This window comes from Pinus tabuliformis, chromosome 7 (assembly GCF_031772625.1).
Source record: "Pinus tabuliformis cultivar Carrire ecotype Pingquan chromosome 7, CPIR1, whole genome shotgun sequence".
Lineage (NCBI taxonomy): Eukaryota > Viridiplantae > Streptophyta > Pinopsida > Pinales > Pinaceae > Pinus > Pinus tabuliformis.
This window is the reverse complement of record NC_142293.1, coordinates 1,627,647,443-1,627,791,621: the sequence shown is the minus strand read 5'-3', so window position 1 is coordinate 1,627,791,621 and position 144,179 is coordinate 1,627,647,443. Positions and strand designations below refer to the sequence as shown.

General features: G+C 33.0%; 5 protein-coding genes across 6 annotated transcripts; all 5 read left to right on the top strand.

The window, feature by feature from the left end:
- The first annotated feature begins 3,670 nt into the window (after positions 1 to 3,670).
- LOC149254482 (early nodulin-93-like) lies at positions 3,671 to 5,436 on the top strand. The gene is made up of 4 exons (XM_089457042.1): positions 3,671 to 3,884; positions 4,006 to 4,067; positions 4,185 to 4,260; positions 4,538 to 5,436. Exons 1-4 carry the CDS (start codon positions 3,821 to 3,823, stop codon positions 4,645 to 4,647), a joined length of 312 nt encoding a protein of 103 aa, XP_089313168.1. The 5' UTR covers positions 3,671 to 3,820; the 3' UTR covers positions 4,648 to 5,436.
- Positions 5,437 to 26,436: 21,000 nt separating this feature from the next.
- LOC149254481 (early nodulin-93-like) lies at positions 26,437 to 27,843 on the top strand. Its single transcript, XM_089457041.1, has 4 exons — positions 26,437 to 26,570; positions 26,664 to 26,725; positions 26,842 to 26,917; positions 27,157 to 27,843. The coding sequence occupies exons 1-4, from the start codon at positions 26,507 to 26,509 to the stop codon at positions 27,264 to 27,266; spliced, it is 312 nt and encodes a 103-aa protein (XP_089313167.1). The 5' UTR covers positions 26,437 to 26,506; the 3' UTR covers positions 27,267 to 27,843.
- A 7,932-nt stretch (positions 27,844 to 35,775) lies between these two features.
- LOC149254480 (pectin acetylesterase 9-like) lies at positions 35,776 to 42,551 on the top strand. The gene is made up of 7 exons (XM_089454790.1): positions 35,776 to 35,907; positions 41,184 to 41,308; positions 41,426 to 41,486; positions 41,764 to 41,841; positions 41,991 to 42,096; positions 42,210 to 42,355; positions 42,450 to 42,551. The coding sequence occupies exons 1-7, from the start codon at positions 35,776 to 35,778 to the stop codon at positions 42,549 to 42,551; spliced, it is 750 nt and encodes a 249-aa protein (XP_089310916.1).
- A 28,843-nt stretch (positions 42,552 to 71,394) lies between these two features.
- On the top strand, positions 71,395 to 122,058 carry LOC149254479 (early nodulin-93-like). Of its 2 annotated transcripts, none has more exons than XM_089457040.1 (4): positions 71,395 to 71,673; positions 71,826 to 71,887; positions 72,005 to 72,080; positions 121,465 to 122,058. In XM_089457040.1, exons 1-4 carry the CDS (start codon positions 71,610 to 71,612, stop codon positions 121,572 to 121,574), a joined length of 312 nt encoding a protein of 103 aa, XP_089313166.1. In that variant the 5' UTR covers positions 71,395 to 71,609; the 3' UTR covers positions 121,575 to 122,058. The 2 variants fall into 2 exon arrangements, with proteins under 2 accessions (XP_089313166.1, XP_089313165.1); XM_089457039.1 differs by lacking the exons at positions 71,395 to 71,673; positions 71,826 to 71,887; positions 72,005 to 72,080 and adding exons at positions 120,449 to 120,744; positions 120,934 to 120,995; positions 121,112 to 121,187 and having other exon boundaries at positions 121,465 to 122,054.
- An 8,717-nt stretch (positions 122,059 to 130,775) lies between these two features.
- On the top strand, positions 130,776 to 138,497 carry LOC149254478 (pectin acetylesterase 8-like). Its single transcript, XM_089454789.1, has 8 exons — positions 130,776 to 130,799; positions 137,180 to 137,304; positions 137,422 to 137,482; positions 137,601 to 137,657; positions 137,760 to 137,837; positions 137,953 to 138,058; positions 138,172 to 138,317; positions 138,396 to 138,497. Exons 1-8 carry the CDS (start codon positions 130,776 to 130,778, stop codon positions 138,495 to 138,497), a joined length of 699 nt encoding a protein of 232 aa, XP_089310915.1.
- The last annotated feature ends 5,682 nt before the right edge of the window (positions 138,498 to 144,179 follow it).

The window sequence follows — 144,179 nt, the reverse complement described above, 5'->3', positions numbered from 1 at the left end:
CATTGATGTTGAGGTTAAAATGAATAATTTTAATTTTTGTTTTTTTATTATTACTTTACTGGTTGATTGTAGCATTAAGTTCCCTTCCATAATTAAGTAGATGCAATAATTTTTTTTCAAATTAATTATGTTCTTTGTATTGGTTTGGTTTACTTAATAACTAGGTTTCTAGAATTAAATGGGGTTTCACAATTAAGTAGATAGTAGGAATTTAACTTCCATTAAATTAAAGGTTGACATATCCAAATTAATTATGTATGTTATACTCTTTTAATTAAATTAATTAATAAAAAACTTGTCATATCAATTTATTTTTTGAGATGAGTGTTTTTTGTGTGTATAGGATATTAATAAATGATAGTATTAACCCACAATATTGTAACCACTTTTATTTATTTACATTAATTAGTAAAGTGAGAATGAATGATTTTTTTTATGTATATATGTTAAACTTATATATTAATTATACATACATATTCTCCAACAAAAACTTATATATATATATATATATATATATATATATATATAAACCATACCAATTTGAAACGAATAAAATAATACACAATAACTTTAAAATTAACATTAATATTATATCTACCATTACAACCTATAAATTCTAAGGCATCTATTTTATTAAAAAATAAAAATCTATATAATTCTTCTTAGCATAAACAATCACATGTATGCTTATACATACACATGTATGCTTATACATCTAAGGATTATAACGCTGGCATACAAATAATACATAAATATGTTAAATATTTTTTCCTAATAAATAAAACTAAAATAAAATATTTGGTTTTTTGAAATTTAAAGTAAAATAATAATAAAAATACATAAATATAATTAATTGAATATTAAAAAATATTTGTTTTCATTATTTTATTATTATTAAAAAATGTTTATAATAATATCACTTAACAGATATGTGCATAAATGTTTTTATTGTTTTTTTTTTTTAAATATTTTTAATCTTGGACATTTCATTAGGGTTTGTTTTCCTTGCCTAAATTTCATGGTTTTTCTAGTGAGTACTTTAGCAGCTTTTTCTTTGAGTGTTATGTCTTGTTATGTAGTTATGACAGTTAGACCAAAGATCACACTGAGAGGGGGAAAAGGGTGAATCAATGTAGTTGCAAACTTATCATTTCAAAAAAATCATCAATAATTAATCATGTAGCAGTGTACCATAACAATTTGCATCATAACAACAAATGAGATCATGCATCAAGAAGCCATCATCGCATCAACATAATAGAACATAAGATTTTAAGTAGAAACCCTAATGGGAGAAAACCACAATTATTTTTTCTTTTTCTTCTTCAATTCATTTACATAGACTTGGAAGCATTGACTTGTTTGAGGCACCCACCCCTAAGATGTGCAAGAAACTACTTGCAATAGGCTACAACCTGATTGGGGCACCAACCTTGAAGATGTGCGAGCACCCACATGGAATAGGCTACAACCTTATCAAGGAACCAAACTCATAAATGTTCCAGCTTCAGTTTGTTGTAGACTTCAACTTGATTGAGGTACCCAACTCCTTCAACTTCGTGTGGACCACTATTCACAATTTTTCAAACTAGATCCACCTAGTCTCCAAAAAATGTTGAGATCAAATTAGTGGGCATGCCCATCAAAATGATACCTGAATCTCTCCCAACTCTTGCAAGTCTCCAAATCCTCAGTCTTGCTCGATCTAGTGTCACAGAATTACCATCTGACATCGGTAGGTTGAGATGCCTAAGATATCTAATAATCAATGGTTGTGATGATTTGCAATGTTTTCTTGATACCATCTCAAGACTTACCTCTTTGCAGTTTTTGGACATGAGAAGCTGCAGTAACATGTGGGCAACAAGTGATAAAAAAAAAGGAGATGAAAAGAAGTGGCTTCCATCGCGAATTTGAGTATTCTAACACAACTAAAAGTGTTACGCGTACAAAACAATGGGGAAATAATTAGTGAAGGAACATTGGGGAGCATGATTCAAATGGAGACACTCAAATTGCATCTTACATAAATGACAAAGTTACCTTCTGACATAAATATCATGTCAAAGTTGAGAAGGTTCTCTTTAGAATGCTTGCACATGGTTAAGATGGAAAGTAAGTTTTGTGAATTTCACAATTTGACGCATCTTAAATTGTGGAATTGTTCTACTTTGGAAGATCTCCCCGATTTGCATAAGCTTAGTAGTTTGAAGTGTTTAGATATATTTTTTTGTTTAAAGTTAAAAAAAAATTCCTACCGAGTTTGGTGAGGTTGGTACATTTTCTTTATTGGAAATATTTTCATTAGTTTATTTAGATAAATTAGAGGAGTTACCAGTAATAGAAGATGGGGAAATGCCTATGCTCAAAGTATTTACAATAATGAAACGTGATGCATTACAAATATTACTACAAAATTGTTTGAATCTCAAAACACTCCAAAAAATAAGAGTGTTTGGTTGTTCAATGGTATTAGAGAATCTACAAAGATTCAAGCTAGTAGATGCAAAGGTAGATGTGATAACAATGTCTACAAGAGATACACAAGAAATTGAAGATAAATATGAGGAAGTGAAAAAATTGGTAGGAGGTTGGAGTGATGCTGAATCTTGGAGAAATGAACTTTGAGTTTTCATACAAGATGTTTATAGAGCTCTATGATTAATATTTCCATGATCAAGATTTGTAATTTGTATTCATGATCAATATTTATATATACAAAAAAAACACAAATTATGTTTGATGGTGCAAAGAAGAACCCTTAAAATGTTTAGCACTAGATTGTATGGTCATTTGATAGGTTCCAACATAACATAATGTGGTAAGCAATAATTGAAAACAATAAAATCATTTCAATATTTTCTCTCCAATTGCATATGAATATTAAACCATAAAATTTCCTTTTGTAAATAACTTCATCTTTATATAAAATCATCCCACATTATTTGTTCACATGGTGAAAATAAAACAAGTGCTACATAGTAGCTATTCCCTGTCACTTAGTTAAATTAGATAGAAAGAGTTATTCACATTAATAATAAATAATTAGATATTCAAAAGTGGTCGATAAGAAAAATAAGCACATAGTGAGGGCGTAGAGTCATCTTGATTGAAGATTGTTCATAAAATAAATATGCAATTTAATATATCCCAATAGCGTGGGGAGAGATTGAAATTTATGGTCCAATAAAATCGTGACCTCTCTGAATAAAAAATCCTCACCTAAACATTTCAATCTCTCCTCACGTGAAGAAACAAACTACATTTAGCAATAATCTTTTTAATATTTAAGAAACAAACTACATTTAGCAATAATCTTTTTAATATTTATGCTGCCAATGCACAAGAATTTATGAAGTTCGTCCTCTTACTACTTTATTCTCGTTCCCCGCGCACGCACAAGCGAAACAGAGGAGATGCACATGTATCATGTATGTATGTGCAGCGGTTGTACTGCACATCAAAACCAAATCCCAATCCCAATCCCGTGTGCTTTACCCCGTCGCCGCTATAATACTCATTACTCTTCAAAACCTGTGGCCCTGGACACACGGTTTTCTCTCAAAACCACAAAGTTGTCATCCTACCAAACCATGGTATTCTCATTCACTCTGTTTTGAGAGAAACCTGAAAACAGGAATCAGCCATTGATCGATGCACCTACGTTTGCTGACAAATTACTTCCTATATATATATAGTGGCAGCGTATTTGAGTTTCCCGTATCAAGCCTTCATCCTTTTTCCCCTTCATTTTTATAAATTGTAATTATCCCATCTCCAGCTGAGGGCGGAAGGGATTATTATTATAGTGGACGAGAAAATGACGAATCCAGATCAACGAGAAGCTGACATGAAAATTCTGAGAGCAAAGCAGTGCTCCAATGGTAACTATTTGTTCCTTAATTTGCATTCTTTTCATATTTTACTTTCAATCGATTCACTCACATTGGGTTAGTCCATTATTTGTGGATGATGAAACTCGTGAATGTGTGTATATGAATGCAGAAGCTGTGAAAGCAGGGGCCAAGGCAGCTGCAATTGCGTGCATAGCCTCAGCCATTCCCACGGTGAGTGTTATTATATGATCATTACCGATTCAAGTCCGTGACGTCACTAATATTCATAATCACGCAAATGGCTCTACTTATTAACTGCTGGGTTGGATTAATATTAATAATTTACAGTTGCTAGGAGTGAGAGCGATTCCATGGGCAAGGGCTAACCTAAACCATACCGCACAGGCTCTCATCATCTCTACAAGTAAGTCAGTAATTATATATTGCTCCATGCTATTTCAAATGTTATGTTGCAGAGGCTTAGCTCTCCACAATTTCCATCAATTTTTTTGACATGAGAAATTTGCAGAATACATTAATCTGCTATTATTATACTAAAATGCTTGCATTGCAATGCATTGAGGCACGTTCTGAACAAGGATTCTACTATTACTAAATTACTTGCTGACAGTCTCATTGATCTCGTTATTATAATGAGGTCAAGAACTGCATGTTGATGTTGTGTGTATTTTGATTGGCAGTCAGTGGTTCGGTCTATTTCATTGTAGCAGATAAGACCATTCTCAGGTCTGCACGGAGGAACTCCTTCCATGAACAAATAGAGAATCAAGCCGAGTACTCACCTTTCTGAAAGCAATAAAATAACTATAGAACAAGTAGAGAGCGGAGCAGAGACTATAGATGTCATGCATTCAGTCATTCAGTTAATGATTCGGCAAACATCCAATTGGACATGGATGGATGATGGAGAGATTATTAATCTCCATCTCCAACCAGCTCTTTTTCTTGGCTCTGCCCTTTAAGACAAAATGTAAATATAGGTAGTCTTAGTGCTGTTTCTGTTGGGTTATTAAAATAGTAGCGCACTCAACTTTACCTTTATTATGTTGCCTCTATGAGCAACTGTCTGCGTTTTCGGAATGTTTTTTCCTTCAAGCTTTTTGTGGTGGCATCCTGTACTTCACCATTGGACAGAATGGCTGTTGTTTCTGATACAGTTTTCCTTTTTGTAATTGCAAGGAATCTAATGTATTTCTTGACTGCTGGTATAAACTAGGAAAACGCTCTGATTAGCTATTACAAGATGCTTCTGTACAGGAGGGTTACAAGTGGTGGAGTGAGCAAAGTATTCCTCTGCGCTCCTTGTTTGTAACGGTTGTCTGCTACTATGGAAATGGAGGAATGATTGTATTTTTCAAGATCACAGAGCCCCTTTGGCATCCATACTGATGCGAATGACTGAATGTTCAATCACTCCTGTCTAGTAGGGATTTTTTCCTACAGGTTTTGATGATGACATTTTTGATTTCATTCTCTTTCTACAGTCATCGCTTTCGCTGGGCTGTTTTACATATGAACATTTTGTCGTTCCTGCCTCCTTCATAAGGATTATATGTCATATTATCTGTTTCAGCCGGTTTGGGATGCGTCATCCATTATCTGCATTTCTCTCTTTCTTATTTCTTTTCAGGAGCGCTGAGGTTCATCCAGGCATGAATATCTGACTATGTATATGTGTTTCATTATATTCTCTTAATATAATCTATCTGGTTTTTTCTCTCTAAAAAAAAGAAAGATGATGTTATTTTTATGCACAATTCCCTACTCATATGAGATATTTTGCAGAACAATGTTGTAGTTTTGTTTAAATAATGCAAGAATGTTTTTTTTCCTTTGGAAAAAAAGGAAGCAGCAGCTGTCTGCGTACAATATTAAGATATTATATTAGTATATAAGGGCTGTTATATCAATGCTAAGGTGTGGTTGCTCAAGTTTTGTGTTTCAGAGTACAATTTCAAATTTGTGGCATGGACTATATGAATTTCCACGAAAATTCCAAAATTTCTCCTGGCTAAGCGTCCTAGAACAAATAAAATAATAGTTTTTCATATATGTTCTAATTGGTTTTGGTTATGGTTTTAGAAAATTGCCATAATTGTTTATATAATATACAAACTCATGTATATGATGAAAAACATAATAATATTTTAGTGAACGAAGCTATTTAACACTTACGGTCTATTATCATGCTATTTGATTTTAATTTCTCAGAGAATGATCCTGTTTCTCTTTAGAATGTGGAGGTCAGAGCCTTTCTTTGCCAAATGTGCTCAATCTTTCCTCAATGTGAAAAATTCAAGGCATTTAAAATAAGCTTATGAAATATCAATTTTTAGTGTGAATGGACCGAGTCTGCACGCTGCCGATCAGACCCATAACTTATTCATATTGGCTTGCAATATGTGGAATCACACACTATTCCTTGACAAGGTCTAGCATCCAGCATGTCGCCCAATCTCTTAGTACAAGATCATAATACAAGTGAGTTACATCATTTTGATTTCTGTTTCTATCAGACTATTTATGTTTTAAACATAAAAATTATTATTTTCCTTATTATTTTGTTTCTATTTCTACCATATTATTCATGTTCTAAACATAGAAACATAGAAATTACTATCTTGCTTTTTATCTCTGTGAGTTTCCTTTTTTCACATAAACTTGTATGTCCAACAGAATACCTTCTTAGTTAATACTGTGACTTACATTTGGAAATGTAATAATATAATTTTGTCATCATTTTGGAAACTTGTTTTCTTGTTTTTCCTCTGATTATTTCTTACCTCAAATCTCTTCTTTATATAATGTATAATGTTCTCTCTATAACGTTTCTTGCATCTTGTTATTCTTTTGAACATTGTTTTTTTGCCATTCTTTCAGTGGTTTTTTATTACATGCCCTATTTCATAACATGATTGACATCAAAATGAAACATTTTCATAATCTAGTCATAACATGCTTGACATCAAAATGAAACATTTTCATAATCCAGCTTTTAAACCCATACATAATCTGGAGCTTCCAGATTAATCTTAGTAGGAAAAACGTTGTTGAAATCTATCTCAACACATATTCGATCATAAGTGGTTTTATAAAAATTTACAGATTATGGGTTGTGGCAATAAAACTTCCCTAATGCATTACCAATGGAAGATAATGTTTGGAGGATTCAAAGATACATGGGGAGGTTCTGGAACTTTATCCAAAAAGGATTCGTGGAGATTGACACCATACCTTATCCAAAAAGGATTCATTGAGATTGACACCATAACTGAATCACGAGGGCTTCATGAAAAGGCCAACACTACCCTACAAACGAGGATCTACCTTATCTTCAATATTATCAAAAACCACAATACAAAAACCCCAAGCCAAAGGGTAAATATTTAGATCTTTAGTCAACGGGGGTTTACATGTATCCGGGATCCACTTGTGGAGATGGGTCAATCATGACCAAAACCCATTAAATCTACAAACCAAACCCTATTCTAAAAAAAATAAACATTGAAAGCATCTTCTTTCAAGGAAACATTAAGGGCAGAAGCTTCTTGAACAACTATAAAAACTGATGCAAATTTCAACATGGCACTCTTCAACTACCATTCCTTCAACATATTTCCTTTTTTATTAAAAGTTAGAAAATGGAAAAAAAATTGTAGTCACTGCTCTACCTCTCTCCCACATTTTGAAATATTTTATTCATGATCCCCAAATCTCCCAAAAATTAGACCTTTATGTTATAAAAAGTCCGTCTTAACATACTAGTATAACTCCATAAATCGCAAAAGAATAACCCATACGATAAAGCTATTAACCCAACAACCCCATTATGTTACTACATAAGCCACGGATGCATGAAGGCCAGTAACCCAACGACCAAACAACTAAGAGAAATACCTGAAATAATAGATTGGTTGAATTTTCTTCTTCACGTTTAAACACTGGTGTGTACCTATCAGGTTAGGCAGCCTATGCAGAAAACCCTTTTTCAACTACTTGCAATTAAGGAATTTCAATGGATTTCATAGTTTAATTTATTAGGATAAAAATCATAATCTCTTGTTTTTTTTTTTTTAAGTTTGAATTATCGACTAAATTTACGTATTTTAAATACTTTCACTTTCTCTATACCAAATTTTTATATTTTAAATAATTTTACTTTCTATAACACTGGTGTGTACGTATCAGGTTAAGAAGCCTATGCAGAAAACCCTTTTTCAACTACTTGCAATTAAGGAATTTCAATGGATTTCATGATTTAAGTTTTTAGGATTAAAATCATAATCTCGTTTTTTTTAAAAAGAAATTTGAATTATCAACTAAATTTACATATTTTAAATACTTTCACTTTCTCTATACCAAATTTTTATATTTTAAATAATTTTACTTTCTATAAGCCAAATTCTTTATTTTAAATAATTTTACTTTAAACGTAAAAGAAGGGCACACTACCTGACTTTTCCATATCATATTTTACATGTGCGAGGGAGTCATCTAGATATCATATAACACGATTAAAACACGATCAGAAGAACAGTTACCCGTAATTTGTCTTCTAAGAAGCTTGACTTTTGCCTTTACTTTTATATTTTTAATTTATTTTAAAATTGATTTGTCATTTAACAAACTCGACTTTACTAATGAATTTTAATTGATTTTAAGGTCACGTTTAACTTTAAAATAGGAAATCACTAAAAAAAATTATGTTCACGTATTTATTTAAAATAGGAAAAATCAGGAGGTTGTTTTTATTTATGTAATTTCGTATTTTCGTTTCCTCTGTGTATTAAAATAAAAAAGATAGTATATATGTTTATAATTGTTTTTTTCTTTTACATGTCAATTTTTTCAAACATAGTTGAGATGTTATCACATATTAAACTAGTTCTAATAATGTATGCAAATAGAAGCTGTGTTCAGTTTTAGCACTACATCTTTACATCAAAGTTTATATTATATATATCTCAAAAATTTAAACAAAGTTTTTGGGAAATGTATCCAAAATGTATTTCATGTGAGTAGTTCATGTTGCTAATATTAACCAAAACATCTTGTTCAAAAACGGAAAAAATATAACTTACCAAGTTCTTTAGCGACACCTCTCTTGGAAAGTAGATCTGCAATCATATTTTGTTCCCTGTATATGTGGTCAAACATAATGTGTTGGAAGGTTCTTACCAAGTTTCGAATGTGCTTCATCCAATTCGATAAAATGGGTGGGTTGAAACAAGTGTAGTCCTTCACCCAATCTATGATACCCTTAGCATCTCCATATACCTGTAATCTCTTGAGTCTAAGCCATTTTACCGTATTAAGAACACCCCATAAAGAGATGAGCTATGCTTTGTTGTGTGTACCCTGTCCACCTTCTCACCAGAAATGGAATAATTTTATTGGCTTAGTGACAATGAAAGCACCGCACCCACACTCTCTCCTAGAACATGCACCATAAAAAAAACTCACACAGAATTTTTCCATGTCTCTGTAATTGCATAAGCTATTGCTGAAATTCTTCTTCATCTGTCCTATTTCGTTATAATATGCAACAGTCTTAATATCATCTTTTTGGACCACTCCTCATTTTTTATTAAAAATAAATGCATTTATGTTGCACCAGATGGATCACATGACGTATAATGGGAGGGTTTTGAATCTTTAATGTGATTCAAAATAAGAAAGGAGACGAGATCAATGATTGATTATGTCCACTTGGAGCAATATTTAAAGTATCCAAAACTCCTTCCCACGCCGCCACTGCATAAGAACAGTTGAGAAGCAGATGATCAGTGTCCTGATATTTATCTTAGTACCATCACCAACCTCCCATTGAATAAATCCCATAATCCGTTGCAAGATTTTCAACATGCTTTTCCAAATATATGATGCACATGTTTTCTTCCTAGAACCATTCCTAATTCATGTTGTGAAAAATTGTCCATACTTATATTTGTCTCTTATGATAAGTGACCATAAATTGGTCCTAGACATGGCCCTCCATATATTTTCGATAATCAAACCCTTGTTGAAAGCAGTTGAATCTATGATCCCCCGTCCTCCTTCCTCAATAAGCCTAGCCAAAGTTTTCCACTGAACCAAGTTGATCTTCCATGTAAGTTGTGACCCTACCCATAAAAGTCAGCGCATAATAGTTTCTAACTTGTGAATGATCTCATGTGGTAACAAAAACAGATGCATCCAGTATATTGAAATATTTTGGAGCACTGATTTTAGCATAATCAACCTGCCACCCATTATTAACCATCTATTCTTCCAACTATCCATATTTTTGTGAACCCTATCGATCATCGAGTATTAGTCCTTGATGCAATATTTGTTTGGTTTCAATATGAACCCTAGGTATACAAATCCTTCATTAAAATGGATTGATGCAATGCTAAAAATCTCACAAATGTCCCTGACCACCGGATCCTCTCTGTCACCATGAACCAAGAGAGATTTTGTTTCACTCATACATAAACCTATAGTGACTCAAAAAGACTTAATGACCCTTTGTATATATGTCCAATCAAACATAGTGGATTCTCCACTGAGTAATAAATCATCAACAACCATTAAATGTGAGACAACATGATGTCTAGAAACTCTTATCTAAGAGATAATCCCAGTGTCCCCCGTTTCCCTCAACTATCTACTAAAATAGTCTATCACAAGGAGGAGGAGTAGAGGGGACAGGGTGTAGCCTTGCCTCAACCCTTTGTGTGTAGTGAAGAAATGAGATGGAAACCCGTTTATAATCACTACAAAATCTACAGTATTGATGCACACTAGAATCCATTTAATGTTCATAGGAGACATTCATTCTTTGATTAATTCCCAATTTGAGGAACTCCCAACATACATAGTCGTAGGCCTTAATAAAATCAACTTTCAGAAGACATGCCTTCTTCCTCCTAAATTTTATAGTGTGTAGTACCTCTTAAGAAATGGAAATGGCATCTTGAATCTATCTTCCTTCCAAAAACCCAAATTGTTCGTCAGTAATTTGCCTCGAAAAAGCTGACTTGAGTCTACAAGAAATTAATTTGGAAATCATTTTATACACAAAATTGCAAAGGGAGAAAGATCTATAATCAACAAAGTTCTTAGGATTCTCCTTCTTAGAAATCAAGGTGATGAACATGGCATTGATGGCCCTTGAAATGAATTCGTGGATCCTTGATTCCTCAACAACCACAAGAAGGTATGGTATGATCAAATCCCTCAACAACCACAAGAATGTATGGTATGATCAAATCAATGAAATGTAGAAATAATTCTACCTGCCACCTATCAACATCTTTGTCAGCACTTCTCTTGTTATCGGTTGTCCCAACTTGTTATTATCCTCCATGGAGAACATGTTAGGGAAAAGTGAAATATAGTCCAATTAGGACGAATATCCATGTTCTTGTGCCTTGAATTTCCCTTTAAAGTGCCTAACAATGACCTCTTCCATTGATGACTGTGTATTAAATAAATTACGTGTGCGTCGCAAATCTTCCATATGGCTTTGGATTGCTTCCTAAAATGATATTGCATGTGAAAAAATATGGAATTTTTGTCTCCAGATTTACCTGAAATTGCTTGGCTTTTCATTCAAATATCTTCTTCCTGTGACAAGAGGATCCAATGATTGTACCCGAATTAAATTATATAGTTTTATTGCAAAACAAAAATATGATTTTTCCTTTAATTTATATAAAAAGGAATTGGAACCATGGGTGGAGGCAAAGGAAAGGTGTAAAAGCATGGCAATATTGTTATAATTTTGAAAATTCCTAAATCTATTTTAAATTAAATGAACTATTACAGACTAAATGTATTGAGTTATAAGATTTATTATATAGCATAATACTCATTTATTTTAAATTTATTTTAAATAAAATGAACTACTCATACAAATAAAATGGAAAGATATGTGGATATTTTAATAAAGTTATAATTTTGAAAATTCCTAAAATCTATTTTAAATTAAATGAACTATTACTCCAAACTAAATGTATTGAGTTGTAAGATTTATTATATAGCGTGAAATAATTAATACATGATATGGAATTTAAGGACGGAAAAAAATTTGATCTCTTTTAATGTTTAAAAGTTTTAGGTTTAAAATGGACTTGGGTAAACTGTGGCATGTGCAATGGTGGGGGAGGATGGGTTATTTTTTACCCCAAAGGAAAAATGGATTTTTTTTTTCCTTCTTGGAGTTTGGGGCAGACCTCCAATACCCAAGTGGAATCCTATGGCCTCTTGCAACGTCATTCCCTAGCTCGGAGCAATGTGATCACAAGGATAAGAATTGTCGGTGAGCAATGTGATCACAAGGATAAGAATTGTTGATGAATAAAAAATCATCAAAAGATATATTTAGAGAGGTATTAGTTCGAGGGTCTTGCATCTCAATTCACTTTTTCTTTTATCATGTCTCTCCTTACCTAGTTTATTGAATTTGATTTGTATCACATCCTCCCTTGTAACAACCTAATTGCGAATGAAATGAAAAATAACGAAATTCTAATGGACTTACGATCCTTCCTTATCAATGGATATATAAGCTTTCATTTGATTCCATGAGCATACGTGCAACTATAAAATATCATTTTGATAGGTCATTAGGGCTAACCAAGGATGATTTGGGTGAAAAAGTTAGCTTTGGGTGGCAGATGCCTTCTATCTACATGTGCACCTCCACAGAATGACACACAAGGAATTACACCTTTTAGGTTCACATTAATATGATGTAGTTTCTCGTAAATGTGAGTTTTAGTCATTGCAGTTGGTGAGATGGTTTGATAGATGGAGCCACAATGAATGTGCACTAATGGTAGCATAGGAATTCATTATGTGAACTAGTCATGTTGAAGTTAGCTAATTTTCGAGCAAGTCATTTGAAATGGATTTGTGGGGTGCCAAGCTTTCGATGCCCAATGTGACATTATGTTATCATGATAGGTGGTGTGAAAAAGACTAATTAGGTGTGCAATGGAGATATAAGAAACTATGTCCTCAATGTTCTTTACAGGAATGTACAAATATGACCACTCTCTATGCTTCTACCTATGGGAGGATTTCAGAAACTAATGGTATTAACAATGTCCTTTGTGATAAGAAAGGAAGTATTAATCTTAAACCTCTCTATATGAAGATGGAAATTGAATTGTTTGGGTTGTTGGTCCAATATGCTTGGTTGTCTCTTTGGTAGAAAAGTCTCAGGGGTCTCTTTGTTCTTCCCTTTTCCTCCATTGTTGTTCAGTCAAGGTGTGCCATTTCTAGGATATTGTCCTTTAGTAATTTGTAAGTGTATCAAGTCCCTTTTGTTATGTGGGAATTCTTAAGACAAGTGTCCTCACTCTAGTCCTCTAAGTTTTTATTCCTCCCTCCTTCTCTCTCTTCCTAGAACTTTGATATGAAGGAAATGGAAATGTCACATTCGATTATTTTTCATGATTGTTGATGTTTTAATATTAGCAAGGGAGGATAGGTATGTGTATAGTTAATTCATCGCGTTGTATATTTATCCTTTAAGTTCCATGGTTTATTCGTGATCTCATATATAATATTACATTGTGCAGTGAGTGACTAGAACTGTAGTGTTTCAGAGGGTCGAGTGGCGAAGATAGCCTAGGAAATGTAGATGCAACATAGAGCATGGGTATCTGTTCCAAGTGTATGCTAGTTTGTGTATATTAGATGATTAAATTGTACTCTCATTGGTCTTCCATATATTTTTTCTCTCCTTTTATTTTTGAGGAGCTTTTGTAGCATGTAATGGTCACATTGGAACTAGTGGTGGGCATCTTTGGGGTTGGGACATGAATTTTGGGTGCCTACTTTTATGTCCATTCTTGGAGGAAATCATTAGGTCGTTTCTTTGGTTGTAGACTCCTCTATTTATTTCAGTGCTTTTGATATGGGTAAGAGGGACAAGCGGAAGGTAACTCAACTAGAGTGGGTTGAATGAATACGCTAGTTGCAATAGGAAATTTTTCAATTTCAATTTCATCATACCGAAACAATATCCATCTCAACCATTGAAATGGAATCTATAATGGAATGTAGGTTTTAGATGCATAGTAGTGAGGATGAGCTTGCTTCTCTTTTTCATCAACTAAATGATCAATTCCCTCTCAACCAACTTCAAATAGGCCAATCCTCTCTTAGGGTTTTTGTAAGAACTAATATTGTTACTCATCCGGATTTAAATATCAAAGTACCTCGAATGGAATAAATTGATTGTGGTAAAGATGACCACCTTATCTCCATAGCTAGTGTTAATGCACCATAAAATATATAATTTATATTTTATATAGTGTTCACTCATGTGAATTGAGTCCCAAATGCTTCTAGAACTTCCTGACAAATCTATCCTTTCAAACTTGAAAATAAAACACACCTCCCACAAAAAGCACAACAAAAATTGAAATGTTATTACCCGCCTGTCGTGGCATGTAATTGCTAGTACAATGAGAACAGGCAATCCATCGAAAGCGAAAGAATGTTTTTTTTTCCTTTTTTAAAACTGTTCATTTCAGGTCCATTATTTCGTCTTCGCTTTTACGTGATTTAACACAAACCAAACACATAGCGTACTATAAGGGCGTCGTTGTTTCTCATTTTCTCGTTCCTCCGATTGCTTTTAGACCATTTTCTCATTTTCCCACTAACAGAGAACTGTGCGGGCTTTGTCTAGGTATTAGAGTATTTGGCGAAATAATTTTTAGTGAAATTTTGGGCGTAATTTTTTAGTACGTTGGAACAGAATCCATCCCACCAAATGATTAAAGCAGTATTGAATAGTTCCATCTTCTGCCGCAAATCTTCATGTTTTTAGGTATATTCATTATTCTTCGCACTGTTCCAACGTCTTTGAGTCTCTACAATTTTATAAATTGCAGTTTTTTTGCAGTGTAGATATGTTTTTTTTGGAGCTATTTTCATTTTTATATCCTAGGACTACCGCGCCGGGTGCCGAGCAGCTGCCCTGCGCCCCTTTAACAATTTTCTACGCAGGGAATGTGCACGTTTACAATGTCTCCCCACATACGGTAAGCCATGCCATTGTTACCCTAAGATATTGATAGGAGAATATTAAGTATTAGGAAGTAAGTTAATCTCTTTTCTTCATTAAATATGAAAATTAAGTTAATCTTTTTTCTTTAAGAAATATGAAAATTAAGTATCATTCTTTTTACTTTGTTTTCAATAAAAATAAATTAACAGCTAATGAACCAGATTTACATGTAGTTGTTTTCTGTCATCATCATTATTGAATGAGAATAAAGTAAGATCTCATAAACTCATGTATGAAAATAAAGTAATATCCAATAAACTCATGTAAATGCAGTGTGTTCTTGTTGTCGGTCATCATTGTTGAATGAAAATCAAGTAATAAATAATGAACTAGATGTATAAACAATGAAGAATGAGAATAAAGTATATCTCATGAATTCATCAATGTAAAAATAATATACATTTATATTAATGTATGGTGCTTAATATTTACCGATATAGTTTGATTATAATAATTTAAATATAATATTTTGAAATAGTTTACTTATTTTTAGTCAAGATTATAGATAAGATATTTTGGTGTTGTTGGGAGTAGTGATCAAATTTGAAGGGTAGGTCTTAATTTCATTTAGAAGGGCACACATTCAGGTCGCACTTCCATAATGAAAAGTATTAAAAAACAATTTAATTGACAACAATAAATTATTTTCAAATTTCTTTTTATTTTTTCACAAATAGAAAGATACTACTACGTCAAAGGCTCCATTAGTAAATGCATTACTCTTAACCATGTGTGATTGAGAAATGTAACCACATAAAATCATATTGCACAGGCCTTGAACTCAGCCACAATTGAACCAACTATAGGGACAAAATCATAGTTGAGAAAATGCATATGAGTCTAAACTAATAACAAAAAATAAACATATAGAAATAATTACGTCTTAATGAAATTGAAATAAGAATAAAAATATGAAGAAACAAAAATACTTATATTAAAATTATATGGAAGGTGTCATTTATAAAATTAAAAATAAATTCTAACTTATATAAGAAGTATCAGTGTAATTCTAGCTTATAAATTTCAGATTTGACCAAATCACTATTCTATTGTCTATTAGAACTCTTTTGGAAAGGTGAGACATCCAATATTTTCAAATCTCAAATGATTGGAACTACAGTCCCTAGACTTGGCTACAAAATTGATCTAAGATAGCTTCTTCCTTCAGTTATAAAACTTTGATAGATGTCATCCTCCAACTTTATAACTTTGACAGTTGTCGTCCTTCAGCTTAACATATCTTGTGCAATATCCTGCAATGATTACATTCAATATGTTTCAGAAAAACTTCACATACAAACTTGAAAAATATGGTTATGCTTTCATTTACAAAAGTCAAATGGTATAAAACTAAAAAATTTCACATACTAAAATGGTTTGTTCAAGTGCTCGATAGAGTAAGACAATGATGGTAATAAATACTGAAACTTACTAGTTCTTTCAATCTATTTTCATAGTGGAAGAGGTTTTTGAGTTCTCATCTCTTTCCATTAATCATAAATAGCATTCCAATCTACCTCATTTAGAGCATGAGGTGCACTAAGAGAGATAAACATTAACATATCCAATGTTTTTAAAGAAAGTCTTGACCTATCCTCATTTTTTATCCAATTTAATTTTGAAAAACCTATTTCACAAACTGTTGTACTAGCCAGAATAACTAGAATTGCTTACCATAGCTGCATTAAGCATGGAAATCCTTCAAACCATTCAATTTCACCTCCACATAGATTCCATGCTCCAAACATATGCTTTTTTGGGTAAGATTTATACATATTACATATAAATTCATCCATTTCACCCATACATTTAATGTTGTCCACAACAAGCAAGCCTCTAACACTAATTTTTTCACATAAACATGTCAACCATATTTTTGTTTGAGAGTCTCTATCATCCATATCCTCATAATTTTTACGAGGACTAAAAGACCTAGCTGCATCAAAAATAGGTAAATATGTGAACCTTGCATTTAGAGAGTCAATCACTTTCATTACAAAACCCTTTCCCAACATAATGCAGTCATCTAGTGTCCCTAACATTTGTGACTTTGGAAAACTCTCAAACCTCAATTCATGTACATGTACCATACTTGTGAAATCTACAAACTCAAGAGTTCCTTGTTGTGTTTTACTTAAAATGATGATGTGTGCATTGCACCTGCTCCAAATGTGCCTCTTAGAAATAGCTTATGAAGCAAGCTAATAGTGATATCCAAAGTTGTTCCAATAAATGTAATCTCAACATGATCCTCTTGAAACTTTTGATTCAACTTATTTAACTTAATAAGCACATCTACAAGTAAGTGGATGCAAAATTGAACTTGAAATATTGTAACCATCTCATACATTTTTTTCTCCACTAACTCTCAGTCTCTTAACAAAGCAGGAATGAGCTTAATGAGTCTTTCCATGACTTTTTCTCTAGAAAGCCATCTAATATGATGAATTTATAACACTTCTAGCCTTGTCATTTGAAATGACTCCATTAGCTCTTTCAATTATTCATGTCTTTTAGTAGATTTCCCTAACGATGAATAGATCTTGTTTGCAAACTTATTAATAGCTTGCAACTCTTCAAAATAAGATGAAGCATCATTTGTTGCTAATGCTTCTTGATGAACTATACAGTTGATATCTACTAAATGAGGGGCATGTCGATGAAGCTTAGTGGATAAACCTTCACGAATACCCCTCATGGATGATGCTCCGTCAGATCCAAATCCAATTAACTTTGTCATTGATAGATTCATGTCTACTAAAAGAGATGTCACAGCATCATACATAGACTGTGATGTTCCATCCCTAATTTGTAGCAATTGTATGAATTTTGTAGCATATGGACCTCTTCCTTCATTTGTCAAATATGTAAAATAAATAATCAAATCTTGCACCATACTCCGATCAATCTTTCATCAAGTATAAGTGAGTAATATGGACTTTGGAGAATCTCATCTTTTATTTTCTTCCAATATACCTCCTTAGCGGCTTCTAGAAAGTCTTTTCCAAATGTTTCATTTTTATATGCTGAGTATTCATTTGTTAGAGGCATGTGAGGAGTGTTTTTATATTTATTCAAGTCACAAATTGACTTACATACTTCCAAAGGTAAATCATGTATTGCAATAAAATACATGTTCTCAATAACTAATATAATTCTCTCTTTTTGAGCATCAACTATTAGCTCTACATGTTTTGTGATTGGAAGAGTACTCCATTTAATTTCTCCCTCTACAAGTTTCAAAGCAAATTTATGAGTCTCTGACGTTGCATGGATGTTTAAAGCACTAACTTGAAGGGTTGTGCTTCCATCTTTAGAAAATGGAGTTTCCCTTTTAAATTTTACACACCATGAACATTTTATCCTTTCAACACCATTAAAATCTTTTATAGCATAAGCCCATGGAAATCTCAGCTTCCATTTGGACTTGAATGTTCTTTTGTACATCTTCGATGTTGGTTCCTTTCTAAGAAATTCTGCACTATCTGATTCATGGTCATCATCCACATCATCATATACTTCATTTTTAGAAATATGCAGTTGATTAAAGCATTAAGCGATACCAAATGCATTGGAAAGTGAAAGTTGTTTCAAATCCTTTTTGGGGCGACCAAGAGGTGGCATTTTATACCTATAATAGACAAAACAATAAATATAAATTAATATAAAAATACACAATATTATTTGAAAATAAGACAATATACAACAAAAATCATATGAAAACTAATGAAAAGCAACAAATAGATCTCACACACATAGGTCTGCTAATCATTGAAAATTAAAACTAACATTGATCTTCATGGAAGGTTATGCACATTGCCATCACCAAAATGGAATTTCTTCTATAACAAGGAATATCTCAATTTTTTTCTTCAGTAATTGTAATGTAGAAGGCATCACGATTCACAAGGAAAACAATCACAAAAAAGGGGATGCACAAAGCACACCAGCAGTTGGCAGTTCGAGTGGGGCAAGTCTATTGAGCATCCGTCATGTATGGATACTTCTTGAGAAGAGTTGACAGACACTTCCAACTAGAGAAAAGCATGAATATGCTTCCTTTTGTCTCAAATGAAGAAACTGATGTTGAGCAGTTGAATTACACCCACCTAGAATTAGAAGGTGGAAATTGGCAAGATAATTCAACTGTACAAGGTGGTGCGGCTAGATAATAAATAATGAATAAAAATCACACAAGATTGTCTCCCAACACTGCTAAGACTAGATGATTGGGATAGCCATGAACATTCACATGCACGGTTCCATGATTGTTAGGTATGTTAACAACTATATATGGTTGATAGTGGAGGTGGGCAACTAGAAGTCCACATTTCAATGCTCAACAACTGTATATTTCAATGTTATGGTTCTAATTCACATAAAATTACAGACATGCCTGTGTGTACATTTCAATGTTATGGTTCTAAACATGCCAGAGCATGACAAGGCATTCTTGGCTCTATTTTTTATATAGTTATGATCTATGTCATGTAGTGGAGCCATAAATATGTATGGCATTCATGGAATCATAGTACTCCCTGTTATAATAGTACTCCTTTTATATGTTGTGCCTAAGATTTTACCAAATTTCTCGCTCTGATTTCAAAGCATACATTTCCTATACTCGTTAATCATTTAATACATGTCTTAACAAACACATTACTTAACAAACACGTTACATGATCCACAACCAAATCTCCAAAATAATCCAATGCCTAGCAATCACTAACATTTGTAGACGTTAGTCAACTGACCCATGGATCCACTAGGCCTTTAAGCCATGTCACTAAACACAGGTTGAATTATCCAACGCCCAACAATCTCCCCTGAGTGCGAGCAGAGTGTGATTCAAACTCACCTCTGGCTCTCGTACCACTTGTTGGAATCAACAATCTTGCTTGATTCAAACTCACCTTTAGCTCTGATACACTTGTTGGAATCGACAATCTCCCACTTTATAATAGGTGGTAATAAATAGACACATTGACACACTTAACTGATAAGTATTAGTAAATGGATACATTACCACATCTAACTAAACTAAACCACAGGAAACAGTGAAACCATATAACCAAACACCACACTTAACTAAGCCACACACTTAACTAAGCCACAGGAAGCAGTTAAACCATATAACCAAACACACAGAAGCACTAGAATATCCAATATCCAAAAACTATGCATAAAAAAATATATCGTCAAAAATCTTGTAACATAAAAAAAAAAGAAATTTGACTCTATTAACATTAATTTTTCTTTGGCAGGCTCTACTCACTGGCTGCTCAGCGGGTGGCCTAGCCACATTTATTCACTGCGATCAATTCCGTGATCTTCTTCCCAGGAGTGCCCAAGTCAAATGCATGGCAGATGCCGGATTTTTCTTGGATTCGTATGACCTCAGTAACAACTTATTTGATATCATGCACATCCATCATTTCTATGTAATCCAGAGTTTATCCGTATTTTGATAGTTTGATTACATACCGTTGCCTTGAAAATGATGCAGAGCTGACGTGGCAGGACTTGAAGTATTTAGGTCTTTCAATGATCATATCGTCACATTTCATGTATATATCTCACTTATACAAATCCAAAGCTTATTAAAATGTTTTTCATTCGCTTTTGTTTTCCATGATACCTATTTTGTATCCTCGCTTTTTGGTTGAATTTGATATTGTATTGCAGGGATCTTTAAAACAATGGCCATCTGCTTGCACATCAAACATGGCTCCTGCAAGTCTGGTAGTACAACATTATTAATTAGTTGTTTTCATTTGAAATTATGTCAGGATGCCCTTTACCTCTAAGAATGGTTACTAACATCTTAATGATATCACATGGTGGCAGTGTTTCTTCCCACAATATTTGTTGCAGTTGATCCAGACACCACTTTTTGTTGTAAATTCTGCATATGATCCATTGCAGGTAAGTAAACTCTCTTCACATTCTTTCAGACATTTTCACTGTTATTAATTCCCCACATATATAACTATGGAATGTGATTTAATATTTTCTATGACTGCCCTTTTGTTTTCTGTAGATTGCAAATATTTTAGTACCTGGTATAGCAGATCCCAATAATGAATGGCAGAACTGCAAGAGGAATATCACAACCTGTGCTCCATGGCAGTTGAAAATATTGGAAGGTTACTTTCTGAAGGAATACCCAAGTTTCCCCTTTCTATTAACACCCATGTAGTTCTTGTAGAATTTCAAGTTAGTTAATAGCTTACTGATATATTTTACTATCCAATCACAGGGTTTAGGAATGAAATGATCAGCGATCTAACTCACGTTGATACCTCAGCGACTGAAGGGTTGTTTATCAATTCATGTTATCAACACTGTCAAACAAGCATACAAGGTCTGTGGCACGCACGTCAATCTCCAAAATTAAAATCAAAGGTGCGTCCTTATACTAATGTTTTTAAGCACTAATGTTTTCAGATAAGTGATTATTAATGTGAATATAGAAATTTATGATTCTGTTTGATGGCAGACTATTGCAGAGGCAGTTGGTGATTGGGTTTTTCAACGCGGTGTTGTCAAGGATATTGATTGTCCATTTCCTTGTAACCCAACTTGCAACAACGATTTTAGTGATTGGTTTTTTCAAGGCAGTGTTGTGAAGGATATTGATTGTCCATTTTCTTGGGATCAGACTGTAACAATTATTTTTTCTTAGTGATGGTCAGGTTTATTTGCCATTATATAAAAATGAATAATCTTAATTTTAAGTGAAGTCTTTAAACCTTCTTTAAATTGAAAGTTGAGATTTATTTTCAAATTAATTATATTTTTTTGTATTGGTTTGGTTTATTTAAAGCATGGTTTTAGAATTAAGTACCAGTGTTCACAATTAAGTGGATGGTAGGAATTTAACTTCCATTAAATTAAAGATTGAGATCTTCAAATTAATTATGTTCTTTGTATTTTTTTAATTAAATTAATTAATTAAAAAAATTATCATATCAAACTATTATTTGAAATGAAGATTTTTTTGTGTGCATGAGATATTGATAAACTATAATATTAGCCCATAATATTGTAAACAGATTTATTTATTTACATTACTTAGTAAAGTAAGAATAAATCTAGATAATTAAAAATGTTATTACATCTTTTTTTAAACGTATATATGTTAAATTAGATATTAATTTATTTTTTGATAAAGAATAATAATAATATTAATTTAAAATAATGATAAAAATTAATTAATTTTTATTAAAAAAATTATAAATAGGAGATGAAGTATAAAAAGTTTTTTAAATTTACGTGGTAGTCATTCAAATTTAAAGTCTACCAAGTCTACCCAGTATACTAGTTACTAATTTTTTCAATATAAGTATATTTTTATTTATTATTTTTTTTAAATTATAATTTAATATAAATAAATAAATAAAATAAATCGATTTTTAATATTAAAAAAATTATAAAATAAACAAAATAAATTATTTATAGTAAATATATTTAAAAATAAACTTCCTTCTTAATAAGGAGAAAAATTACAAAATAAACGAAATAAACTATTTAGAGAAGATATATTTAAAATTAAACTTCCTTCTTAATAAGGAGATTGTGTGTGATTAACGTCCATTAAGTGTATTCTATTGGACCTCAAAAATCTAAATGTCTTTTTTCTTTTTTAATACTTGGTACATATTGATTAGTATTTTTGGTTGCATGATTGTTAGGGTTTAATGATATCTTCAATTCTCTATAAGGACTAATTGAATTTGAAAGTCTACGTGTTATGAATTAAAATTATAATAATATTTTAGAATTAGGTTGTAATACATATTAAAATTTGATTTAATTGTAGATTATTGCAAAAGCAATTGGTGATTGAGTTTTTCCTTGTGATCCAACTTGCAACAACGACTTTTACCATTGATGTTGAAGTTTATTTGTCATTATGTGAAAATGAATAATTTTAATTTTTGTTTTTTTTATTATTACTTTACTGTTGATTGTAGCATTAAGTTCCCTTTCATAGTTAAGTAGATGCAATAATTATTTTCAAATTAATTACGTTCTTTGTATTGGTTTGGTTTACTTAATAACTAGGTTTCTAGAATTAAATGGGGTTTCACAATTAAGTAGATAGTAGGAATTTAACTTCCATTAAATTAAAGGTTGACATATCCAAATTAATTATGTATGTTATACTCTTTTAATTAAATTAATTAATAAAAAACTTGTCATATCAATCTATTTTTTGAGATGAGTGTTTTTTGTGTGCATAGGATATTAATAAACGATAGTATTAACCCACAATATTGTAACCACTTTTATTTATTTACATTAATTAGTAAAGTGAGAATGAATGATTTTTTTTTTATGTATATATGTTAAACTTATATATTAATTATATATACATATTCTCCAACAAAAACATATATATATATATTTATATATATATATATATATATATATATATATATATATATATTATATATCAACCATACCACTTTGAAACGAATAAAATAATACACAATAACTTTAAAATTAACATTAATATTATATCTACCATTACAACCTATAAATTCTAAGGCATCTATTTTATTAAAAAATAAAAATCTATATAATTCTTCTTTCAATAGTTAGCATAAATAATCACATGTATGCTTATACATACACATGTATGCTTATACATCTAAGGATTATAACGCTTGCATACAAATAATACATAAATATTTTAAATATCTCCTTTTTTTTAATAAATAAAACTAAAATAAAATATTTGGTTTTTTGAAATTTAAAGTAAAATAATAATAAAAATACATAAATATAATTAATTGAATATTAAAAAATATTTGTTTTCATTATTTTATTATTATTAAAAAATGTTTATAATAATATCAGTTAACGGATATGTGCATAAATGTCTTTATTGTTTTTTTTTTTTTAAATATTTTTAATCTTGCACATTTCATTAGGGTTTGTTTTCCTTGCCTAAATTTCATGGTTTTTCTAGTGAGTACTTTAGCAACTTTCTCTTTGAGTGTTATGTCTTGTTATGTAGTTATGACAGTTAGACCAAAGATCACACTGAGAGGGGGAAAAGGGTGAATCAATGTAGTTGCAAACTTATCATTTCAAAAAAATCATCAATAATTAATCATGTAGCAGTGTACCATAACAATTTGCATCATAACAAAAAATGAGATCATGCATCAAGAAGCCATCATCTCATCAACATAATAGAACATAAGATTTTACGTAGAAACCCTAATGGGAATTATTTTTTCTTTTTCTTCTTCAATTCATTTACATAGACTTGGAAGCATTGACTTGTTCGAGGCACCCACCCCTAAGATGTGCAAGAAACTACTTGCAATAGGCTACAACCTGATTGGGGCACCAACCTTGAAGATGTGCGAGCACCCACATGGAATAGACTACAACCTTATCAAGGAACCAAACTCATAAATGTTCCAGCTTCAGTTTGTTGTAGACTTCAACTTGATTGAGGCACCCAACTCCTTCAACTTCGTGTGGACCACTTTTCACAATTTTTCAAACTAGATCCACCTAGTCTCCAAAAAATGTTGAGATCAAATTAGTGGGTATGCCCATCAAAATGATACCTGAATCTCTCCCAACTCTTGCAAGTCTCCAAATCCTCAGTCTTGCTCGATCCAGTGTCACAGAATTACCATTTGACATCGGTAGGTTGAGATGCCTAAGCTATCTGATAATCAATGGTTGTGATGATTTGCAATGTTTTCTTGGTACCATCTCAAGACTTACCTCTTTGCAGTTTTTGGACATGACAAGCTGCAGTAACATGTGGGCAACAAGTGATAAAAAAAAAGGAGATGAAAAAAAGTGGCTTCCATTGCGAATTTGAGTATTCTAACACAACTAAAAGTGTTACGCGTACAAAACAATGGGGAAATAATTAGTGAAGGAACATTGGGGAGCATGATTCAAATGGAGACACTCAAATTGCATCTTACATAAATGACAAAGTTACCTTCTGACATAAATATCATGTCAAAGTTGAGAAGGTTCTCTTAAGAATGCTTGTACATGGTTAAGATGGAAAGTAAGTTTTGTGAATTTCCCAATTTGACGCATCTTAAATTGTGGAATTGTTCTACTTTGGAAGATCTTCCCGATTTGCATAAGCTTAGTAGTTTGAAGATAGGGAAATGCCTATGCTCAAAGTATTTACAATAATGAAACGTGATGCATTACAAATATTACTACAAAGTTGTTTGAATCTCAAAACACTTCAAAAAATAAAAGTGTTTGGTTGTTCAATGGTATTAGAGAATCTACAAAGATTCAAGCTAGTAGATGCAAAGGTAGATGTGATAACAATGTCTACCAGAGATACACAAGAAATTGAAGATAAATATGAGGAAGTGAAAAAATTGGTAGGAGGTTGGAGTGATGCTGAATCTTGGAGAAATGAACTTTGGGTTTCATACAAGATGTTTATAGAGCTCTATGATTAATATTTCCATGATCAAGATTTGTAATTTGTATTCATGATCAATATTTATATATACAAAAAAACACAAATTATGTTTGATGGTGCAAAGAAGAACCCTTAAAATGTTTAGCACTAGATTGTATGGTCATTTGATAGGTTCCAACATAACATAATGTGGTAAGCAATAATTGAAAACAATAAAATCATTTCAATATTTTCTCTCCAATTGCATATGAATATTAAACCATAAAATTTCCTTTTGTAAATAACTTCATCTTTATATAAAATCATCCCACATTATTTGTTCACATGGTGAAAATAAAACAAGTGCTACATAGTAGCTATTCCCTGTCACTTAGTTGAATTAGATAGAAAGAGGTGTTCACATTAATAATAAATAATTAGATATTCAAAAGTGGTCGATAAGAAAAATAAGCACATAGTGAGGACGTAGGATCATCTTGATTGAAGATTGTTCATAAGATAAATATGCAATTTAATATATCCCAATAGCGTGGGGAGAGATGGAAATTTATGGTCCAATAAAATCGTGACCTCTCTGAATAAAAAATCCTCACCTAAAAATTTCAATCTCTCCTCACGTGAAGAAACAAACTACATTTAGCAATAATCTTTTTAATATTTATGCTGCCAATGCACAAGAATTTATGAAGTTCGTCCTCTTACTACTTTATTCTCGTTCCCCGCGCACGCACAAGCGAAACAGAGGAGATGCACAGGCACATGTATGTATCTGCAGCGGTTGTACTGCACATCAAAACCAAATCCCAATCCCAATCCCGTGTGCTTTACCCCGTCGCCGCTATAATACTCATTACTCTTCAAAACCTGTGGCCCTGGACACACGGTTTTCTCTCAAAACCACAAAGTTGTCATCCTACCAAACCATGGTATTCTCATTCACTCTGTTTTGAGAGAAACCTGAAAACAGGAATCAGCCATTGATCGATGCACCTAGGTTTGCTGACAAATTACTTCCTATATATATATAGTGGCAGCGTATTTGAGTTTCCCGTATCAAGCCTTCATCCTTTTTCCCTTCATTTTTATAAATTGTAATTATCCCATCTCCAGCTGAGGGCGGAAGGGATTATTATTATAGTGGACGAGAAAATGACGAATCCAGATCAACGAGAAGCTGACATGAAAATTCTGAGAGCAAAGCAGTGCTCCAATGGTAACTATTTGTTCCTTATTTTGCATTCTTTTAGCAATTTAGGCACATTATTTGTGGATGATGAAACTCGTGAATGTGTGTATATGAATGCAGAAGCTGTGAAAGCAGGGGCCAAGGCAGCTGCAATTGCGTGCATAGCCTCAGCCATTCCCACGGTGAGTGTTTTAAATGATCATTACCGATTCAAGTCCGTGACGTCACTAATATTCATAATCACGCAAATGGCTCTACTTATTAACTGCTGGGTTGGATTAATATTAATAATTTACAGTTGCTAGGAGTGAGAGCGATTCCATGGGCAAGGGCTAACCTAAACCATACCGCACAGGCTCTCATCATCTCTACAAGTAAGTCAGTAATTAGATATTGCTCTCCACAATTTCCATCAATTTTTTTGACATGAGAAATTTGCAGAATACATTAATCTGCTATTATTATACTAAAATGCTTGCATTGCAATGCATTGAGGCACGTTCTGAACAAGGATTCTACTATTACTAAATTACTTGCTGACAGTCTCATTGATCTTGTTATTATAATGAGGTCAAGAACTGCATGTTGATGTTGTGTGTATTTTGATTGGCAGTCAGTGGTTCGGTCTATTTCATTGTAGCAGATAAGACCATTCTCAGGTCTGCACGGAGGAACTCCTTCCATGAACAAATAGAGAATCAAGCCGAGTACTCACCTTTCTGAAAGCAATAAAATAACTATAGAACAAGTAGAGAGCGGAGCAGAGACTATAGATGTCATGCATTCAGTCATTCAGTTAATGATTCGGCAAACATCCAATTGGACATGGATGGATGATGGAGAGATTATTAATCTCCATCTCCAACCACCTCTTTTTCTTGGCTCTGCCCTTTAACACAAAATGTAAATATAGGTAGTCTTAGTGCTGTTTCTGTTGGGTTCCGAATATATTATTAAAATAGTAGGGCACTCAACTTCACCTTTATTATGTTGCCTCTATGAGCAACTGTCTGCGTTTTCGGAATGTTTTTTCCTTCAAGCTTTTTGTGGTGGCATCCTGTACTTCACCATTGGACAGAATGGCTGTTGTTTCTGATACACTTTTCCTTTTTGTAATTGCAAGGAATCTAATGTATTTCTTGACTGCTGGTATAAACTAGGAAAACGCTCTGATTAGCTATTACAAGATGATGTAATCTATTTTTATGCACAATTCCCTACTCGTATGAGATATTTTGCAGAACAATGTTGTAGATGTAATACTCTTTTGTTTAAATAATGCAAGAATGTTTTTTTTCCTTGGAAAGAAAGGAAGCAGCAGTTGTCTGCGTACAATATTAAGATATTATATTAGTATATAAGCGCTGTTATATCAATGCTAAGGTGTGGTTACTCAAGTTTTGTGTTTCAAAGTACAATTTCAAATTTTTAGTGTGAATGGACCGAGTCTGCACGCTGCCGATCAGACCCATAACTTAGATCACACACTATTCCCTAGATCAGACCCATAACTTAGATCAGACCCATAACTTATTCATATTGGCTTGCAATATGTGGAATCACACACTATTCCCTAGACAAGGTCTAGCATCCAGTATGTCGCCCAATCTCTTATTAAGTCTGGTGCAATTTTTTTTTTCCGAGGAAAAAAACAAATTTTATATTATTAAATATAAGTGAGTTACATTATTCGACCCATAACTTATTCATATTGGCTTGCAATATGTGGAATCACACACTATTCCCAGACAAGGTCTAGTATCCAGTATGTCGCCCAATCTCTTATTAAGTTTTTGTTCTCCGGAGGAAAAAAAACAAATTTTATATTATTAAATATGAGTTACATTATTCTTGTTTCTGTTTTTACAAGATCATAATACAAGTGAGTTACATCATTTTGATTTCTGTTTCTATTAGACTATTCATGTTTTAAACCTAAAAATTTTATTTTTCCTTATTATTTTTGTTTTTATTTCTACCATATTATTCATGTTCTAAATATAGAAACATAGAAATTACTATCTTGCTTTTTATCTATGTGAGTTTCCTTTTTTCACATAAACTTGTATGTCCAACAGAATACCTTCTTAGTTAATACTGTGACTTACATTTGGAAATGTAATAATATAATTTTGTCATTATTTTGGAAACTTGTTTTCTTGTTTTTCCTTTGATTATTTCTTACCTCAAATCTCTTCTTTATATAATGTATAATGTTCTCTCTATAACATTTCTTGCATCTTGTTATTCTTTTGAACTTTGTTTTTTGGCAATTCTTTCAGTGGTTTTTTATTACATGCCCTATTTCATAACATGATTGACATCAAAATGAAACATTTTCATAATCTAGTCATAACATGCTTGACATCAAAATGAAACATTTTCATAATCCAGCTTTTAAACCCATACATAGTCTGGAGCTTCCAAATTAATCTTAGTAGGAAAAACGTTGTTGAAATCTATCTCAACACATATTCGATCATAAGTGGTTTTATAAAAATTTACAGATTATGGGTTGTGGCAATAAAACTTCCCTAATGCATTACCAATGGAAGATAATGTTTGGAGGATTCAAAGATACATGGGGAGGTTCTGGAACTTTATCCAAAAAGGATTGGTGGAGATTGACACCATACCTTATCCAAAAAGGATTCGTTGAGATTGACACCATAACTGAATCACTAAGGCTTCATGAAAAGGCCAACACTACCCTACAAACGAAGATCCACCTTATCTTCAATATTATCAAAAACCACAATAATTTTACTTTCTATAAGCCAAATTCTTTATTTTAAATAATTTTACCTTAAACGTAAAAGAAGGGCACACTACCTGACTTTTCCATATCATATTTTACATGTGCGAGGGAGTCATCTAGATATCATATAACACGATTAAAACACGATCAGAAGAACAGTTACCCGTAATTTGTCTTCTAAGAAACTTGACTTTTGCCTTTACTTTATATTTTTAATTTATTTTAAAATTGATTTGTCATTTAACAAACTTGACTTTACTAATGAATTTCAATTGATTTTAAGGTCACGTTTAACTTTAAAATAGGAAATCACTAAAAAAAAATTATGTTCACGTATTTATTTAAAATAGGAAAAATCAGGAGGTTGTTCTTATTTATGTAATTTCGTATTTTCGTTTCTTCTGTCTATTAAAATAAAAAAGATAGTATATATGTTTATAATTGTTTTTTTCTTTTACATGTCAATTTTTTCAAACGTAGTTGAGATGTTATCACATATTAAACTAGTTCTAATAATGTATGCAAATAGAAGTTGTGTTCAGTTTTAGCACTACATCTTTACATCAAAGTTTATATTATATATATCTCAAAAATATAAACAAAGTTTTTGGGAAATGTATCCAAAATGTATTTCATGTGAGTAGTTCATGTTGCTAATATTAACCAAAACGTCTTGTTCAAAAACGGAAAAAATATAACTTACCAAGTTCTTTAGCGACACCTCTCTTGGAAAGTAGATCTGCAATCATATTTTGTTCCCTGTATATGTGGTCAAACATAATGTGTTGGAAGGTTCTTACCAAGTTTCGAATGTGCTTCATCCAGTTCGATAAAATGGGTGGGTTGAAACGAGTGTAGTCCTTCACCCAATCTATGATACCCTTAGCATCTCCATATACCTGTAATCTCTTGAGTCTAAGCCATTTTACCGTATTAAGAACACCCCATAAAGAGATGAGCTATGCTTTGTTGTGTGTACCTTGTCCACCTTCTCACCAGAAATGGAATAATTTTATTGGCTTAGTGACAATGAAAGCACCGCACCCACACTCTCTCCTAGAACATGCACCATAAAAAAAACACACACAAAATTTTTCCATGTCCCTGTAATTGCATAAGCTATTGCTGAAATTCTTCTTCATCTGTCCTGTTTCGTTATAATATGCAACAGTCTTAATATCATCTTTTTGGACCACTCATTTTTTATTAAAAATAAATGCATTTCTGTTGCACCAGATGGATCACATGACGTATAATGGGAGGGTTTTGAATCTTTAATGTGATTCAAACTAAGAAAGGAGACGAGATCAATGATTGATTATGTCCACTTGGAGCAATATTTAAAGTATCCAAAACTCACTCCCACGCCGCCACTGCATAAGAATAGTTGAGAAGCAGATGATCAGTGTCCTGATATTTATCTTAGTACCATCACCAACCTCCTATTGAATAAATCCCATAATCCATTGCAAGATTTTCAACATGCTTTTCCAAATATATGATGCACATGTTTTCTTCCTAGAACCATTCCTAATTCATGTTGTGAAAAATTGTCCATACTTATATTTGTCTCTTATGATAAGTGACCATAAATTGGTCCTAGACTGGCCCTCCATATATTTTCGATAATCAAACCCTTGTTGAAAGCAGTTGAATCTATGATCCCCCGTCCTCCTTCCTCAATAGGCCTAGCCAAAGTTTTCCACTGAACCAAGTGGATCTTCCATGTAAGTTGTGACCCTACCCATAAAAGTCAGCGCATAATAGTTTCTAACTTGTGAATGATCTCATGTGGTAACAAAAACAGATGCATCCAGTATATTGAAATATTTTGGAGCACTGATTTTAGCATAATCAACCAGCCACCCATTATTAACCATCTGTTCTTCCAGCTATCCATATTTTTGTGAACCCTGTCGATCGTCGAGTATTAGTCCTTGATGCAATATTTGTTTGGTTTCAATATGAACCCTAGGTATACAAATCCTTCATTAAAATGGATTGATGCAATGCTAAAAATCTCACAAATGTCCCTGACCACCGGATCCTCTCTGTCACCATGAACCAAGAGAGATTTTGTTTCACTCATACATAAACCTATAGTGACTCAAAAAGACTTAATGACCCTTTGTATATATGTCCAATCAAACATAGTGGATTCTCCACTGAGTAATAAATCATCAACAACCATTAAATGTGAGACATCATGATGTCTAGAAACTCTTATCTAAGAGATAATCCTAGTGTCCCCCGTTTCCCTCAACTATCTACTAAAATAGTCTATCACAAGGAGGAGGAGTAGAGGGGACAGGGTGTAGCCCTGCCTCAACCCTTTGTGTGTAGTGAAGAAATGAGATGGAAACCCGTTTATAATCACTACAAAATCTACAATATTGATGCACACTAGAATCCATTTAATGTTCATAGGAGACATTCATTCTTTGATTAATTCCCAATTTGAGGAACTCCCAACATACATAGTCGTAGGCCTTAATAAAATCAACTTTCAGAAGACATGCCTTCTTCCTCCTAAATTTTATAGTGTGTAGTACCTCCTAAGAAATGGCAATGGCATCTTGAATCTATCTTCCTTCCAAAAACCCAAATTGTTCGTCAGTAATTTGCCTCGAAAAAACTTACTTGAGTCTACAAGAAATTAATTTGGAAATCATTTTATACACAAAATTGCAAAGGGAGAAAGATCTATAATCAACAAAGTTCTTAGGATTCTCCTTCTTAGAAATCAAGGTGATGAACATGGCATTGATGGCCCTTGAAATGAATTCGTGGATCCTTGATTCCTCAACAACCACAAGAAGGTATGGTATGATCAAATCCCTCAACAACCACAAGAAGGTATGGTATGATCAAATCAATGAAATGTAGAAATAATTCTACCTGCCACCTATCAACATCTTTGTCAACACTTCTCTTGTTGTCGGTTGTCCCAACTTGTTATTATCCTCCATGGAGAATATGTTAGGGAAAAGTGAAATATAGTCCAATTAGGACGAATATCCATGTTCTTGTGCCTTGAATTTCCCTTTAAAGTGCCTAACAATGACCTCTTCCATTGACGACTGTGTATTAAATAAATTACGTGTGCGTCGCAAATCTTCCATATGGCTTTGGATTGCTTCCTAAAATGATATTGCATGTGAAAAAATATTGAATTTTTGTCTCCAGATTTACCTGAAATTGCTTGGCTTTTCATTCAAATATCTTCTTCCTGTGACAAGAGGATCCAATGATTGTACCCGAATTAAATTATATAGTTTTATTGCAAAACAAAAATATGATTTTTCCTTTAATTTATATAAAAAGGAATTGGAACCATGAGTGGAGGCAAAGGAAAGGTGTAAAAGCATGGCAATATTGTTATAATTTTGAAAATATCTTAAATTTATTTTAAATAAAATGAACTACTCATACAAATAAAATGGAAAGATATGTGCATATTTTAATAAAGTTATAATTTTGAAAATTCCTAAAATCTATTTTAAATTAAATGAACTATTACTACAGACTAAATGTATTGAGTTATAAGATTTATTATATAGCATGAAATAATTAATACATGATATGGAATTTAAGGACGGAAAAAAATTTGATCTCTTTTAATGTTTAAAAGTTTTAGGTTTAAAATGGACTTGGGTAAACTGTGGCATGTGCAATGGTGGGGGAGGATGGGTTATGTAAACTGTGGCATGTGCAATGGTGGGGGAGGATGGGTTATTTTTTACCCCAAAGGAAAAATGGATTTTTTTTTTCCTTCTTGGAGTTTGGGGTAGACCTCTAATACCCAAGTTGAATCCTATGGCCTCTTGTAACGTCATTCCCTAGCTCAGAGCAATGTGATCAAAAGGATAAGAATTGTTGGTGAGCAATGTGATCACAAGGATAAGAATTGTTGATGAATAAAAAATCATCAAAAGATATATTCAGAGAGGTATTAGTTCGAAGGTCTTGCATCTCAATTCACTTTTTCTTTTATCATGTCTCTCCTTACCTAGTTTACTGAATTTGATTTGTATCACATCCTCCCTTGTAACAACCTAATTGCGAATGAAATGAAAAATAACGAAATTCTAATGGACTTACGATCCTTCCTTATCAATGGATATATAAGATTTCATCTGATTCCATGAGCATACGTGCAACTATAAAATATCATTTTGATAGGTCATTAGGGCTAACCAAGGATGATTTGGGTGAAAAAGTTAGCTTTGGGTGGCAGATGCCTTCTATCTACATGTGCACCTCCTCAGAATGACACACAAGGAATTACACCTTTTAGGTTCACATTAGTATGATGTAGTTTCTCGTAAATGTGAGTTTTAGTCATTGCAGTTGGTGAGATGGTTTGATAGATGGAGCCACAATGAATGTGCACTAATGGTAGCATAGGAATTCATTATGTGAACTAGTCATGTTGAAGTTAGCTAATTTTCGAGCAAGTCATTTGAAATGGATTTGTGGGGTGCCAAGCTTTCGATGCCCAATGTTACATTACATTATCATGATAGGTGGTGTGAAAAAGACTAATTAGGTGTGCAATGGAGATATAAGAAACTATGTACTCAATGTTCTTTACAGGAATGTACAAATATGACCACTCTCTATGCTTCTACCTATGGGAGGATTTCAGAAACTAATGGTATTAACAATGTCCTTTGTGATAAGAAAGGAAGTATTAATCTTAAACCTCTCTATATGAAGATGGAGATTGAATTGTTTGGGTTGTTGGTCCAATATGCTTGGTTGTCTCTTTGGTAGAAAAGTCTCAGGGGTCTCTTTGTTCTTCCCTTTTCCTCCATTGTTGTTCAGTCAAGGTGTGCCATTTCTAGGATATTGTCCTTTAGTAATTTGTAAGTGTATCAAGTCCCTTTTGTTATGTGGGAATTCTTAAGACAAGTGTCCTCACTCTAGTCCTCTAAGTTTTTATTCCTCCCTCCTTCTCTCTCTTCCTAGAAATTTGATATGAAGGAAATGGAAATGTCACATTCGATTATTTTTCATGATTGTTGATGTTTTAATATTAGCAAGGGAGGATAGGTATGTGTATAGTTAATTCATCGCGTTGTATATTTATCCTTTAAGTTCCATGGTTTATTCGTGATCTCATATATAATATTACATTGTGCAGTGAGTGACTAGAACTGTAGTGTTTCGGAGGGTCGAGTGGCGAAGATAGCCTAGGAAATGTAGATGCAACATAGAGCATGGGTATCGGTTCCAAGTGTATGCTAGTTTGTGTATATTAGATGATTAAATTGTACTCTCATTGGTCTTCCATATATTTTTTCTCTCCTTTTATTTTTGAGGAGATTTTGTAGCGTGTAATGGTCACATTGGAACTAGTGGTGGGCATCTTTGGGGTTGGGACATGAATTTTGGGTGCCTACTTTTATGTCCATTCTTGGAGGAAATCATTAGGTCATTTCTTTGGTTGTAGACTCCTCTATTTATTTCAATGCTTTTGATATGGGTAAGAGGGACAAGCGGAAGGTAACTCAACTAGAGTGGGTTGAATGAATACGCTAGTTGCAATAGGAAAATTTTCAATTTCAATTTCATCATAGCGAAACAATATCCATCTCAACCATTGAAATGGAATCTATAATGAATGTAGGTTTTAGATGCATAGTAGTGAGGATGAGCTTGCTTCTCTTTTTCATCAACTAAATGATCAGTTCCCTCTCAACCAACTTCAAATAGGCCAATCCTCTCTTAGGGTTTTTGTAAGAACTAATATTGTTACTCATCTGGATTTAACCTCGAGTGGAATAAATTGATTGTGGTAAAAATGACCACCTTATCTCCATAGCTAGTGTTAATGCACCATAAAATATATAATTTATATTTTATATAGTGTTCACTCATGTGAATTGAGTCCCAAATGCTTCTAGAACTTCCTGACAAATCTATCCTTTCAAACTTGAAAATAAAACACACCTCCCACAAAAAGCACAGCAAAAATTGAAATGTTATTACCCGCCTGTCGTGGCATGTAATTGCTAGTACAATGAGAACAGGCAATCCATCGAAAGCGAAAGACTGTTTTTTTTCCTTTTTAAAAACTGTTCATTTCAGGTCCATTATTCCGTCTTCGCTTTTACGTGATTTAACACAAACCAAACACATAGCGTACTATAAGGGCGTCGCTATTTCTCATTTTCTCGTTCCTCCGATTGCTTTTAGACCATTTTCTCATTTTCCCACTAACAGAGAATTGTGCGGGCTTTGTCTAGGTATTACAGTATTTGGCGAAATAATTTTTAGTGAAATTTTGGGCGTAATTTTTTAGTACGTTGGAACAGAATCCATCCCACCAAATGATTAAAGCAGTATTGAATAGTTCCATCTTCTGTCGCAAATCTTCATGTTTTTAGGTATATTCATTATTCTTCGCACTGTTCCAACGTCTTTGAGTCTCTACAATTTTATAAATTGCAGTTTTTTTGCAGTGTAGATATGTTTTTTTTGGAGCTATTTTCATTTTTTAATCCTAGGACTACCGCGCCGGGTGCCGAGCAGCTGCCCTGCGCCCCTTTAACAATTTTCTACGCAGGGAATGTGCACGTTTACAATGTCTCCCCACATACGGTAAGCCATGCCATTGTTACCCTAAGATATTGATAGGAGAATATTAAGTATTAGGAAGTAAGTTAATCTCTTTTCTTCATTAAATATGAAAATTAAGTTAATCATTTTTTCTTTAAGAAATATGAAAATTAAGTATCATTCTTTTTACTTTGTTTTCAATAAAAATAAATTAACAGCTAATGAACCAGATTTACATGTAGTTGTTTTCTGTCATCATCATTATTGAATGAGAATAAAGTAAGATCTCATAAACTCATGTATGAAAATAAAGTAATATCCAATAAACTCATGTAAATGTAGTGTGTTCTTGTTGTCGGTCATCATTGTTGAATGAAAATCAAGTAATAAATAATGAACTAGATGTATAAACAATGAAGAATGAGAATAAAGTATATCTCATGAATTCATCAATGTAAAAATAATATACATTTATATTAATGTATGGTGCTTAATATTTACCGATATAGTTTGATTATAATAATTTAAATATAATATTTTGAAATAGTTTACTTATTTTTATTCAAGATTATAGATAAGATATTTTGGTGTTGTTGGGAGTAGTGATCAAATTTGAAGGGTAGGTATTAATTTCATTTAGAAGGGCACACATTCAGGTCGCACTTCCATAATGAAAAGTATTTAAAAAACAATTTAATTGACAACAGTAAATTATTTTCAAATTTCTTTTTATTTTTTCACAAATAGAAAGATACTACTACGTCAAAGGCTCCATTAGTAAATGCATTACTCTTAACCATGTGTGGTTGAGAAATGTAACCACATAAAATCATATTGCACAGGCCTTGAACTCAGCCACAATTGAACCAACTATAGGGACAAAATCATAGTTGAGAAAATGCATATGAGTCTAAACTAATAACAAAAAATAAACATATAGAAATAATTACGTCTTAATGAAATTGAAATAAGAATAAAAATATGAAGAAACAAAAATACTTATATTAAAATTATATGGAAGGTGTCATTTATAAAATTAAAAATAAATTCTAACTTATATAAGAAGTATCAGTGTAATTATAGCTTATAAATTTCAGATTTGACCAAATCACTATTCTATTGTCTATTAGAACTCTTTTGGAAATGTGAGACATCCAATATTTTCACATCTCAAATGATTGGAACTACAGGCCCTAGACTTGGCTACAAAATTGATCTAAGATAGCTTCTTCCTTCAGTTATAAAACTTTGATAGATGTCATCCTCCAACTTTATAACTTTGACAGTTGTCGTCCTTCAGCTTAACATATCTTGTGCAATATCCTGCAATGATTACATTCAATATGTTTCAGAAAAATTTCACATACAAACTTGAAAAATATGGTTATGCTTTCATTTACAAAAGTCAAATGGTATAAAACTAAAAAATTTCACATACTAAAATGGTTTGTTCAAGTGCTCGATAGAGTAAGACAATGATGGTAATAAATACTGAAACTTACTAGTTCTTTCAATCTATTTTAATAGTGGAAGAGGTTTTTGAGTTCTCATCTCTTTCCATTAATCATAAATAGCATTCCAATCTACCTCATTTAGAGCATGAGGTGCACTAAGAGAGATAAACATTAACATATCCAATGTTTTTAAAGAAAGTCTTGACCTATCCTCATTTTTTATCCAATTTAATTTTGAAAAACCTATTTCACAAACTGTTGTACTAGCCAGAATAACTAGAATTGCTTACCATAGCTACATTAAGCATGGAAATCCTTCAAACTATTCAATTTCACCTCCACATAGATTCCATGCTCCAAACATATGCTTTTTTGGGTAAGATTTATACATATTACATATAAATTCATCCATTTCACCCATACATTTAATGTTGTCCACAACAAGCAAGCCTCTAACACTAATTTTTTCACATAAACATGTCAACCATATTTTTGTTTGAGAGTCTCTATCATCCATATCCTCATAATCTTTACGAGGACTAAAATACCTAGCTGCAGCAAAAATAGGTAAATATGTGAACCTTGCATTTAGAGAGTCAATCACTTTCATTACAAAACCCTTTCCCAACATAATGCAGTCATCTAGTGTCCCTGACATTTGTGACTTTGGCAAACTCTCAAACCTCAATTCATGTACATGTACCATACTTGTGAAATCTACAAACTCAAGAGTTCCTTGTTGTGTTTTACTTAAAATGATGACGTGTGCATTGCACCTGCTCCAAATGTGCCTCTTAGAAATAGCTTATGAAGCAAGCTAATAGTGATATCCAAAGTTGTTCCAATAAATGTAATCTCAACATGATCCTCTTGAAACTTTTGATTCAATTTATTTAACTTAATAAGCACATCTACAAGTAAGTCGATGCAAAATTGAACTTGAAATATTGTAACCATCTCATACATTTTTTTCTCCACTAACTCTCAGTCTCTTAACAAAGCAGGAATGAGCTTAATGAGTCTTTCCATGACTTTTTCTCTAGAAAGCCATCTAATATGATGAATTTATAACACTTCTAGCCTTGTCATTTGAAATGACTCCATTAGCTCTTTCAATTATTCATGTCTTTTAGTAGATTTCCCTAACGATGAATAGATCTTGTTTGCAAACTTATTAATAGCTTGCAACTCTTCAAAATAAGATGAAGCATAATTTGTTGCTAATGCTTCTTGATGAACTATACAGTTGATATCTACTAAATGAGGGGCATGTCGATGAAGCTTAGTGGATAAACCTTCATGAATACCCCTCATGGATGATGCTCCGTCAGATCCAAATCCAATTAACTTTGTCATTGATAGATTCATGTCTACTAAAAGAGATGTCACAGCATTATACATAGACTGTGATGTTCCATCCCTAATTTGTAGCAATTGTATGAATTTTGTAGCGCATGGACCTCTTCCTTCATTTGTCAAATATGTAAAATAAATAATCAAATGTTGCACCATACTCTGATCAATCTTTCATCAAGTATAAGTGAGTAATATGGACTTTGGAAAATCTCATCTTTTATTTTCTTCCAATATACCTCCTTAGCAGCTTCTAGAAAGTCTTTTCCAAATGTTTCATTTGTATATGCTGAGTATTCATTTGTTAGAGGCATGTGAGGAGCGTTTTTATATTTATTCAAGTCACAAATTGACTTACATACTTCCAAAGGTAAATCATGTATTGCAATAAAATACATGTTCTCAATAACTAATATAATTCTCTCTTTTTGAGCATCAACTATTAGCTCTACATGTTTTGTAATTGGAAGAGTACTCCATTTAATTTCTCCCTCTACAAGTTTCAAAGCAGCTTTATGAGTCTCTGACGTTGCATGGATGTTTAAAGCACTAACTTGAAGGGTTGTGCTTCCATCTTTAGAAAATGGAGTTTCCCTTTTAAATTTTATACACCATGAACATTTTATCCTTTCAACACCATTAAAATCTTTTATAGCATAAGCCCATGGAAATCTCAGCTTCCATTTGGACTTGAATGTTCTTTTGTACATCTTCGATGTTGGTTCCTTTCTAAGAAATTCTGCACTATCTGATTCATGGTCATCATCCACATCATCATATACTTCATTTTTAGAAATATGCAGTTGATTAAAGCATTAAGCGATACCAAATGCATTGGAAAGTGAAAGTTGTTTCAAATCCTTTTTGGGGCGACCAAGAGGTGGCATTTTATACCTATAATAGACAAAACAATAAATATAACTTAATATAAATTAATATAAAAATACACAATATTATTTGAAAATAAGACAATATACAACAAAATTCATATGAAAACTAATGAAAAGCAACAAATAGATCTCACACACATAGGTCTGCTAATCATTGAAAATTAAAACTAACATTGATCTTCATGGAAGGTTATGCACATTGCCATCACCAAAATGGAATTTCTTCTATAACAAGGAATATCTCAATTTTTTTCTTCAGTAATTGTAATGTAGAAGGCATCACGATTCATAAGGAAAACAATCACAAAAAAGGGGATGCACAAAGCACACCAGCATTGGCAGTTCGAGTGGGGCAAGTCTATCGAACATCCGTCATGTATGGATACTTCTTGAGAAGAGTTGACAGACACTTCCAACTAGAGAAAAGCATGAATATGCTTCCTTTTGTCTCAAATGAAGAAACTGATGTTGAGCAGTTGAATTACACCCACCTAGAATTAGAAGGTGGAAATTGGCAAGATAATTCAGCTGTACAAGGTGGTGCGGCTAGATAATAAATAATGAATAAAAATCACACAAGATTGTCTCCCAACACTGCTAAGACTAGATGATTGGGATAGCCATGAACATTCACATGCACCGTTCCATGATTGTTAGGTATGTTAACAACTATATATGGTTGATAGTGCAGGTGGGAAACTAGAAGTCCACATTTCAATGCTCAACAACTGTATATTTCAATGTTATGGTTCTAATTCACATAAAATTATAGACATGCCTGTGTGTACATTTCAATGTTATGGCTCTAAACATGCCAGAGCATGACAAGGCATTCTTGGCTCTATTTTTTATATAGTTATGATCTATGTCATGTAGTGGAGCCATAAATATGTATGGCATTCATGGAATCATAGTACTCCCTGTTATAATAGTAATCCTTTTATATGTTGTGCCTAAGATTTTACCAAATTTCTCGCTCTGATTTCAAAGCATACATTTCTTATACTCGTTAATCATTTAATACATGTCTTAACAAACACATTACTTAACAAACATGTTACATGATCCACAACCAAATCTCCAAAATAATCCAATGCCTAGCAATCACTAACATTTGTAGACGTTAGTCAACTGACCCATGGATCCACTAGGCCTTTAAGCCATGTCACTAAACACAGGTTGAGTTATCCAACGCCCAAAGTTCTCCCATGAGTGCAAGTAGAGTGTGATTCAAACTCACCTTTGGCTCTCGTACCACTTGTTGGAATCAACAATCTTGCTTGATTCAAACTCACCTTTAGCTCTGATACACTTGTTGGAATCAACAATCTCCCACTTTATAATAGGTGGTAATAAATAGACACATTGACACACTTAACTGGTAGATATTAGTAAATGGATACATTACCACATTTAACTAAACCACAAGAAACAATTAAACCATATAACCAAACACCACACTTAACTAAGCCACACACTTAACTAAACCATATAACCAAACACACAGAAGCACTAGAATATCCAATATCCAAAAACTATCCATAAAAAAATATATCGTCAAAAATCTTGTAACACAAAAAAAAGAAATTTGACTCTATTAACATATTTTTTTCTTTGGCAGGCTCTACTCACTGGCTGCTCAGCGGGTGGCCTAGCCACATTTATTCACGGCGATCAATTGCGTGATCTTCTTCCCAGGAGTGCCCAAGTCAAATGCATGGCAGATGCCGGATTTTTCTTGGATTCGTATGACCTCAGTAACAACTTATTTGATATCATGCACATCCATCATTTCTCTGTAATCCAGAGTTTATCCGTATTTTTATAGTTTGATTACATATCGTTGCCTTGAAAATGATGCAGAGCTGACGTGGCAGGACTTGAAGTATTTAGGTCTTTCAATGATCAGATCGTCACATTTCATGTATATATCTCACTTATACAAATCCAAAGCTTATTAAAATGTTTTTCATTCGCTTTTGTTTTCCATGATACCTATTTTGTATCCTCGCTTTTTGGTTGAATTTGATATTGTATTGCAGTGATCTTTAAAACAATGGCTAGCTGCTTGCACATCAAAAATGGCTCCTGCAAGTCTGGTAGTACAACATTATTAATTAGTTGTTTTCATTTGAAATTATGTCATGATGCCCTTTACCTCTAAGAATGGTTACTAACATATTAATGATATAACATGGCAGTGTTTCTTCCCACAATATTTGTTGCAGTTGATCCAGACACCACTTTTTGTTGTAAATTCTGCATATGATCTATTACATGTAAGTAAACTCTCTTCACATTCTTTCATTGCAGGTAAGTAAAATCTCTTCACATTCTTTCATACATTTTCACTGTTATTAATTCCCCACATATATAACTATGGAATGCGATTTAATATTTTCTATGACTGCCCTTTTGTTTTCTGTAGATTGGAAATATTTTAGTACCTGGTATAGCAGATCCCAATAATAAATGGCAGAACTCCAAGAGGAATATCACAACCTGTGCTCCATGGCAATTGAAAATATTGGAAGGTTACTTTCTGAATGAATACCCAAGTTTCCCCTTTCTATTAACACCCATGTAGTTCTTGTAGAATTTCAAGTTAGTTAATAGCTTACTGATATATTTTACTATCCAATCACAGGGTTTAGGAATGAAATGATCAACGATCTAACTCACGTTGATAACTCAGCGACTGGAGGGCTGTTTATCAATTCATGTTATCAACACTGTCAAACAAGCATACAAGGTCTGTGGCACGGACGTCAATTTCCAAAATTAAAATCAAAGGTGCGTCCTTATACTAATGTTTTTAAGCACTAATGTTTTCAGATAAGTGATTATCAATGTGAATATAGAAATTTATGATTCTGTTTGATGGCAGACTATTGCAGAGGCAGTTGGTGATTGGGTTTTTCAACGCGGTGTTGTCAAGGATATTGATTTTCCATTTCCTTGTAACCCAACTTGCAACAACAATTATTAGTGATTGGTTTTTTCAAGGCAGTGTTGTGAAGGATATTGATTGTCCATTTTCTTGGGATCAGACTGTAACAATTATTTTTTCTTAGTGATGGTCAGGTTTATTTGCCATTATATAAAAATGAATAATCTTAATTTTAAGTGAAGTCAGTAAACCTTCTTTAAATTGAAAGTTGAGATTTATTTTCAAATTAATTATGTTTTTTTGTATTGGTTTGGTTTATTTAAAGCATGGTTTTTAGAATTAAGTGGTGTTCCACAATTAAGTGGACGGTAGGAATTTAACTTCCGTTAAATTAAAGATTGATATCTTCAAATTAATTATGTTCTTTGTATTTTTTTAATTAAATTAATTAATTAAAAAATTTATCATATCAAACTATTATTTGAAATGAGGATTTTTTGTGTGCATGAGATATTGATAAACTATAATATTAGCCCATAATATTGTAAACAGATTTATTTATTTACATTACTTAGTAAAGTAAGAATAAATCTAGATAATTAAAAATGTTATTACATCTTTTTTTAGACGTATATATATGTTAAAATTAGATATTAATTTTTTGATAATGAATAATAATAATATTAATTTAATATAAAGATACAAATTAATTAATTTTTATTAAAAAAATTATAACTAGGAGATGAACTATAAAAAGTTTTTTAAATTTACCCGGTAGTCATTCAAATTTAAAGTCTACCAAGTATACTAGTTACTAATTTTTTCAATATATTAATTATATACATGTATTTTTTTTTTTAATTTTTTTTAAATTATAATTTAATATAAATAAAAAATAAAATAAATGGATTTCTAATATTAAAAAAATTATAAAATAAATGAAATAAATTATTTATAGAAGATATATTCAAAAATAAACTTCCTTCTTAATAAGGAGATTGTGTGTGATTAACGTCCATCAAGTGTGTTCTATTGGACCTCAAAAATCTAAATGTCATTTTTTTTTCTTTTCTTTTTTAAATACTTGGTAAAGATTGATTAGTATTTTTGGTTGCATGATTGTTAGGGTTTAATGATATCTTCAATTCTCTATAAGGACTAATTGAATTTGAAAGTCTACCTATTATGAATTAAAATTATAATAATATTTTAGAATTAGGTTGTAATACATATTAAAATTTTATTTAATGGCAGACTATTGCAAAAACAGTTGGTGATTGAGTTTTTCCTTGTGACCCAACTTGCAACAACCACTTTTACCATTGATGTTGAGGTTTATTTGTCATTATGTGAAAATGAATAATTTTAATTTTTGTTCTTTATTATTACTTTATTGGTTGATTGTAGCATTAAGTTCCCTTCCATAATTAAGTAGATGCAATAATTATTTTAAAATTAATTATGTTCTTTGTATTGGTTTGGTTTACTTAATAACTAGGTTTCTAGAATTAAATGGGGTTTCACAATTAAGTAGATAGTAGGAATTTAACTTCCATTAAATTAAAGGTTGAGATATCCAAATTAATTATTTATGTTATACTCTTTTAATTAAATTAATTAATAAAAAACTTGTCATATCAATCTATTTTTTGAGATGAGTGTTTTTTGTGTGCATAGGATATTAATAAACGATAGTATTAACCCACAATATTGTAACCACTTTTATTTTATTTACATTAATTAGTAAAGTGGGAATGAATGATTTTTTTTATGTATATATGTTAAACTTATATATTAATTATTTTATAATTAATAATAAAAATAATTTAAAATAAAGTTACAAATTAATTACTTTTTATGATTTTTTATTATTTATTTTATTTTAATAAATATGAGATGAATTATAAAATGTTCTTTAAGTTTAAGATGGATTCCAAATCTACCAAGTATGCTGGTTATTAATTTTTTTCAATATGTTAATTATATATGTATAATATTTAAATATATATTTTTTTAAATGGTAATTTAATAAAAATAAATAAAATAAAATAAATTATTTATAAACATTTTATTAATAAGGAGATATATATATATATATATATATATATATATATATATATAAAAGCTTCTTTCTTAACTTTTAGAAGAAATAAATTATTTATAGAAGTTGTATTTAAAAATAAGCTTCTTATTGAGGTTGAATTTTCATGTGTGTGGTCCTGATGAAATATCATCTATGGTCATTGATAGGTCGGGAGTGGACATGAGGGTTCTGTAGTCTAGGGTTTCGTCAAAGGAAGGATAGAGGGGGTGCTGAACGCTATAGCAGCGTACAAGGGCAAAACACGGGCAAGAGGATCAGAGTACAAAAACTAGATTAGGAAAAGTTGAAAAACCAGAAGCCTGGGGGGTAAAAAATAATTTCAAGAACTGAAGGAGAAGCAATGGAAACAGCGCAGGGGAGGGGAGAGATCCCCTCCTACAAAGCAGTGACAACAGGGGAAGCGTGGAAGGAACGGCAAAAGGAAGAAGATAAAACAAGCGAAGGTGAGACTTCAGCAGCAGGATTGAAGAGGAAAACGGGATCAGCAAGCAAATGTCTGCCGAGGGCAACGAATAAACCCAGGTTCGTAATACCTAATAACAGATTAGAGGAATATAGAAGTTATATGAAGGATTATGCTTTGATCTGTAAATTTGTAGGGTTCTAGCCAGCAGAGATAGATCTTTTCAGTTGGATCCAACAAAGGTGGAAACCAAAAGGACATGTGGAAATAAAGCTGGGGGCGAAGGGCTTTTTTACAGTAATATTCTCAAATCTAGAGGACAAGGAAAGGATCTTTGAGACAGGACCTTACTTCATGAATAATGCTGGATTATTTATGAGACCTTGGGTAGACTGTTACAACCCAGAAAAAGAAAAAATGCTACAAGTTCCAGTATGGATCAGACTCTTTGGTTTACCAATAGAATTCTGGGACCCAGAAATCCTTGAGGGTATAGGGAACGCAGTAGGATCTTTTGTGAAAGTGGCAGAATCGACAAAGAGGGGAAGATATACAACATACGCAAGAATCTGTGTGTATATGAATATAACAGAGCCACTTCCAGACACAATAGAGTTGGAATACCATGACGAGATCTGGCACCAACCAATTGATTATGAACATATCCCTTTTCGCTACAGAATATGCCATGAGTATGGGCACCTATATCGAGACTGCCCTATCACGTTATCAGAAAATGAAAAGGAAGCAGACAATGAAAGGAGAAACACAGCGAAGGAATCAGGATAGGAGGATGAGAACTTCAGAGAAGTGCAGAGAAAGAAAAAAGGAGGGAACAACAAGACACAGTCGGACAAACAAAAAGGAATCAAAACTATAGAGTCCCAAAACAAATTCCAAGTCTTACAGGAAGAAGAAATGGAAGCAGAGGAGAAAGAAGAAGAGGAAATAGAAGGAATGGAGGTCATAAAGGAGAATGCAGAAAAAGGGGTAGATCAAGTAGATAAAGGTCCAGAGGTAACAGAGGAATCAATAGAAAACCAAGAGGATCAACGAAGAATGGAAATAGATCCACAGAAAACAAAAGGCGAGGAAGAAGAACAAGTAACGAGGAAGCCTTTGCAGGAATGGAAGACGCTCGATGAAAGATTTATTCCAGAGGAACAGAAGCAGATGTATAAAGAAGCCTTTCAAAGATACAAAGAGAAAAAAGGAATAACTAAAGACAGAAGAATTGGGAAGATGGAGATGCAGGAAACCCAAAATATAGGAATGAGCAGTACTGGCAAAGGAGGGAGAAAAAGAGGTAGAAGAACACTGAGTGAAACAATTCAAGAAGTGGGAGAAATGCTGGTGAATTTAGGAAGAGTTATACCTCTCTCAGAGGTATTTCAATCCCCCCCAAAACTATTGAGATGATCATCACAAGCTGGAACATAAGAGGCCTCAACAATAGAGGCAAGCAGAGGTATTTAAATGACAGACTGAAAAAAGATAAGCCTAGCATAATGATAGTACAAGAAACAAAAATAAGTACAGAGAAAATGAGAGATATCTTGAATAGAAATAAGAATAGGTATGAAATGATGGGACATGATGCGATTGGGAGTGCGGGAGGATTGGTAATAATTTGGAACCCAGAAGAAATACAAATAGACAATTGGATAAGTTTCCAAAGAATCCTAACAGGAACTGCAAAGATTATAGGAACAGTAGAGGAGGTTATTGTAATAGGTGTTTATGGACCTCATTCCCAAAGAGAATGGGAAAATTTTCTGCAAAATCTAAAAGCAATGAGGACTGTAATCCCTGAAAAACCGTGGATAGTAGGAGGGGATTTCAATCTGATTAGAAGCTTAGAGGAGAAAAGAGGAGGCCTAAGAAGAATGGATACAACTATGGAACAGTTTGGAGATATGATAAGGGAGCAGGGACTGGATGATATTCAAACTATAAATGGAAATCATACTTGGAACAACCGAAGAGGGGGAGCTAAACAAATTGCATCACGACTTGAAAGATTCTTAATTTCTGAACAAATAATGATGAAAGATGTTTTCATAGAAGCCACAATTCTACCGGTAGCAGGATCTGATCACTGGCCGATTAAGATGGAAATAGATCTCACGCAAAGACCTAATAATAGACCATTTAGATTTGAAGCATTTTGGCTCAGAAACGAGGGGCTGATAGAGAAACTCGAAGAGTGGTGGAAAAAGAGCGAACAAAAGGGAAAAAATAAAATGCATACCTTCCAACTCAAATTAAAAGAGTTGAGGGGCAAAATAAAAAAGTGGAATAAAGAAGAATTTGGAAATATACTGAAGGAGAAATAGCGCCTAGAGCAAAGAATTAATGAGCTGCAACAGATGGATATATTAGAAGGTTTACATGAAGATAGAATAAAGGAATAAGGAATTATAATAAATCAACTAGAAGAGAGAAGAAAACAAGAAGAGATCTTATGGAGACAAAAGTCAAGAGTTCAGTGGCTTAGAGAAGGAGAAAGGAATACTAAGTTCTTCCATAAAGTAATGATACAGCATAGACAAAGAAACATAATTTTCTCCATTAAGAACCAAGAAGGTCAGCGTATACTCCAGCATGATGAAATAGAAAAAGTACTCGTTAATCATTTCAAAAGTCTTCTAAGTGAAACTCAGGAAGACAGAACAGAGGCTATAATGAAGATAAGCAAGGAGATCCCTAAACTGGTAACTAGAGATCAGAATTTGGCATTGATGAGGAAAATTACTATGGAAGAAGTGGAGGAAATAGTTAGGAATATGAAAAGGAACAAAGCCCCTGGGCCAGATGGGTATACGGTAGGATTCTACCAAGCAGGATGGCACTTCCTTGTTGAAGAAGTCCTAGAAGTGGTGGAGGAAGCTCGCATTCATCAAAGAATATGGCGAGGTATAAACTCTACTCTGTTAACTCTCATTCCTAAAACTACCCACTCAGATCAAGCTGAAGGCTTTCGCCCTATAGCTTTATGTAATTTTATCTACAAGATAGTGGCATCAGTGGTGGCCCAGGGGCTAAAATCCATCCTCCCGAACATAATATCCCCAAAACAAACTGGGTTCGTAGAAGGAAGACAGATTTTGGATGGATTAGTGGTGGCCCAGGAAGTAATCCACACCTTAAAGGTGAAAAAGGAAAAAGGAATGTTGATTAAATTAGATCTGTCAAAAGCCTATGATAGATTAAATTGGAGATATTTAGAAGCCATCTTTCAAGCCTTTGGATTCTGTGATAGATGGGTGAAATGAGTCTTAAGTATGATCTCCACGCCAAATTTTTCCATCCTGCTAAATGGAGCCCCATCTGCTACTTTTAATGCTTCAAGAGGCCTTCGACAGGGTGATCCCTTATCCCCCTTTCTCTTCATAATAGCAGCAGAAGGATTAGGCAGATATTTCAAAAAAGAATTAAGAGAAAGAAAAATCCAAGGTTTAAGGCTATGGGGCAATCACACTATAGTCACCCACCAACAGTTTGTGGACGATATCATGATATACTGTAGAGTGTCCCTAAAAGAGGTGAGATGCATAAGGAGAATTCTAGAGGTGTTTATGAAAGATTTAGGTATGGAGATAAATAATGAAAAATCAAGAACGTTCTTTTTTAATATAGTGGAACCCATCAAAAATCACTTAACCAGAATCCTGGGTTATAGAAAAGGGGAGCTCCCAAAAAAGTATTTAGGAACCATGCTGGACTCATCATCCCTAAAAATAGGAAACTGGAGATCCATAATAGAAAAGATCATGAAAAGACTAGAAAATTGGTCTTTCCGCACCCTGAATCTTGCTGCAAGAGTCGTACTGCTCAAATCAACCATACAGGCAATCCCAATATATCCACTATCAGTAATGGCAGCACCAAAAGGTATATGCAACAAGCTAATAGAGATTTATAGAAAATTCCTATGGGGAGGGCCTAAGCAACAAAAGAAATGGGCACTTTGCTCCTGGGATAGCCTAACTAAACCAAAAGAAAAAGGCGGATTAGGTCTAAGGGACCCGTTTGTATTAAATCAAGTTCTAGCCGCAAAACTAAGATGGAGATGGATGCAAGGAGGAAAGGACCTTTGGAAATAAATATGGACAGCAAAATATAATATGCCATCAACACCTGAAGAAATATTAAGGAAACAAGAAATACCAAGAGGATCAACTATATGGGAACTGGCCAATCAAAACAGAGAAATAGTGGATGGAAATATATTTTGGGAAATCAAAGGGGGCGAGACAGCGAGATTTTGGGAAGAAGCGTGGCAACAGAGGGAGAAAATGGCGAATCTACAAGGAATGCAGGATATTTACAGAATAGGGATAGACAAAGGACTCGTCTCGGTCAAAGATTATTGGATAGAAGGAAGAGAAAATGAAGAATGGAGAGAATGGAAAAAAATAGAAGATTGGAACAGGAATTCAACGGAGGACCAAAAAATCTTGTTTAGTAAGGAATTAGAATCCAAGAAAATAAAAATCAGAGGAGGTAAAGATATCCTACGATGGGGAAAAGAAACTAAAGGAAAGTTCACTATTAAGGAAGCATATAATACAAAAGTCCAACAAGACCAGCGGGAAGAGGAGCAGAAATGGAAAAAACTTTGGAAAAATAAATGGTGGCCGAAGATAAAGATGTTCGTGTGGTTGGTAGGAAGGAAACGTATTCTAACATGGGACCAAATCCAAAAAAGAGGATTTTCAGGCCCATTAAGATGGTGTCTCTGCAACCAAGACGGAGAAGATCAGGAACATTTACTAAATGGTTGCAGAGTAGCACAATACCAATGGGATAAGACTAGAGATCTCTTTTCAAAAACTGAATGAAATTCACAAGATATCAGACAAACTCTGTGTAATTGGGGAGAAGGAAAATTTAAAATCTCGGTGGTGAGAAGAGCCTGGAACATGGTGGCAGGATTCAAAGTGTGGAACATTTGGAAAGAAAGAAATGGAAGAATTTTCCAAAAGAAAATATCAAATCCGGAAGAAGTTTGGCAAAGGACCCTGAGACAAATCAGAGAATCAATTCTTGCAGAAGTATGGATGGAGGAAGATTGGAAAACCTCTGAAGAAGAAGTAGAAATCCTAAGAAGGTTGAACTTGGAACAAGGGATGGTCTTTCAACAAAAAACAAAGCAACAACAACCTATTGTTACCCAAAGTCTCGCAGTCTTCCGAAGGCCACAGGAAGGGTTTATCAAGCTCAACTTCGACGGAGCGGCAAAGGGGAATCCAGGTCCAGTAGGATATGGAGGAATTTTTCGAGATAGTCAAGGAATTACAAAATGGATTTATGCAGAACATGGAGGAACTATGAGTAATAATGAAGCGGAATTCATGGCAGCTTACCAGGGCCTCAAAATTGCGATAAGAAATGGATATAGGAAGATAGAGATCGAAGGTGACTCAGCCTTGGTTATAAGCACCATTAAAAACTAATACAAGGGAAACAGTGTGAGCAGGTAGCCAAAAGCTGGAGAACGGCGAGCCTGGTCCAAGAAATTGAAGAAATACTGAAAGGTATAGAATACAATACCACCTCTGACGTTAAACGAGAAGGAAATAAACCTGCGGATTTCCTGGCCAATTGGGGAAGCAAGGAATTAATAGGGAAAGTGGATGATAGTTGGACAAACCAAATGGAGATGACAAGATGGGAAATTTTAGGACAACTCATAGAACATGATATCCATGAAGCAATATAATTACAATCAAAAAACCGAGGAGCTCCTGAGCGGGATGACAAGGCAGGAGCATTCGGCAGCAAAGACAGGATAGAAGGACGGCGACCACACTCCCTGACCACAGTAATTAATGATAATTCAGAGCAGCAGGTACGGAAATCAAATCAAAACTCGAGAAACATCGCAGAGAGTATCATGCAAGTAATAAGGGAGAAAGGAAATGGAGGACAAACACATCATAAATAGAAAGGTGGCGATAAAACTATAAGGCAGAACAAGAAAAGGATGACAGACAATAAGACGTTGAAGAAGGTGGCAAGGAAAGGAGAGACCTGGCAGAGGAATAATAACCAACGACTTAAGTGAGTTAAGATGGCAGCGAGCTGGGATAAAGAAGTTTAGTTAGAGTGGGAAGATTATAGAGACAGAAAATTCGATCGGAGCAGGATCAAAATTGAGGTCGAAAGCTCAGAAGGCATGGAGATTAACCAGGATGAGGGTTTTCTGAGGGGGACTTTTGAAATAGGACAGAGCAGTAAAAATGTTAAACGAGGCAGAGCAGGCAGAAGAGGGAGAGGACGCGGATGAAGAGGTAAGGGTCGACCTCGGCAAGAAAACAATGGAGAGGAGGGAAACCCGACATGGGAAAAACCAAAAAGGGGGAGGAAATCTATTCGTAGGACGACTCATGAGGCAGAGCAGGCTTACAAGCAAGAAACAAATGAAGACATTCGAAAAATCATAGATGTCATGGAAAACAAAGTCCTGGAAGAACCGTCAGACCCTGAGATGGAAGAGTGGAAATCTCAGATGCCAGATCTAGGCAATACCAGGGGTAGACTAACCCTTTACCGTCAAGCTCTCCACATTTACTGGGTCCTGAAGCACCTTTTGGCCAAGGCAATGGAATAGGTCACTGTAGAAATGGTGGAGATAGCCCAGGAATCGCAGGCAGCAAGAAAGGAGATGGCTAATGTTGAAGTCATAATGCGTCAACAGAATGAGCAGATCAAGGAGATACAGGGGATGCTGAAGGAATTGATAAAAACCAAGGACAATAACGAAACCAAAAAGGGAAGCGTGGAGGCTTGAGAGGCTAGTTAACTCTCTCTTCTTGATTTTTGTTGCTACAAATCTATTTTGGGAATGTGATTGCATGTTACAACAATCAGTAGTGAAGATAGGTCTTTGAGTAGATCTTAGAAAAAACAGTCTCTGAAAACAATCTGATTATGAAGGTTTAATGTCTTGTAAGTTTTTTTCGGACGATATGTTAAAAGAAAAACAGTACCGAATGCATGATGAAGAGGAACCAACAGATCCGGTTTCCCATATGGGCAGATTGAGGTTCCTTAGTATGTAATTTTCAGTTTTCTGTAGATAATAGAAATTCCTTAGCTTACAAAAAAAAAATAAGCTTCTTATTAATAAAGAGATTATATATAAAATTAATAGAAGAATATATATATGTTTAGGCTTTTTTGTTCTTTTAAATTTTTGGTAAAGTTGATTAGTATTTTTGGTTGTATGATGGTTAGGGTTTAATGATATTTTTAGTTTTATATAATTACTAATTGAAATTGAATTTGAAGGTTAGTGTATTATAAAATATAAATTATAATAATATTTTGAAATTAGGTTGTAATATATATTAAAAATTGATTTAGTGATGGACTATTGTAGAGGCAATTGGTGGTTGGGTTTTTCAAGTGGATGTCCATTTTCTTGTGACTCAACTTACAAAAACCATTTTTATTGTTGATGTAGAGGTTTATTTTCCATTATGTGAAAATAAATAATCTTAAATTTTGGTTTTTACTAACCGGTTGATTTCAAAATTTAGTGGACTTTCATAATTAAGTGGGTGTAGTAATTTAACCTCCATTGGATTGAAGGCTGAGATTTATTTTCCAATTAGATATATATAATGATTAATTTTTAATTTTGTTTTTTTTTAAATATTAAAAAAAAAACAAATGGAGTAAAATATTTAGAGAAGTTATATTGAATAATAAACTCTATATAATTAATAAGAGATTAGATGATGATGGTGATGGTGATGAACAACGTTCACTAAGACCAATGCGGCTTATGGGACCTCAAGAAAAGAAAAAGAATCTAATTGTGATTCTTCAAAATCTTGTTTCTATGATCAAAGAGAAGGGAAAGAAGTGCTCCGAGATTGCTATAGTTGGGTTGACTTAATAAGTCAAGAAGATTGTAAGTGTGGCAAATGTTAGGGAATCAAGCGGAGATGTGAGCAAAAGTCTAAGAGTCTAAAAGGAAGTGCTTTTCATCTTTGACCTTCTTAGTATCCCAAAATTAAGGGCGGATGCGAGAAAGAGTCTAAGAGTCTAAAAGGAAGTGCTTTTCATCTTTGACCTTGCTAGTATCGCAAATCTGAGAGATTCCCTGGAGTGTTGGGAGTAGACCACCGACCTATTTCACTTTAGTTCTTATCGTGGGGATGTTCAATTTTTTCTTAGTGCCAGTTAACATAGAGAGTTAATTCTAGTTATCAAGGGTAGGGTTGATCACCTCCTTATAGTATCTTAGCTTCCTTTTACCCTCCAACTCCTTATCATCCATAGATTGTCCTTAAAATTGGAGGTAATAACATCTTTGACACTATCCTTGCTTCTCATGATGATCTCCTCCTTAATCCCCCAATGGTATGTCATCGAGGCTTGAGGCGAAGGTGGGGGTTTTGACTAAGGTCAGAAGCAATTTTCGATAGGCTCTTGGGGTCCATGTTGTAAAGAAAGTATGTTTAAGCTTCGTTCTTAATTTTTTTTATTCTTCTAAATTCTTGGTACATGTTGATTAGTATTTTTGGTTGTATGATTGTTAGGGTTAGGGTTAGGGTTTAATGATATCTTTCGTTCTTTATAAGAATGAATTGAATTTGAAGGTCGGTGTATTATGAATTAAAAATTATAATAATATTTTAGAATTAGCTTATAATACATATTAAAAATTTGTTTAAGAGGAAGTTGGTGATTGGGTTTTTCAACTTGGTGTCCATTTCCTTGTGACCCAACTTGGAACAACCTCTTCTACCATTGATGTTGAGGATTATTTGCCATTACATAAAAATGAATAATCTTAATCTCTGTTTTTTATTATTACTTTACTAGTTGATTGTAGAATTAAGCGAGCTTCTATAATTAAGTGGATTTAGTAATTTAAACTCCATTAAATTGAAGGTTGAGATTTATTTTCAAATTAATTATGTTCTTTGTATTGGTTTGATTTACTTAACAACTAGGTTTCTAAAATTAAGTAGGGTTCCACAATTAAGTGGATGGTAGGAATTTAACTTCCATTAAATTAAAGTTTGTCATATCCAAATTAATTATATCCTTTATACTCTTTTAATTAAATTAATTAATTAAAAACTTGTCATATCAAACTATTATTTGAAACAATTTTCCTTTGTGTATGAGATATTGATAAACTATAATATTAACATAGCACTGCAATGAGGTTGATTTATTTACGTTAATTGGTAAAGTAGGAATGAATCTAGATAATTAAAAATGTTATTACTTTTATATATATATATATATTAAAATTATATATTACTTTTTTTTATAATTAATAATAATAATAATTTAAAATAAAATTAGTTAATTTTTATATTTTTATATATATTTTTTTAATAAGTATAAAATGAATTATAAAGTGTTTTTTAATTTTACAATGAATTTATTCAAAAATCTATCAAATATACTATTTACTAAATTTTTTTGAATATATTAATTATATATGTATAATATTTAATTTAATTTATTTTAAATTTAATTTTAAAATTTGTAATTTAATAAAAACAAAATATTAAAATAAAATAAATTGAATTGAATAGGTTGTTTATAGAAGTTCTATATATATAATTCATAAAAAAAAATTACATATATAAATCGCGAAAATATATTTAGGCTTATTTCTTAACTTTTTAGAAGAAATAAATTATTTATAGAAGTTATATTTAAAAATAAGCTTTTTATTAATAAGGATATTGTACATATAATTAATAGAAGATTATATATCTATTTAGACATTTTTCTATTTAGAACAAGTTGATTAGTATTTTTGGTTCCATGATTGTTAGGGTTTAATGATATCTTTCAGTTTTCTTTATGAGAAACAATTAAATTTGAAGGTGATTGTATTATAAATTAGAAATTATAATCATATATTAGAATTAGGTTGTAATACATATTAAAATTTGATTTAATGTGAGAGTGGGGTTTTCAACTATGTGTCCATTTCTTTGTGACCCAACTTGCAACAATGATTTTTACCATTGGTTGCTCAAAATGAAGTGCACTTCTATAATTAAGTGGATGCACTAATTTAACCTCCATTAAATTGAAGATTGAGATTTATTTTCAAATTATATATGTACAATATTTATTTTTTTATTTTTAAAAAAAATTATAATTTAATAAAAACAAAATATTAAAATAATATAAATACATTTTTAATTCTAAAAAAATTATAAAATAAATGGAATAAATTATTTATAGAAGTTAGGTTTAAAAATAAACTTCCTATTAATAAGAGATTATATATATATATATAAAATTGAAGATTATATATATGAGAAAATATTTTTAGGGTTTTTTATAAAAAAAAATATTCTTCTAAATTATTGGTACAGGTTGAATATTATTTTTGTTGTTAGGGTTTAATGATATCTTCAGGTTTTTTTATAAGAACTAATTGAATTTGAAGGTTATGGTTGAATGATATCTTCAATTTTTTATAAGAACCAATTGATTTGAAATTCATTGTATTAAGACTTAAAAATTATATTAATATTTTATAATTAGGTTGTAATACATATTAAAATTTGATTTAATGGAAGACTAATATAGAGGCAATTGGTGATTTGGTTTTTCAACTAGGTATCCATTTCCTTGTGACCCAACTTGCAACAACTAATTTTACAATTGATGTTGAGCTTCATTTTCCATTAAAAATGAATAATCTTTAATTTTTTGTTTTTATTATTACTTTATTAATTGATTGCAGAATTAAGTTCACTTCCTAAATTAAGTGGCTAGATGCAGTAATTTAACCTCCATTAAATTGAAAGTCAAGATTTATTTTCAAATTAATTATGTTTTTTTGTAACATCTCTATTTCAAGGTTATTTTACACGAAGAATATTAATTAAAATTTAGTTATCCTTTCTTACATGACAGTTGGATTAGAATTTAATTAGGGTTCACTTCTTGATAACTGTTCTTCTGTTCGTTTTCTTGGGTTGGATGCGTTCCAATGGGTGGGTTTTTTTTTTCAACTTAACGAAACCGTTGCATAACAAATATTTGGTGTTAATAGTTGATTCAACGCCGATTATTGTGGAACAGGCACAATAAATTCATCGAAGGAGACATAGGTTGTGTGGGGTGAGGGGTCACACAGTTGGATTAGAATTTAATAAGGGTTCAGTTCTGGATAACTGTTCTTCTGTTCGTTTCTTGGGTTGGATGCATTCCAATGGGTGGGTTTTTTTTTCAGCTTAACGAAATCGTTACATAATAAATATTTGGTGTTAATAGTTGATTCAACGCCGATTATGATGGTGGAACAGGCATAATAAATTCATCGAAGGAGACATAGGTTGTGCAGGGTGAAGGGTCACTTCATTGAAGAAGACTTGGGATGTTTCAGCGTCTCTCGTCCATTTTTTTTAACTCATCCATTATTTTAATACGCCAGCATGGAGTCGAACCTGGTGTGGTGGAAAGCTTCAAGGAGACCTCTATTCACAATAATAAAGTTTAAGCTTCAAGGAGACCTCTATTCACAATAATAAAGTTTACATTCTGTTTTCTTGGAATCCTGCCAGGAAACCTTTAGTTGCTCGTTCAATAAATATTTTCCTCCATTCATCCCTCGTATGTTGAATGAGATTTCTATGTTGAATGAGATTTCTTTGCGTAAGTGAGGAAAGTGAGGTATTTCACTTAATTAATTTAGTTATTCGAACCTGGTGTGGTGGAAAGCTTCAAGGAGAACTCTATTCACAATAATAAAGTTCACATTCTGTTTCCTTGGAATCCTACGACTCGTTCAATGATTATTTTCCTCCATTCATCCTTGGTATGTTGAATGACATTTCTTTGCGTAAGAGAGGAAAGTGAGGTATTTGCTTAATTAATTTAGTTATTGAAAATATTCTCATGAGTTCTTGAAACAATGAAATGTTATGTTACTTGTTTATTTTTTTGGTAAACTTTCTGAAGGTAGATTAGTGAATTATTTTGTAGGAAAAGAAAAGAATTTATACATTCATGTTAGTTTTAAAAAATATATATGTTAATGTTGGTACATAAATATTTTTATGATGTTAACTTTTTAGAAATAAATATATTTATCTATATATATAAATAAATATGGATATTCTTTTTTGTTATGAAATCCAACCTATTTTCTTCAAAATGAATATAGATTCAAGAGGGTAATTTATCAAAAAATAGGAAAAAATAACTATGACTTTTTGGTTTATTAGAATAAATAAATCTTGTGGTGTGGTGTGGTGTTCTTTCAGGTAAGAGATTTTTTTTGAAAAAAAGAATATTTAGTTATGAGAAAATATAATAATCTATACATAGATGAAATGCATAGTGATAATATAAGTCATAGGAATCTTTGTGGAAAGAAGGTAATTGCGTTAATTCAAAGTTACATGTTATGGTGAGTAAAAAGGTAAATGATTTGTGTGTTGCATATTGCATTAGATCACATGCAGAAGCATAGAAACATAGTAACATAGTTGATTACACATGCAGAAGCATAGAAACATAGTAACATAGTTGATTACACATGCAGAAGCATAGAAACATAGTAACATAGTTGATTACAGAAACATAGTTGATTACATTTACAATGTAATAGAAACAATAGTTGATTACAGCCGTGTGTTAAATATTTTAAAGAAAAACATGGATTTGTAAAACTATTGGGTTAGATCTTTTAAAGAGAAATATTGATTTGTATTATATGTATGAAGATATAAATGTTGTGTTAAATATTTTAAAGAAAAACATGGATTTGTAAAGCTATTGCATTAGATCTTTTAAAGAGAAATATGGATTTGTATTATATGTATGAAGATATAAATGTTGTCTTAAATATTTTAAAGAAAAAAATGGATTTGTAAAACTATCGTGTTAGATTTTTTAAAGGGGAATATGGATTTGTGTGCAGAAAAGAGTAAGTATTATGGAAATTAAAACAATAAGTTACTTGGAATAAATGTACTAGTTTTTCTTTGTAAAATACTTATATCATGTCTTTGTGCATATAGTAGATTTTGTAAATAGATCTATCTGGGGAAAGATGTTTTTAGAAAAGGGACTTACATTTGCATTTATTATAATAATATCTATCATGTTAGATTTCCCGGGAACATCTACCGTATTGGAAAGATTACTTAGTTACATGCACAAAGAAGAAGCTAAAGGGCTAGCTCTTTTAGAATAAGTTTTTATTTAATTACATGAATGAAAAATAATGATAAGATAAGTTTCTGGTATCATTTAAGTGAAATGGATGGTTACAGTGGTTTCCTTTGGAATGTATGTGTCTGGTGCAAGAACGATCATAGTAATTTGGATATGAATGTGTTGGTGCGAGAATGATCATAGTAATGGGAATAGTAATGGGGTAATTATTTTGACATGCTTGATAATTATTTGTTTATACATGCATAATGTTATAAGAAGAAGGTTGTTGTTATATTATAATTACATCTCATGTATGCACATGAATAGATGTTAAAAGATCACTTTCAAATAATTATCGATTGATTAATACTTATCTAATCATGTTATCAAAGATTGTTGACGACAAAAGATGGTGATTTGTGCAAAAGACAATTATGTTTAACATTGTGACAGATAAGAACTAATGGTCCATGCTCATGAGTACAAGCTGTGAGATGTAGGATGGTACACTGATGGGATGATCATGTCAAAAGCATATAAAGGGTGGTCATTTGTGGGGAAGTTTCATGATCATTGTAACAATTTTTAACTTTTAGTTAAGTATGTTGTATTTTAATTAATATTTCATTGTAATATTTTATAACAATAGATAAGGGATGGACTCCCTTATAAGCCATTGAGTGAGGGGTGAACACCCTCACGAGCATTTAATAAGAAAATTAAACGTTTGCTGGTTTTCACCCTATGGGGTTTCCAGGGTATATCGGTGTTCAATATTGGTGTTCAATGATGTGATTGATTATTATGTACACCTTCACGAGTGTTTAATAATAAAATTAAACGTTTTCTAGTTTTCACCCTATGGGGTTTTTAGGGTATATCGGTGTTCAATGATGTGATTGATTATTGTATTAGTATGATGATGTTGATTCCTTATCTGATGTGATAATCATAATGTCAAGTATGTGATTAATTAATTTGGTTAAGGGAATCGTGAAATGGATGCAAGGTTCATAAGACAATCTATGTTAATATACTACAAGAGTGGTTGTTAAGGGTTATGCAACTTACTCTTTTCTATTGAGAGTTACTTTATGTATTAAATAACATTTTGTCTAATGGTAAATGAGGAATGTGGAATAGTGATTTGGATAATTACTTGCGGGTAATTTGTGTAAAAAAATTGTAACTCCCTATATTTTCATTTGATCGGGGTATGTTACATTCTTTGTATTGGTTCGGTTTACTTAAGAACCAAGTTTCTAGAATTAGTTTCTAGAATTAAGTGGGGTTCCACAATTAAGTGGGGTCATAATGTCAAGTATGTGATTAATTAATTTGGTTAAGGGAATCATGAAATGGATGCAAGGTTCATAAGACAATCTATGTTAATATACTACAACATTACTACAACAGTGGTTGTTAAGGGTTATGTAACTTACTCTCTTCTATTGAGAGTTACTTTATGTACTAATGAACATTCTATCTAATGGTTAATGAGGAATGTGGAATAGTGATTTGGATAATTACTTGTGGGTAATTTGTGTAAAAAAATTCTAACTACCTACATTTTCATGTGAGGTTATCGGGTATGTTACATTCTTTGTATTGGTGTTACATTGGTGTTACATTCTTTGTATTGGTTCGATATGTTACATTCCTTGTATTGGTGTTACATTGGTGTTACATTCTTTGTATTGGTTTGGTGTTACATTCTTTGTATTGGTTCGATATGTTACATTCTTTGTATTGGTGTTACATTCTTTGTATTGGTTCGATATTGGTTCAATTTACTTAAGTTTGTATTGGTGTTATATTGGTGTTACATTCTTTGTATTGGTTCGATATTGGTTCAATTTACTTAAGAACCAGGTTTTTAGAATTAAGTGGGGTTCCACAATTAAGTTGATAGTAAGAATTTTCATTCCATTAAATTAAAGGTTGAGATATAAATGTTATGGTATGTTTTTTTTATTATATATATGTTAAACTTATATATTAATTTTTATATCATTAATAATAATAATAATTTAAATTAAAGTTACAAATTATCTCATTTTCTTACATACAATTAAAGTTACAAATTATCTCATTTTCTTACATACCCATAATTTTTTTTTAAATAAATAGAATAAATTATTTATAGAAGTTATATTTAAAAATAAACTTCGTATTAATGAAGAGATTATATATATTATTAATAAGAATAATATATATATTTAATTAATAGAAGGATATATATATCTATATTTCTCTCTCTCTCTCCATATATATATATATATATACACACTTCTTTCTTAATTTTTTAATTTCTTCTAAATTTTTGGTACAAGTTTATTAGTATTTTTGGTTGCACGATTATTAGGGTTTAATGATATCTTCAGTTCTCAATAAGAACCAACTGAATTTTAATTTGAATTGTATTATGAATTAAAAATTCTAATAATTTTTTAGAATTAGATTGTAGTATATATTAAAATTTTATTTAATGGAAGACTATTGCATAGGGAGTCTCATTGGATTAGTGGGGTTCCATAATTAAGTGGATGTTAGGAATTTAACTTCCATTAAATTTGAGATCTCCAAATCAATTATGTCATTTGTACTCTTTTAATTAAATTAATTAATTAAAAAATTTATATCAACCTATTATTTGAAATGAGACTTTTTTTTTGTATGCATGAGATATTGATAAATTATAGTATTAGCCCATAGTATTGTAACAAGGTTTATTTATTTACATTAATTGGTAAAGTAAAAATAAATCTAGATAATTAAAATTGTTATTATATTTTTTTGAAATGTATACATGTTAATTTTTTTATAATCAATAATAATAATAATTTAAAATAAAATTATAAATTAGTTAATTTTTATGAATTTTTTTTTCTTAAATATGAGATGAATTATAAAATATTTTTAAAGTTTATCCTAGATTCATCTACTAAATGCTACTGAATCCCTTTGCACGTGATCAACAACACTACGCACCTTGTTTTCTCCATGCCAGCTGCTGGGATGGATCTATAACTTGTATGGCAGTGTCTCATCCTTGAGTGCAAGTTGCTCACCCTTGTTGTTCCTATTTCTACTACAACTCATTTTCTTGTCTGTGCAACTCATTTTCTTCCTTGAGTTGTTGCTTCAGCACATGAAACTCCTTCTTTGTTCCATTCTCTGTCTTCGCATGATATTCATGTCGCGTCATCACCTCCTAGCTTGAGTCTCCAAAGTTTCTTTCATCACCAGTGGATCTGCTTGAGCTTAAAAATTTGTTCCATGTTTGTGTTGTCAACAACTTTCCTCTTATATTCATTGCATCAGGGGAGCTACCTTCATTTGTTGTTCATAATGATGCTCATTGTGATGTTGGTACCTTCATATCTTGATGTCCTTGTCTATGAACAACTTGATGTCTTTTTGGGTAGGCAAGTCCATAGACACTTGATCAACTGCATCCCCAAGTGTGCTCTAAACAGTGTCTTCGACTCTGCTCTCTTTGAAACCATTGTACCTGTATTGCTGAGAGGAAAATGAACTCCTGTGATACCTAAAGACATGGAAACACTCGTGGCAAGAAATCCATGAGTCGAAAACCAAAATGAACTTGAGAACTGACTTGCAACATACCTGTGTGATTGATCATGAAGGTTGCGCAATTTCCATTGGGAGGTTGGGAGATTGACTTCCAAGACTGTGCAAGGCACAATTTGGGCTGTTGGGAGACTGACTGATAGATGGAACTACGAAATGCACAGTTTAGTCTGGTTGCTGACTACTGGAATTATGCAATGCGCAATCTCAGCTAGCAATGGTTGCAGGCTCAACCACTGCATTGCTTAATTTTCTAGGCCAGCAATCACTGTCCCTCAGAATTGTGCAATGCAAGACTGGAGGAATTTCACTGGACATAAATTCTCATTTCCTGAAAGGAAGACAGAGCCTTCCCTCTGAGGATTGTTCAATGCTGTCTTGGTGAGGCAGACTCCGGGCCAAGGCTGCCTAGACTCGCCGATGGGAAGCCGAAAGCAAAAATGAATGTGAATGCATGGCGATATTGAGTGTAAACATAAGTGAATGATCGTACATGCAAATGGTGAATGACAGATTCATAAAACAAAACAACATGCATGTGGGTGAGGTGAGTCACCGAATTGGCAACCATTTGTGAAAAACAGTTTCATGCATGCAACAGCAATGCGATGTCAAAAAAAACTAAAGCGATGCTACTACAAGCTAGTATGTATAAAAATGACAGCAAGCACTCACTGAAATCAAGCAGACAACATTCATATGAAGCGAAACACACAAAGCGCCAGAAATGAAACACAAGACATGAAAAGCGGGCTTACCCCAAAACAACTGAGCTGAATGTGCTGACAACTCCTACATGCAATGTGGGATGTCAAAGCTACAATTTAGATGTGAGGAATGATCTCTACAAAATCCAGTTCATGAGTTTTGATAAAATCAAGGTTGCAATGCGCATGCCACAAATATAGGAAAAACGACACTTAGCGGGAGGTTTCTAAAATGATCCTTGCATGTAACCTTCGACTGCTAAAAATAGATCCCTAAAACAATGGATGCCATTGCATGGTGCCTGGGGAAGAGTAGTCCATGCATGAAAATTAGTTTTGTTGTCCCGGAGGGAACCAGTCAACTCAACTGCACACGCAAGAAGCTGCTCAACTACTGGGAGAAAATGCACATTTCTAGAAGGGATTTGGGTTGGCTGCCCAGTATATTTGCACAATTTCTGGGTAGGGTAGCTGACTACTGCCTAGTATTGTGCAATTCTTGGGTTGAGCAGCCCTACTGGGAGGAATTTACACAATTTTCTGGATGAAGCCTGACTGGCAGAATTGCACAATTATGGAGCCCAGCAGGATGTTAGATAGAATTTCACAATTTATGGAGGAAAGGCTGGTTGACCTCCATAATTGCGTAATTCCTTGAGGGAGCTGCTCAGCTTATAGCCTTACCAAGTCCAAACAGACAACTTTTGAGGGGGATGCATCAAGCTCTGATAGATAGGCTGCCTTTCTGCAAGAAAAACATTGAAGCTTGTGTACTTGACGAAGCAAGACATGCTACTTTGAAAGGTTGGTAGGGAGGCTCCAAAACAAAGATAAGGAAAATTTTTGAAGGGTGGTTGTAGTTGCTACAGTTGTTGGTGACACACTGGTAGAACTCCAGCTCTCTAAATGGACCTTGTTCATAAAAAGAAAGTCTAACACCTCCAGAAGTATTGTTCAGTTCTCAGTTCATCTTGGTTTCCACACCCGTTTGATTGTGAGATGTAGTATCTGCCAAGATCTTGGTTGATTGACATACATTTTGAGCCAAGTCAACACAATTGTTTTAATTGGGGTTGAGGGGTATATTGGTGCACAAGCAGTATAGTTGTCAGAGTCGTAGTTTCATCTTTGGTGTTGCTTCATTGCTAGTAGGCCTGGACAATAGGTGGAGTCACATAGGAACACAAGCATGGCTTTGCTTCCAGTGAGCATGGTCAATACCTCGGCGGAGTTACTTACATCAACTCTCCGTGTAGGAATCCGTTATCTTCTTTCACCTTATTCATTTTCATTTTTTTCAAACTTTTTTCTCCTTTCCATTTTTTTTTAATTTTAATTTTTATCTTCGTAACTGTGCACAACATTTATTCATTTTAGAGGTGGAAGAGGGATCCCTACTTATTGAGAATAGAAGAGGTAGTTCCTACAGAGAAGTATTTTATTATACCTCTGACGTGCATGTTAAGGTTTTCCCCCTCACCTTACTTTACTTGACTGGCATGACAGGGGTTAACCCAAAAACAACTGACTAGAGTAGCTGATACAAGTTAGCATGCATGCATTGTGTTTTCACCAAGGTTTACTTCAAATAGTATGTATTTTCCATTGATGTATCATGGACTAAAGACAATAAGTTCTTACATAAGAGAGCGGACAACATATAACCAAATGTTGATAGTTGTATAATTCCTCTTGTACTTTACCCAACTTGTTTCAAGAGTCATGCATGGTTTCATGTGAAACTAACCTATGAAAAAACAAGCATACAAACAACAAAGCAAAGCAGAAGCAGAAGCAAAAGCAAAAGCAAAGTGAGTAAGAAACAAGCAAACATAAAAACAAACCAAAAAAGTAGGTAAGTAAACAAGCATGCAAGCAAACAGACTGAAAGCAAACAATACTCCTACTCCTAAGATAATGGTGCATGGGTCATCTCATGTGAAGTGATACTTCCAATGCAGCCACCGGTGCATTGGTTGACCCATGTTGGTGAAGGCATGGTTTGCGAATAGGATAGTTGTGCTAACTAGCAAACAAGAAGGATCTAACAATGAAGAAAAAGACACTCCTAGTTTAAAAGTGAAACAACAATGAGTCAAAGCGCATGACATGCATTCTGTGGAGTTTCCATGGTGTTGTGCTACACTACATGCAGATGTTGAATGTATGCATTCTCTTGACTGTAACATGCAAGAAAACTTGAGAGAGGTAGACCACTTACGTTGTGCATATGTACTTGTTGTGTAAGAGTCCTCCAATGCATGGGTGATGGGGTCGTGCAGTTCAAGTGGAGGAAGCGAAATCTGGGTGTTTTATTGATATTCAATGCGAAGCAGAGAGTGACGAGGATCCTTAAGTGTTAAAAAAGTTTCCTGACCGAAATTGTAACCAACCTCAGGACAACGAGGGCCTGACATAAGCATCAAGTCGGGCTGAAATGCCTCAACACTCTGGGGGGTTTCAAATTCATTGACAGGTAGATCATCATAGACCAGTGCCTTAGAAAGATTAACAACAATTGAATCAACATCATGATCAGATGAGGTAGTGGATAGATCACGACAACCAAGATCAAAAAATTCAAGATGTTTGTCGTCATCCTCATGATTTGATGAATTGAATTGAGGGGTAGATGAGAAGAAAAGATGTTCACCCTCTGTGTTTTTAGAAATGACAGATTACAGATTGGATAGATTTTCAAATGAATATGTGTCCTCTCCGCAACATAATGAAAAAATGACATCCAACGTGTCTTATGAATGATCAGAAGTAGAAACATTCAGAAATGATTTTTCCTAGGGGAAATCAACAGTGACAGAATCACAAGGGATGTCAAGATAAAGAAGATGAGGTGCGGCTGGAAGGGAATCATCCTTCACTGCAGGTTCTATTTAGATTCCCGCACACAATCATCATAAATGATGGCACAGGTTGGTTACATAACACCAACTCCATCAACCGCTTGATCCTCATTCACAACAAGTGAGGAGTCTAGAATGGGAGAACACAAGACAATACAATCTAGAGGATCAACAGAATGCGGGGGAGGTTGAGGGAACGAATCCATGTGACAACCAATAGGATTGAAGCCAAACCTTGGTAGATATCAAGAGCAGGTGCGGTGGTAGGATGTGATTGTTCAACAAAGGTGTGTGCATGATCTCCCACACTATGACTGCCCTTTTGTTTTCTGTAGATTGGAAATATTTTAGTACCTGGTATAGCAGATCCCAATAATCAATGGCAGAACTGCAAGAGGAATATCACAACCTGTGCTCCATGGCAGTTGAAAATATTGGAAGGTTACTTTCTGAAGGAATACCCAAGTTTCCCCTTTCTATTAACATCCATGTAGTTCTTGTAGAATTTCAAGTTAGTTAATAGCTTACTGATATATTTTACTATCCAATCACAGGGTTTAGGAATGAAATGATTAGCGATCTAACTCACGTTGATACCTCAGCGACTGGAGGGCTGTTTATCAATTCATGTTATCAACACTGTCAAACAAGCATACAAGGTCTGTGGCACGCACGTCAATCTCCAAAATTAAAATCAAAGGTGCGTCCTTATGCTAATGTTTTTAAGCACTAATGTTTTCAGATAAGTGATTATCAATGTGAATATAGAAATTTATGATTCTGTTTGATGGCAGACTATTGCAGAGGCAGTTGGTGATTGGGTTTTTCAACGCGGTGTTGTCAAGGATATTGATTGTCCATTTCCTTGTAACCCAACTTGCAACAACGATTATTAGTGATTGGTTTTTTCAAGGCAGTGTTGTGAAGGATATTGATTGTCCATTTTCTTGGGATCAGAGTGTAACAATTATTTTTTCTTAGTGATGGTCAGGTTTATTCCCAGGTTTATTTGCCATTATATAAAAATGAATAATCTTAATTTTATGTGAAGTGAGTAAACTTTCTTTAAATTGAAAGTTGAGATTTATTTTCAAATTAATTATGTTTTTTTGTATTGGTTTGGTTTATTTAAAGTATGGTTTCTAGAATTAAGTGGTGTTCCACAATTAAGTGGACGGTAGGAATTTAACTTCCATTAAATTAAAGATTGAGATCTTCAAATTAATTATGTTCTTTGTATTTTTTTAATTAAATTAATTAATTAAAAAATTTATCATATCAAACTATTATTTGAAATGAAGATTTTTTTGTGTGCATGAGATATTGATAAACTATAATATTAGCCCATAATATTGTAAACAGATTTATTTATTTACATTACTTAGTAAAGTAAGAATAAATCTAGATAATTAAAAATGTTATGACATCTTTTTTTAGACGTATATATATATATATGTGTGTGTGTGTGTGTGTGTTAAAATTAGATATTAATTTTTTGATAATGAATAATAATAATATTAATTTAAAATAAAAATGCAAATTAATTAATTTTTATTAAAAAAATTGTAACTAGGAGATGAACTATAATTTTTTTTTTTAAATTTACCGGATAGTCATTCAAATTTAAAGTCTACCAAGTATACTAGTTAGTAATTTTTTCAATATATTAATTATATACGTATATTTTTTATTTTTATTTTTTAAATTATAATTTAATATAAATAAAAAATAAAATAAATCGATTTCTAATATTAAAAAAATTATAAAATAAACGAAATAAATTATTTATAGAAGATATATTTAAAAATAAACTTCCTTCTTAATAAGGAGATTGTGTGTGATTAACGTCCATAAGTGTGTTCTATTGGACCTCACAAATTTAAATGTCATTTTTCTTTTTTCCTTTTTTAAATACCGGGTATAGATTGATTAGTATTTTTGGTTGCATGATTGTTAGGGTTTAATGATATTTTCAATTCTCTACAAGGACTAATTGAATTTGAAAGTCTACCTATTATGAATTAAAATTATAATAATATTTTAGAATTAGGTTGTAATACATATTAAAATTTGATTTCATGGCAGACTATTGCAAAAGAATTGGTGATTGAGTTTTTCCTTGTGACCCAACTTGCAACAACGACTTTTACCATTGATGTTGAGGTTTATTTGTCATTATGTGAAAATGAATAATTTTAATTTTTGTTTTTTTTATTATTACTTTACTGGTTGATTGTAGCATTAAGTTCCCTTCCATAATTAAGTAGATGCAATAATTATTTTAAAATTAATTATGTTCTTTGTATTGGTTTGGTTTACTTAATAACTAGGTTTGTAGAATTAAATGGGGTTTCACAATTAAGTAGATAGTAGGAATTTAACTTCCATTAAATTAAAGGTTGAGATATCCAAATTAATTATGTATGTTATACTCTTTTAATTAAATTAATTGATAAAAAACTTGTCATATCAATCTATTTTTTGAGATGAGTGTTTTTTGTGTGCATAGGATATTAATAAACAATAGTATTAACCCACAATATTGTAACCACGTTTATTTATTTACATTAATTAGTAAAGTGAGAATGAATGATTTTTTTATGTATATATGTTAAACTTATATATTAATTATATATACATATTCTCCAACAAAAACATATATATATATATATATCAACCATACCACTTTGAAACGAATAAAATAATACACAATAACTTTAAAATTAACATTAATATTATATCTACCATTACAACCTATAAATTCTAAGGCATCTATTTTATTAAAAAATAAAAATCTATATAATTCTTCTTTCAATAGTTAGCATAAATAATCACATGTATGCTTATAAATACACATGTATGCTTATACATCTAAGGATTATAACGCTTGCATACCAATAATACATAAATATGTTAAATATCTCTTTTTTTTTAATAAATAAAACTAAAATAAAATATTTGGTTTTTTGAAATTTAAAGTAAAATAATAATAAAAATACATAAATATATTAAGGAATTTAGACTTCTGTGATCCATAACATTGTTTATATAATCTTCAGCAAAATCACATAACCAATCTTTTGTCGATGCGTTTTGAACCAACCAGTGTGGTTCATCGTCAGGACAAGTTGAAGAACCAATCCGGCTCAGCTTGTTTAAATAGAGTGTGCAGAGACTCCAACGGCTAATTTTGACCTAATGGTCCTAGTCAAACCACTAATATTCTTGTTATATAATTAAATTAATAACAAGATACTAGATATAATTTATTAATTTAATTATATAACAAGAATATTAGTGGTTTGACTAGGACCATTAGGTCAAAATTAGCCGGCACACTCTATTTAAACAAGCTGAGCCGGATTGGTTCTTCAACTTGTCCTGACGATGAACCACACTAGTTGGTTCGAAACGCGTCGACAAAAGATTGGTTATGTGATTTTGCCGAAGATTATCTAAACAATACATAAATATAATTAATTGAATATTAAAAAATATTTGTTTTTATTATTTTATTATTATTAAAAAATGTTTATAATAATATCACTTAACGGATATGTGCATAAATGTCTTTATTGTTTTTTTTTTTTTCAAATATTTTTAATCTTGGACATTTCATTAGGGTTTGTTTTCCTTGCCTAAATTTCATGGTTTTTCTAGTGAGTACTTTAGCAACTTTATCTTTGAGTGTTATGTCTTGTTATATAGTTATGACAGTTAGACCAAAGATCACACTGAGAGGGGGGAAAGGGTGAATCAATGTAGTTGCAAACTTATCATTTCAAAAAAATCATCAATAATTAATCATGTAGTAGTGTACCATAACAATTTGCATCATAACAACAAATGAGATCATGCATCAAGAAGCCATCATCGCATCAACATAATAGAACATAAGATTTTACGTAGAAACCCTAATGGGAGAAAACCACAATTATTTTTTCTTTTTCTTCTTCAATTCATTTACATAGACTTGGAAGCATTGACTTGTTCGAGGCACCCACCCCTAAGATGTGCAAGAAACTACTTGCAATAGGCTACAACCTGATTGGGGCACCAACCTTGAAGATGTGCAAGCACCCACATGGAATAGGCTACAACCTTATCAAGGAACCAAACTCATAAATGTTCCAGCTTCAGTTTGTTGTAGACTTCAACTTGATTGAGGCACCCAACTCCTTCAACTTTGTGTGGACCACTTTTCACAATTTTTCAAACTAGATCCACCTAGTCTCCAAAAAATGTTGAGATCAAATTAGTGGGCATGCCCATCAAAATGATACCTGAATCTCTCCCAACTCTTGCAAGTCTCCAAATCCTCAGTCTTGCTCGATCCAGTATCACAGAATTACCATCTGACATAGTCTTGCTCGATCCAGTATCACAGAATTACCATCTGACATGGTAGGTTGAGATGCCTAAGGTATCTGATAATCAATGGTTGTGATGATTTACAATGTTTTCTTGGTACCATCTCAAGACTTACCTCTCCGCAGTTTTTGGACATGAGAAGCTGCAGTAACATGTGGGCAACAAGTGATAAAAAAAAAGTGGCTTCCATTGCGAATTTGAGTATTCTAACACAACTAAAAGTGTTACGCGTACAAAACAATGGGGAAATAATTAGTGAAGGAACATTGGGGAGCATGATTCAAATGGAGACACTCAAATTGCATCTTACATAAATGACAAAGTTACCTTCTGACATAAATATCATGTCAAAGTTGAGAAGGTTCTCTTTAGAATGCTTGCACATGGTTAAGATGGAAAGTAAGTTTTGTGAATTTCACAATTTGACGCATCGTAAATTGTGGAATTGTTCTACTTTGGAAGATCTCCCCGATTTGCATAAGCTTAGTAGTTTGAAGTGTTTAGATATATTTTTTTTTGTTTAAAGTTAAAAAAAAATTCCTATCGAGTTTGGTGAGGTTGGTACATTTTTTTTATTGGAAATATTTTCATTAGTTTATTTAGATAAATTAGAGGAGTTACCATTAATAGAAGATGGGGAAATGCCTATGCTCAAAGTATTTACAATAATGAAACGTGATGCATTACAAATATTACCACAAAGTTGTTTGAATCTCAAAACACTCCAAAAAATAAGAGTGTTTGGTTGTTCAATAGTATTAGAAAATCTACAAAGATTCAAGCTAGTAGATGCAAAAGTAGATGTGATAACAATGTCTACAAGAGATACACAAGAAATTGAAGATAAATATGAGGAAGTGAAAAAATTAGTAGGAGGTTGGAGTGACGGTGAATCTTGGAAAAATGAACTTTGGGTTGGAGGTCCAATATGTTACCTCAGTCTGCGTTAACTCGTTATATTTAAAAAAATATTATAATCGATGGGAGTACTAGTTGTCAAACAAATTCCTCAATCGAACATAACTATAAATTCAAAATCAATCGAAAAATCAAAATTCCAATAAAATCGTGACCTCTCTCAATAAAAAAATCCTCACCTAAAAATTTCAATCTCTCCTCACGTGAAGAAACAAACTACATTTAGCAATAATCTTTTTAATATTTAAGAAACAAACTACATTTAGCAATAATCTTTTTAATATTTATGCTGCCAATGCACAAGAATTCATGAAGGGAGTAGTCGCGACTTTTTGAAAGCCTTTCCGGCGATTTTTTCCGGTCAAAATCCGGCAGTAATTTATTGGAATCCAAGTTTGATAGCTAATTTCTACACAATGAAACCGTCCCAGGGTTTTTCAGGGTGCTGAATCCGAATATGCAGTTAAAAAACCATTTTAACTGCAACAAATCATGATTTCATGTCAATTTCTTCCGCCGGATTCCGTCACCGGAATCTCAAAAAGTCGCATTATAGACAACTCCTTTATGAAGTTCGTCCTCTTACTACTTTATTCTCGTTCCCCGCGCACGCACAAGCGAAACAGAGGAGATGCACAGGCACATGTATGTATCTGCAGCGGTTGTACTGCACATCAAAACCAAATCCCAATCCCAATCCCGTGTGCTTTACCCCGTCGCCGCTATAATACTCATTACTCTTCAAAACCTGTGGCCCTGGACACACGGTTTTTCTCTCAAAACCACAAAGTTGTCATCCTACCAAACCATGGTATTCTCATTCACTCTGTTTTGAGAGAAACCTGAAAACAGGAATCAGCCATTGATCGATGCACCTACGTTTGCTGACAAATTACTTCCTATATATATATAGTGGCAGCGTATTTGAGTTTCCCGTATCAAGCCTTCATCCTTTTTCCCCTTCATTTTTATAAATTGTAATTATCCCATCTCCAGCTGAGGGCGGAAGGGATTATTATTATAGTGGACGAGAAAATGACGAATCCAGATCAACGAGAAGCTGACATGAAAATTCTGCGAGCAAAGCAGTGCTCCAATGGTAACTATTTGTTCCTTAATTTGCATTCTTTTAGCAGTGCTGGCTATGTGCCTAAATTCATTTCATATTTTACTTTCAATCGATTCACTCACATTGGGTTAGTCCATTATTTGTGGATGATGAAACTCGTGAATGTGTGTATATGAATGCAGAAGCTGTGAAAGCAGGGGCCAAGGCAGCTGCAATTGCGTGCATAGCCTCAGCCATTCCCACGGTGAGTGTTATTATATGATCATTACTGATTCAAGTCCGTGACGTCACTAATATTCATAATCACGCAAATGGCTCTACTTATTAACTGCTGGGTTGGATTAATATTAATAATTTACAGTTGCTAGGAGTGAGAGCGATTCCATGGGCAAGGGCTAACCTAAACCATACTGCACAGGCTCTCATCATCTCTACAAGTAAGTCAGTAATTAGATATTGCTCCATGCTATTTCAAATGTTATGTTGCAGAGGCTTAGCTCTCCACAATTTCCATCAATTTTTTTGACATGAGAAATTTGCAGAATACATTAATCTGCTATTTATTATACTAAAATGCTTGCATTGCAATGCATTGAGGCACGTTCTGAACAAGGATTAGCTATTACAAGATGATGTAATCTATTTTTATGCACAATTCCCTACTCGTATGAGATATTTTGCAGAACAATGTTGTAGATGTAATACTCTTTTGTTTAAATAATGCAAGAATGTTTTTTTTCCTTGGAAAGAAAGGAAGCAGCAGTTGTCTGCGTACAATATTAAGATATTATATTAGTATATAAGGGCTGTTATATCAATGCTAAGGTGTGGTTACTCAAGTTTTGTGTTTCAAAGTACAATTTCAAATTTTTAGTGTGAATGGACCGAGTCTGCACGCTGCCGATCAGACCCATAACTTATTCATATTGGCTTGCAATATGTGGAATCACACACTATTCCCTAGATCAGACCCATAACTTAGATCAGACCCATAACTTATTCATATTGGCTTGCAATATGTGGAATCACACACTATTCCCTAGACAAGGTCTAGCATCCAGTATGTCGCCCAATCTCTTATTAAGTCTGGTGCAATTTTTTTTTTGCGAGGAAAAAAACAAATTTTATATTATTAAATATAAGTGAGTTACATTATTCGACCCATAACTTATTCATATTGGCTTGCAATATGTGGAATCACACACTATTCCCCAGACAAGGTCTAGTATCCAGTATGTCGCCCAATCTCTTATTAAGTTTTTGTTCTCTGGAGGAAAAAAAAACAAATTTTATATTATTAAATATGAGTTACATTATTCTTGTTTCTGTTTTTACAAGATCATAATACAAGTGAGTTACATCATTTTGATTTCTGTTTCTATTAGACTATTCATGTTTTAAACCTAAAAATTATTATTTTCCTTATTATTTTTGTTTTTATTTCTACCATATTATTCATGTTCTAAATATAGAAACATAGAAATTACTATCTTGCTTTTTATCTATGTGAGTTTCCTTTTTTCACATAAACTTGTATGTCCAACAGAATACCTTCTTAGTTAATACTGTGACTTACATTTGGAAATGTAATAATATAATTTTGTCATTATTTTGGAACTTGCTTTCTTGTTTTTCTTTTGAATATTTCTTACCTCAAATCTCTTCTTTATATAATGTATAATGTTCTCTCTATAACATTTCTTGCATCTTGTTATTCTTTTGAACTTTGTTTTTTTGCAATTCTTTCAGTGGTTTTTTATTACATGCCCTATTTCATAACATGATTGACATCAAAATGAAACATTTTCATAATCTAGTCATAACATGCTTGACATCAAAATGAAACATTTTCATAATCCAGCTTCTAAACCCATACATAGTCTGGAGCTTCCAGATTAATCTTAGTAGGAAAACCGTTGTTGAAATCTATCTCAACACATATTCGATCATAAGTGGTTTTATAAAAATTTACAGATTATGGGTTGTGGCAATAAAACTTCCCTAATGCATTACCAATGGAAGATAATGTTTGGAGGATTCAAAGATACATGGGGAGGTTCTGGAACTTTATCCAAAAAGGATTCGTGGAGATTGACACCATACCTTATCCAAAAAGGATTTGTTGAGATTGACACCATAACTGAATCACGAGTGCTTCATGAAAAGGCCAACACTACCCTACAAACGAGGATCCACCTTATCTTCAATATTATCAAAAACCACAATATAAAAACCCCAAGCCAAAGGGTAAATATTTAGATCTTCAGTCAACGGGGGTTTACATGTATCCGGGATCCACTTGTGGAGATGGGTCAATCATGACCAAAACCCATTAAATCTACAAACCAAACCCTATTCTAAAAAAAATAAACCTTGAAAGCATCTTCTTTCAAGAAAACATTAAGGGCAGAAGCTTCTTGAACAACTATAAAAACTGATGCAAATTTCAACATGGCACTCTTCAACTACCATTCCTTCAACATATTTCCTTTTTTATTAAAAGTTAGAAAATGAAAAAAAAATTGTAGTCACTGCTCTACCTCTCTCCCACATTTTGAAATATTTTATTCATAATCCCCAAATCTCTCAAAAATTAGACCTTTAAGTTGTAAAAAGTCCGTCTTAACATACTAGTATAACTCCATAAATCTCAAAAGAATAACCCATACGGTAAAGCAATTAACCCAACAACCCCATTATGTTACTACATAAGCCACAGATGGATGAAGGCCAGTAACCCAACGACCAAACAACTAAGAGAAATACCTGAAATAATAGATTGGTTGAATTTTCTTCTTCACGTTTAAACACTGGTGTGTACATATCAGGTTAGGCAGCGTATGCAGAAAACCCTTTTTCAACTACTTGCAATTAAGGAATTTCAATGAATTTCATAGTTTAATTTATTAGGATTAAAATCATAATCTCGTTTTTTTTTTAAGTTTGAATTATCGACTAAATTTACGTATTTTAAATACTTTCACTTTCTCTATACCAAATTTTTATATTTTAAATAATTTTACTTTCTATAATACTGGTGTGTACGTATCAGGTTAGGAAGCCTATGCAGAAAACCCTTTTTCAACTACTTGCAATTAAGGAATTTCAATGGATTTCATGGTTCAAGTTTTTAGGATTAAAATCATAATCTCGTTTTTTTTTTAAAAAAATTTGAATTATCGACTAAATTTACATATTTTAAATACTTTCACTTTCTCTATACCAAATTTTTATATTTTAAATAATTTTACTTTCTATAAGCCAAATTCTTTATTTTAAATACTTTTACCTTAAACGTAAAAGAAGGGCACACTACCTGACTTTTCCATATCATATTTTACATGTGCGAGGGAGTCATCTAGATATCATATAACACGATTAAAACACGATCAGAAGAACAGTTACCCGTAATTTGTCTTCTAAGAAACTTGACTTTGCATTTACTTTATATTTTTAATTTATTTTAAAATTGATTTGTCATTTAACAAACTCGACTTTACTAATGAATTTTAATTGATTTTAAGGTCACGTTTAACTTTAAAATAGGAAATCACAAAAAAAAAATTATGTTCACGTATTTATTTAAAATAGGAAAAATCAGGAGGTTGTTTTTATTTATGTAATTTCGTATTTTCGTTTCTTCTATGTATGAAAATAAAAAAGATAGTATATATGTTTATAATTGTTTTTTTCTTTTACATGTCAATTTTTTCAAACGTAGTTGAGATGTTATCACATATTAAACTAGTTCTAATAATGTATGCAAATAGGAGCTCTGTTCAGTTTTAACACTACATCTTTACATCAAAGTTTATATTATATATATCCCAAAAATTTAAACAAAGTTTTTGGGAAATGTATCCAAAATGTATTTCATGTGAGTAGTTCATGTTGCTAATATTAACCAAAACATCTTGTTCAAAAACGGAAAAAATATAACTTACCAAGTTTTTTAGCGACACCTCTCTTGGAAAGTAGATCTGCAATCATATTTTGTTCCCTGTATATGTGGTCAAACATAATGTGTTGGAAGGTTCTTACCAAGTTTCGAATGTGCTTCATCCAGTTCGATAAAATGGGTGGGTTGAAACGAGTGTAGTCCTTCACCCAATCTATGATACCCTTAGCATCTCCATATACCTGTAATCTCTTGAGTCTAAGCCATTTTACCGTATTAAGAACACCCCATAAAGAGATGAGCTATGCTTTGTTGTGTGTACCCTGTCCACCTTCTCACCAGAAATGGAATAATTTTATTGGCTTAGTGACAATGAAAGCACCGCACCCACACTCTCTCCTAGAACATGCACCATAAAAAAAACTCACACAGAATTTTTCCATGTCTCTGTAATTGCATAAACTATTGCTGAAATTCTTCTTCATCTGTCCTATTTCGTTATAATATGCAACAGTCTTAATATCATCTTTTTGGACCACTCCTCATTTTTTATTAAAAATAAATGCATTTCTGTTGCACCAGATGGATCACATGACGTATAATGGGAGGGTTTTGAATCTTTAATGTGATTCAAACTAAGAAAGGAGACGAGATCAATGATTGATTATGTCCACTTGGAGCAATATTTAAAGTATCCAAAACTCCTTCCCACGCCGCCACTGCATAAGAACAGTTGAGAAGCAGATGATCAGTGTCCTGATATTTATCTTGGTACCATCACCAACCTCCCATTGAATAAATCCCATAATCCGTTGCAAGATTTTCAACATGCTTTTCCAAATATATGATGCACATGTTTTCTTCCTAGAACCATTCCTAATTCATGTTGTGAAAAATTGTCCATACTTATATTTGTCTCTTATGATAAGTGACCATAAATTGGTCCTAGACATGGCCCTCCATATATTTTCGATAATCAAACCCTTGTTGAAAGCAGTTGAATCTATGATCCCCCGTCCTCCTTCCTCAATAGGCCTAGCCAAAGTTTTCCACTGAACCAAGTGGATCTTCCATGTAAGTTGTGACCCTACCCATAAAAGTCAACGCATAATAGTTTCTAACTTGTGAATGATCTCATGTGGTAAAAAAAACAGATGTATCCAGTATATTGAAATATTTTGGAGCACTGGTTTTAGCATAATCAACCTGCCACCCATTATTAACCATCTGTTCTTCCAACTATCCATATTTTTGTGAACCCTGTTGATCATCGAGTATTAGTCCTTGATGCAATATTTGTTTGGTTTCAATATGAACCCTAGGTATACAAATCCTTCATTAAAATGGATTGATGCAATGCTAAAAATCTCACAAATGTCCCTAACCACCGGATCCTCTCTGTCACCATGAACCAAGAGAGATTTTGTTTCACTCATACATAAACCTATAGTGACTCAAAAAGACTTAATGACCCTTTGTTTACCTCCTTTCCTGCAGTCAGTAAGTAAGTCAGAAAGTGTTTCATTTCAGTATTCCACGCACATCGATCAATGCTCTAGCGGGACGGGAACAATCTAGATGATCTTAGTCCAATCGTCCTTTCCTTAGCAGGCTCAATAGAAAGCGGTCTCTATCTAAAGCGGGTTAGTATGCGGAGGATGCGTAAGCAGGCTCGACCATAAGCCCCCCCACCCAATAAGTCAAATGAATTTCTTTTCTTCTTTGTAGAACAAGATGCGTAACTCCGACTTTTAGGGAGCGGGATGGCCCACAGAGAATAAATCTCTTTCCTGGCAGGCCGAATATAATGGATAAGGCAGGTCCTAACCATATGAATGGTTAGCGTTAACACCCTATCCTCGCACATTACTTCACCCTATCAGCCCTTATATTTTCTCTAGAGGAACAGCTGTAGCTGGCCCAACGTTATTCCCATCAACTGCCCCGTCCTCCTTCCTCAATAGGCCTAGCCAAAGTTTTCCACTGAACCAAGTGGATCTTCCATGTAAGTTGTGACCCTACCCATAAAAGTCAACGCATAATAGTTTCTAACTTGTGAATGATCTCATGTGGTAAAAAAAAACAGATGTATCCAGTATATTGAAATATTTTGGAGCACTGGTTTTAGCATAATCAACCTGCCACCCATTATTAACCATCTGTTCTTCCAACTATCCATATTTTTGTGAACCCTGTTGATCATCGAGTATTAGTCCTTGATGCAATATTTGTTTGGTTTCAATATGAACCCTAGGTATACAAATCCTTCATTAAAATGGATTGATGCAATGTTAAAAATCTCACAAATGTCCCTAACCACCGGATCCTCTCTGTCACCATGAACCAAGAGAGATTTTGTTTCACTCATACATAAACCTATAGTGACTCAAAAAGACTTAATGACCCTTTGTATATATGTCCAATCAAACATAGTGGATTCTCCACTAAGTAATAAATCATCAACAACCATTAAATGTGAGACATCATGATGTCTAGAAACTCTTGTCTAAGAGATAATCCCAGTGTCCCCCATTTCTCTCAACTATCTACTAAAATAGTCTATCACAAGGAGGAGGAGTAGAGGGGACAGGGTGTAGCCCTGCCTCAACCCTTTGTGTGTAGTGAAGAAATGAGATGGAAACCCGTTTATAATCACTACAAAATCTACAGTATTGATGCACACTAGAATCCATTTAATGTTCATAGGAGACATTCATTCTTTGATTAATTCCCAATTTGAGGAACTCCCAACATACATAGTCGTAGGCCTTAATAAAATCAACTTTCAGAAGACATGCCTTCTTCCTCCTAAATTTTATAGTGTGTAGTACCTCCTAAGAAATGGCAATGGCATCTTGAATCTATCTTCCTTCCAAAAACCCAAATTGTTCGTCAGTAATTTGCCTCGAAAAAACTGACTTGAGTCTACAAGAAATTAATTTGGAAATCATTTTATACACAAAATTGCAAAGGGAGAAAGATCTATAATCAACAAAGTTCTTAGGATTCTCCTTCTTAGAAATCAAGGTGATGAACATGGCATTGATGGCCCTTGAAATGAATTCGTGGATCCTTGATTCCTCAACAACCACAAGAAGGTATGGTATGATCAAATCAATGAAATGTAGAAATAATTCTACCTGCCACCTATCAACATCTCTGTCAACACTTCTCTTGTTATCGGTTGTCCCAACTTGTTATTATCCTCCATGGAGAACATGTTAGGGAAAAGTGAAATATAGTCCAATTAGGACGAATATCCATGGTCTTGTGCCTTGAATTTCCCTTTAAAGTGCCTAACAATGACCTCTTCCATTGACGACTGTGTGTTAAATAAATTACGTGTGCGTCGCAAATCTTCCATATGGCTTTGGATTGCTTCCTAAAATGATATTGCATGTGAAAAAATATGGAATTTTTGTCTCCGGATTTACCTGAAATTGCTTGGCTTTTCATTCAAATATCTTCTTCTTGTGACAAGAGGATCCAATGATTGTACCCGAATTAAATTATATAGTTTTATTGCAAAACAAAAATATGATTTTTCCTTTAATTTATATAAAAAGGAATTGGAACCATGAGTGGAGGCAAAGGAAAGGTGTAAAAGCATGGCAATATTGTTATAATTTTGAAAATATCTTAAATTTATTTTAAATAAAATGAACTACTCATACAAATAAAATGGAAAGATATGTGCATATTTTAATAAAGTTATAATTTTGAAAATTCCTAAAATCTATTTTAAATTAAATGAACTATTACTACAGACTAAATGTATTGAGTTATAAGATTTATTATATAGCATGAAATAATTAATACATGATATGGAATTTAAGGACGGAAAAAAATTTGATCTCTTTTAATGTTTAAAATTTTTAGGTTTAAAATGGACTTGGGTAAACTGTGGCATGTGCAATGGTGGGGAGGATGGGTTATGTAAACTGTGGCATGTGCAATGGTGGGGGAGGATGGGTTATTTTTTACCCGAAAGGAAAAATGGATTTTTCTTTTTTCCTTCTTGGAGTCTGGGGTAGACCTCTAATACCCAAGTGGAATCCTATGGCCTCTTGTAACATCATTCCCTAGCTCAGAGCAATGTGATCAAAAGGATAAGAATTGTTGGTGAGCAATGTGATCACAAGGATAAGAATTGTTGATGAATAAAAAATCATCAAAAGATATATTCAGAGAGGTATTAGTTCGAAGGTCTTGCATCTCAATTCACTTTTTCTTTTATCATGTCTCTCCTTACCTAGTTTACTAAATTTGATTTGTATCACATCCTCCCTTGTAATAACCTAATTGCGAATGAAATGAAAAATAACGAAATTCTAATGGACTTACGATCCTTCCTTATCAATGGATATATAAGCTTTCATTTGATTCCATGAGCATACGTGCAACTATAAAATATCATTTTGATAGGTCATTAGGGCTAACCAAGGATGATTTGGGTGAAAAAGTTAGCTTTGGGTGGCAGATGCCTTCTATCTACATGTGCACCTCCACAGAATGACACACAAGGAATTACACCTTTTAGGTTCACATTAGTATGATGTAGTTTCTCGTAAATGTGAGTTTTAGTCATTGCAGTTGGTGAGATGGTTTGATAGATGGAGCCACAATGAATGTGCAGTAATGGTAGCATAGGAATTCATTATGTGAACTAGTCATGTTGAAGTTAGCTAATTTTCGAGCAAGTCATTTGAAATGGATTTGTGGGGTGCCAAGCTTTCGATGCCCAATGTTACATTACGTTATCATGATATGTGGTGTGAAAAAGACTAATTAGGTGTGCAATGGAGATATAAGAAACTATGTCCTCAATGTTCTTTACAGGAATGTACAAATATGACCACTCTCTATGCTTCTACCTATGGGAGGATTTCAGAAACTAATGGTATTAACAATGTCCTTTGTGATAAGAAAGGAAGTATTAATATTAAACCTCTCTATATGAAGATGGAAATTGAATTGTTTGGGTTGTTGGTCCAATATGCTTCGTTGTCTCTTTGGTAGAAAAGTCTCAGGGGTCTCTTTGTTCTTCCCTTTCCTCCATTGTTGTTCAGTCAAGGTGTGCCATTTCTAGGATATTGTCCTTTAGTAATTTGTAAGTGTATCAAGTCCCTTTTGTTATGTGGGAATTCTTAAGACAAGTGTCCTCACTCTAGTCCTCTAAATTTTATTCCTCCCTCCTTCTCTCTCTTCCTAGAACTTTGATATGAAGGAAATGGAAATGTCACATTCGATTATTTTTCATGATTGTTGATGTTTTAATATTAGCAAGGGAGGATAGGTATGTGTATAGTTAATTCATCGCGTTGTATATTTATCCTTTAAGTTCCATGGTTTATTCGTGATCTCATATATAATATTACATTGTGCAGTGAGTGACTAGAACTGTAGTGTTTCGGAGGGTCGAGTGGCGAAGATAGCCTAGGAAATGTAGATGCAACATAGAGCATGGGTATCTGTTCCAAGTGTATGCTAGTTTGTGTATATTAGATGATTAAATTGTACTCTCATTGGTCTTCCATATATTTTTCTCTCCTTTTATTTTTGAGGAGCTTTTGTAGCATGTAATGGTCACATTGGAACTAGTGGTGGGCATCTTTGGGGTTGGGACATAATTTTGGGTGCCTACTTTTATGTCCATTCTTGGAGGAAATCATTAGGTCGTTTCTTTGGTTGTAGACTCCTCTATTTATTTCAGTGCTTTTGATATGGGTAAGAGGGACAAGCGGAAGGTAACTCAACTAGAGTGGGTTGAATGAATACGCTAGTTGCAATAGGAAATTTTTCAATTTCAATTTCATCATACCGAAACAATATCCATCTCAACCATTGAAATGGAATCTATAATGAATGTAGGTTTTAGATGCATAGTAGTGAGGATGAGCTTGCTTCTCTTTTTCGTCAACTAAATGATCAGTTCCCTCTCAACCAACTTCAAATAGGCCAATCCTCTCTTAGGGTTTTTGTAAGAACTAATATTGTTACTCATCCAGATTTAAATATCAAAGTACCTCGAGTGGAATAAATTCATTGTGGTAAAAATGACCACCTTATCTCCATAGCTAGTGTTAATGCACCATAAAATATATAATTTATATTTTATATAGTGTTCACTCATGTGAATTGAGTCCCAAATGCTTCTAGAACTTCCTGACAAATCTATCCTTTCAAACTTGAAAATAAAACACACCTCCCACAAAAAGCACAGCAAAAATTGAAATGTTATTACCCGCCTGTCGTGGCATGTAATTGCTAGTACAATGAGAACAGGCAATCCATCGAAAGCGAAAGAATGTTTTTTTTTTCCTTTTTTAAAACTGTTCATTTCAGGTCCATTATTCCGTCTTCGCTTTTACGTGATTTAACACAAACCAAACACATAGTGTACTATAAGGGCGTTGTTGTTTCTCATTTTCGTGTTCCTCCGATTGCTTTTAGACCATTTTCTCATTTTCCCACTAATAGAGAACTGTGCGAGCTTTGTCTAGGTATTAGAGTATTTGGCGAAATAATTTTTAGTGAAATTTTGGGCGTAATTTTTTAGTACGTTGGAACAAAATCCATCCCACCAAATGATTAAAGCAGTATTGAATAGTTCCTTCTTCTGCCGCAAATCTTCATGTTTTTAGGTATATTCATTATTCTTCGCACTGTTCCAACGTCTTTGAGTCTCTACAATTTTATAAATTGCAGTTTTTTTGCAGTGTAGATATGTTTTTTTTTGAGCTATTTTCATTTTTATATCCTAGGACTACCGCGCCGGGTGCTGAGCAGCTGCCTTGCGCCCCTTTAACAATTTTCTACGCAGGGAATGTGCACGTTTACAATGTCTCCCCACATACGGTAACCCATGCCATTGTTACCCTAAGATATTGATAGGAGAATATTAAGTATTAGGAAGTAAGTTAATCTCTTTTCTTCATTAAATATGAAAATTAAGTTAATATTTTTTCTTTAAGAAATATGAAAATTAAGTATCATTCTTTTTACTTTGTTTTCAATAAAAATAAATTAACAGCTAATGAACCAGATTTACATGTAGTTGTTTTCTGTCATCATCATTATTGAATGAGAATAAAGTAAGATCTCATAAACTCATGTATGAAAATAAAGTAATATCCAATAAACTCATGTAAATGCAGTGTGTTTTTGTTGTCGGTCATCATTGTTGAATGAAAATCAAGTAATAAATAATGAACTAGATGTATAAACAATGAAGAATGAGAATAAAGTATATCTCATGAATTCATCAATGTAAAAATAATATACATTTATATTAATGTATGGTGCTTAATATTTACCGATATAGTTTGATTATAATAATTTAAATATAATATTTTTAAATAGTTTACTTATTTTTAGTCAAGATTATAGACAAGATATTTTGGTGTTGTTGGGAGTAGTGATCAAATTTGAAGGGTAGGTCTTAATTTCATTTAGAAGGGCACACATTCAGGTCGCACTTCCATAATGGAAAGTATTAAAAAAACAATTTAATTGACAACAGTAAATTATTTTCAAATTTCTTTTTATTTTTCACAAATAAAAGATACTACTACGTCAAAGGCTCCATTAGTAAATGCATTACTCTTAACCATGTGTGATTGAGAAATGTAACCACATAAAATCATATTGCACAGGCCTTGAACTCAACCACAATTAAACCAACTATAGGGACAAAATCATAGTTGAGAAAATGCATATGAGTCTAAACTAATAACAAAAAATAAACGTATAGAAATAATTACGTCTTAATGAAATTGAAATAAGAATAAAAATATGAAGAAACAAAAATACTTATATTAAAATTATATGGAAGGTGTCATTTATAAAATTAAAAATAAATTCTAACTTATATAAGAAGTATCAGTGTAATTCTAGCTTATAAATTTTAGATTTGACCAAATCACTATTCTATTGTCTATTAGAACTCTTTTGGAAAGGTGAGACATCCAATATTTTCACATCTCAAATGATTGGAACTACAGTCCCTAGACTTGGCTACAAAATTGATCTAAGATAGCTTCTTCCTTCAGTTATAAAACTTTGATAGATGTCATCCTCCAACTTTATAACTTTGACAGTTGTCGTCCTTCAGCTTAACATATCTTGTGCAATATCCTGCAATGATTACATTCAATATGTTTCAGAAAAACTTCACATACAAACTTGAAAAATATGGTTATGCTTTCATTTACAAAAGTCAAATGGTATAAAACTAAAAAATTTCACATACTAAAATGGTTTGTTCAAGTGCTCGATAGAGTAAGACAATGATGGTAATAAATACTTAAACTTACTAGTTCTTTCAATCTATTTTCATAGTGGAAGAGGTTTTTGAGTTCTCATCTCTTTCCATTAATCATAAATAGCATTCCAATCTACCTCATTTAGAGCATGAGGTGCACTAAGAGAGATAAACATTAACATATCCAATGCTTTTAAAGAAAGCCTTGACCTATCCTAATTTTTTATCCAATTTAATTTTGAAAAACCTATTTCACAAACTGTTGTACTAGCCAGAATAACTAGAATTGCTTACCATAGCTGCATTAAGCATGGAAATCTTTCAAACCATTCAATTTCACCTCCACATAGATTCCATGCTCCAAACATATGCTTTTTTGGGTAAGATTTATACATATTACATATAAATTCATCCATTTCACCCATACATTTAATGTTGTCCACAACAAGCAAGCCTCTAACACTAATTTTTTCACATAAACATATCAACCATATTTTTGCTTGAGAGTCTCTATCATCCATATCCTCATAATCTTTACGAGGACTAAAAGACCTAGCTGCATCAAAAATAGGTAAATATGTGAACCTTGCATTTAGAGAGTCAATCACTTTCATTATAAAACCCTTTCCCAACATAATGCAGTCATCTAGTGTCCCTGACATTTGTGACTTTGGCAAACTCTCAAACCTCAATTCATGTACATGTACCATACTTGTGAAATCTACAAACTCAAGAGTTCCTTGTGTTTTACTTAAAATGATGATGTGTGCATTGCACCTGCTCCAAATGTGCCTCTTAGAAATAGCTTATGAAGCAAGCTAATAGTGATATCCAAAGTTGTTCCAATAAATGTAATCTCAACATGATCCTCTTGAAACTTTTGATTCAACTTATTTAACTTAATAAGCACATCTACAAGTAAGTGGATGCAAAATTGAACTTGAAATATTGTAACCATCTCATACATTTTTTTCTCCACTAACTCTCAGTCTCTTAACAAAGCAGGAATGAGCTTAATGAGTCTTTCCATGACTTTTTCTCTAGAAAGCCATCTAATATGATGAATTTATAACACTTCTAGCCTTGTCATTTGAAATGACTCCATTAGCTCTTTCAATTATTCATGTCTTTTAGTAGATTTCCCTAACGATGAATAGATCTTGTTTGCAAACTTATTAATAGCTTGCAACTCTTCAAAATAAGATGAAGCATCATTTGTTGCTAATGCTTCTTGATGAACTATACAGTTGATATCTACTAAATGAGGGGCATGTCGATGAAGCTTAGTGGATAAACCTTCACGAATACCCCTCATGGATGATGCTCCGTCAGATCCAAATCCAATTAACTTTGTCATTGATAGATTCATGTCTACTAAAAGAGATGTCACAGCATTATACATAGACTGTGATGTTCCATCCCTAATTTGTAGCAATTGTATGAATTTTGTAGCGCATGGACCTCTTCCTTCATTTGTCAAATATGTAAAATAAATAATCAAATGTTGCACCATACTCTGATCAATCTTTCATCAAGTATAAGTGAGTAATATGGACTTTGGAAAATCTCATCTTTTATTTTCTTCCAATATACCTCCTTAGCAGCTTCTAGAAAGTCTTTTCCAAATGTTTCATTTGTATATGCTGAGTATTCATTTGTTAGAGGCATGTGAGGAGCGTTTTTATATTTATTCAAGTCACAAATTGACTTACATACTTCCAAAGGTAAATCATGTATTGCAATAAAATACATGTTCTCAATAACTAATATAATTTTCTCTTTTTGAGCATCAACTATTAGCTCTACATGTTTTGTAATTGGAAGAGTATTCCATTTAATTTCTCCCTCTACAAGTTTCAAAGCAGCTTTATGAGTCTCTGACGTTGCATGGATGTTTAAAGCACTAACTTGAAGGGTTGTGCTTCCATCTTTAGAAAATGGAGTTTCCCTTTAAAATTTTATACACCATGAACATTTTATCCTTTCAACACCATTAAAATCTTTTATAACATAAGCCCATGGAAATCTCAGCTTCCATTTGGACTTGAATGTTCTTTTGTACATCTTCGATGTTGGTTCCTTTCTAAGAAATACTACACTATCTGATTCATGGTCATCATCCACATCATCATATACTTCATTTTTAGAAATATGCAGTTGATTAAAGCATTAAGCGATACCAAATGCATTGGAAAGTGAAAGTTGTTTCAAATCCTTTTTGGGGCGACCAAGAGGTGGCATTTTATACCTATAATAGACAAAACAATAAATATAAATAAATATAAATAAATATAAAAATACACAATATTATTTGAAAATAAGACAATATACAACAAAATTCATATGAAAACTAATGAAAAGCAAAAAATAGATCTCACACACATAGGTCTGCTAATCATTGAAAATTAAAACTAACATTGATCTTCATGGAAGGTTATGCACATTGCCATCACCAAAATGGAATTTCTTCTATAACAAGGAATATCTCAATTTTTTTCTTCAGTAATTGTAATGTAGAAGGCATCACGATTCATAAGGAAAACAATCACAAAAAAGGGGATGCACAAAGCACACCAGCAGTTGGCAGTTCGAGTGGGGCAAGTCTATCGAACATCCGTCATGTATGGATACTTCTTGAGAAGAGTTGACAGACACTTCCAACTAGAGAAAAGCATGAATATGCTTCCTTTTGTCTCAAATGAAGAAACTGATGTTGAGCAGTTGAATTACACCCACCTAGAATTAGAAGGTGGAAATTGGCAAGATAATTCAGTTGTACAAGGTGGTGCGGCTAGATAATAAATAATGAATAAAAATCACACAAGATTGTCTCCCAACACTGCTAAGACTAGATGATTGGGATAGCCATGAACATTCACATGCGTCGTTCCATGATTTTTAGGTATGTTAACAACTATATATGGTTGATAGTGGAGGTGGGAAACTAGAAGTCCACATTTCAATGCTCAACAACTATATATTTCAATGTTATGGTTCTAATTCACATAAAATTATAGACATGCCTGTGTGTACATTTCAATGTTATGGTTCTAAACATGCCAGAGCATGACAAGGCATTCTTGGCTCTATTTTTTATATAGTTATGATCTATGTCATGTAGTGGAGCCATAAATATGTATGGCATTCATGGAATCATAGTACTCCCTGTTATAATAGTACTCCTTTTATATGTTGTGCCTAAGATTTTACCAAATTTCTCGCTCTGATTTCAAAGCATACATTTCTTATACTCGTTAATCATTTAATACATGTCTTAACAAACACATTACTTAACAAACATGTTACATGATCCACAACCAAATCTCCAAAATAATCCAATGCCTAGCAATCACTAACATTTGTAGACGTTAGTCAACTGACCCATGGATCCACTAGGCCTTTAAGCCATGTCACTAAACACAGGTTGAGTTATCCAACGCCCAACAATCTCCCCTGAGTGCAAGTAGAGTGTGATTCAAACTCACCTTTGGCTCTCGTACCACTTGTTGGAATCAACAATCTTGCTTGATTCAAACTCACCTTTAGCTCTGATACACTTGTTGGAATCAACAATCTCCCACTTTATAATAGGTGGTAATAAATAGACACATTGACACACTTAACTGGTAGATATTAGTAAATGGATACATTACCACATTTAACTAAACCACAAGAAACAGTTAAACCATATAACCAAACACCACACTTAACTAAGCCACACACTTAACTAAACCATATAACCAAACACACAGAAGCACTAGAATATCCAATATCCAAAAACTATGCATAAAAAAATATATCGTCAAAAATCTTGTAACACAAAAAAAAGAAATTTGACTCTATTAACATATTTTTTTCTTTGGCAGGCTCTACTCACTGGCTGCTCAGCGGGTGGCCTAGCCACATTTATTCACTGCGATCAATTGCGTGATCTTCTTCCCAGGAGTGCCCAAGTCAAATGCATGGCAGATGCCAGATTTTTCTTGGATTCGTATGACCTCAATAACAACTTATTTGATATCATGCACATCCATCATTTCTCTGTAATCCAGAGTTTATCCGTATTTTGATAGTTTGATTACATATCGTTGCCTTGAAAATGATGCAGAGCTGACGTGGCAGGACTTGAAGTATTTAGGTCTTTCAATGATCAGATCGTCACATTTCATGTATATATCTCACTTATACAAATCCAAAGCTTATTAAAATGTTTTTCATTCGCTTTTGTTTTCCATGATACCTATTTTGTATCCTCGCTTTTTGGTTGAATTTGATATTGTATTGCAGGGATCTTTAAAACAATGGCTAGCTGCTTGCACATCAAAAATGGCTCCTGCAAGTCTGGTAGTACAACATTATTAATTAGTTGTTTTCATTTGAAATTATGTCATGATGCCCTTTACCTCTAAGAATGGTTACTAACATATTAATGATATAACATGGCAGTGTTTCTTCCCACAATATTTGTTGCAGTTGATCCAGACACCACTTTTTGTTGTAAATTCTGCATATGATCTATTACAGGTAAGTAAACTCTCTTCACATTCTTTCATTGCAGGTAAGTAAACTCTCTTCACATTCTTTCAGACATTTTCACTGTTATTAATTCCCCACATATATAACTATGGAATGCGATTTAATATTTTCTATGACTGCCCTTTTGTTTTCTGTAGATTGGAAATATTTTAGTACCTGGTATAGCAGATCCCAATAATAAATGGCAGAACTGCAAGAGGAATATCACAACCTGTGCTCCATGGCAATTGAAAATATTGGAAGGTTACTTTCTGAATGAATACCCAAGTTTCCCCTTTCTATTAACACCCATGTAGTTCTTGTAGAATTTCAAGTTAGTTAATAGCTTACTGATATATTTTACTATCCAATCACAGGGTTTAGGAATGAAATGATCAGCGATCTAACTCACGTTGATAACTCAGCGACTGGAGGGCTGTTTATCAATTCATGTTATCAACACTGTCAAACAAGCATACAAGGTCTGTGGCACGGACGTCAATCTCCAAAATTAAAATCAAAGGTGCGTCCTTATACTAATGTTTTTAAGCACTAATGTTTTCAGATAAGTGATTATCAATGTGAATATAGAAATTTATGATTCTGTTTGATGGCAGACTATTGCAGAGGCAGTTGGTGATTGGGTTTTTCAACGCGGTGTTGTCAAGGATATTGATTTTCCATTTCCTTGTAACCCAACTTGCAACAACGATTATTAGTGATTGGTTTTTTCAAGGCAGTGTTGGGAAGGATATTGATGGTCCATTTTCTTGGTATCAGACTGTAACAATTATTTTTTTCTTAGTGATGGTCAGGTTTATTTGCCATTATATAAAAATGAATAATCTTAATTTTAAGTGAAGTCCGTAAACCTTCTTTAAATTGAAAGTTGAGATTTATTTTCAAATTAATTATGTTTTTTTGTATTGGTTTGGTTTATTTAAAGCATGGTTTTTAGAATTAAGTGGTGTTCCACAATTAAGTGGACGGTAGGAATTTAACTTCCGTTAAATTAAAGATTGATATCTTCAAATTAATTATGTTCTTTGTATTTTTTTAATTAAATTAATTAATTAAAAAATTTATCATATCAAACTATTATTTGAAATGAGGATTTTTTGTGTGCATGCGATATTGATAAACTATAATATTAGCCCATAATATTGTAAACAGATTTATTTATTTACATTACTTAGTAAAGTAAGAATAAATCTAGATAATTAAAAATGTTATTACATCTTTTTTTAGACGTATATATATGTTAAAATTAGATATTAATTTTTTGATAATGAATAATAATAATATTAATTTAATATAAAGATACAAATTAATTAATTTTTATTAAAAAAATTATAACTAGGAGATGAACTATAAAAAGTTTTTTAAATTTACCCGGTAGTCATTCAAATTTAAAGTCTACCAAGTATACTAGTTACTAATTTTTTCAATATATTAATTATATACATGTATTTTTTTTTTAATTTTTTTTAAATTATAATTTAATATAAATAAAAAATAAAATAAATCGATTTCTAATATTAAAAAAATTATAAAATAAACGAAATAAATTATTTATAGAAGATATATTCAAAAATAAACTTCCTTCTTAATAAGGAGATTGTGTGTGATTAACGTCCATCAAGTGTGTTCTATTGGACCTCAAAAATCTAAATGTCATTTTTTTTTCTTTTCTTTTTTAAATACTTGGTAAAGATTGATTAGTATTTTTGGTTGCATGATTGTTAGGGTTTAATGATATCTTCAATTCTCTATAAGGACTAATTGAATTTGAAAGTCTACCTATTATGAATTAAAATTATAATAATATTTTAGAATTAGGTTGTAATACATATTAAAATTTTATTTAATGGCAGACTATTGCAAAAACAGTTGGTGATTGAGTTTTTCCTTGTGACCCAACTTGCAACAACCACTTTTACCATTGATGTTGAGGTTTATTTGTCATTATGTGAAAATGAATAATTTTAATTTTTGTTCTTTATTATTACTTTATTGGTTGATTGTAGCATTAAGTTCCCTTCCATAATTAAGTAGATGCAATAATTATTTTAAAATTAATTATGTTCTTTGTATTGGTTTGGTTTACTTAATAACTAGGTTTCTAGAATTAAATGGGGTTTCACAATTAAGTAGATAGTAGGAATTTAACTTCCATTAAATTAAAGGTTGAGATATCCAAATTAATTATTTATGTTATACTCTTTTAATTAAATTAATTAATAAAAAACTTGTCATATCAATCTATTTTTTGAGATGAGTGTTTTTTGTGTGCATAGGATATTAATAAACGATAGTATTAACCCACAATATTGTAACCACTTTTATTTTATTTACATTAATTAGTAAAGTGGGAATGAATGATTTTTTTTATGTATATATGTTAAACTTATATATTAATTATTTTATAATTAATAATAAAAATAATTTAAAATAAAGTTACAAATTAATTACTTTTTATGATTTTTTATTATTTATTTTATTTTAATAAATATGAGATGAATTATAAAATGTTCTTTAAGTTTAAGATGGATTCCAAATCTACCAAGTATGCTGGTTATTAATTTTTTTCAATATGTTAATTATATATGTATAATATTTAAATATTTTTTTTTAAGTGGTAATTTAATAAAAATAAATAAAATAAAATAAATTATTTATAAACATTTTATTAATAAGGAGTTATATTATATATATATATATATATATATATATATATATATATATATATATATATATATATAAAAGCTTCTTTCTTAACTTTTAGAAGAAATAAATTATTTATAGAAGTTGTATTTAAAAATAAGCTTCTTATTGAGGTTGAATTTTCATGTGTGTGGTCCTGATGAAATATCATCTATGGTCATTGATAGGTCGGGAGTGGACATGAGGGTTCTGTAGTCTAGGGTTTCGTCAAAGGAAGGATAGAGGGGGTGCTGAACGCTATAGCAGCGTACAAGGGCAAAACACGGGCAAGAGGATCAGAGTACAAAAACTAGATTAGGAAAAGTTGAAAAACCAGAAGCCTGGGGGGTAAAAAATAATTTCAAGAACTGAAGGAGAAGCAATGGAAACAGCGCAGGGGAGGGGAGAGATCCCCTCCTACAAAGCAGTGACAACAAGGGAAGCGTGGAAGGAACGGCAAAAGGAAGAAGATAAAACAAGCAAAGGTGAGACTTCAGCAGCAGGATTGAAGAGGAAAACGGGATCAGCAAGCAAATGTCTGCCGAGGGCAACGAATAAACCCAGGTTCGTAATACCTAATAACAGATTAGAGGAATATAGAAGTTATATGAAGGATTATGCTTTGATCTGTAAATTTGTAGGGTTCTGGCCAGCAGAGAGAGATCTTTTCAGATGGATCCAACAAAGGTGGAAACCAAAAGGACATGTGGAAATAAAGCTGGGGGCGAAGGGCTTTTTTACAGTAATATTCTCAAATCTAGAGGACAAGGAAAGGATCTTTGAGACAGGACCTTACTTCATGAATAATGCTGGATTATTTATGAGACCTTGGGTAGACTGTTACAACCCAGAAAAAGAAAAAATGCTACAAGTTCCAGTATGGATCAGACTCTTTGGTTTACCAATAGAATTCTGGGACCCAGAAATCCTTGAGGGTATAGGGAACGCAGTAGGATCTTTTGTGAAAGTGGCAGAATCGACAAAGAGGGGAAGATATACAACATACGCAAGAATCTGTGTGTATATGAATATAACAGAGCCACTTCCAGACACAATAGAGTTGGAATACCATGACGAGATCTGGCACCAACCAATTGATTATGAACATATCCCTTTTCGCTACAGAATATGCCATGAGTATGGGCACCTATATCGAGACTGCCCTATCACGTTATCAGAAAATGAAAAGGAAGCAGACAATGAAAGGAGAAACACAGCGAAGGAATCAGGACAGGAGGATGAGAACTTCAGAGAAGTGCAGAGAAAGAAAAAAGGAGGGAACAACAAGACACAGCCGGACAAACAAAAAGGAATCAATACTATAGAATCCCAAAACAAATTCCAAGTCTTACAGGAAGAAGAAGTGGAAGCAGAGGAGAAAGAAGATGAGGAAATAGAAGGAATGGAGGTCATAAAGGAGAATGCAGATAAAGGGGTAGATCAAGTAGATAAAGGTCAAGAGGTAACAGAGGAATCAATAGAAAACCAAGAGGATCAACGAAGAATGGAAATAGATCCACAGAAAACAAAAGGCGAGGAAGAAGAACAAGTAATGAGGAAGCTTTTGCAGGAATGGAAGACGCTCGATGAAAGATTTATTCCAGAGGAACAGAAGCAGATGTATAAAGAAGCCTTTCAAAGATACAAAGAGAAAAAAGGAATAACTGAAGACAGAAGAATTGGGAAGATGGAGATGCAGGAAACCCAAAATATAGGAATGAGCAGTACTGGCAAAGGAGGGAGAAAAAGAGGTAGAAGAACACTGAGTGAAACAATTCAAGAAGTGGGAGAAATGTTGGTGAATTCAGGAAGAGTTATACCTCTCTCAGAGGTATTTCAATCCCCCCCAAAACTATTGAGATGATCATCACAAGCTGGAACATAAGAGGCCTCAACAGTAGAGGCAAGCAGAGGTATTTAAATGACAGACTGAAAAAAGATAAGCCTAGCATAATGATAGTACAAGAAACAAAAATAAGTACAGAGAAAATGAGAGATATCTTGAATAGAAACAAGAATAGATATGAAATGATGGGACAGGATGCGATTGGGAGTGCGGGAGGATTGGTAATAATTTGGAACCCAGAAGAAATACAAATAGACAATTGGATAAGTTTCCCAAGAATCCTAACAGGAACTGCAAAGATTATAGGAACAGCAGAGGAGGTTATTGTAACAGGTGTTTATGGACCTCATACCCAAAGAGAATGGGAAAATTTTCTGCAAAATCTAAAAGCAATGAGGACTCTAATCCCTGAAAAACCGTGGATAGTAGGAGGGGATTTCAATCTGATTAGAAGCTTAGAGGAGAAAAGAGGAGGCCTAAGAAGAATGGATACAACTATGGAACAGTTTGGAGATATGATAAGGGAGCAGGGACTGGTTGATATTCAAACTATAAATGGAAATCATACTTGGAACAACCGAAGAGGGGGAGCTAACCAAATTGCATCACGACTTGATAGATTCTTAATTTCTGAACAAATAATGATGAAAGATGTTTTCATAGAAGCCACAATTCTACCGGTTGCAGGATCTGATCACTGGCCGATTAAGATGGAAATAGATCTCAAGCAAAGACCTAATAATAGACCATTTAGATTTGAAGCATTTTGGCTCAGAAACGAGGGGCTGATAGAGAAACTCGAAGAGTGGTGGAAAAAGAGCGAACAAAAGGGAAAAAATAAAATGCATACCTTCCAACTCAAATTAAAAGAGTTGAGGGGCAAAATAAAAAAGTGGAATAAAGAAGAATTTGGAAATATACTGAAGGAGAAATAGCGCCTAGAGCAAAGAATTAATGAGCTGCAACAGATGGATATATTAGAAGGTTTACATGAAGATAGAATAAAGGAATAAGGAATTATAATAAATCAACTAGAAGAGAGAAGAAAACAAGAAGAGATCTTATGGAGACAAAAGTCAAGAGTTCAGTGGCTTAGAGAAGGAGAAAGGAATACTAAGTTCTTCCATAAAGCAATGATACAGCATAGACAAAGAAACATAATTTTCTCCATTAAGAACCAAGAAGGTCAGCGTATACTCCAGCATGATGAAATAGAAAAAGTACTGGTTAATCATTTCAAAAATCTTCTAAGTGAAACTCAGGAAAACAGAACAGAGGCTATAATGAAGATAAGCAAGGAGATCCCTAAACTGGTAACTAGAGATCAGAATTTGGCATTGATGAGGAAAATTACTATGGAAGAAGTGGAGGAAACAGTTAGGAATATGAAAAGGAACAAAGCCCCTGGGCCAGATGGGTATACGGTAGAATTCTACCAAGCAGGATGGCACTTCCTTGCTGAAGAAGTCCTAGAAGTGGTGGAGGAAGCTCGAATTCATCAAAGAATATGGCCAGGTATAAACTCTACTCTGTTAACTCTCATTCCTAAAACTACCCACTCAGATCAAGCTGAAGGCTTTCGCCCTATAGCTTTATGTAATGTTATCTACAAGATAGTGGCATCAGTGGTGGCCCAGAGGCTGAAATCCATCCTCCCGAACATAATATCCCCAGAACAAACTGGGTTCGTAGAAGGAAGACAGATTTTGGATGGATTAGTGGTGGCCCAGGAAGTAATCCACACCTTAAAGGTGAAAAAGGAAAAAGGAATGCTGATTAAATTAGATCTGTCAAAAGCCTATGATAGATTAAATTGGAGATATTTAGAAGCCATCCTTCAAGCCTTTGGATTCTGTGATAGATGGGTGAAATGGGTCTTAAGTATGATCTCCACGCCAAATTTTTCCATCCTGCTAAATGGAGCCCCATCTGCTACTTTTAATGCTTCAAGAGGCCTTCGACAGGGTGATCCCTTATCCCCCTTTCTCTTCATAATAGCAGCAGAAGGATTAGGCAGATATTTCAAAAAAGAATTAAGAGAAAGAAAAATCCAAGGTCTAAGGTTATGGGGCAATCACACTATAGTCACCCACCAACAGTTTGTGGACGATATCATGATATACTGTAAAGTATCCCTGAAAGAGGTGAGATGGATAAGGAGAATTCTAGAGGTGTTTATGAAAGATTTAGGTATGGAGATAAATAATGAAAAACCAAGAACGTTCTTTTTTAATATAGTGGAACCCATCAAAAATCACTTAACCAGAATCCTGGGTTATAGAAAAGGGGAGCTCCCAAAAAAGTATTTAGGAACCATGCTGGACTCATCATCCCTAAAAATAGGAAACTGGAGATCCATAATAGAAAAGATCATGAAAAGACTAGAAAATTGGTCTTTCCGCACCCTGAATCTTGCTGCAAGAGTCGTACTGCTCAAATCAACCATACAGGCAATCCCAATATATCCACTATCAGTAATGGCAGCACCAAAAGGTATATGCAACAAGCTAATAGAGATTTATAGAAAATTCCTATGGGGAGGGCCTAAGCAACAAAAGAAATGGGCACTTTGCTCCTGGGATAGCCTAACTAAACCAAAAGAAAAAGGCGGATTAGGTCTAAGGGACCCGTTTGTATTAAATCAAGTTCTAGCCGCAAAACTAAGATGGAGATGGATGCAAGGAGGAAAGGACCTTTGGAAAGAAATATGGACAGCAAAATATAATATGCCATCAACACCTGAAGAAATATTAAGGAAACAAGAAATACCAAGAGGATCAACTATATGGGAACTGGCCAATCAAAACAGAGAAATAGTGGATGGAAATATATTTTGGGAAATCAAAGGGGGCGAGACAACGAGATTTTGGGAAGAAGCGTGGCAACAGAGGGAGAAAATGGCGAATCTACAAGGAATGCAGGATATTTACAGAATAGGGATAGACAAAGGACTCATCTCGGTCAAAGATTATTGGATAGAAGGAAGAGAAAATGAAGAATGGAGAGAATGGAAAAAAATAGAAGATTGGAACAGGAATTCAACGGAGGACCAAAAAATCTTGTTTAGTAAGGAATTAGAATCCAAGAAAATAAAAATCAGAGGAGGTAAAGATATCCTACGATGGGGAAAAGAAACTAAAGGAAAGTTCACTATTAAGGAAGCATATAATACAAAAGTCCAACAAGACCAGCGGGAAGAGGAGCAGAAATGGAAAAAACTTTGGAAAAATAAATGGTGGCCGAAGATAAAGATGTTCGTGTGGTTGGTAGGAAGGAAACGTATTCTAACATGGGACCAAATCCAAAAAAGAGGATTTTCAGGCCCATTAAGATGGTGTCTCTGCAACCAAGACGGAGAAGATCAGGAACATTTACTAAATGGTTGCAGAGTAGCACAATACCAATGGGATAAGACTAGAGATCTCTTTTCAAAAACTGAATGAAATTCACAAGATATCATACAAACTCTGTGTAATTGGGGAGAAGGAAAATTTAAAAGCTCGGTGGTGAGAAGAGCCTGGAACATGGTGGCAGGATTCAAAGTGTGGAACATTTGGAAAGAAAGAAATGGAAGAATTTTCCAAAAGAAAATATCAAATCCGGAAGAAGTTTGGCAAAGGACCCTGAGACAAATCAGAGAATCAATTCTTGCAGAAGTATGGATGGAGGAAGATTGGAAAACCTCTGAAGAAGAAGTAGAAATCCTAAGAAGGTTGAACTTGGAACAAGGGATGGTCTTTCAACAAAAAACAAAGCAACAACAACCTATTGTTACCCAAAGTCTCGCAGTCTTCCGAAGGCCACAGGAAGGGTTTATCAAGCTCAACTTCGACGGAGCGGCAAAGGGGAATCCAGGTCCAGTAGGATATGGAGGAATTTTTCGAGACAGTCAAGGAATTACAAAATGGATTTATGCAGAACATGGAGGAACTATGAGTAATAATGAAGCGGAATTCATGGCAGCTTACCAGGGCCTCAAAATTGCGATAAGAAATGGATATAGGAAGATAGAGATCGAAGGTGACTCAGCCTTGGTTATAAGCACCATTAAAAACTAATACAAGGGAAACAGTGTGAGCAGGTAGCCAAAAGCTGGAGAACGGCGAGCCTGGTCCAAGAAATTGAAGAAATACTGAAAGGTATAGAATACAATACCACCTCTCACGTTAAACGAGAAGGAAATAAACCTGCGGATTTCTTGGCCAATTGGGGAAGCAAGGAATTAATAGGGAAAGTGGATGATAGTTGGACAAACCAAATGGAGATGACAAGATGGGAAATTTTAGGACAACTCATAGAACATGATATCCATGAAGCAATATAATTACAATCAAAAAACCGAGGAGCTCCTGAGCGGGATGACAAGGCAGGAGCATTCGGCAGCAAAGACAGGATAGAAGGACGGCGGCCACACTCCCCTGACCACAGTAATTAATGATAATTCAGAGCAGCAGGTACGGAAATCAAATCAAAACTCGAGAAACATCGCAGAGAGTATCATGCAAGTAATAAGGGAGAAAGGAAATGGAGGACAAACACATCATAAATAGAAAGGTGGCGATAAAACTATAAGGCAGAACAAGAAAAGGATGACAGACAATAAGACGTTGAAGAAGGTGGCAAGGAAAGGAGAGACCTGGCAGAGGAATAATAACCAACGACTTAAGCGAGTTAAGATGGCAGCGAGCTGGGATAAAGAAGTTTAGTTAGAGTGGGAAGATTATAGAGACAGAAAATTCGATCGGAGCAGGATCAAAATTGAGGTCGAAAGCTCAGAAGGCATGGAGATTAACCAGGATGAGGGTTTCCTGAGGGGGACTTTTGAAATAGGACAGAGCAGTAAAAATGTTAAACGAGGCAGAGCAGGCAGAAGAGGGAGAGGACGCGGATGAAGAGGTAAGGGTCGACCTCGGCAAGAAAACAATGGAGAGGAGGGAAACCCGACATGGGAAAAACCAAAAAGGGGGAGGAAATCTATTCGTAGGACGACTCATGAGGCAGAGCAGGCTTACAAGCAAGAAACAAATGAAGACATTCGAAAAATCATAGACGTCATGGAAAACAAAGTCCTGGAAGAACCGTCAGACCCTGAGATGGAAGAGTGGAAATCTCAGATGCCAGATCTAGGCAATACCAGGGGTAGACTAACCCTTTACCGTCAAGCTCTCCACATTTACTGGGTCCTGAAGCACCTTTTGGCCAAGGCAATGGAATAGGTCACTGTAGAAATGGTGGAGATAGCCCAGGAATCGCAGGCAGCAAGAAAGGAGATGGCTAATGTCGAAGTCATAATGCGTCAACAGAATGAGCAGATCAAGGAGATACAGGGGATGCTGAAGGAATTGATAAAAACCAAGGACAATAACGAAACCAAAAAGGGAAGCGTGGAGGCTTGAGAGGCTAGTTAACTCTCTCTTCTTGATTTTTGTTGCTACAAATCTATTTTGGGAATGTGATTGCATGTTACAACAATCAGTAGTGAAGATAGGTCTTTGAGTAGATCTTAGAAAAAACAGTCTCTGAAAACAATCTGATTATGAAGGTTTAATGTCTTGTAAGTTTTTTTCGGACGGTATGTTAAAAGAAAAACAGTACCGAATGCATGATGAAGAGGAACCAACAGATCCGGTTTCCCATATGGGCAGATTGAGGTTCCTTAGTATGTAATTTTCAGTTTTCTGTAGATAATAGAAATTCCTTAGCTTACAAAAAAAAAATAAGCTTCTTATTAATAAAGAGATTATATATAAAATTAATAGAAGAATATATATATATGTTTAGGCTTTTTTGTTCTTTTAAATTTTTGGTAAAGTTGATTAGTATTTTGGTTGTATGATGGTTAGGGTTTAATGATATTTTTAGTTTTATATAATTACTAATTGAAATTGAATTTGAAGGTTAGTGTATTATAAAATATAAATTATAATAATATTTTGAAATTAGGTTGTAATATATATTAAAAATTGATTTAGTGATGGACTATTGTAGAGGCAATTGGTGGTTGGGTTTTTCAAGTGGATGTCCATTTTCTTGTGACTCAACTTACAACAACCATTTTTATTGTTGATGTAGAGGTTTATTTTCCATTATGTGAAAATAAATAATCTTAAATTTTGGTTTTTACTAACCGGTTGATTTCAAAATTTAGTGGACTTTCATAATTAAGTGGGTGTAGTAATTTAACCTCCATTGGATTGAAGGTTGAGATTTATTTTCCAATTAGATATATATAATGATTAATTTTTATTTTTGTTTTTTTTTAAATATTAAAAAAAAAACAAATGGAGTAAAATATTTAGAGAAGTTATATTGAATAATAAACTCTATATAATTAATAAGAGATTAGATGATGATGGTGATGGTGATGAACAACGTTCACTAAGACCAATGCGGCTTATGGGACCTCAAGAAAAGAAAAAGAATCTAATTGTGATTCTTCAAAATCTTGTTTCTATGATCAAAGAGAAGGGAAAGAAGTGCTCCGAGATTGCTATAGTTGGGTTGACTTAATAAGTCAAGAAGATTGTAAGTGTGGCAAATGTTAGGGAATTAAGCGGAGATGTGAGCAAAAGTCTAAGAGTCTAAAAGGAAGTGCTTTTCATCTTTGACCTTCTTAGTATCCCAAAATTAAGGGCGGATGCGAGAAAGAGTCTAAGAGTCTAAAAGGAAGTGCTTTTCATCTTTGACCTTGCTAGTATCGCAAATCTGAGAGATTCCCTGGAGTGTTGGGAGTAGACCACCGACCTATTTCACTTTAGTTCTTATCCTGGGGATGTTCAATTTTTTCTTAGTGCCAGTTAACATAGAGAGTTAATTCTAGTTATCAAGGGTAGGGTTGATCACCTCCTTATAGTATCTTAGCTTCCTTTTACCCTCCAACTCCTTATCATCCATAGATTGTCCTTAAAATTGGAGGTAATAACATCTTTGACACTATCCTTGCTTCTCATGATGATCTCCTCCTTAATCCCCCAATGGTATGTCATCGAGGCTTGAGGCGAAGGTGGGGGTTTTGACTAAGGTCAGAAGCAATTTTCGATAGGCTCTTGGGGTCCATGTTGTAAAGAAAGTATGTTTAAGCTTCGTTCTTAATTTTTTTTATTCTTCTAAATTCTTGGTACATGTTGATTAGTATTTTTGGTTGTATGATTGTTAGGGTTAGGGTTAGGGTTTAATGATATCTTTCGTTCTTTATAAGAATGAATTGAATTTGAAGGTCGTGTGTATTATGAATTAAAAATTATAATAATATTTTAGAATTAGCTTATAATACATATTAAAAATTTGTTTAAGAGGAAGTTGGTGATTGGGTTTTTCAACTTGGTGTCCATTTCCTTGTGACCCAACTTGGAACAACCTCTTCTACCATTGATGTTGAGGATTATTTGCCATTACATAAAAATGAATAATCTTAATCTCTGTTTTTTATTATTACTTTACTAGTTGATTGTAGAATTAAGCGAGCTTCTATAATTAAGTGGATTCAGTAATTTAAACTCCATTAAATTGAAGGTTGAGATTTATTTTCAAATTAATTATGTTCTTTGTATTGGTTTGATTTACTTAACAACTAGGTTTCTAGAATTAAGTAGGGTTCCACAATTAAGTGGATGGTAGGAATTTAACTTCCATTAAATTAAAGTTTGTCATATCCAAATTAATTATATCCTTTATACTCTTTTAATTAAATTAATTAATTAAAAACTTGTCATATCAAACTATTATTTGAAACAATTTTCCTTTGTGTATGAGATATTGATAAACTATAATATTAACATAGTACTGCAATGAGGTTGATTTATTTACGTTAATTGGTAAAGTAGGAATGAATCTAGATAATTAAAAATGTTATTATATTTATATATATATATATATATATATATATATAAATATATATATATTATTTTTTTTATAATTAATAATAATAATAATTTAAAATAAAATTAGTTAATTTTTATATTTTTATATTTTTATTTTAATAAGTATAAAATGAATTATAAAGTGTTTTTTAATTTTACAATGAATTTATTCAAAAATCTATCAAATATACTATTTACTAAAATTTTTTGAATATATTAATTATATATGTATAATATTTAATTTATTTTAAATTTAATTTTAAAATTTGTAATTTAATAAAAACAAAATATTAAAATAAAATAAATTGAATTGAATAGGTTGTTTATAGAAGTTCTATATATATAATTCATAAAAAAAAATTACATATATATATCGCGAAAATATATTTAGGCTTATTTCTTAACTTTTTAGAAGAAATAAATTATTTATAGAAGTTATATTTAAAAATAAGCTTTTTATTAATAAGGATATTGTACATATAATTAATAGAAGATTATATATCTATTTAGACATTTTTCTATTTAGAACAAGTTGATTAGTATTTTTGGTTCCATGATTGTTAGGGTTTAATGATATCTTTCAGTTTTCTTTATGAGAAACAATTAAATTTGAAGGTGATTGTATTATAAATTAGAAATTATAATCATATATTAGAATTAGGTTGTAATACATATTAAAATTTGATTTAATGTGAGAGTGGGGTTTTCAACTATGTGTCCATTTCTTTGTGACCCAACTTGCAACAATGATTTTTACCATTGGTTGCTCAAAATTAAGTGCACTTCTATAATTAAGTGGATGCACTAATTTAACCTCCATTAAATTGAAGATTGAGATTTATTTTCAAATTATATATGTACAATATTTATTTTTTTATTTTTTTAAAAAATTATAATTTAATAAAACAAAATATTAAAATAATATAAATACATTTTTAATTACTAAAAAAATTATAAAATAAATGGAATAAATTATTTATAGAAGTTAGGTTTAAAAATAAACTTTATTAATATATATATATATATATATATATATATATATATATATAAAATAGAAGATTATATATATGAGAAAATATCTTTAGGGTTTTTTATAAAAAAAAATATTCTTCTAAATTATTGGTACAGGTTGAATATTATTTTTGTTGTTAGGGTTTAATGATATCTTCAGTTTTTTTATAAGAACTAATTGAATTTGAAGGTTATGGTTGAATGATATCTTCAATTTTTTATAAGAACCAATTGAATTTGAAATTCATTGTATTAAGACTTAAAAATTATATTAATATTTTATAATTAGGTTGTAATACATATTAAAATTTGATTTAATGGAAGACTAATATAGAGGCAATTGGTGATTTGGTTTTTCAACTAGGTATCCATTTCCTTGTGACCCAACTTGCAACAACTAATTTTACAATTGATGTTGAGCTTCATTTTCCATTAAAAATGAATAATCTTTAATTTTTTGTTTTTATTATTACTTTATTAATTGATTGCAGAATTAAGTGCACTTCCTAAATTAAGTGGCTAGATGCAGTAATTTAACCTCCATTAAATTGAAAGTGGAGATTTATTTTCAAATTAATTATGTTTTTTTGTAACATCTCTATTTCAAAGTTATTTTACACGAAGAATATTAATTAAAATTTAGTTATCCTTTCTTACATGACAGTTGGATTAGAATTTAATTAGGGTTCACTTCTTGATAACTGTTCTTCTGTTCGTTTTCTTGGGTTGGATGCGTTCCAATGGGTGGGTTTTTTTTTTCAACTTAACGAAACCGTTGCATAACAAATATTTGGTGTTAATAGTTGATTCAACGCCGATTATTGTGGAACAGGCACAATAAATTCATCGAAGGAGACATAGGTTGTGTGGGGTGAGGGGTCACACAGTTGGATTAGAATTTAATTAGGGTTCAGTTCTGGATAACTGTTCTTCTGTTCGTTTTCTTGGGTTGGATGTGTTCTTCTGTTCGTTTTCTTGGGTTGGATGCATTCCAATGGGTGGGTTTTTTTTTCAGCTTAACGAAATCGTTACATAATAAATATTTGGTGTTAATAGTTGATTCAACGCCGATTATGATGGTGGAACAGGCATAATAAATTCATCGAAGGAGACATAGGTTGTGCAGGGTGAAGGGTCACTTCATTGAAGAAGACTTGGGATGTTTCAGCGTCTCTCGTCCATTTTTTTTAACTCATCCATTATTTTAATACGCCAGCATGGAGTCGAACCTGGTGTGGTGGAAAGCTTCAAGGAGACCTCTATTCACAATAATAAAGTTTAAGCTTCAAGGAGACCTCTATTCACAATAATAAAGTTTAAGCTTCTTGGAATCCTTGACAATCCTGCCAGGAAACCTTTAGTTGCTCGTTCAATAGATATTTTCCTCCATTCATCCCTCGTATGTTGAATGAGATTTCTATGTTGAATGAGATTTCTTTGCGTAAGTGAGGAAAGTGAGGTATTTCACTTAATTAATTTAGTTATTCGAACCTGGTGTGGTGGAAAGCTTCAAGGAGAACTCTATTCACAATAATAAAGTTCACATTCTGTTTCCTTGGAATCCTACGACTCGTTCAATAATTATTTTCCTCCATTCATCCTTGGTATGTTGAATGACATTTCTTTGCGTAAGAGAGGAAAGTGAGGTATTTGCTTAATTAATTTAGTTATTGAAAATATTCTCATGAGTTCTTGAAACAATGAAATGTTATGTTACTTGTTTATTTTTTTGGTAAACTTTCTGAAGGTAGATTAGTGAATTATTTTGTAGGAAAAGAAAAGAATTTATACATTCATGTTAGTTTTAAAAAATATATATGTTAATGTTGGTACATAAATATTTTTATGATGTTAACTTTTTAGAAATAAATATATTTATCTATATATATAAATAAATACGGTGGATATTCTTTTTTGTTATGAAATCCAACCTATTTTCTTCAAAATGAATATAGATTCAAGAGGGTAATTTATCAAAAAATAGGAAAAAATAACTATGACTTTTTGGTTTATTAGAATAAATAAATCTTGTGGTGTGGTGTGGTGTTCTTTCAGGTAAGAGATTTTAAAAAAAAAAAAGAATATTTAGTTATGAGAAAATATAATAATCTATACATAGATGAAATGCATAGTGATAATATAAGTCATAGGAATCTTTGTGGAAAGAAGGTAATTGCGTTAATTCAAAGTTACATGTTATGGTGAGTAAAAAGGTAAATGATTTGTGTGTTGCATATTGCATTAGATCACATGCAGAAGCATAGAAACATAGTAACATAGTTTGATTTACACATGCAGAAGCATAGAAACATAGTAAACATAGTTGATTACATTTACAATGTAATAGAAACAATAGTTGATTACAGCCGTGTGTTAAATATTTTAAAGAAAAACATGGATTTGTAAAACTATTGGGTTAGATCTTTTAAAGAGAAATATTGATTTGTATTATATGTATGAAGATATAAATGTTGTGTTAAATATTTTAAAGAAAAACATGGATTTGTAAAGCTATTGCATTAGATCTTTTAAAGAGAAATATGGATTTGTATTATATGTATGAAGATATAAATGTTGTCTTAAATATTTTAAAGAAAAAAATGGATTTGTAAAACTATCGTGTTAGATTTTTTAAAGGGAATATGGATTTGTGTGCAGAAAAGAGTAAGTATTATGGAAATTAAAACAATAAGTTACTTGGAATAAATGTACTAGTTTTTCTTTGTAAAATACTTATATCATGTCTTTGTGCATATAGTAGATTTTGTAAATAGATCTATCTGGGGAAAGATGTTTTTAGAAAAGGGACTTACATTTGCATGTATTATAATAATATCTATCATGTTAGATTTCCCGGGAACATCTACCGTATTGGAAAGATTACTTAGTTACATGCACAAAGAAGAAGCTAAAGGGCTAGCTCTTTTAGAATAAGTTTTTATTTAATTACATGAATGAAAAATAATGATAAGATAAGTTTCTAGTATCATTTAAGTGAAATGGATGGTTACAGTGGTTTCCTTTGGAATGTATGTGTCTGGTGCAAGAACGATCATAGTAATTTGGATATGAATGTGTTGGTGCGAGAATGATCATAGTAATGGGAATAGTAATGGGGTAATTATTTTGACATGCTTGATAATTATTTGTTTATACATGCATAATGTTATAAGAAGAAGGCTGTTGTTATATTATAATTACATCTCATGTATGCACATGAATAGATGTTAAAAGATCACTTTCAAATAATTATCGATTGATTAATACTTATCTAATCATGTTATCAAAGATTGTTGACGACAAAAGATGGTGATTTGTGCAAAAGACAATTATGTTTAACATTGTGACAGATAAGAACTAATGGTCCATGCTCATGAGTACATGCTGTGAGATGTAGGATGGTACACTGATGGGATGATCATGTCAAAAGCATATAAAGGGTGGTCATTTGTGGGGAAGTTTCATGATCATTGTAACAATTTTTAACTTTTAGTTAAGTATGTTGTATTTTAATTAATATTTCATTGTAATATTTTATAACAATAGATAAGGGATGGACTCCCTTATAAGCCACGAGCATTTAATAAGAAAATTAAACGTTTGCTGGTTTTCACCCTATGGGGTTTCCAGGGTATATCGGTGTTCAATATTGGTGTTCAATGATGTGATTGATTATTATGTACACCTTCACGAGTGTTTAATAATAAAATTAAACGTTTTCTAGTTTTCACCCTATGGGGTTTTTAGGGTATATCGGTGTTCAATGATGTGATTGATTATTGTATTAGTATGATGATGTTGATTCCTTATCTGATGTGATAATCATAATGTCAAGTATGTGATTAATTAATTTGGTTAAGGGAATCGTGAAATGGATGCAAGGTTCATAAGACAATCTATGTTAATATACTACAACAGTGGTTGTTAAGGGTTATGCAACTTACTCTTTTCTATTGAGAGTTACTTTATGTATTAAATAACATTTTGTCTAATGGTAAATGAGGAATGTGGAATAGTGATTTGGATAATTACTTGCGGGTAATTTGTGTAAAAAAATTGTAACTCCCTATATTTTCATTTGATCGGGGTATGTTACATTCTTTGTATTGGTTCGGTTTACTTAAGAACCAAGTTTCTAGAATTAAGTGGGGTTCCACAATTAAGTGGGGTCATAATGTCAAGTATGTGATTAATTAATTTGGTTAAGGGAATCATGAAATGGATGCAAGGTTCATAAGACAATTTATGTTAATATACTACAACATTACTACAACAGTGGTTGTTAAGGGTTATGTAACTTACTCTCTTCTATTGAGAGTTACTTTATGTACTAATGAACATTCTATCTAATGGTTAATGAGGAATGTGGAATAGTGATTTGGATAATTACTTGTGGGTAATTTGTGTAAAAAAATTCTAACTACCTACATTTTCATGTGAGGTTATCGGGTATGTTACATTCTTTGTATTGGTGTTACATTGGTGTTACATTCTTTGTATTGGTTCGATATGTTACATTCCTTGTATTGGTGTTACATTGGTGTTACATTCTTTGTATTGGTTTGGTGTTACATTCTTTGTATTGGTTCGATATGTTACATTCTTTGTATTGGTGTTATATTGGTGTTACATTCTTTGTATTGGTTCGATATTGGTTCAATTTACTTTCAATTTACTTAAGAACCAGGTTTTTAGAATTAAGTGGGGTTCCACAATTAAGTTGATAGTAAGAATTTTCATTCCATTAAATTAAAGGTTGAGATATAAATGTTATGGCATGTTTTTTTTATTATATATATGTTAAACTTATATATTAATTTTTATATCATTAATAATAATAATAATTTAAATTAAAGTTACAAATTATCTCATTTTCTTACATACCCATAATTTTTTTTTAAATAAATAGAATAAATTATTTATAGAAGTTATATTTAAAAATAAACTTCGTATTAATGAAGAGATTATATATATTATTAATAAGAATAATATATATATTTAATTAATAGAAGGATATATATATCTATATTTCTCTCTCTCTCCATATATATATATATATATATATATATATATATATATATACACACTTCTTTCTTAATTTTTTAATTTCTTCTAAATTTTTGGTACAAGTTTATTAGTATTTTTGGTTGCACGATTATTAGGGTTTAATGATATCTTCAGTTCTCAATAAGAACCAACTGAATTTTAATTTGAATTGTATTATGAATTAAAAATTCTAATAATTTTTTAGAATTAGATTGTAGTATATATTAAAATTTTATTTAATGGAAGACTATTGCATAGGGAGTCTCATTGGATTAGTGGGGTTCCATAATTAAGTGGATGTTAGGAATTTAACTTCCATTAAATTTGAGATCTCCAAATCAATTATGTCATTTGTACTCTTTTAATTAAATTAATTAATTAAAAAATTTATATCAACCTATTATTTGAAATGAGACTTTTTTTTTGTATGCATGAGATATTGATAAATTATAGTATTAGCCCATAGTTTTGTAACAAGGTTTATTTATTTACATTAATTGGTAAAGTAAAAATAAATCTAGATAATTAAAATTGTTATTATATTTTTTTGAAATGTATACATGTTAATTTTTTTATAATCAATAATAATAATAATTTAAAATAAAATTATAAATTAGTTAATTTTTATGATTTTTTTTTTCTTAAATATGAGATGAATTATAAAATATTTTTAAAGTTTATCCTAGATTCATCTACTAAATGCTACTGAATCCCTTTGCACGTGATCAACAACACTACGCACCTTGTTTTCTCCATGCCAGCTGCTGGGATGGATCTATAACTTGTATGGCAGTGTCTCATCCTTGAGTGCAAGTTGCTCACCCTTGTTGTTCCTATTTCTACTACAACTCATTTTCTTGTCTGTGCAACTCATGTTCTTCCTTGAGTTGTTGCTTCAACACATGAAACTCCTTCTTTGTTCCATTCTCTGTCTTCGCATGATATTCATGTCGCATCATCACCTCCTAGCTTGAGTCTCCAAAGTTTCTTTCATCACCAGTGGATCTGCTTGAGCTTAAAAATTTGTTCCATGTTTGTGTTGTCAACAACATTCCTCTTATATTCATTGCATCAGGGGAGCTACCTTCATTTGTTGTTCATAATGATGCTCATTGTGATGTTGGTACCTTCATATCTTGATGTCCTTGTCTATGAACAACTTGATGTCTTTTTGGGTAGGCAAGTCCATAGACACTTGATCAACTGCATCCCCAAGTGTGCTCTAAACAGTGTCTTCGACTCTGCTCTCTTTGAAACCATTGTACCTGTATTGCTGAGAGGAAAATGAACTCCTGTGATACCTAAAGACATGGAAACACTCGTGGCAAGAAATCCATGAGTCGAAAACCAAAATGAACTTGAGAACTGACTTGCAACATACATGTGTGATTGATCATGAAGGTTGCGCAATTTCCATTGGGAGGTTGGGAGATTGACTTCCAAGACTGTGCAAGGCACAATTTGGGCTGTTGGGAGACTGACTGATAGATGGAACTACGGAATGCACAGTTTAGTCTGGTTGCTGACTACTGGAATTGTGCAATGCGCAATCTCAGCTAGCAATGGTTGCAGGCTCAACCACTGCATTGCTTAATTTTCTAGGCCAGCAATCACTGTCCCTCAGAATTGTGCAATGCAAGACTGGAGGAATTTCACTGGACATAAATTCTCATTTCCTGAAAGGAGGACAGAGCCTTCCCTCTGAGGATTGTTCAATGCTGTCTTGGTGAGGCAGACTCCGGGCCAAGGCTGCCTAGACTCGCCGATGGGAAGCCGAAAGCAAAAATGAATGTGAATGCATGGCGATATTGAGTGTAAACATAGGTGAATGATCGTACATGCAAATGGTGAATGACAGATTCATAAAACAAAACAACATGCATGTGGGTGAGGTGAGTCACCGAATTAGCAACCGTTTGTGAAAAACAGTTTCATGCATGCAACAGCAATGCGATGTCAAAAAAAACTAAAGCGATGCTACTACAAGCTAGTATGTATCAAAATGACAGCAAGCACTCACTGAAATCAAGCAGACAACATTCATATGAAGCGAAACACACAAAGCGCCAGAAATGAAACACAAGACATGAAAAGCGGGCTTACCCCAAAACAACTGAGCTGAATGTGCTGACAACTCCTACATGCAATGTGGGATGTCAAAGCTACAATTTAGATGTGAGGAATGATCTCTACAAAATCCAGTTCATGAGTTTTGATAAAATCAAGGTTGCAATGCGCATGCCACAAATATAGGAAAAGCGACACTTAGCGGGAGGTTTCTAAAATGATCCTTGCATGTAACCTTCGACTGCTAAAAATAGATCCCTAAAACAATGGATTCCATTGCATGGTGCCTGGGGAAGAGTAGTCCATGCATGAAAATTAGTTTTGTTGTCCCGGAGGGAACCAGTCAACTCAACTGCACACGCAAGAAGCTGCTCAACTACTGGGAGAAAATGCACACTTCTAGAAGGGATTTGGGTTGGCTGCCCAGTATATTTGCACAATTTCTGGGTAGGGTAGCTAACTACTGCCTAGTATTGTGCAATTCTTGGGTTGAGCAGCCCTACTGGGAGGAATTTGCACAATTTTCTGGATGAAGCCTGACTGGCAGAATTGCACAATTATGGAGCCCAGCAGGATGTTAGATAGAATTGCACAATTTATGAAGGAAAGGCTGGTTGACCTCCATAATTGCGTAATTCCTTGAGGGAGCTGCTCAGCTTATAGCCTTACCAAGTCCAAACAGACAACTTTTGAGGGGGATGCATCAAGCTCTGATAGATAGGCTGCCTTTCTGCAAGAAAAACATTGAAGCTTGTGTACTTGACGAAGCAAGACATGCTACTTTGAAAGGTTGGTAGGGAGGCTCCAAAACGAAGCTAAGGAAAATTTTTGAAGGGTGGTTGTAGTTGCTATAGTTGTTGGTGACACACTGGTAGAACTCCAGCTCTCTAAATGGACCTTGTTCATAAAAAGAAAGTCTAACACCTCCAGAAGTATTGTTCAGTTCTCAGTTCATCTTGGTTTCCACACCCGTTTGATTGTGAGATGTAGTATCTCCAAGATCTTGGTTGATTGACATACATTTTGAGCCAAGTCAACACAATTGTTTTAATTGGGGTTGAGGGGTATATTGGTGCACAAGCAGTATAGTTGTCAGAGTCGTAGTTTCATCTTTGGTGTTGCTTCATTGCTAGCAGGCCTGGACAATAGGTGGAGTCACATAGGAACACAAGCATGGCTTTACTTCCAGTGAGCATGGTCAATACCTCGGCGGAGTTACTTACATCAACTCTCTGTGTAGGAATCCGTTATCTTCTTTCACCTTATTCATTTTCATTTTTTTCAAACTTCTTTCTCCTTTCCATTTTTTTTAATTTTAATTTTTATCTTCGTAACTGTGCACAACATTTATTCATTTTAGAGGTGGAAGAGGGATCCCTACTTATTGAGAATAGAAGAGGTAGTTCCTACAGAGAAGTATTTTATTATACCTCTGACGTGCATGTTAAGGTTTTCCCCCTCACCTTACTTTACTTGACTGGGATGACAGGGGTTAACCCAAAAACAACTGACTAGAGTAGCTGATACAAGTTAGCATGCATGCATTGTGTTTTCACCAAGGTTTACTTTAAATAGTATGTATTTTCCATTGATGTATCATGGACTAAAGACAATAAGTTCTTACGTAAGAGAGCGGACAACATATAACCAAATGTTGATAGTTGTATAATTCCTCTTGTACTTTACCCAACTTGTTTCAAGAGTCATGCATGGTTTCATGTGAAACTAACCTATGAAAAAAAAAGCATACAAACAACAAAGCAAAGCAGAAGCAGAAGCAAAAGCAAAAGCAAAGTGAGTAAGAAACAAGCAAACATAAAAACAAACCAAAAAAGTAGGTAAGTAAACAAGCATGCAAGCAAACAGACTGAAAGCAAACAATACTCCTACTCCTAAGATAATGGTGCATGGGTCATCTCATGTGAAGTGATACTTCCAATGCAGCCACCGGTGCATTGGTTGACCCATGTTGGTGAAGGCATGGTTTGCGAATAGGATAGTTGTGCTAACTAGCAAACAAGAAGGATCTAACAATGAAGAAAAAGACACTCCTAGTTTAAAAGTGAAACAACAATGAGTCAAAGCGCATGACATGCATTCTGTGGAGTTTCCATGGTGTTGTGCTACACTACATGCAGATGTTGAATGTATGCATTCTCTTGACTGTAACATGCAAGAAAACTTGAGAGAGGTAGACCACTTACGTTGTGCATATGTACTTGTTGTGTAAGAGTCCTCCAATGCATGGGTGATGGGGTCGTGCAGTTCAAGTGGAGGAAGCGAAATCTGGGTGTTTTATTGATATTCAATGCGAAGCAGAGAGTGACGAGGATCCTTAAGTGTTAAAAAAGTTTCCTGACTGAATTGTAACCAACCTCAGGACAACGAGGGCCTGACATAAGCATCAGCTCGGGCTGAAATGCCTCAACACTCTGGGGGGTTTCAAATTCATTGACAGGTAGATCATCATAGACCAGTGCCTTAGAAAGATTAACAACAATTGAATCAACATCATGATCGGATGAGGTAGTGGATAGATCACGACAACCAAGATCAAAAAATTCAAGATGTTTGTCGTCATCCTCATGATTTGATGAATTGAATTGAGGGGTAGATGAGAAGAAAAGATGTTCACCCTCTGTGTTTTTAGAAATGACAGATGACAGATTGGATAGATTTTCAAATGAATATGTGTCCTCTCCGCAACATAATGAAAAAATGACATCCAATGTGTCTTATGAATGATCAGAAGTAGAAACATTCAGAAATGATTTTTCCTAGGGGAAATCAACAGTGACAGAATCACAAGGGATGTCAAGATAAAGAAGATGAGGTGCGGCTGGAAGGGAATCATCCTTCACTGCAGGTTCTTATTTAGATTCCCGCACACAATCATCATAAATGATGGCACAGGTTGGTTACATAACACCAACTCCATCAACCGCTTGATCCTCGTTCACAACAAGTGAGGAGTCCAGAATGGGAGAACACAAGACAATACAATCTAGAGGATCAACAGAATGCGGGGGAGGTTGAGGGAACGAATCCATGTGACAACCAATAGGATTGAAGCCAAACCTTGGTAGATATCAAGAGCAGGTGCGGTGGTAGGATGTGATTGTTCAACAAAGGTGTGTGCATGATCTCCCACACTATGACTGCCCTTTTGTTTTCTGTAGATTGGAAATATTTTAGTACCTGGTATAGCAGATCCCAATAATCAATGGCAGAACTGCAAGAGGAATATCACAACCTGTGCTCCATGGCAGTTGAAAATATTGGAAGGTTACTTTCTGAAGGAATACCCAAGTTTCCCCTTTCTATTAACATCCATGTAGTTCTTGTAGAATTTCAAGTTAGTTAATAGCTTACTGATATATTTTACTATCCAATCACAGGGTTTAGGAATGAAATGATCAGCGATCTAACTCACGTTGATACCTCAGCGACTGGAGGGCTGTTTATCAATTCATGTTATCAACACTGTCAAACAAGCATACAAGGTCTGTGGCACGCACGTCAATCTCCAAAATTAAAATCAAAGGTGCGTCCTTATGCTAATGTTTTTAAGCACTAATGTTTTCAGATAAGTGATTATTAATGTGAATATAGAAATTTATGATTCTGTTTGATGGCAGACTATTGCAGAGGCAGTTGGTGATTGGGTTTTTCAACGCGGTGTTGTCAAGGATATTGATTGTCCATTTCCTTGTAACCCAACTTGCAAGAACGATTATTAGTGATTGGTTTTTTCAAGGCAATGTTGTGAAGGATATTGATTGTCCATTTTCTTGGGATCAGACTGTAACAATTATTTTTTCTTAGTGATGGTCAGGTTTATTCCCAGGTTTATTTGCCATTATATAAAAATGAATAATCTTAATTTTAAGTGAAGTGAGTAAACTTTCTTTAAATTGAAAGTTGAGATTTATTTTCAAATTAATTATGTTTTTTTGTATTGGTTTGGTTTATTTAAAGTATGGTTTCTAGAATTAAGTGGTGTTCCACAATTAAGTGGACGGTAGGAATTTAACTTCCATTAAATTAAAGATTGAGATCTTCAAATTAATTATGTTCTTTGTATTTTTTTAATTAAATTAATTAATTAAAAAATTTATCATATCAAACTGTTATTTGAAATGAAGATTTTTTTTGTGTGCATGAGATATTGATAAACTATAATATTAGCCCATAATATTGTAAACAGATTTATTTATTTACATTACTTAGTAAAGTAAGAATAAATCTAGATAATTAAAAATGTTATCACATCTTTTTTTAGACGTATATATCTATATATATATATATGTGTGTGTGTGTGTGTGTGTTAAAATTAGATATTAATTTTTTGATAATGAATAATAATAATATTAATTTAAAATAAAAATGCAAATTAATTAATTTTTATTAAAAATTATAACTAGGAGATGAACTATAATTTTTTTTTTTAAATTTACGGGATAGTCATTCAAATTTAAAGTCTACCAAGTATACTAGTTAGTAATTTTTTCAATATATTAATTATATACGTATATTTTTTATTTTTATTTTTTAAATTATAATTTAATATAAATAAAAAATAAAATAAATCGATTTCTAATATTAAAAAAATTATAAAATAAACGAAATAAATTATTTATAGAAGATATATTTAAAAATAAACTTCCTTCTTAATAAGGAGATTGTGTGTGATTAACGTCCATAAGTGTGTTCTATTGGACCTCACAAATTTAAATGTCATTTTTCTTTTTTCCTTTTTTAAATACTGGGTATAGATTGATTAGTATTTTTGGTTGCATGATTGTTAGGGTTTAATGATATTTTCAATTCTCTACAAGGACTAATTGAATTTGAAAGTCTACCTATTATGAATTAAAATTATAATAATATTTTAGAATTAGGTTGTAATACATATTAAAATTTGATTTCATGGCAGACTATTGCAAAAGCAATTGGTGATTGAGTTTTTCCTTGTGACCCAACTTGCAACAACGACTTTTACCATTGATGTTGAGGTTTATTTGTCATTATGTGAAAATGAATAATTTTAATTTTTGTTTTTTTATTATTACTTTACTGGTTGATTGTAGCATTAAGTTCCCTTCCATAATTAAGTAGATGCAATAATTATTTTCAAATTAATTATGTTCTTTGTATTGGTTTGGTTTACTTAATAACTAGGTTTCTAGAATTAAATGGGGTTTCACAATTAAGTAGATAGTAGGAATTTAACTTCCATTAAATTAAAGGTTGAGATATCCAAATTAATTATGTATGTTATACTCTTTTAATTAAATTAATTGATAAAAAACTTGTCATATCAATCTATTTTTTGAGATGAGTGTTTTTTGTGTGCATAGGATATTAATAAACAATAGTATTAACCCAAAATATTGTAACCACGTTTATTTATTTACATTAATTAGTAAAGTGAGAATGAATGATTTTTTTATGTATATATGTTAAACTTATATATTAATTATATATACATATTCTCCACAAAAATATATATATATATATATATATATATATATATATATATATATATATATATATATCAACCATACCACTTTGAAACGAATAAAATAATACACAATAACTTTAAAATTAACATTAATATTATATCTACCATTACAACCTATAAATTCTAAGGCATCTATTTTATTAAAAAATAAAAATCTATATAATTCTTCTTTCAATAGTTAGCATAAATAATCACATGTATGCTTATAAATACACATGTATGCTTATACATCTAAGGATTATAACGCTTGCATACCAATAATACATAAATATGCTAAATATCTCTTTTTTTTTAATAAATAAAACTAAAATAAAATATTTGGTTTTTTGAAATTTAAAGTAAAATAATAATAAAAATACATAAATATATTAAGGAATTTAGACTTCTGTGATCCATAACATTGTTTATATAATCTTCAGCAAAATCACATAACCAATCTTTTGTCGATGCGTTTCGAACCAACCAGTGTGGTTCATCGTCAGGACAAGTTGAAGAACCAATCCGGCTCAGCTTGTTTAAATAGAGTGTGCAGAGACTCCAACGGCTAGTTTTGACCTAATGGTCCTAGTCAAACCACTAATATTCTTGTTATATAATTAAATTAATAACAAGATACTAGATATAATTTATTAATTTAATTATATAACAAGAATATTAGTGGTTTGACTAGGACCATTAGGTCAAAATTAGCCGGCACACTCTATTTAAACAAGTTGAGCCGGATTGGTTCTTCAACTTGTCCTGAAGATGAACCACACTAGTTGGTTTGAAACGCGTCGACAAAAGATTGGTTATGTGATTTTGCCGAAGATTATCTAAACAATACATAAATATAATTAATTGAATATTAAAAAATATTTGTTTTTATTATTTTATTATTATTAAAAAATGTTTATAATAATATCACTTAACGGATATGTGTATAAATGTCTTTATTGTTTTTTTTTTTTTTTCAAATATTTTTAATCTTGGACATTTCATTAGGGTTTGTTTTCCTTGCCTAAATTTCATGGTTTTTCTAGTGAGTACTTTAGCAACTTTCTCTTTGACTGTTATGTCTTGTTATATAGTTATGACAGTTAGACCAAAGATCACATTGAGAGGGGGGAAAGGGTGAATCAATGTAGTTGCAAACTTATCATTTCAAAAAAATCATCAATAATTAATCATGTAGTAGTGTACCATAACAATTTGCATCATAACAACAAATGAGATCATGCATCAAGAAGCCATCATCGCATCAACATAATAGAACATAAGATTTTACGTAGAAACCCTAATGGGAGAAAACCACAATTATTTTTTCTTTTTCTTCTTCAATTCATTTACATAGACTTGGAAGCATTGACTTGTTCGAGGCACCCACCCCTAAGATGTGCAAGAAACTACTTGCAATAGGCTACAACCTGATTGGGGCACCAACCTTGAAGATGTGCAAGCACCCACATGGAATAGGCTACAACCTTATCAAGGAACCAAACTCATAAATGTTCCAGCTTCAGTTTGTTGTAGACTTCAACTTGATTGAGGCACCCAACTCCTTCAACTTCGTGTGGACCACTTTTCACAATTTTTCAAACTAGATCCACCTAGTCTCCAAAAAATGTTGAGATCAAATTAGTGGGCATGCCCATCAAAATGATACCTGAATCTCTCCCAACTCTTGCAAGTCTCCAAATCCTCAGTCTTGCTCGATCCAGTGTCACAGAATTACCATCTGACATCGGTAGGTTGAGATGCCTAAGGTATCTGATAATCAATGGTTGTGATGATTTACAATGTTTTCTTGGTACCATCTCAAGACTTACCTCTCTGCAGTTTTTGGACATGAGAAGCTGCAGTAACATGTGGGCAACAAGTGATAAAAAAAAAAGGAGATGAAAAAAAGTGGCTTCCATTGCGAATTTGAGTATTCTAACACAACTAAAAGTGTTACGCGTACAAAACAATGGGGAAATAATTAGTGAAGGAACATTGGGGAGCATGATTCAAATGGAGACACTCAAATTGCATCTTACATAAATGACAAAGTTACCTTCTGACATAAATATCATGTCAAAGTTGAGAAGGTTCTCTTTAGAATGCTTGCACATGGTTAAGATGGAAAGTAAGTTTTGTGAATTTCACAATTTGACGCATCTTAAATTGTGGAATTGTTCTACTTTGGAAGATCTCCCCGATTTGCATAAGCTTAGTAGTTTGAAGTGTTTAGATATATTTTTTTGTTTAAAGTTAAAAAAAAATTCCTACCGAGTTTGGTGAGGTTGGTACATTTTTTTTTATTGGAAATATTTTCATTAGTTTATTTAGATAAATTAGAGGAGTTACCATTAATAGAAGATGGGGAAATGCCTATGCTCAAAGTATTTACAATAATGAAACGTGATGCATTACAAATATTACCACAAAGTTGTTTGAATCTCAAAACACTCCAAAAAATAAGAGTGTTTGGTTGTTCAATGGTATTAGAGAATCTACAAAGATTCATGCTAGTAGATGCAACGGTAGATGTGATAACAATGTCTACAAGAGATACACAAGAAATTGAAGATAAATATGAGGAAGTGAAAAAATTGGTAGGAGGTTGGAGTAATGTTGAATCTTGGAGAAATGAACTTTGGGTTTTCATACAAGATGTTTATAGAGCTCTATGATTAATATTTCCATGATCAAGATTTGTAATTTGTATTCATGATCAATATTTATATATAAAAAAAAACACAAATTATGTTTGATGGTGCAAAGAAGAACCCTTAAAATGTTTAGCACTAGATTGTATGGTCATTTGATAGGTTCCAACATAACATAATGTGGTAAGCAATAACTGAAAACAATAAAATCATTTCAATATTTCTCTCGAATTGCATATGAATATTAAACCATAAAATTTCCTTTTGTAAATAACTTCATCTTTATATAAAAGCATCCCACATTATTTGCTCACATGGTGAAAATAAAACAAGTGCTACATAGTAGCTATTCCCTGTCACTTAGTTAAATTAGATAGAAAGAGTTGTTCACATTAATAATAAATAATTAGATATTCAAACGCGGTCGATAAGAAAAATAAGCACATAGTGAGGGCGTAGGGTCATCTTGGTTGAAGATTGTTCATAAGGTAAATATGCAATTTAATATGTCCCAATAGCGTGAGGAGAGATTGAAATTTATGGTCCAATAAAATCGTGACCTCTCTGAATAAAAAATCCTCACCTAAAAATTTCAATCTCTCCTCACGTGAAGAAACAAACTACATTTAGCAATAATCTTTTTAATATTTAAGAAACAAACTACATTTAGCAATAATCTTTTTAATATTTATGCTGCCAATGCACAAGAATTTATGAAGTTCGTCCTCTTACTACTTTATTCTCGTTCCTCGCGCACGCACAAGCGAAACAGAGGAGATGCACATGTATGTATCTGCAGCGGTTGTACTGCACATCAAAACCAAATCCCAATCCCGTGTGCTTTACCCCGTCGCCGCTATAATACTCATTACTCTTCAAAACCTGTGGCCTGGACACACGGTTTTCTCTCAAACAAGATGGGCTCGCATGTGGAAGCTATAGGAACATGTTATTTAGCTTTAAGTAGTGGTTTTGTTTTGAAGTTAGAAAAGACCTTTTATGTTCCAAGTTTTCCTAGAAACTTGATTTCAGTTTCAAGGCTTGTACCTTTTGGATATTCCTTAAACTTTTCAGAAAAAAAATTTTCAGTCTATTCTATAAATATGATTATGTTGGGAATGGTATTTTGTCTAATGGTCTTTACTGCATTAATTTACAAAACAATATCACATATGATTCAATGCATGTTCACACTGGCACTAAAGGATGATGGTTATTAACACTTCTTCATTAATAACACTTCGTCATTAATGATTGACAACACTTCTTCATTAATAACACATCTTCATTGATTCCCCTCTAGTCATGGTGAGCAATTGGTTTGCAAGCTCAAGAAGTCATTATATGGTTTAAAACAAGCATCCCGCCAATGGTATTTGAAATTCCATAATGTAATTTCTTCTTTTGGTTTTGTAGAAAACATTATGGATCAATGTATATACCTGAAGGTTAGTGGGAGTAAAATTTGTTTTCTTGTTTTCTATGTGGATGACCTTTTACTAGCAACCAATGATAAGGGTTTGCTACATGAGGTGAGACAATTCCTCTCTAAAAGTTTTGATATGAAGGATATGGGTGAGGCATCTTATGTCATTGGCATTAAGATCCATAGAGACAGATTTTGAGGCATCTTGGGTCTGTCACAGGAAACCTATATTAATAAAATTTTAGAGAGATTTCGGATGAAGGATTGTTCACCAAGTGTAGCTCCCATTGGGAATGTTGGGACGATATCAGAGTGATCCAGGTTTAGACTATTGGAGAGCTACAAAGAAAGTAATGAGGTGCCTTCAAGGGACCAAAGACTACATGCTTATGTATATCCTGTTTGAGGCTAATTTACATGGTGTATGGCTTAAGAATTTCATTTCTGGGCTTAGAATTATGGATTCTATATCTAAGCCATTAAGAATATATTGTGATAATTCCGCTGCTGGTTTTATGGCTAAAAAAGTGGGAGTCGAAATAAACACATCGACATTAAGTATTTAGCTATAAGGGAACGTGTTAAAGAAAATAAAGTGGTCATTGAGCACGTCAGCACTGAGTTAATGATCGCTGATCCTTTGACTAAGGGCATGCCACCGTTTAAATTCAAGGATCATGTATTGGATATGGGACTTGGTTCCATTATGCAGTTTTTCATTGTATGGACAATGTTAATGAAATTCTTAATTATTGTGATGTTTTTTCTCATATTTATGTGCACCTTAAGTTGATTTGAGAAAATTCATTTAAGAAGGACCAAGAATAAACATAGGGTTTATTCATTAAGAAATTGTTGCCACATAAATTATAATAAGAATAAATACATAGTAATACATGGAAGATAATACTCGTCATAAGAGGACTTATCGCCATGATTCATGTATCTATTACTTAATACAGATTATCAATGGTTTTTAAGTTGAGACATTAAATTTTGGAAGTATGGACCAAGTGGGAGAATGTTAAGCTCCATTAGTTTATGCAAAATTGCTGCCTAAAATTATGGAATTTAAACTGCAGTCTTTCCTTAAGTTATGGAAACCAACTGCAGTAGTTTCCTTAAGTTAAGGAAATCAACTGCAGCGAATAAATTTATTGTTAGGAGCTACTGAAGTGGTCCATTACTCCCATCTGGAGTTCTCTGCCTTGATCTGTGGGACATCTGACACATAGCTATCAGAAGCTTGATGGAAGCTTAGCTATAAATTCATCTGTTTGGTCCCCAAGCTTGCATCTCAATCCCCTTCAGTTTTACACCATCTAGCTGAGATAGCAGAGCTTGGAAGTGCCTTCAGATCTTTTGTGTTCTTTTTCTTTTTGCTTGGATTGAAGCTGGAGTGCTGAAGAAGAAGCTTGTGGACTGTGGCCTGCATCAATACATCACCAATGGCTGGAGGTAACTCGTATCCCTGGGCATTAAGATTTAATGATTCTTTTCAGTTATTCCGCATATAGAAGAATCGTTGTTGAAATTGAAGAATTTCTAACCAGTACTAGTTGTCAAACAAATTCCTCAATCGAACAGAGCTATAAATTCAAAATCAATCGAAAAATCAAAATTCCAATAAAATCGTGACCTCTCTGAATAAAAAATCCCCACCTAAAAATTTCAACCTCTCCTCACGTGAAGAAACAAACTACATTTAGCAATAATCTTTTTAATATTTAAGAAACAAACTACATTTAGCAATAATCTTTTTAATATTTATGCTGCCAATGCACAAGAATTTATGAAGTTCGTCCTCTTACTACTTTATTCTCGTTCCCCGCGCACGCACAAGCGAAACAGAGGACATGCACATGTATGTATGTGCAGCGGTTGTACTGCACATCAAAACCAAATCCCAATCCCGTGTGCTTTACCCCGTCGCCGCTATAATACTCATTACTCTTCAAAACCTGTGGCCCTGGACACACGGTTTTCTCTCAAAACCACAAAGTTGTCATCCTACCAAACCATGGTATTCTCATTCACTCTGTTTTGAGAGAAACCTGAAAACAGGAATCAGCCATTGATCGATGCACCTACGTTTGCTGACAAATTACTTCCTATATATATATACAGTGGCAGCGTATTTGAGTTTCCCGTATCAAGCCTTCATCCTTTTTCCCCTTCATTTTTATAAATTGTAATTATCCCATCTCCAGCTGAGGGCGGAAGGGATTATTATTATAGTGGACGAGGAAATGACGAATCCAGATCAACGAGAAGCTGACATGAAAATTCTGAGAGCAAAGCAGTGCTCCAATGGTAACTATTTGTTCCTTAATTTGCATTCTTTTAGCAGTGCTGGCTATGTGCCTAAATTCATTTCATATTTTACTTTCAATCGACTCACTCACATAATTCATAATTCATAATTCCTAAATATTAAGGTACATTGGGTTAGTCCATTATTTGTGGATGATGAAGCTCGTGAATGTGTGTATATGAATGCAGAAGCTGTGAAAGCAGGGGCCAAGGCAGCTGCAATTGCGTGCATAGCCTCAGCCATTCCCACGGTGAGTGTTTTAAATGATCATTACCGATTCAAGTCCGTGACGTCACTAATATTCATAATCACGCAAATGGCTCTACTTATTAACTGCTGGGTTGGATTAATATTAATAATTTACAGTTGCTAGGAGTGAGAGCGATTCCATGGGCAAGGGCTAACGTAAACCATACCGCACAGGCTCTCATCATCTCTACAAGTAAGTCAGTAATTATATATTGCTCCATGCTATTTCAAATGTTATGTTGCAGAGGCTTAGCTCTCCACAATTTCCATCAATTTTTTTGACATGAGAAATTTGCAGAATACATTAATCTGCTATTATTATACTAAAATGCTTGCATTGCAATGCATTGAGGCACGTTCTGAACAAGGATTCTACTATTACTAAATTACTTGCTGAGAGTCTCATTGATCTTGTTATTATAATGAGGTCAAGAACTGCATGTTGATGTTGTGTGTATTTTGATTGGCAGTCAGTGGTTCGGTCTATTTCATTGTAGCAGATAAGACCATTCTCAGGTCTGCACGGAGGAACTCCTTCCATGAACAAATAGAGAATCAAGCCGAGTACTCACCTTTCTGAAAGCAATAAAATAACTATAGAACAAGTAGAGAGCGGAGCAGAGACTATAGATGTCATGCATTCAGTCATTCAGTTAATGGTTCGGCAAACATCCAATTGGACATGGATGGATGATGGAGAGATTATTAATCTCCATCTACAACCAGCTCTTTTTCTTGGCTCTGCCCTTTAACACAAAATGTAAATATAGGTAGTCTTAGTGCTGTTTCTGTTGGGTTCCGAATATATTATTAAAATAGTAGGGCACTCAACTTTACCTTTATTATGTTGCCTCTATGAGCAACTGTCTGCGTTTTCGGAATGTTTTTTCCTTCAAGCTTTTTGTGGTGGCATCCTGTACTTCACCATTGGACAGAATGGCTGTTGTTTCTGATACAGTTTTCCTTTTTGTAATTGCAAGGAATCTAATTAGCTTCTTGACTGCTGGTATAAACTAGGAAAACGCTCTGATTAGCTATTACAAGATGATGTAATCTATTTTATGCACAATTCCCTACTCGTATGAGATATTTTGCAGAACAATGTTGTAGATGTAATACTCTTTTGTTTAAATAATGCAAGAATGTTTTTTTTCCTTTGGAAAAAAAGGAAGCAGCAGCTGTCTGCGTACAATATTAAGATATTATATTAGTATATAAGGGCTGTTATATCAATGCTAAGGTGTGGTTGCTCAAGTTTTGTGTTTCAGAGTACAATTTCAAATTTGTGGCATGGACTATACTAATTTCCACGAAAGTTCCAAAATTTTTCCTGGCTAAGTGTCTTAGAACAAATAAAATAATAGTTAGATATCATTTTTGGGATTCAACTGCGTTAAGTAAGTCATTCACGTATGACCATTTCCATGAGAGGTAGTTGTAAGTGACTAATTTCTCATGATTTAAATAGTTCACTTAGCACTCATTGCATCGGGTGATGCTCACAGGGGTGAAGAAATGGGATTGAAACTAGTGAAATAAATCACATAGCTTCAATCATCACTTCCGGGGCTTGCACCCGGTAACCCGGACTTCCTGGGAGGTCACCCACTTCCTGGGAGGTCACCCATCCGCGAGCGTAATAGTTTTTCATAGTTTTTCATATATGTACAAACTTCGTAACATTATTCTAATTGGTTTTGGTTATGGTTTTAGAAAATTGCCATAATTGTTTATATAATATACAAACTCATGTATATGATGGAAAAACATAATAATATTTTAGTGAACGAAGCTATTTAACACTTACGGTCTATTATCATGCTATTTGATTTTAATTTCTCAGAGAATGATCCTGTTTCTCTTTAGAATGTGGAGGTCAGAGCCTTTCTTTGCCAAATGTGCTCAATCTTTCCTCAATGTGAATGTGGAGGTCAGAGCCTTTCTTTGCCAAATGTGCTCAATCTTTCCTCAATGTGAAAAATTCAAGGCATTTAAAATAGGCTTATGAAATATCAATTTTTAGTGTGAATGGACCGAGTCTGCACGCTGCCGATCAGACCCCTAACTTATTCATATTGGCTTGCAATATGTGGAATCACACACTATTCCCTAGACAAGGTCTAGCATCCAGTATGTCGCCCAATCTCTTATTAAGTCTGGTGCATTTTTTTTTTTCGAGGAAAAAAACAAATTTTATATTATTAAATATGAGTGAGTTACATTATTCGACCCATAACTTATTCATATTGGCTTGCAATATGTGGAATCACACACTATTCCCCAGACAAGGTCTAGTATCCAGTATGTCGCCCAATCTCTTATTAAGTTTTTGTTCTCTTGAGGAAAAAAAACAAATTTTATATTATTAAATATGAGTTACATTATTCTTGTTTCTGTTTTTACAAGATCATAATACAAGTGAGTTACATCATTTTGATTTCTGTTTCTATTAGACTATTCATGTTTTAAACATAAAATTATTATTTTCTTTATTATTTTTGTTTCTATTTCTACCATATTATTCATGTTCTAAACATAGAAACATAGAAATTACTATCTTGATTTTTATCTCTGTGAGTTTCTTTTTTCACATAAACTTGTATGTCCAACAGAATATCTTCTTAGTTAATACTGTGACTTACATTTGGAAATGTAATAATATAATTTTGTCATCATTTTGGAAACTTGTTTTCTTGTTTTTCTTTTGATTATTTCTTACCTCAAAAAGTTTTCTTGTTTTTCTTTTGATTATTTCTTACCTCAAATCTCTTCTTTATATAATGTATAATGTTCTCTCTATAACGTTTCTTGCATCTTGTTATTCTTTTGAACTTTGTTTTTTTGCAATTCTTTTAGTGGTTTTTTATTACATGTCCTATTTCATAACATGATTGACATCAAAATGAAACATTTTCATTTTAGTCATAACATGCTTGACATCAAAATGAAACATTTTCATAATCCAGCTTTTAAACCCATATATAGTCTGGAGCTTCCAGATTAATCTTAGTAGGAAAAATCGTTGTTGAAATCCATCTCAACACATATTCGATCATAAGTGGTTTTATAAAAATTTACAGATTATGGGTTGTGGCAATAAAACTTCCCTAATGCATTACCAATGGAAGATAATGTTTGGAGGATTCAAAGATACATGGGGAGGTTCTGGAACTTTATCCAAAAAGGATTCGTGGAGATTGACACCATACCTTATCCAAAAAGGATTCGTTGAGATTGACACCATAACTGAAATACTAGGGCTTCATGAAAAGGCCAACACTACCCTACAAACTAGGATCCACCTTATCTTCAATATTATCAAAAACCACAATATAAAAACCCCAAGCCAAAGGGTAAATATTTAGATCTTCAGTCAACGGGGGTTTACATGTATCCGGGATCCACTTGTGGAGATGGGTCAATCATGACCAAAACCCATTAAATCTACAAACCAAACCCTATTCTAAAAAAAATAAACCTTGAAAGCATCTTCTTTCAAGGAAACATTAAGGGCAGAAGCTTCTTGAACAACTATAAAAACTGATGCAAATTTCAACATGGCACTCTTCAACTACCATTCCTTCAACATATTTCCTTTTTTATTAAAAGTTAGAAAATGAAAAAAAAATTGTAGTAACTGCTCTACCTCTCTCCCACATTTTGAAATATTTTATTATGATCCCCAAATCTCCCAAAAATTAGACCTTTAAGTTATAAAAAGTCCATCTTAACATACTAGTATAACTCCATAAATCGCAAAAGAATAACCCATACGATAAAGCAATTAACCCAACAACCCCATTATGTTACTACATAAGCCACGGATGGATGAAGGCCAGTAACCCAACGACCAAACAACTAAGAGAAATACTTGAAATAATAGATTGGTTGAATTTTCTTCTTCACGTTTAAACACTGGTGTGTACATATCAGGTTGGGCAGCCTATGCAGAAAACCCTTTTTCAACTACTTGCAATTAAGGAATTTCAATGGATTTCATAGTTTAATTTATTAGGATTAAAATCATAATCTCGTTTTTTTTTTAAGTTTGAATTATCGACTAAATTTACGTATTTTAAATACTTTCACTTTCTCTATACCAAAGTTTTATATTTTAAATAATTTTACTTTCTATAACACTGATGTGTACGTATCAGGTTAGGAAGCCTATGCAGAAAACCCCTTTTCAACTACTTGCAATTAAGGAATTTCAATGGATTTCATGGTTTAAGTTTTTAGGATTAAAATCATAATCTCGTTTTTTTTAAAAAGAAATTTGAATTATCAACTAAATTTACATATTTTAAATACTTTCACTTTCTCTATACCAAATTTTTATATTTTAAATAATTTTACTTTCTATAAGCCAAATTCTTTATTTTAAATAATTTTACCTTAAACGTAAAAGAAGGGCACACTACCTGACTTTTCCATATCATATTTTACATGTGCGAGGGAGTCATCTAGATATCATATAACACGATTAAAACACGATCAGAAGAACAGTTACCCGTAATTTGTCTTTTAAGAAACTTGACTTTTGCCTTTACTTTATATTTTTAATTTATTTTAAAATTGATTTGTCATTTAACAAACTCGACTTTACTCATGAATTTTAATTGATTTTAAGGTCACGTTTAACTTTAAAATAGGAAATCACTAAAAAAAATTATGTTCACGTATTTATTTAAAATAGGAAAAATCAGGAGGTTGTTTTTATTTATGTAATTTCGTATTTTCGTTTCCTCTGTGTATTACAATAAAAAGGATAGTATATAGGTTTATAATTGTTTTTTTCTTTTACATGTCAATTTTTTCAAACGTAGTTGAGATGTTATCACATATTAAACTAGTTCTAATAATGTATGCAAATAGGAGTTGTGTTCAGTTTTAGCACTACATCTTTATATCAAAGTTTATATTATATATATCCCAAAAATTTAAACAAAGTTTTTGGGAAATATACCAAAATGTATTTCATGTGAGTAGTTCATGTTGCTAATATTAACCAAAACATCCTGTTCAAAAACGGAAAAAATATAACTTACCAAGTTCTTTAGTGACACCTCTCTTGGAAAGTAGATCTGCAATCATATTTTGTTCCCTGTATATGTGGTCAAACATAATGTGTTGGAAGGTTCTTACCAAGTTTCGAATGTGCTTCATCCAGTTCGATAAAATGGGTGGGTTGAAACGAGTGTAGTCCTTCACCCAATCTATGATACCCTTAGCATCTCCATATACCTGTAATCTCTTGAGTCTAAGCCATTTTACCATATTAAGAACACCCCATAAAGAGATGAGCTATGCTTTGTTGTGTGTACCCTGTCCACCTTCTCACCAGAAATGGAATAATTTTATTGGCTTAGTGACAATGAAAGCACCGCCACACTCTCTCCTAGAACATGCACCATAAAAAAAACTCACACAGAATTTTTCCATGTCTCTGTAATTGCATAAGCTATTGCTGAAATTCTTCTTCATTTGTCCTATTTCATTATAATATGCAAAAGTCTTAATATCATCTTTTTGGACCACTCCTCATTTTTTATTAAAAATAAATGCATTTCTGTTGCACCAGATGGATCACATGATGTATAATGGGAGGGTTTTGAATCTTTAATGTGATTCAAACTAAGAAAGGAGACGAGATCAATGATTGATTATGTCCACTTGGAGCAATATTTAAAGCATCCAAAACTCCTTCCCATGCCGCCACTGCATAAGAACAGTTTAGAAGCAGATGATCAGTGTCTTGATATTTCTCTTAGTACCATCACCAACCTCCCATTGAATAAATCCCATAATCCGTTGCAAGATTTTCAACATGCTTTTCCAAATATATGATGCACATGTTTTCTTCCTAGAACCATTCCTAATTCATGTTGTGAAAAATTTTCCATACTTATATTTGTCTCTTATGATAAGTTACCATAAATTGGTCCTAGACATGGCCCTCCATATATTTTCGATAATCAAACCCTTGTTGAAAGCAGTTGAATCTATGATCCCCCGTCCTCCTTCCTCAATAAGCCTAGCCAAAGTTTTCCACTGAACCAAGTGGATCTTCCATGTAAGTTGTGACCCTACCCATAAAAGTCAACGCATAATAGTTTATAACTTGTGAATGATCTCATGTGGTAACAAAAACAGATGCATCCAGTATATTGAAATATTTTGGAGCACTGATTTTAGCATAATCAACCTGCCACCCATTATTAACCATCTGTTCTTCCAGCTATCCATATTTTTGTGAACCCTGTCGATCATCGAGTATTAGTCCTTGATGCAATATTTGTTTGGTTTCAATATGAACCCTAGGTATACAAATCCTTCATTAAAATGGATTGATGCAATGCTAAAAATCTCACAAATGTCCCTGACCACCAGATCCTCTCTGTCACCATGAACCAAGAGAGATTTTGCTTCACTCATACATAAACCTATAGTGACTCAAAAAGACTTAATGACCCTTTGTATATATGTCCAATCAAACATAGTGGATTCTCCACTGAGTAATAAATCATCAACAACCATTAAATGTGAGACATCATGATGTCTAGAAACTCTTATCTAAGAGATAATCCTAGTGTCCCCTGTTTCCCTCAACTATCTACTAAAATAGTCTATCACAAGGAGGAGGAGTAGAGGGGACAGGGTGTAGCCCTGCCTCAACCCTTTGTGTGTAGTGAAGAAATGAGATGGAAACCCGTTTATAATCACTAGAAAATCTACAGTATTGATGCACACTGGAATCCATTTAATGTTCATAGGAGACATTCATTCTTTGATTAATTCCCAATTTGAGGAACTCCCAACATACATAGTCGTAGGCCTTAATAAAATCAACTTTCAGAAGACATGCCTTCTTCCTCCTAAATTTTATAGTGTGTAGTACCTCCTAAGAAATGGCAATGGCATCTTGAATCTATCTTCCTTCCAAAAACCCAAATTGTTCGTCAGTAATTTGCGTCGAAAAAACTGACTTGAGTCTACAAGAAATTAATTTGGAAATCATTTTATACACAAATTTGCAAAGGGAGAAAGATCTATAATCAACAAAGTTCTTAGGATTCTCCTTCTTAGAAATCAAGGTGATGAACATGGCATTGATGGCCCTTGAAATGAATTCGTGGATCCTTGATTCCTCAACAACCACAAGAAGGTATGGTATGATCAAATCCCTCAACAACCACAAGAATGTATGGTATGATCAAGTCAATGAAATGTAGAAATAATTCTACCTGCCACCTATCAACATCTTTGTCAGCACTTCTCTTGTTATTGGTTGTCCCAACTTGTTATTATCCTCCATGGAGAACATGTTAGGGAAAAGTGAAATATAGTCCAATTAGGACGAATATCCATTTTCTTGTGCCTTGAATTTCCCTTTAAAGTGCCTAACAATGACCTCTTCCATTGACGACTGTGTATTAAATAAATTACGTGTGCGTCACAAATCTTCCATATGGCTTTGGATTGCTTCCTAAAATGATATTGCATGTGAAAAAATATGGAATTTTTGTCTCGAGATTTACTTGAAATTGCTTGGCTTTTCATTCAAATATCTTCTTCCTGTGACAAGAGGATCCAATGATTGTACCCGAATTAAATTATATAGTTTTATTGCAAAACAAAAATATGATTTTTCCTTTAATTTATATAAAAAGGAATTGGAACCATGAGTGGAGGCAAAGGAAAGGTGTAAAAGCGTGGAAATATCTTTATAATTTTGAAAAATTTATTTTAAATAAAATGAACTACTCATACAAATAAAATGGAAAGATATGTGCATATTTTAATAAAGTTATAATTTTGAAAATTCCTAAAATCTATTTTAAATTAAATGAACTATTATTACAGACTAAATGTATTGAGTTATAAGATTTATTATATAGCATGAAATAATTAATACATGATATGGAATTTAAGGACGGAAAAAAATTTGATCTCTTTTAATGTTTAAAAGTTTAAGGTTTAAAATGGACTTGGGTAAACTGTGGCATGTGCAATGGTGGGGGAGGATTGGTTACTTTTTACCCCAAAGGAAAAATGGAATTTTTTTTTCCTTCTTGGAGTTTGGGGTAGACCTCTAATACCCAAGTGGAATCCTATGGCCTCTTGTAACGTCATTCCCTAGCTCGGAGCAATGTGATCAAAAGGATAAGAATTGTTGGTGAGCAATGTGATCACAAGGATAAGAATTGTTGATGAATAAAAAATCATCAAAAGATATATTCAGAGAGGTATTAGTTCGAAGGTCTTGCATCTCAATTCACTTTTTCTTTTATCATGTCTCTCCTTACCTAGTTTACTGAATTTGATTTGTATCACATCCTCCCTTGTAACAACCTAATTGCGAATGAAATGAAAAATAACGAAATTCTAATGGACTTACGATCCTTCCTTATCAATGGATATATAAGCTTTCATCTGATTCCATGAGCATACGTGCAACTATAAAATATCATTTTGATAGGTCATTAGGGCTAACCAAGGATGATTTGGGTGAAAAAGTTAGCTTTGGGTGGCAGATGCCTTCTATCTACATGTGCATCTCCACAAAATGACACACAAGGAATTACACCTTTTAGGTTCACATTAGTATGATGTAGTTTCTCGTAAATGTGAGTTTTAGTCATTGCAGTTGGTGAGATGGTTTGATAGATGGAGCCACAATGAATGTGCACTAATGGTAGCATAGGAATTCATTATGTGAACTAGTCATGTTGAAGTTAGCTAATTTTCGAGCAAGTCATTCGAAATGGATTTGTGGGGTGCCAAGCTTTCGATGCCCAATGTTACATTACGTTATCATGATAGGTGGTGTGAAAAAGACTAATTAGGTGTGCAATGGAGATATAAGAAACTATGTCCTCAATGTTCTTTACAGGAATGTACAAATATGACCACTCTCTATGCTTCTACCTATGAGAGGATTTCAGAAACTAATGGTATTAACAATGTCCTTTGTGATAAGAAAGGAAGTATTAATATTAAACCTCTCTATATGAAGATGGAAATTGAATTGTTTGGGTTGTTGGTCCAATATGCTTGGTTGTCTCTTTGGTAGAAAAGTCTCAGGGGTCTCTTTGTTCTTCCCTTTTCCTCCATTGTTGTTCAGTCAAGGTGTGCCATTTCTAGGATATTGTCCTTTAGTAATTTGTAAGTGTATCAAGTCCCTTTTGTTATGTGGGAATTTTTAAGACAAGTGTCCTCACTCTAGTCCTCTAAGTTTTTATTCCTCCCTCCTTCTCTCTCTTCCTAGAACTTTGATATGAAGGAAATGGAAATGTCACATTCGATTATTTTTCATGATTGTTGATGTTTTAATATTAGCAAGGGAGGATAGGTATGTGTATAGTTAATTCATCACGTTGTATATTTATCCTTTAAGTTCCATGGTTTATTCATGATCTCATATATAATATTACATTGTGCAGTGAGTGACTAGAACTGTAGTGTTTCGGAGGGTCGAGTGGCGAAGATAGCCTAGGAAATGTAGATGCAACATAGAGCATGGGTATCTGTTCCAAGTGTATGCTAGTTTGTGTATATTAGATGATTAAATTGTACTCTCATTGGTCTTCCATATATTTTTTCTCTCCTTTTATTTTTGAGGAGCTTTTGTAGCATGTAATGGTCACATTGGAACTAGTGGTGGGCATCTTTGGGGTTGGGACATGAATTTTGGGTGCCTACTTTTATGTCCATTCCTGGAGGAAATCATTAGGTCGTTTCTTTGGTTGTAGACTCCTCTATTTATTTCAGTGCTTTTGATATGGGTAAGAGGGACAAGCAGAAGGTAACTCAACTAGAGTGGGTTGAATGAATACGCTAGTTGCAATAGGAAATTTTTCAATTTCAATTTCATCATACCGAAACAATATCCATCTCAACCATTGAAATGGAATCTATAATGAATGTAGGTTTTAGATGCATAGTAGTGAGGATGAGCTTGCTTCTCTTTTTCATCAACTAAATGATCAGTTCCCTCTCAACCAACTTCAAATAGGCCAATCCTCTCTTAGGGTTTTTGTAAGAACTAATATTTTTACTCATCCGGATTTAACCTCGAGTGGAATAAATTGATTGTGGTAAAAATGACCACCTTATCTCCATAGCTAGTGTTAATGCACCATAAAATATATAATTTATATTTTATATAGTGTTCACTCATGTGAATTGAGTCCCAAATGCTTCTAGAACTTCCTGACAAATCTATCCTTTCAAACTTGAAAATAAAACACACCTCCCACAAAAAGCATAGCAAAAATTGAAATGTTATTACCCGCCTGTCGTGGCATGTAATTGCTAGTACAATGAGAACAGGCAATCCATCGAAAGCGAAAGAATGGTTTTTTTCCTTTTTTAAAATTGTTCATTTCAGGTCCATTATTCCGTCTTCGCTTTTACGTGATTTAACACAAACCAAACACATAGCGTACTATAAGGGCATCGTTGTTTCTCATTTTCTCGTTCCTCCGATTGCTTTTAGACCATTTTCTCATTTTCCCACTAACAGAGAACTGTGCGGGCTTTGTCTAGGTATTACAGTATTTGGCGAACTAATTTTTAGTGAAATTTTGGGCGTAATTTTTTAGTACGTTGGAACAGAATCCATCCCACCAAATGATTAAAGCAGTATTGAATAGTTCCATCTTCTGCTGCAAATCTTCATGTTTTCAGGTATATTCATTATTCTTCGCATTGTTCCAACGTCTTTGAGTCTCTACAATTTTATAAATTGCAGTTTTTTTGCAATGTCGATATGTTTTTTTTGGAGCTATTTTCATTTTTATATCCTAGGACTACCGCGTCGGGTGCCGAGCCGCTGCCTTGCGCCCCTTTAACAATTTTCTACGCAGGGAATGTGCACGTTTACAATGTCTCCCCACATACGGTAAGCCATGCCATTGTTACCCTAAGATATTGATAGGAGAATATTAAGTATTAGGAAGTAAGTTAATCTCTTTTCTTCATTAAATATGAAAATTAAGTTAATATTTTTTCTTTAAGAAATATGAAAATTAAGTATCATTCTTTTTACTTTGTTTTCAATAAAAATAAATTAACAGCTAATGAACCAGATTTACATGTAGTTGTTTTCTGTCATCATCATTATTGAATGAGAATAAAGTAAGATCTCATAAACTCATGTATGAAAATAAAGTAATATCCCATAAACTCATGTAAATGCAGTGTGTTCTTGTTGTCGGTCATCATTGTTGAATGAAAATCAAGTAATAAATAATGAACTAGATGTATAAACAATGAAGAATGAGAATAAAGTATATCTCATGAATTCATCAATGTAAAAATAATATACATTTATATTAATGTATGGTGCTTAATATTTACCGATATAATTTGATTATAATAATTTAAATATAATATTTTGAAATAGTTTACTTATTTTTAGTCAAGATTATAGATAAGATATTTTGGTGTTGTTGGGAGTAGTGATCAAATTTGAAGGGTAGGTCTTAATTTCATTTAGAAGGGCACACATTTAGGTCGCACTTCCATAATGAAAAGTATTTAAAAAACAATTTAATTGACAACAGTAAATTATTTTCAAATTTCTTTTTATTTTTTCACAAATAGAAAGATACTACTACGTCAAAGGCTCCATTAGTAAATGCATTACTCTTAACCATGTGTGATTGAGAAATGTAACCACATAAAATCATATTGCACAGGCCTTGAACTCAGCCACAATTGAACCAACTATAGGGACAAAATCATAGGTGAGAAAATGCATATGAGTCTAAACTAATAACAAAAAATAAACATATAGAAATAATTACGTCTTAATGAAATTGAAATAAGAATAAAAATATGAAGAAACAAAAATACTTATATTAAAATTATATGGAAGGTGTCATTTATAAAATTAAAAATAAATTTTAACTTATATAAGAAGTATCAGTGTAATTCTAGCTTATAAATTTCAGATTTGACCAAATCACTATTCTATTGTCTATTAGAACTCTTTTGGAAAGGTCAGACATCCAATATTTTCACATCTCAAATGATTGGAACTACAGTCCCTAGACTTGGCTACAAAATTGATCTAAGATAGCTTCTTCCTTCAGTTATAAAACTTTGATAGATGTCATCCTCCAACTTTATAACTTTGACAGTTGTCGTCCTTCAGCTTAACATATCTTGTGCAATATCCTGCAATGATTACATTCAATATGTTTCAGAAAAACTTCACATACAAACTTGAAAAATATGGTTATGCTTTCATTTACAAAATTCAAATGGTATAAAACTAAAAAATTTCACATACTAAAATGGTTTTTTCAAGTGCTCGATAGAGTAAGACAATGATGGTAATAAATATTGAAACTTGCTAGTTCTTTCAATCTATTTTCATAGTGGAAGAGGTTTTTGAGTTCTCATCTCTTTCCATTAATCATAAATAGCATTCAAATCTACCTCATTTAGAGCATGAGGTGCACTAAGAGAGATAAACATTAACATATCTAATGTTTTTAAAGAAAGTCTTGACCTATCCTCATTTTTTATCCAATTTAATTTTGAAAAAGCTATTTCACAAACTGTTGTACTAGCCAGAATAACTAGAATTGCTTACCATAGCTGCATTAAGCATGGAAATCCTTCAAACCATTCAATTTCACCTCCACATAGATTCCATGCTCCAAACATATGCTTTTTTGGGTAAGATTTATACATATTACATATAAATCATCCATTTCACCCATACATTTAATGTTGTCCACAACAAGCAAGCCTCTAACACTAATTTTTTCACATAAACATGTCAACCATATTTTTGTTTGAGAGTCTCTATCATCCATATCCTCATAATCTTTACGAGGACTAAAAGGCCTAGCTGCATCAAAAATAGGTAAATATGTGAACCTTGCATTTAGAGAGTCAATCACTTTCATTACAAAACCCTTTCCCAACATAATGCAGTCATCTAGTGTCCCTGACATTTGTGACTTTGGCAAACTCTCAAACCTCAATTCATGTACATGTACCATACTTGTGAAATCTACAAACTCAAGAGTTCCTTGTTGTGTTTTACTTAAAATGATGATGTGTGCATTGCACCTGCTCCAAATGTGCCTCTTAGAAATAGCTTATGAAGTAAGCTAATAGTGATATCCAAAGTTGTTCCAATAAATGTAATCTCAACATGATCCTCTTGAAACTTTTGATTCAACTTATTTAACTTAATAAGCACATATACAAGTAAGTGGATGCAAAATTGAACTTGAAATATTGTAACCATCTCATACATTTTTTTCTCCACTAACTCTTAGTCTCTTAACAAAGCAGGAATGAGCTTAATGAGTCTTTCCATGACTTTTTCTCTAGAAAGCCATCTAATATGATGAATTTATAACACTTCTAACCTTGTCATTTGAAATGACTCCATTAGTTCTTTCAATTATTCATGTCTTTTAGTAGATTTCCCTAACGATGAATAGATCTTGTTTGCAAACTTATTAATAGCTTGCAACTCTTCAAAATAAGATGAAACATCATTTGTTGCTAATGCTTCTTGATGAACTATACAGTTGATATCTACTAAATGAGGGGCATGTCGATGAAGCTTAGTGGATAAACCTTCACGAATACCCCTCATGGATGATGCTCCGTCAGATCCAAATCCAATTAACTTTGTCATTGATAGATTCATGTCTACTAAAATAGATGTCACAGCATCATACATAGACTGTGATGTTCCATCCCTAATTTGTAGCAATTGTATGAATTTTGTAGCGCATGGACCTCTTCTTTCATTTATCAAATATGTAAAATAAATAATCAAATGTTGCACCATACTCCGATCAATCTTTCATCAAGTATAAGTGAGTAATATGGACTTTGGAAAATCTCATCTTTTATTTTCTTCCAATATACCTCCTTAGCAGCTTCTAGAAAGTCTTTTCCAAATGTTTCATTTGTATATGCTGAGTATTCATTTGTTAGAGGCATGTGAGGATTGTTTTTATATTTATTCAAGTCACAAATTGACTTACATACTTCCAAAGGTAAATCATGTATTGCAATAAAATACATGTTCTCAATAACTAATATAATTCTCTCTTTTTGAGCATCAACTATTAGCTCTACATGTTTTGTAATTGGAAGAGTACTCCATTTAATTTCTCCCTCTACAAGTTTCAAAGCAAATTTATGAGTCTCTGACGTTGCATGGATGTTTAAAGCACTAACTTGAAGAGTTGTGCTTCCATCTTTAGAAAATGGAGTTTCCCTTTTAAATTTTACACACCATGAACATTTTATCCTTTCAACACCATTAAAATCTTTTATAGCATAAGCCCATGGAAATCTCAGCTTCCATTTGGACTTGAATGTTCTTTTGTACATCTTCGATGTTGGTTCCTTTCTAAGAAATTCTGCACTATCTGATTCATGGTCATCATCCACATCATCATATACTTCATTTTTAGAAATATGCAGTTGATTAAAGCATTAAGCGATACCAAATGCATTGGAAAGTGAAAGTTGTTTCAAATCCTTTTTGGGGCGACCAAGAGGTGGCATTTTATACCTATAATAGACAAAACAATAAATATAAATTAATATAAAAATACACAATATTCTTTGAAAATAAGACAATATACAACAAAATTCATATGAAAACTAATGAAAAGCAACAAATAGATCTCACACACATAGGTCTGCTAATCATTGAAAATTAAAACTAACATTGATCTTCATGGAAGGTTATGCACATTTCCATCACAAAAATGGAATTTCTTCTATAACAAGGAATATCTCAATTTTTTTCTTCAGTAATTGTAATGTAGAAGGCATCACGATTCACAAGGAAAACAATCACAAAAAAGGGGATGCACAAAGCACACCAGCAGTTGGCAGTTCGAGTGGGGCAAGTCTATCGAGCATCCGTCATGTATGGATACTTCTTGAGAAGAGTTGACAGACACTTCCAACTAGAGAAAAGCATGAATATGCTTCCTTTTGTCTCAAATGAAGAAACTGATGTTGAGCAGTTGAATTACACCCACCTAGAATTAGAAGGTGGAAATTGGCAAGATAATTTAGCTGTACAAGGTGGTGCGGCTAGATAATAAATAATGAATAAAAATCACACAAGATTGTCTCCCAACACTGCTAAGACTAGATGATTGGGATAGCCATGAACATTCACATGCACGGTTCCATGATTGTTAGGTATGTTAACAACTATATATGGTTGATAGTGGAGGTGGGCAACTAGAAGTCCACATTTCAATGCTCAACAACTGTATATTTCAATGTTATGGTTCTAATTCACATAAAATTACAGACATGCGTGTGTGTACATTTCAAAGTTATGGTTCTAAACATGCCAGAGCATGACAAGGCATTCTTGGCTCTATTTTTTATATAATTATGATCTATGTCATGTAGTGGAGCCATAAATATGTATGGCATTCATGGAATCATAGTACTCCCTGTTATAATAGTACTCCTTTTATACGTTGTGCCTAAGATTTTACCAAATTTCTCGCTCTGATTTCAAAGCATACATTTCCTATACTCGTTAATCATTTAATACATGTCTTAACAAACACATTACTTAACAAACACGTTACATGATCCACAACCAAATCTCCAAAATAATCCAATGCCTAGCAATCACTAACATTTGTAGACGTTAGTCAACTGACCCATGGATCCACTAGGCCTTTAAGCCATGTCACTAAACACAGGTTGAATTATCCAACGCCCAACAATCTCCCCTGAGTGCGAGCAGAGTGTGATTCAAACTCACCTTTGGCTCTTGTACCACTTGTTGGAATCAACAATCCTGCTTGATTCAAACTCACCTTTAGCTCTGATACACTTGTTGGAATCAACAATCTCCCACTTTATAATAGGTGGTAATAAATAGACACATTGACACACTTAACTGATAGGTATTAGTAAATGGATACATTACCACATTTAACTAAACCACAGGAAACAGTTAAACCATATAACCAAACACCACACTTAACTAAGCCACACACTTAACTAAGCCACAGGAAGCAGTTAAACCATATAACCAAACACACAGAAGCACTAGAATATCCAATATCCAAAAACTATGCATAAAAAAATATATCGTCAAAAATCTTGTAACATAAAAAAAAAAACTTGACTCTATTAACATATTTTTTTCTTTGGCAGGCTCTACTCACTGGCTGCTCAGCCGGTGGCCTAGCCACATTTATTCACTGCGATCAATTGCGTGATCTTCTTCCCAGGAGTGCCCAAGTCAAATGCATGGCAGATGCCGGATTTTTCTTGGATTCGTATGACCTCAGTAACAACTTATTTGATATCATGCACATCCATCATTTCTCTGTAATCCAGAGTTTATCCATATTTTGATAGTTTGATTACATACCGTTGCCTTGAAAATGATGCAGAGCTGACGTGGCAGGACTTGAAGTATTTAGGTCTTTCAATGATCAGATCGTCACATTTCATGTATATATCTCACTTATACAAATCCAAAGATTATTAAAATGTTTTTCATTCGCTTTTGTTTTCCATGATACCTATTTTGTATCCTCGCTTTTTGGTTGAATTTGATATTGTATTGCAGGGATCTTTAGAACAATTGCCAGCTACTTGCACATCAAACATGGCTCCTGCAAGTCTGGTTGTACAACATTATTAATTAGTTGTTTTCATTTGAAATTATGTCATGATGCCCTTTACCTCTAAGAATGGTTACTAACATCTTAATGATATAACATGGCAGTGTTTCTTCCCACAATATTTGTTGCAGTTGATCCAGCCACCACTTTTTGTTGTAAATTCTGCATATGATCCATTGCAGGTAAGTAAACTCTCTTCACATTCTTTCAGACATTTTCACTGTTATTAATTCCCCACATATATAACTATGGAATGCGATTTAATATTTTCTATGACTGCCCTTTTGTTTTCTGTAGATTGGAAATATTTTAGTACCTGGTATAGCAGATCCCAATAATAAATGGCAGAACTGCAAGAGGAATATCACAACCTGTGCTCCATGGCAATTGAAAATATTGGAAGGTTACTTTCTGAATGAATACCCAAGTTTCCCCTTTCTATTAACACCCATGTAGTTCTTGTAGAATTTCAAGTTAGTTAATAGCTTACTGATATATTTTACTATCCAATCACAGGGTTTAGGAATGAAATGATCAGCGATCTAACTCACGTTGATAACTCAGCGACTGGAGGGCTGTTTATCAATTCATGTTATCAACACTGTCAAACAAGCATACAAGGTCTGTGGCACGCACGTCAATCTCCAAAATTAAAATCAAAGGTGCGTCCTTATACTAATGTTTTCAGATAAGTGATTATCAATGTGAATATAGAAATTTATGATTCTGTTTGATGGCAGACTATTGCAGAGGCAGTTGGTGATTGGGTTTTTCAACGCGGTGTTGTCAAGTATATTGATGGTCTATTTCCTTGTGACCCAACTTGCAACAACGATTTTTAGTGATTGGTTTTTTCAGGGCAGTGTTTTGAAGGATGGTGATGTTCATTTTCTTGGTATCAGACTGTAACAATTATTTTTTCTTAGTGATGGTCAGGTTTATTTGCCATTATGTAAAAATGAATAATTTTAATTTAAGTGGAGTCAGTAATTTTTTTTTAAATTGAAAATTGAGATTTATTTTCCAATTAATTATGTTTTTTTGTATTGGTTTGATTTATTTAAAGCATGGTTTCTAGAATTAAGTGGTGTTTTACAATTAAGTGGATAGTAGGAATTTAACTTCCATTAAATTAAATATTGAAATCTTCAAATTAATTATGTTCTTTGTATTTTTTTAATTAACTTAATTAATTAATTAAAAATTTCATCATATCAAACTATTATTTGAAATGAGGCTTTTTTTGTGTGCATGAGATATTGATAAACTATAATATTAGCCCATTATATTGTAAACAGATTTATTTATTTACATTACTTAGTAAAGTAAAAATAAATCTACATAATTAAAAATTTTATTATATCATCTCTCTCTATATATATATATATATATATATATATATATATATATATATATTAATTTTTTGATAATTAATAATAATAATAATATTAATTTAAAATAAAGATAAAGTTAATTAATTTTTATTTAGAAAATTAATAAATAAGAGATGAAATATAAAAAGTTTTTTAAATTTACCGAGTAGTCATTCAAATTTAAAATCTACCAATGTATACTAGTTACTAATTTTTTCAATATATATATATATATATATATATATATTTTTTTTTTTTCTAAATTATAATTTAATATAAAAAAAATAAATAAAAATAAATATCGATTTCTAATATTAAAAAAATTATAAAATAAATGAAATAAAGTATTTATAGAAGATATATTTAAAAATAAACTTCTTAATAAGGAGATTGCGTGTGATTAATGTCCATTAAGTGTGGTCTATTGGACCTCAAAAATCTAAATGTCATTTTTCAAAATCTTGTTTGTGATCAATTTTTTTTTTTTAATACTTGCTACAGATTGATTAGTATATTGAGTTGCATGATTGTTAGGGTTTAATGATATCTTCAATTCTCTATAAAGACTAAATTGAATTTGAAAGTATGTGTATTATGAATTAAAATTATAATAATATTTTAGAATTAGGTTGTAATACATATTAAAATTTGATTTAATGGAAGACTATTGCAAAGGCAATTGGTGATTGAGTTTTTCCTTGTGACCCAACTTGCAACAACGACTTTTACCAAAGTATATGTATTATGAATTAAAATTATAATAATATTTTAGAATTAGGTTGTAATACATATTAAAATTTGATTTAATGGAAGACTATTGCAAAGGCAATTGGTGATTGAGTTTTTCCTTGTGACCCAACTTGCAACAACGACTTTTACCATTGATGTTGAGGTTTATTTCCCATTATGTGAAAATGAAAAATTTTAATTTTTGTTTTTTATTATTACTTTACTGGTTGATTGCAGTATTAAGTTCCCTACCATAATTAAGTAGATGCAATAATTTAGCCTTCATTAAATTGAAGTTTGAGATTTATTTTCAAATTAATTATATGTTCTTTGTATTGGTTTGGTTTACTTAATAACCAGGTTTCTAGAATTAAATAGGGTTTCACAATTAAGTAGATAGCAGGAGTTTAACTTCCATTGAATTAAAGGTCAAGATATCCAAATTAATTATGTATGTTATACTCTTTTAATTAAATTAATTAATAAAATAACTTGTCATATCAATGTATTTTTTGAGATGAGTTTTTTTGTGTGCATAAGATATTAATAAACTATAGTACTAACCCACAATATTGTAACTATTTTTATTTTTTTACATTAATTAGTAAAGTGAGAATGAATGTTTTTTTTAATGTATATATACTAGCAATTGTCCCAAAAGGTACAAAGAGAGGCCGATAGGATTAGTGAAAGGAAGAAAGTTTTATAGATAGTGAAGCATATATAAAAGTATGTAGTGACGAAGTTAATAACCATCCTGTACCAGTACATTTGATATTAGAAGAACAAAACCAAAACCAAACCATTCATATTAATATAGTAAGTGTAGAACACGTTCATATTTTTAAAGTTCAATAGGTTCAATAGATTATTGGCAGCATGCTTTGTTGTACATGGTAAATGAAAAGTGAAGAAATTTGTTATTTGCAAATGTTAAAACAAATCACTTACATTACTGGTTGACAATACAAGTAAAACATTAACATTATTAAAATTTTGAAACCAATTTTAAATTCATGTATTGTATTTTTCAAAGTATTTTGTTTTACATACTTAAGTCCTCAAATATAGTGTTTTTAGATTCCATTTTGGCAAACCCACCATTTAAAACACTATGTATTTCTCATATTTATGGACATTTCTTAGCAGGCAATGAATCATATACCATACACAACAAGAAGAAATGATATTCAAAGGAATAGAATAATAGCATGAAGCATTTAACTATACAAGACAAGTGACATATAATATTCAAATAAATAGAATAATGGCACAGACAGGATATATATTTTACCAGGATGATGTTGTAAATCCACACCCATTGTCCGTACAGGTGGACATAAATTTTAATTGAGTCTATGTTTCTTTTTTGTGCAACATTGCAATTTAAAGTTACTTTCTAATGTATGGCTACCGAGATGAAATTTGGTGTTTTCTCTGGTTCTTAGTATAGCAATAGGGGTAGAGTATGAAAGTTCAGGGGGTTATTGTTCCTCCTAACAATAACTGTGCTAAACAGAATCAGTCACAGAGCCTTTGTCATGGCAGGTTCTGTATTACTGACCTCTATTAATGTGTTTTAAATTAGTTATTGCTACCCTGTTTCTCTTTACATGCATGCTATTTTTAATTTATTTGTATTAAAGTACTGGACAAACATTTTGGTTCTAGAGCTGTCCCTGTTGAAAGACAATGCTGTACTTTTTGATGCTCTCTGCAAAAGTTTCATACTGAAGGGATAGAGTGCAATGGAGAATGAAGTACACTTAGCATTATGGTTATTGGACAAGATGGCTTGAAGATGAGGTGAATTCCTTTTTACTTGTAAATATGTAGCCTCTTGATTCAATCCAAGAAGGGTAAATTGTTTATAATTAATCTTTCCTTAACTGGAATGATCCAGGTGGATATTGGTGGCCACCTGCCAGGTCCACCTGGACCCCCACCATTGTCTTTCTCAGCATTTTCAGTTTCCTTAATTGTAGCACAGTTTACTATTTTTAGCAGTTTTTTCGGGTCCTGAACTTCCGGAGCCGTTTTGAGGCCCTAAACGACGTTTTTTTGGAATTCTGGGGCGACCGAGCCTTATGTTGCCCCCCAAAGTGGTAGTACTCGGATAGATCTTTCTAACGAGCTATCGTACGCGTCAAACGGAGATCGTATGCCAAAGTTACGACCCCGGGAAATTGATGTACCAATTTACCCAAACGGGGCCCACAATTTGGCGTTTCATCTTCTAGGGTTAGGTTTCGGTATGTGAAGGGTTTTCCATTGTTTCTCAACAATAAATAGGCCTTTGAGCCTCATTGTAATACAGTTCGGAACAATTCAGAGGCATGTAGCCGCCACATCTCTTCTCAGAGATAAGCTACCATCGCCCTAGCTGGTTTCTTTCCATTTCTGTTTGTAAGCATATTTCAATATTTTACAGTGATGAAATGAAGTATTATTTCCGCTGCATCTCTATTTTTATGGTTATCGCATCTCTGTATTTATGGTTATCTCTGTAATTTGTTGCGTTCCTGTTTAAAATCCGGATCAGTGGTATCAGAGCGGTCTGCTTTTTCTCTGTTTTTCTTTGCATGTCCCCAACGAGGTCAGGATATAAGGAGTTAGGGCTTGAACTGGTCGAACCTTTGCAAGACCGGCCTCGAAAATCCCGACGGCCTCCCATGGCGGATGAGAAGAAAGACGAGGGGGCAGGAGATCCTATCAAAATCTTGCTCGAAGAAGCCCTCGAGCGACAACGGAACGCGATGATGGATAGCTTTGCGCAGATCCTTCAGCGGCTACCCAGAGGCGACGCATCGGCTTCCAACAGCGACTCTGGAAATGCCACACCCTTCAAGGTACAAGTTAATTTTGAAATCCCCATATTCGAGGGTCAAATAGACGCAGATGCCGTAGATAAATGGTTAAATCTGCTAGATGGGTATTTTTCTGTTCATGAATTTTCAAGTCGGGAAAAGATTGTTTTTGCTCTTCTCAAAGCAGCCCCCCACGTCAAGGACTGGTGGGAAACCTACTGCGAGCAGAAGGATGAAAATACAGGCTCACTATTTTCAGCCGCACCCACTTGGAATGACTTCCGGGATGCCATCAAAGAGCAGTACTACCCTGTCGGAAGCTATGAGGACAAATACATCAAATGGACCACACTGCGACAGGGACGAGACCAAGATGTGCCGGAGTTCACAAACATTTTTCATACCCTTCGCACACAGTTGGGTATCAAAGATTCTGAGCTGCATCTGGTACTCAAATACCGCGGCTGCCTGCACAAATACATCCAAGAAGAGATGGTGTTCTTGAACATCTCCTCACTCGGCACAGCATACCGATACGCTGTCAAAATCGAGCAAAAGTTCAAACAGAAGAAGCGAGACTTTGGATCTACAAATCCGAAGCCCAAAGGACAAAGCCAAGGCGGGGTGACCCAAGATAACCCGTCAAAGCCACAAGAAAAGAACAACACCACGAAACCGAAGAAGGACACAGGAAAGTGGTGTGAGTTCCACAAGAGTCCCACTCATAACACAAGTGAGTGTCGGACCAAGCAGTCGTTGGTGGCCGAGTTGAAGGCTTCCGAATCAGATGCATATTCTGACCCTGAGCCAGAACCCGACAAGGGGAATGGCAAAGGGAAGCAGATCATTGATGCGGATCCCAGCGCCACTGTTGCCACTGCCAAGATCAAGAAAAATGAGCCCGAAGATCCAGAGGAGGGGGAGCGTCTTTTCCACTCACAGATGTGGGTGAAGGGTTCACCGCTGCAATTCATTGTCGACAGTGGTAGCCAAAAGAACCTGGTTTCAGCAGAGGTCGTGAAGCGGTTGGGCCTACCGACTACACCACACCCACAGCCATACAGTATCGGGTGGCTTCATGAAGGACGAGATCTGAAAGTTCGCCAGCAGTGCCGCCTTCCCTACAGCATCAAACCCTTCACAGACGAGGTATTGTGTGATGTTACACCTCTGGATGTTTGTGATGTACTATTAGGCCAGCCATACTTATGGAGGCGACATGCTGTGTATGAGTCAAGGCCTCGTGCTGTCATTATTTCTTTGAATAATTCATTATACAGGATACCAGAGGTAGCCCCACCTACTGCCACATCCTTGATCACTACCAAGAAAGGCAGCAAGCTCATATCACAGACCAGGAAATTCATCTGTCTGGTTCACTCCCAAAATAAGGGGAAGATCGTTGCTACATCCATGACCCCTGCAAAGGGTTCCTCCACGCAGCAGCAGCAGAAAAGGGATACGGTCATGACAGAACACAGGAACAACTTCTCCTCACCCAAAGGGGTACCACACAAGTTTCAGGTGGGCAACAATGTCTGGTGGCATCGACAGAAAGAACGCCTTACCAGAACCCATCAGAAGCTCAGACCACACCGACATGGTCCTTACAGCA

Excerpts from the sequence above, each read along its gene's own strand:
- LOC149254482 (XM_089457042.1), top strand. The coding sequence starts at position 3,821 with ATGACGAATCCAGATCAACGAGAAGCTGACATGAAAATTCTGAGAGCA. Across the intron at positions 3,885-4,005 it reads AGCAAAGCAGTGCTCCAATG|AAGCTGTGAAAGCAGGGGCC; the intron begins GTAACTATTTGT and ends ATATGAATGCAG. Across the intron at positions 4,068-4,184 it reads TAGCCTCAGCCATTCCCACG|TTGCTAGGAGTGAGAGCGAT; the intron begins GTGAGTGTTATT and ends AATAATTTACAG.
- LOC149254481 (XM_089457041.1), top strand. The coding sequence starts at position 26,507 with ATGACGAATCCAGATCAACGAGAAGCTGACATGAAAATTCTGAGAGCA. Across the intron at positions 26,726-26,841 it reads TAGCCTCAGCCATTCCCACG|TTGCTAGGAGTGAGAGCGAT; the intron begins GTGAGTGTTTTA and ends AATAATTTACAG. Across the intron at positions 26,918-27,156 it reads GGCTCTCATCATCTCTACAA|TCAGTGGTTCGGTCTATTTC; the intron begins GTAAGTCAGTAA and ends TTTGATTGGCAG.
- LOC149254480 (XM_089454790.1), top strand. The coding sequence starts at position 35,776 with ATGTTTTTTTTGGAGCTATTTTCATTTTTTAATCCTAGGACTACCGCG. Across the intron at positions 41,842-41,990 it reads CTGCATATGATCTATTACAT|ATTGGAAATATTTTAGTACC; the intron begins GTAAGTAAACTC and ends TGTTTTCTGTAG. Across the intron at positions 42,097-42,209 it reads GCAATTGAAAATATTGGAAG|GGTTTAGGAATGAAATGATC; the intron begins GTTACTTTCTGA and ends ATCCAATCACAG.
- LOC149254479 (XM_089457040.1), top strand. The coding sequence starts at position 71,610 with ATGACGAATCCAGATCAACGAGAAGCTGACATGAAAATTCTGCGAGCA. Across the intron at positions 71,888-72,004 it reads TAGCCTCAGCCATTCCCACG|TTGCTAGGAGTGAGAGCGAT; the intron begins GTGAGTGTTATT and ends AATAATTTACAG. Across the intron at positions 72,081-121,464 it reads GGCTCTCATCATCTCTACAA|TCAGTGGTTCGGTCTATTTC; the intron begins GTAAGTCAGTAA and ends TTTGATTGGCAG.
- LOC149254478 (XM_089454789.1), top strand. The coding sequence starts at position 130,776 with ATGGGTAAGAGGGACAAGCAGAAG. Across the intron at positions 130,800-137,179 it reads GTAAGAGGGACAAGCAGAAG|GCTCTACTCACTGGCTGCTC; the intron begins GTAACTCAACTA and ends TTTCTTTGGCAG. Across the intron at positions 137,483-137,600 it reads ATCAGATCGTCACATTTCAT|GGATCTTTAGAACAATTGCC; the intron begins GTATATATCTCA and ends ATTGTATTGCAG.